Below are 117,572 nucleotides of genomic sequence, written 5' to 3'. Positions count from 1 at the left end.
GCCTATTGCCACTTTCCCTGATGCTGTAATAGACAGTGGAAATAAAAAGGTATACATCCAAGGGCCATAAACAAGATATTTCTCATATGCCAGAAACCCTGAGAGGTGAAGCTCAGTGCTAGAGCACTTACCTAACAAGTAGGAGGCCCTGTTCAATCCCCAGCATGGAAAAAAACAAAACAAACAACATACAGAGCTAGCTGTGGTGGCACTTGCCTATAATCCCAACAATTTAGGATGCTGAAGCAGGAGGATCACAAGTTTGAGGCCAACCTCGGCAAGCTATTGAGGCCCTATGCAGCTTTGCAAGACCCTGTCTCAAGATATAAAGAGGGCTGGGGATGTGTATCAGTGTTAAAGCACCTCTGCATTTAATCCCCAGTACCAAAAATATATAGATATAGGTATAAATATAGATATCTTCCAGTGTAGGCTTTATTGAGAGGACAGTTTGACTACCATCTTCCTCTTCTTGTCTTACTGTACAATTAGTTCTGAGCCCAGGAGGGAAAGAAGGGAGTATATTAACTAGAGGTTCTTATTTTTTTTGTTCTGGGATCCCTGTCAATAGGGCTAGCTAGTTCCTAGACATAGTAAAGGACTCCTCTGTGTCTTTCATATGCAAACTGACCAATCCAGAGCCCAAGTCCCCCAATCACCTGCTTTAAGGAACTCATACACCAAGTCAGTATTCCCTTATGCTAATCAACCCAAGGCCAGGAAACAGACAAACTCAGAAATGTCCTGGCACCTCAGAAATTATTAAAGCTAACCAGTCTTAAATCTGCCTGCCCTGGCTTTTCTCTGGGAAAGGACTTTGAGAAGGACTCATACCCGTGCTTCCTACTCCCTCTGCCTCCTGGCTAGTCCAGGTGCTTCTTTTTGAGGCTCTGCATGGTGTGGCATGCCCCTCGTCTTAAGAAATGTGAGTCACAAACCATGGTAGTCATCTTCTGATCTGTTAGCCTCACCATACTTGAATGAAAATAAATTCCACACTTTAAGACAGGAAGTTGTCATTGGTCACCTCCAATCATTTCCCCCTTCTTTCCTGAAATATTTGCTTCAAAATCAGGAATATGGAGGCTGGGGAAGTAGCTCAGTGTTAGAGTGCTTGCCCAGCATGCTGCAGGCCCTGAGTTTAGTACTCAAAGTATGTGTGTGGTGGGGGGGAAAGGGGGATGGCTCTGGATGTGGTGGTTCATACCCAAAATCCCAGCAACTCTTGAGGCTGAAGCAGGAGGATCACAAATGTGAGGCTAGCCTTGGTAACTTAATGAAACCCTCTCTAAAAGAAAAAAAAAAAAAAAGTTGAGGTAGAGTACCCTTGGTTTCAATTTCCAGTACTGGGGGGTGGGGAGTGGATATCAGGAAGATGGGAAAGAATTACCTAAATAGCTGAGCCCTGATGAGCAACAATTTGCTTTGCACAGCTTTTGCTTATTTTTGAGATTGTTTTGCAGTAGCAGCGGTTTTTGTTCTTGTTGTTGTTGTTGTTGGTAGTGGTGGTGGTGGTGGTGTACTTGGGATTGAACGCAGAGCTACACCCCCAGTCCTTTCATCTTATTTTGAGACAGGGTCTCTCTCAGTTTCCCAGCCTGGACATGAATTTGTGATCCTCTTGCCTTAGCCTCCCAAATAGCTGGGATTATAGGTGTGCACCATATCACCTGGCTAGTTTTGAGATTCTAACCACTGATTTTCCAAAGAAAAGTAACTTATCTGAAAATTTTCAGTTGATCTTTATCTTATGGAGGAAAAGATTCAAGAGAAACTCAATTCATGATGCAAGCTCCCAAGAAGCATGTGGTACACTAGGAAAGCAAAACTAGAAATTCTTACACAGTTGAGATGATGTAATGTTAAACAGTATGGCTTATGCAAAGTGTACTGGGAATTAAAGGAAGGGAAGAACAGTTTGAAAGTGCCATGAGGGCTAGATCTCAGAAAATGAATTTACCTTTGTAGAGGCAGAGGTGAAAGTACACTTTGTAAATCAGTTCTAATTGTTTGAGACAAAAGGAAAAGAATTCATGTTTTTTTTATTATCAGAAAGACCTGACATAGGTAGATCCAGAGGCTCAATTTATATCAGGCATCTGTCACTTTCTATCTCTTGAATTTACCAGTAATTTTTTTAGGGTGTGGGGTACTGCGAATTGAACCTAGGGGTGCTTTACCACTGAGTTACACCCCCAAACCTTTTACTTTTTTTTTTTTTTTTGAGACAGTATTTCACTAAATTGCTGAGGCTTTCACAAAGTTGCTCAGGATGGCAGGAATTTGCCACCCTCCTGCCTTAGCCTCCCAAATCCCCAGAATTATAGGCATGTACCACCACACTCAGCTTTTCTTTTATAAAAATTCCAACACAATTTCTGAGCTGGGTTCTGATTGGAGCAACTTAGGTCATGTGAACCAACTGCTGTAGACAGGGGTTGTGATTCTCTGATAGGCCAGTTTTGAGTCACAGGCCAACCTAGATCTTACTATGGAGTAAGCCACATCCATGCCTGAGTTTATTTGGCTCATGGCTCTGAGGGCATGGAAGTCCAATAGCATGGCACCAGCATTAAACAAAAGCCTTCGTGCTGAGCCAGAAGATAGTGGAGGGAAAATGAGTACAGACAAGGTAGAAAGGGAAGAGGACTGAATACTCCTCCTTTCATAACTAGTCCACTCCCTTAATCCATTTCTGAGGACAGAGCCCTAGTGGCCTCATCACCTCTTAAAGGTTTCATCACTTTTTTTCCCCTCATTTTGTTTTCATTTTTGTTTTGAGACAGAGTCCCACTATGTTGTCCAGGTTGGCCTTGATCTCATAATCCTACTGCCTCAGCCTTAAAGTCCTACATCTTAACACCACCTTCATGTTGGTGATTAAACATGAGTTTTGAAGGGTGCATTCAAACCATAGCAATTTCCCTGCTCAGGGGCCCATACCTATAATACCAGCTACTTGGGAGGCTGAAGGTCACAAGTTCAAGGCCAGCTAGGGCAATTTAGAAAGATCCTGTCTCAAAATAAAATTCTAGCAAAGGGCTGGGGAGTGCCCCTAAATTCAATCCCCAGTACTGGAAACAAACTACAGCAATTATCAAAAAGTAGAACTGATTCTAGATAGGAAAACAGACAATCTTTGGCATACTGGGGGAATAACAACATGATCAAGGTGAAAAGGAAGGCAAAGCCAGTCTGATGATAATCCATATGAAGAAATAGGAGAACACATATTTCAGTAATTCAGGTGGTATAATAATATTAGGAACTTTAAAATTCAGACAGAAGAATATAAATGAGGGACTGGGGCTACAGCTTAATGGTAGAGTGCTTGCCTAGCATGTTTGAGGCCCTGGTTTGATCCTCAGCACCACATACAAGTGAATAAATAGAATAAAGGTATTGGGGAATTTTTTTTTAAAGAATATAGATGAGTCATTAAGCAATGGAGATTCACTTTAGACTCTGAAACATTACACTGCTTTGATGAACAGAGTATTATAAAACAATAAGATAAAAGCCAGTGGATACAGTGTTGTTCAGAAGCCCAAATGAGAAGATAGTTTGAATAATCCCCAAATGGCAGGATGGATGTTAATGCTAGATGGTAATAATAAAGGGAAAGATTGAGGTTGGAATCCAGATAATATTTTGAAAGGAAAGATATAGTTAAATATAAGAGATGAATAAAGGAAAGAATCAAAAGGAATGCCAAATGTTGTAGCTAGAATTACAAAATTAATATCATGAAATTCATGAAGACAGCAGTTTCTCCTCCCAATCTCCCCCGCCCCCCAAGTTTGCCCTCTTATCCTGTTTGACTTCTATTATACCCTAACACACTGGATGAAGACTCCAGGGATTTTAAATACTGAAAGCTATGGTATCCTACCTAGACCACTATATATGATTCCAGAGGAAATTATTAAATGCTCAAATATGCATGAGGAAGTCCAACAGTCATGATTTGTGACTTGATACTTTTGAACAATTGATATATGGTGTTTTACAATTTTTTCCAATTAATAATTTACTTGCTGATACTTTAATTCATGCTTAATCTATGTAATCCAGCACAATTTGGCAATAATATTGTTTTCCACTCATAGGTTGGAAACAGGTATTTTAAGATTGCTCAAATACTGTTTTTACTTAAAGCAGCTTTTAAAATGGTGCTCAGGCACAGATGAATTTTTTAAAATTTTAACTTCCAGCCATTAAAAAATAAAAGTACAACTATCTAATCTTAGTAATTAGAACTATTTGATAGGGATGCCAGTTCTATACAAGCAGAAGAGAGAAAAAGACAAGATTAAAAAGAACATAAGTGAAGATATAGGCATAGGACTGACACCAGCCCTCAGGCAAAGAGGTTCATCTTTTCTTTCCAGCTTCTCTTCTCTGCATACTAGATCAGAATGAATTCTTTTTCATTTTAAGAAAGTGGAAAGATTGAATGCTTTGATTGATAGACTAGAGTGTGAGAATGAGGAAAGAAGTAAAGTCTACAATGGAAAAAGAAAGCTGAGTATCAGCTCACAATTTCAAAACTGCTGAGTACTGGATGAATGGAACATGCAATTAGAGCAACTGCTAAGCCAACAGTTGTCCTTGAACATCTTATCACTGACTTTCCAATGCTACAGACTTTAAACTTTTTAATCATAGCTTTAAATAATACTACTAGCATTGGTCCCCTATGAATCCTATGCCAGATTACCATGCTAATTGCAAAGTATTTGCATGAGTTAAAAATTTAATCTCCACAGCAATTTTGTAAGTTAAGTTTTTCGTTATTTCTGTTTTGCAGTGACTCAGCCTCAAGACAGGTAATAAGCCTTAGATCACTCAGCTGGATTTGATTCTGCTCTGTATGATGGACACCAAAGCTCAGGCTTCTACTATTACATTATAGTCTTTTTTCTCCTAATAAATAACCACTGAAATTTCTTTTAACAGGGTAATAATGTTCCAATTTGAAATCAGGGTTTTTATTGCTAAAGAAGAAGGGGAAGACGGAAACTGGGAGCTTTCTCTGTCACATCAATAAGTCTGCACAATTTTTTCTCTAGTATTGAAATAGATCAGTTTCCTAATTGAGTACCAGATAAAAGTAACTGGTTTTCATTTAGGCACTACATTTTCAAAAGAGTCAAACATCATTTAGCACCAGGGGATGCTCATAGGGTATGTGTATCAGGAAGCTGATGGGAGGTCTTGTAAATTCACACTTTACCCCATGATCTCTGGCAAGCACAATTCTTTTCTCTCTTTTCTTGCTTTCTTCCCTCTCTTTCCACTAAGTTGATTAGAATTTGATGCAAAGGAACACACTTTTATTTTTCCTTTTTCCAGCCACCTTTTGAAATAATTTCAGACTTCAGGAGAGTTGCAAGAGTAGCACACAGAGTTTTCTAGTACTCTTTACCTAGCATCCTTTAATGCCACCATCTTGCATAATTCTAGTGCAATGAATGAAACTACAAAACTGATACAAACTGATAGCATAGGCTAAACTACAGACTTTGTGACATTTCACCATTTTTTTCCACTAATGACTTTCTGCTGCTTTGGAATCCAACCCAGGATCTAAAATTGCATTTAGCTGTCATGTCTCTTTAGTCATCTCAAGTCTGGGACAATTTCCCAGTCTGAATTTATTTTTTTTCTTTGGCAACCTTAACACGTTGGAAGAGTACTGACTATGTTTAATAGAATGTCCATTAATTTGGGTTTATTTGATGTTTTCTCATGGTGAAATCAACAGTGTACATTTTCAGCCACGCTACAGAAATGGCATGGCTTTCCCAATGTGTAGATGAGAAGGTACAGGATGGCAATGGTGTGCTCTTGATCAGGGGAGTGGTGTGAGGTGCTTTACAGTTGGTAAAGATAACTCTGGCAGCTCTGTGCAAACTGAATGGGAGAGAGGAAGATCATCATTGAAGTCACATGGTAAGAAGAGGCTGTCATAGATGACTAGGTGGGGAATGAACAGGGATAGTCTGAACAAAGGCTGCAAGGACAGAGATGAAAGCCTGAATATGAGATTTATCAGTTAAAATAAATGGGATTGTGAAAAGAGAGGAAATGAAGATAATTAAAGGCATTAGATGAAAGGAAAGTGACCACACCTCCAGCAACCAAGAGATCTTTATTGAGGCAGTGTCTGATTGACAGGTAAGGAAGAGAAAAAGAGAAAGAGAAAGCAAGAGACCAAGGAAAGAGAGAAGGGGGGGAGGGGGCGGGGACCTCGGCAGGAGGGAGTTTTTATAGCCAAAATCTAATGGGGTCTCTGGGTCTGCAAGCTGCCTTGTTGGTGCACAGTGATTGGATCATACAGTAGTTGCTAAGGGTATCATCTTCTGCCTTCAGGCAGACTGGGCAGGGGTCGGATGTGGGTTTCCATTGCACTAGATGAGTGGGGATGGAGTGTTCAGCCTTGAGTAGGGTTGAGTGTTCAGACTTGAGGCAAACAAGTGTAAGGAACCAGACTGGTGAGGGTCGAGTGTTCAGCCCACCCTGCAGCTAATATTTGTTCAGCTTTCTCCACAACTAACATTAGGTAGATGTTTGACTCCATTATTGATTAGTAGTCAAGGTCTTTGTAATTTGGATTCCCTAATAAGATTCAAAAATAATATTCTGGTGTATGGTTGCTATAAGGAATTGGCTACATGTTGTGAAAAAGATAAAAGAAGAGGGTGAAAAAGATGCTTAACCAATCATACATTTTTTTTTTTTTTGGTACTGATGATTGAACCCAGGGATACTACCACTAAGCTATACCCAAGTCCTTTTTATTTTGAGGTGGGGTATCTCTAAGTTGCCCAGGCTGAACTCAAATAGCCTCCTGCCTCAGCCTTCCAAGTTGCTGGATTATAAACATGCATCACCATGCCCAGCTCTTTCTTTTCTATTTCCTTTTTGTGGGGCTGGGGATTGAACGTAGGGCCTTGCACATGCTAGGCAAGTGCTCTAACACTGAACTACATCCTCAACTTCATTCATTTGCTCTTGTTACCAACTTTCAGCTTTGGAAATTTAGCATCTTTGAACAACCTATTAGTGAGGACTAGACAGAAGTACCAGCATCTCATCATTGCCCTTGATTTCTCTGAGTAAAAGAGAACTTTCATATACACTTGGAAAAAAATATTTGTTGAAGAGTGCATGAAAGAAAATATGTCTGAGTTGGAGTGGGGGTGGTTTGGATACAGACTGTGATGCGAGCAGTTGTAAATTGTTTCTTGGCCAAGGAGTTTTTCATGTAAGTCATCTCCCATCTTAACCCAGAACGGTGAAACTGAGATGGAACTCCAAGAGCACAAGTAGTGAAAATTAATCTTTCTTGCTTTTTTCCTCTTGAGATAAGAGAGAGAGAGAAAAAAAAAACCCTTCAATTTCCTCAATTGTTGGAGAAAACTACTTGAGCTCTCATTGTCCCCCAAAGCTGGTCTTAACTGTCCTCATGAGTCCTTAAAGGAAAGGACATTTAACTGATTTGATGTCAATATAGTATAATTATATGGTAAATTACATTCCAAAATTGCTGCGCCCCTCCCCTGACTCAGGCAAAGGCAAGGCCCTACTGAGGTGGATGGCGCAAGGCGTCCATCCTCTGGAGGAATGCAGTATGTTTCTGAGAATGGGCTGGTTTGTTTTTGTATTCCTTTAATAAGTATAGTTGCGACTTCTCATATGACCATCAAGTATGAAGAAAAAACATGACTTTCCCAATTAATACAACTTCTAAAGAATAAATCTGTTTGCTCTAAAGGCAATGATTCAGCTGTGGAACGTAAATTGTTAACGTTTAATGAGAAACCCCCTGTAGGAAAAAGAGTCAAGGAAGTTTTTGAGAAATTAAATTAAAATCTAGAGAAGAAAAATTAATATTAAGACGAAAGGTTAGTGCTTAGTACTGGGCAACTTGTTCTTATTCTTGTGCACAATGGTTTGGTGCTCTTACTCTTATTTGATTAAAATTAGTAGCCTCTCTTTTTAAGTTAACCACTTGCCATAACCACAGCGCCGGTTCTAATCAGGGAGTCAAGAAAGAATAGTCAAGGTATAGGCCAATAGTCTGGGACATTTCTAACTATTATTAAAAGCTAACTAAGCAGAAACAGCTCAAAGCAAAACGCCAACCGAACTGAAAGTAAATATGCTTGCTTATGCATAAGCCAAGATACATTCTTCTTATCTAATTGTAGCTACATAATATTTTGTTTCTTTGAATAATGATTCCTGATTTGTAACCACAAAATACTGTGAGCCTGCCAAAATGAAAAGTATATATGATTAACTTCACAAGTAAAGATTGGGATTCAGCACCTTCACTTTTGTGTCTGTGTTGTTTCTGCACCACCTTTTGCTGACTCCTCACAGTGTCTCCTGAGACCCCCTACTGGAGCTGGACTCCAACACAAAATAAAACAGGTTTTTAAGTGGGGCTGTAGATCAGAATCATCTGTAGAGCTTTTAAACAATACAGATGGTCAGGACCCATCTGACGTGAATCTGATAAAGTAGATGTGTTATTTGGAATTTCTATGGGAGTGGTAGAGAAGCAACAATTTGGAGTCGTTTATGTATTGGTTATCCATTGTTGTATAACAAATTACCCAAAGCTTAGCAATTAAAACAGTCATCTTACTGAGCATGGTGGTGTATACCTAAATCTCAACAACTGTGGGGGTTGAGGGAGGAGTGTTGCACATTTAAGTTCAGCCTCAGAAACTTAGCAAGACTCTGTCTCAAAAATAATATAAAATAAGGGAGGGGGATATGATTCAGTGTAGAGTGGTCCAATCTGCAGTTCAAAAAAGCAAGCAAAAAAAAAAAAAAATCCCCACGGTCATCTTGCAGTTTCTTGGGATTAGGATTTGGGGAGTGGCTAAACTGATGATCCTGCCTCAAAGTTTCTCATGAAGGTAAAACCAAGGGAAATCAAGTGTCACCTGTGCTGCAGTCATCTAGAAGCCTTCACTGGGACCTCCAAGATGATTCAGTCTCCTGGCTGGCAAGCTGGCGCTGGTTCCTGACAGGTGGCCTACTATTTTGCCATATGGCTTTTTGCACAAGACAGCTTGAGTGTTCTCAGGATAGTTTGGATGATTTTCTCTACAGTGAACAGTCCACTAGAACAAAGCAAGAGCTTCTTGATACAATTTTATAGCTGGGATTAAGGTGTCCTTGAGGATGGTATTCACAGGTTGGATGATCTACTGTTGCAACGGCTGAGGATTCCCTTTTATAGTGTTTTAGGTTGAAGAGAAAATATACTGTTTACCACATCCACTCATTTTTTTATAAGGTAAAAAATAATTAAAATGAGTATCCAGGGAAGCTTTGAAGGGAAAAATAATAATTAAAAAAAAAAACCTAAGGGTTATAGGTGACTCACCTCTTGCCACAGTGACAGGCTTAGATCTGTCTAATAACCTTTCAGCGTCTTTAATATTTGCAGAGCCCTTTAGAGTTCTTCAGATGATTTCATAACATGTTATTTGATCTTAAGAACAGTTTTAGGTTTGTAGGATGGAGTCAAGATGGTTGGGATTGAAAAATGGAGCTAATAATAGTGAACACCTACCAGGTGCCAAGCATTTGACTGGATTCTGTATAATAACTCTTTTAATCAAATGCCTTAAGGTAGAAATGAATAATTCCAATTTTGTGAGAAGCTTACCTTCTTTGGGCGTGGGGAGATTAAATGACATACACGTGGTCAAGCACGGGGTGGAATGAGAACTTGGGTTTTCTCACAGTACCATGCACTTCCCTGCTTGTCTGCTTCACTTTTTGGCATGGCCAACCATTGCTGCTACTGCTTCTGCACCTTCACATGCTCCATGCTTGACTAATGATGGTTTTTGTTTTTGGTACTGGGGATTGAACCCAGGAGGTGCTTTACCAGCCATTTTTATATTTTGAGACAGGGTCTTGCTAAGTTGCCCAGGCTGGCCTCAAAATTGTGATCCTCCTGCCTCAGCCTCTTGAGTTGCTGGAATTATAGGAGCGTACCACCATATCTGTTGATTTTCTCTTTTAACAACATGGGACTCCCCAAAAGACAGAGGACACTTTAAGTTCAGGTCTAGATTTGTTATGGCCTAAGAATATATATTTTTTCCTTTTACTTATTTATGTTGGTGCTTCATTGCAAGTCTATTGGAAAGGAGAAAAGAAAACAGAAGAAAGCATATTGTATTGAGGGATCATGTTCACAATTTATTTAGTTTTTAATTTTGTCTACATGACAGTAGAATCCATTCTGATACAATTATATAGGCATGGAATATATCTTTTTCTAATTCATACCCCATTACCTCTCCTTCCTCTTCCCTATCCTCACTCCCTATTCCCTCCCTTTGAATGATCTTTCTGCTATTTACCCATTGTTATTGTTGTTTTTTAAAAATTAGTTTCATATATGTACATAGGAAAGTTATGTCAGATCATTCCACTGTCTTTCCTTCTCCAATCCACCTCCCTTCCTTTCATTCTCCTTCTTTCACAGTTTATACTGATATAAATCAAACGAGTCTGGCTCTAACTCTGACTAGTGGCCTTATATAGCATCTTGCTGCCTCACTTTCCTTTGTTGTCAAGTGAAGTCATAGTTTAGGTTGACCTAATTTTCAGGGATGTGGCAGGAAAAGTGGCATGAAAGATGCAGAGCACTTTGTGTGTGTGTGTGTGTGTGTGTGTGTGTGTGAGAGAGAGAGAGAGAGAGAGAGAGAGAGAGAGAGAGAGAGATGATTTTCAGGTAGTATACATCATCGCTATTACTAATACCTCCAGTTTTCTAATCACTTTATATAACTTAGACAATTATGCCTGAATTGAGATGGAGTCTAGATTTCTAACTGCAAGATACAAACATTACTTCTATATACTGTTTGTGATTTACTAAGAGTAATGATATGCTGGACCTTATCCAATACAGATGTCAGTTTCTCCACCCCAGATAGCACCTGTGATATTAGAATAAACTGAGCATAGAAAATTCCAAAGTTTGAAGACTTCTATGATTGGTTTTAGTTTTGAACTATAAGGTCCTTCATAGTATACAAACTGTGTCACAGAATTTGGGATTAGTCTCATAATACTGTATAGCATTATACAGTGACTACTATTTGAACCTTGAAAACTTGGGTTCCAAACCTGCTCTAATATAAGCCAACAATATGACTCTGGGCACTTAACCACTCAGTCTCATAATTATATGATTGTTATAAAGATTCAATAGAGTAATGTAGAGTATTGTCAAAATTACTTTACAAAAAGTTAAAAATACAACTCAGCTGGGTGCAGTGGCACATACACGCCAGTAATCCCAGTGGCTCAGGAGGCTGAGACAGGAGGATCTTGAGTTGAAAACCAGCCTCAGCAAAAGGGAGGCACTAACAACTCAATGAGAGCCTGTCTCTAAATAAAATATAAATAGAACTGGGGATGTGGCTCAGTGCTTGAGTGCCCCTGAGTTCAATGCCCAGTACCAAACAACAACAAAAAAAACCCCCAACTCATACAAATATAAAGTAAGCATGTGTCAGAGATTCATTTGACATTTCATGAGGGAACTGGCAACATGAATAGGCTGTTTTGGAGACAACTGAAGACAGTAAAGTATTTGTGGTGGGAAAAAGTATAAGGAAAAAAGTTCTTGAATAAGATTAATTTGATATAAAACTGGTTAATATATAGATAGAGGAATAAAATTAGCTTTTAATGTTATTCTTTTTTTTTTACTGTTGTTAATGTATTAGTGTTATTACATGTTACAATAAAAAATATATACCATTATTCTGTTTAGGTCAAGGAAGAATAGAGAATTAAAAATAATTTGGGGCCAAAATGATAATCAGATTATCACCAATTCTCTAACCAAAAAACCCCAAAGTAACTGCTAAGGTTAACAAACGTACACTAATTCTCTTCACATGTCTTTGTACTGTTTTGTGAAATGCACTATTAAAATTCCTGAGCTTACAAAAATTTTTAAAAGTCAACTCATCAAAACAGGCATTTGGCCAATAAAAATTTAATTTCATACCAATAAGCCTTTTAGATTCTAAGTTTATTTAAGGCTGTGTTTGCACATGTTTGTAGAATATTTTCTCTAAAAGATGACAAAACAATTCCCCCTCAGTGAGACCCTGGCCTAAATGTATTCACTTTCCTTATATAGTGAGAGGATAACATTGAATATGGAAGCTTTCAATTTGTGCCACTGAATGATCATCTACACAGGGCATCCTTCAAAAGCTACAGGATCCACCTAGTTTTTTAGCAATACAAGCCCAATTGAGGTCTTCTGGCCCATTTGCTTGACATTCATGTTTTATGCCGTGAAATTTCTTTTTGATTGCATCCTTGAGCTCGCATAGATCATTTTACTTTTCAGAAGCGCTAATTCTGGTGCCCTCTCCCCCCCCCCCAAAAAAAAACCCAAACCAAAAAACATCAATTCTTCTTTTCTGGATTCCTTGGTTTTTCAAAGCTTGCATCATACAAAACATAACGACAATCTTTTTCAGGAAGCATTCCCATAAAATGCTTGAAAGGATCGGTTATGGTAACACCATCATCTCCAACCAAGATCTCTTTGCCTTCTTCAACAATGATGCACTTTTTTGTCTGCAGAAACAAAAAAAAAATGACAGCCTTCTTTCTTTTCCTGATTTCTTCTGTGGTGAAGCACTTCCAAACTTTCATGTCATGAAAAATGAGACATACTTCATCAGCCACTTGCACACCTGAGGCCATTTTTACCTGGCAGCTGTTGGCTGTTGGAGGGATGGGGAGAGGGGAGAAGCCTAAAGGCACGAGTCTCACCTTTAATGTTAACTAATGTTATCATTTTTTTTTTAATAGAAAAATCATTTGCATCTCTAAAGAGTAAATTCAATTAGCATCACTATCAGCAGTTGTCATCAAGTGAGAGTAATTTTATTCTCAAGGGACATTTGGCAATGTTTGAAGACATTTTTAGTTGTCACAACTGGAGGGGGTACCCAGTGGCATCTATTTATTAGAGAACAGGGATGGTACTAATTATTCTTGAATGTACAGGACAGCCACCCACAAAAGAGTCATCTAGCCCCAAATGTCAGTAGTGCTGAGATTGAGACACCCTAGCTATCAGTTTCCAGAAGTTAACATCTAGCCTTATACGATTTAAAATATTCTAATCAAGAGAAAAATACAGAGTCAAACAAAGGTACAGACTCCTAGAGCACTGGATAACACTCTGGTGAGTGGGCTGAAGTGTGTTCATATAACCCCCAACAGGACATGGAGAAGTCCCTTTTGTCTATTTCCAAGTTTTAGAAAAACTTCTTGGCAGCTTTAGATGTAGTCCCTATCACAGGGTAGGTGTTTAATAAAAGCTGGTTATTATTGTAAACTTGCAGGCCCCTAGGTGGAAGTCCACATTCTCACAAAATCAGCCTACCACTGGACTCTGAGACTTTAAAGAACATTACAGCAGCAGCATTGTTGGAAATTATATTCCTGTTGTCTTGTGGTCACTTTGAGGTTTTAAAAGTTCTTCTGTATAACCTTCAGACTAATAGATGGTAGATCAGGTTTAAAAAGACATATCATGTTTAAGAATTAATCTGAAGTGCTGGATTCAAAAAGTCAACCTTCTTTGGCTGAAAGACAGTTCTGTGAAATTGAATCCCAAGATGTCCTTAGAAAACCCACAGAAAGTCTGATGTACAAAACGGTTTGGTAAGCTGAAATTACTGGACTGCATCCTTGTTACTTTGTGCAGTGCTGGGGATGGAACCCAGGGCTTTGCGTAGGGAAGTGCTCTGTCTCCAATTCTTTCTGTGGTATTTTTGATTGGCCAAAATGTTTTTATTCTATAGGTAAATGGCATATTCATGGTATTGCAGCAATAAAAAATGGCAAAGCTTAGAAAAACAGAAAGAAAGAAAAAGCAGCCATATAGTTGCCCGGATTCATCTTTGTATTAATTAAGTCTAATCAGAAGAGAGAAGCCACCTAATGATGTGAACAGGAAAAGTCAATATGAAGAGTTATTATTGTTGTTATTTTTGTGTGATACTGGGGATTTTACCCAGGGCTACTCTACTACTGACCTACATCCCCAGCCCTTTTTTGATTTTTATTTTGAAACATGGTCTTGCTAAGTATTCCAGGCTGGTCTTGAACTTGTGATCATCCTGCTTCAGTCTCCCAAGGTGCTGGGATTAACATGTGTGCACCACTGAACCTGGCTAGAATTATATGAATTCTTTATATAAATTTTACAAATTTATACAATTTTACAAATCCAATAAGTTATTGTATTTATATAAATTCAGTAATAAACAGATAATAAAATACATAACTATATAAAATATTTCCAATATATTTATGTAAGTATATGTATAATGTATAAAATATAAAAAATATAAAACATAAACACACATAAGTGATTTAATAAATATAATTATATATTTGTTACATAAATAAAAATATAAACAAAGCCTTGGCTAGTAAGAAGTAAAGAAAACTCTATAGAAGGCAAAAAAGAAACTGCCTCACCCTCCAAGGATGAGAAGAGTGATCACCCAAGAGCCTTCCCCTTTGCCTGACTTGCCCTCAATAAAGAAAACCAGGCCTTGTTGGAGATGGCACTGCCATGGATCACTGAATGGTAGGTAAGTAGCTCTGGTAAAATCCTCTGGTAAAATTCCATTCTCTGGAATATGGGGAAAATCTACCCTCTTAGGGTACCATGGAAAAGTGCTCAGGTATCTCTCAGGAGGCACTCCACTACAGCTGCTGGCCCTGAGGGTCTGTGGCCTACATCCTTGGAGTTAAAACCTGAAGAAGTTATGCTTGCTACAGGCGACAAGCAAGAAAACACTAAGGAATCAAAAAGTAAGACCTTTTCCTCCTTTTTTCCCAGCGCCCTCTACTGACAAAACTTAACATCATACCACTTTGCAAAGGAAAAATATTTACAGGCCCCAGCTACATTTTCATAGGTTAGGCAAAAAGGGGAGTATTTGGAACTAAAAGTTAATACTGAATCAATAAGAAGCATAAGAGGTGATTCTGCATTAAGTTAGGGGCTAAGACAAATAATTTCTAGCTTTTAGTGTCCACATAACACTAGTGTGATCTCTTCTAGATCTACAAGATGCTATTTGTCTATTGGAGAGCCGGAATTCTCAAAGGTGGTGGCTGAGCATCAATATCAACCATCACCTATAACTGTGTTAGAAATGCCAATTCTAACACCTTACCCCAAACCTGCAGAATCAGAAATTCTGGGATTGGGAATTGGATCAGCAAAGTATGTTTTTTTTTTTTTTTTTGGTGGGGGGCGAGAGTGAGGGGTACTATGGATTGAACCCAGGGGTGCTTAACCACTGAGTCACATCCCCAACCCTTTTTATTTTTGAGACAGGATTTCATGAAAGTGCTGAGGGCCTCCATAATTGCCAAGGCTGGCCCCAAATTTGTGATCATCCTGTCTCAGCCTCTGGAGTTGCTGGATTATAGGCATGTGCCACCATATCCTGTGTAATCTATTTTTTAACAAGACTTCTAAGTGATTCTGATACACACAAAGGTTTGGGAACCACTGTTATAAGCATGAAATTCCAGGGATTTGCTTGTACAAACATGGAGAAGAGTCAACAAGGAGTTATTTTTCATAAATTTTTTGTGTCTATTTTTAATCGTTTTTTTTTTTTTTTCTCTTTTTGGTACTGGGGATTGAACCCAGGGGTTCTTAACTAGAGATATATTCCCAGCCCCTTTAAAAAATATTTTCTTTTTGTTTTGAGACAGGGTTCTGCTTAGTTGCTTAGAGGCTCATTAAGTTGCTGAGGCTGATTTTGAACTTGCCATCCTCCTATCTCAGCCTCTCAAGTTGCTGGGATTACGGGTGTGCATCACTGTGCCTGGAAACTATTTTTAATCCTAAAGAAGATAACTGTTTTCTCTAGCATCTGGAAATGCAGCATATTTTGTCTATACTCCTGCACCAATGACATGCTTTTTGACTCACAGGCATGAACACATCCTATATGTTTACTTTGGTAAGACTTTTGGGGGTGGTACTGGACTGAACCCCAGGGGCACTTTGCCACTGAGCCATATCCTCAGCTCTTTTTATTTTTTGAGACAGTTGCTTAGAACCTCATTAGGGTGCCAAGGCTGGCCTAGAACTTGTGATCCTTCTGCCTCAGCCTCCCGAGTCACTGGGATATAGGTGTGCACCATTGTGACTGGCCTTGCTATCTTTTCTTACAAAAGTTTATTCTTACAACAGACTCCAACAAAACACTTCATTCTAGCTCTAGGCAGCAAAAGATGTTATATATAGCTGGGATCCTAGTGTTCTAAAACGGAATGGAATCAATGTTCTCCATCTCAGGCATCAGGAATAGCTTGTTTTTTTGCCAAATTTTTAAAATTCTACCTGTGGTCAAAGGGTTCTTCCCTGTGCCCTTTGCTTTTAGTTCATTCTGCTCCTCTGTTTCTGCTTGGAAGCTTTATCTTCCTCATGCATCTCCTTGGCCTATTTCTTGGGCTGTTTCAGGGGCTTCTTGAAACTGCTGCGACCAGATGTGGTGCCTGTGGCCCCTACCCCAGACCTTGCTCTTAAGTCAAAGATATTCTGTTTTTGATGTTCTTAGGTCATACTACCCTGGTCAGTGCCCCAAATCTGCTATTGCAATTCTCCTTTATTTGTGTGTGAACACAGAACTGGAAGAGTAATGCCAATGCACCACTGATGGAGCGTTGAGAGAACAGTTACAGCCACAAATCTAAGATCTGCACAAGCAGTGTACCCTGGAGTTCCAGCAGCTCACCACTGCTCCTTCCTCACAGTAACCTCATGAGTTGGCTTGCTTCCGACTAAGCTCCAAAAAGCCAGAATAGAAAGCTTCATTTTTCCCTGATACAGCTCTTGCCTTTTCAGGCTCCTTCATTTGCTCTCTTAAAAAGAGAAGTAATAGGAGATGATGCATCTTAGCAGGCTATTTTTCTGCTGTTATTTGCTCTAAAATAAAAAATGTACGCCCATGCCTGTGTGGTGCTGGGATTGTGGCCCGGCCCTGGGCCCACCCTAGCTAGCTGCCTGGTGTTGGACAGGTTAGGCACTCTGGTTTCAATTTCCATACTGAGAAACAGCACTGGAGCAGCTGATACTGCTCCAGTATTTTATATTTCTATGTAATATCACAAGCTTATCCTTAAATGGCAAACTGGAGGGCTTGAATCTCATCCATTAGCATGACCGAGCAGGCACCTGAATCTCAACTTTAATTACAATAGTCTGTGTGTCTTTTAATTGCTCCCTGTGTTTAATACTAAGCACAATAAACCCCCATAGCAAATCCATCCTAAAAGGACTGAAGTTATTTATGAATAGATAGGGAAGACTTGGCAGATTTGCTCCTTGTCAAATTTTGGATATATATATATATATTTTAGTTTCAATGTCATCATTAACTTCTTTGATGGAGAGTAGCTATATGTGAAACAGTGAATACAGAAATGAAGCACTGGAATTCTATTTCAAATTTCTGATTTATTTCTCACTAACAACAGAAAGATTATCTTATGTCTTTCCAAAGTGCTTCTGTTTACAATGCCTGTTGTTATCCTTCCCTGCAAGATAGACCTTCTCTGGCCTATTATTTTCACAAGTTCAAACAGGGAGAAAAGTCAAATGTAATGATTCTCCATCAGCAGGTCCATGTCTCTGTAGGGTACAGGGGGAGAAGTCATTTCAGAAATTCTTAGAAATGAAGTTGGAATAATCATATATATGCTTTTATCCAAAAAACAACAACAAAAACTATTATATTAATAATAGAAATCACAATAACTCAAGTTTGACAAATTCATGCACAAAAAAAGTTGTAGTATACACTTTTGGTAGCTATTTCTTCTTTTCTCACTAAAAAACCCTTGATTTTGTCTTGTGACAACTTTCCAAGGCAATGAATGCACCATGCCTGGTCTGAAGATGTCCTGACATCTTCTTCAGTCTCCTGTGCAGTGACTGGTGATGATATTCCCAGTTTTGGGAAATAAGGGTAGAGAGGTGCTCAATAGCTAGATCAGAGAAAGCCTTGATGTCATATTAAGGATATCAAACTTAATCCTTAGCTTACCTTACAACCATACAAAATATTGCTGATATTCCCATCTTAAAAGAGAAAACCAAGATTGAATAGCTTGACAAAAGGTATATAGCTACTAAGTGGATAAACTGTAACTTGAGCCCAAATTTTGTTTTGTAGTTTTTGTAGCATGCAGGAAATTCAAAAAAGCCCCCCTATCTTCAGGAGTGCAACCTAATTTGAAATAATTGAGAGCTGATCAAATGAGTCAACGTAATTATATATTTTATAAAGATTGATACAGTGATGGCAATGTGGTTATTATTGGTAAACAAAAGATTGATCAGTACACAATTTAAATTCCAGCACTGAAAGAGGCATCAAGACATCATACAATTCTCATTTCTCGCCTGTGCTTTTTAAATAAAGGCCCTTGAATTGCATACAATTGAAATAATGGCTGACTTTTGTGATTTTAGACCAATGGTCCTACAAAGGAAATTTCCTTTATTTGAATCAAGGTTGAATACACTATATTAATACCTTGTGTCTAATGTTATTTGTATTAAAGTTTCACACATGGTAGAGACTCACATAATGGCATTGGACTCAAGAGAGAAAAAAAAACCCTCATCACAACAAATCATAAAAACTCCAGTACTATAGTAAATCACTGATGTAGTCAATTTGACTGCTACTCCTAGTAAAGCTATTTTCTGAAGATGGTGAGTGTTGCTATGGGATGGTAGAAAGCAGCATTTTACAAACTATAGGTTAAAATCAATATTAACAAAAATTAAAAATAGAAGAAAATCACAGTACATAATATGTAAGGTCCATATCTTAAAGTACCTGATATGTGTGTGAGTGTGCACACACACACATATATATACACACAATTACACACATACATAATGCACACATATGATGGATTAAATATATATCGAACTGTGGTGTAATCCTTATTTTTATTCTAGGTTATGGTCAAAAAAGTTTGACAATCGTTGTCACAGAGAGCCTGACTTACTGTTTGTGAGCTGTGCTCTATCTGTGCCCTTTCTGCAGTGACAGCAAGTCATCAAGGTAGATTTCAGTCCACTGGATGTTTGCTGTTCTCCATGTTTAGAAAATTAAACACACACACACACACACACACACACACACACACACACACAAATAGCTGTCAGTGTACCACAGTTGATACTGAATCTTGGTTATGGTTGTTAAAATGTATTTTTTTTGTTTCCAAATCACTCAGTAATGATTCATGCATTCCATCTTCATGCTGTAACTTGCAAACCTTGAGAATAAGTAGAAAAATAAATTAATGGATAATTCAAATTCTCATTTTCCTAAATCGTCATACTAACAATAGTAAATCCAAGATGTTTGTAAAAATTAACAATAGTAAATCCAAGTGCAGAAAGATTCTGGAGCCCAAAATGGTTCTCCCTAAAGAACTATATTGAGTCAAAGTCCCATTGTTTTAATCCTTGCATTAAATTTTAAGAATATCTATAAAAATCAGACACCGTGTATTATTTATAGTAGGTATGAATAATACTTGACTTCAGGGAAGGAAACAATTTGAGGACTAGAAGACTATCATGAAGGATATGTGGCTGCTGTGTAATTCCTGTAATTCCTTGATGTACACAAGGAGTGATCATTACCTTCCGAATAAAGGAAGACTATCTTAATACTTGAATTTGCTTAGAAATTTAATGACAAACCTACTGTACTCTTACTACTGAGTTTATGTTGTAGAACACATTTTTAGTGTCATGATTCACCTTTAAAATATGTAAAATACAAAAATGATTATACCCTTTGACCAAACAAGTGCCAGTTCTGAGAATTTACCTCAGGGATATCATTCAAAAAGAAGAAAACCTTGCCGGGAGTGGTGGTACATGCCTGTAATCCCAGCAACTTGGGAGGCTAAAGTAGGAGGATAACAAGTTCAAAGCCAGTCTCAAGAAACCTAATGAGGCCCTAGGTAACTCAGTGAGACTCTTGTCTCAAAATAAAACATAAAAAGGGGTGGGGATGTGGCTCAGTGGTTAAGCAAGCACCCTGGATTCAATCCCCAGTACCAAAAAAATACCCAACAAAAACCTAATAATACATACAGATATTTTTATAGCAAGTTACTTATCACTGTGAAACACTTGCAACAACATTAAATATCCAACAATTGGGAGATGGTTAAATAATCTGTGTGAATTTGGGCTATTATGCTGGATAATTATACTATTATTTGATAAATATAAATTATAATTTAAATTTAATTAGAAAATGCCAATAGAAAAACACAAATACTTGAAAATCAAATTTTAATTTTATAATTTCTTATTCCTTGATTTGGTACTAGACATGTGACATTTTTCTTCTACAGTAAAATGTCAATGTCAAGTTTTAGATTACACTTCAAGTACAGAACTCAACCTTGAATTTTCAATTGGAACTGACACTTAGTTTCATTATATAATAAACTAAAGCTACCTACATATTAAACACTAACTTAAATGCAGAAATAAGTATGGGTGATTAGCCATTGTCCTCACAAAATTTTATAAAACAGAGACTAATGGGAAGAGCCAAAATGCTGGATTAGACTGTTAACACAGATGATTTGTGGGAACACAGGTTATTTTTTCCTCCCTTTTGCTCTTATATTAAAATTTTTATTGTATAATTTTATGAGATGAAATGAATGTTTTTAAAGGGAACTTGAATGTTCCTGGTGACTAGGCTTCTTTGCTATATAGGTAATGATTAAATTTTGCTTCTAACTTTAATACTGTATCAAATGTGTAACTTCAGAGTTTTACTCTCCTGTGCTATTTACTATTTCACTAATAATTAAATTCAGTCCTTTTTCTCTTTCACATTATTACTTTATCACCATTATGATTTTATATACTCAGAATGAAAAATTAGCTGAACAGGTTTATGAGACATTATGAGAGAAAACCTGAAGAGTCATCACTTAAGACATTGGAAAGGCCACCCTGCTAGCTGAGTCTCTGAGTCAGGATTAAACCAGGGTATGTGCTGAGGATGCCTTCTGGCCAGCTCTACCAGAAGACTGTGACTAGAAGAGCTAGGAAAGGTAATGGGTAACTATAAATAACAGAGTAACTTATTTATGCAACAGAAAAACTGCCATAAATCTTGGAGACAGGAAAAATTGATCTGCTTCCAACTGTATATCTCTTGTAGTGTTTCTTTCTTTCTTTTTTGTTTTTTTTTTTTAAACCTTTATCCACTATCTGGAACATAAACTAGATAGTCACAAGGGGCATAGATGAATATTTCTTTCCTACTTACAAAGAAAGAGGCAGGGGGTTGCACACATGGAAATGCACTTTCTTTGGACCTGTAGCACCTGTCAGAACATGCCAGCATCTCTTGGCAAAAGGCAGGATATGGAATGGAACAGGACGAAATACTCTGAGCTACATGATCAGGGCTCCTTTCATCTTGACCCATATATAGACTTTAAGGCCAAACTCCAGCGTATTACTTAATCACTGAAGGAAGTGGGCCTGAACTCTGCCCACTGCTGAGAAGAGAAAGGAACAGGTGTCCAGCACCTCAAGTGTCCCTGGAAGCCTCACTTTGGGGCCAGGAAGGGAGCTAACAGTTCTCACACAAGGGGGTCCAGCTCTGGTGCCATCATTTGTGAGGGCTGGACCCTCACTTCATCACCACTCTATACATCCATTCATGTCTGCACCATGACCTCCATTTTGGGAGGCCTCCCTTTTATCAGAGTAACTCAAGGCAGGGGTGAGCAGGCATTATCTGGCAAGATTATTAATTCTACTTACAAGAAGAAATTCTAAAATGGCCCTAAAATTTATTCAAAGGGGTTCCTGCCTACAGGAAGGGCTAATATTGAAATGAGGAGTGTTTAGAACCAATGGGCTGCCCAGCTGGGCTCGGTCCCCTGGTCGGAAAGAAATTTACTAGAGACATCAGAAATCTAATTCTTACTGTGAGATTACAACAACTAAAGCAGCTGCTTCTCTCCAAAAAATCCAACTAATATTCTTCTCTGCTGGACTGAGTCATACAGTCTTTTCTGGGTCAGCTGATGACTGCATTTTTGCCTATTAGCCACAGAAATCCTTTAAATACATGTAGTTCAAATACAACAGAAGCTTTACCTAGAGTTTTGTCCTCTTGGGCATGTTTTAAAAATCTGTTTTCTACTTTCTTCCCTGCTTTCCTTTGGGGAATTTTTAAAAATAGGAGGTCTTAGGTTGTGTCTTCAGTTACAAGCTAGGTATGTGATCTAATCATGGCCAGAGGATACCCTCTCCCTGGTCACAGTGACTAGTTTAGCAAGTCACGTGAGCCAAGCAGGACCAATCAAAATCTTTCCTGGGCTTTTCCAGCTAAGCCAAAAATGAAAAACTGCTTTAAAAAAATACTGTTTAAGAATTGGGGGCTGGGGATGTGGCTCAACCGGTAGCGCGCTTGCCTGGCATGCGTGCGGCCGGGGTTCGATCCCCAGCACCACATACAAACAAAGATGTTGTGTCCGCCGAAAACTAAAAAAAAAATAAATATTAAAATTCTTTCTCTCCTCTCTCTCTAAAAAAAAAAAAAAAGAACTGGAATGCAGTTCAGTGGTGGAGCTGGTGCTTAACTTGTGGGCCCTGGATTTGATCCTAGCACAAGAACCACCACCCAAAAATGGATAAAAATAAGGAAATACACACACACACACACACACACACACACGCACACACACACGTAGTAAGAATAAGACATGAACCTTTCTGAACTCAATCCACAGCACCAAAATTTATCCACTCACAGGCAATCTTGAAAAAAAAAGATAAGGTATGTTTCCACACTGGGCTTTTGGACCTGGGAGATGGACACTGAGAATAGAACATGTATCTGATGGTGGAGAAAGCCTAACTTCAAAATAAACTCACACAGAACTGTAGCAGAGCCCTGAGGACACTATTTGAGCTCCTTAATCCAGATGAGCCTGAAGTCAGTGCTGTCTCTACTTTTTTACTTAAGCCAGATTTAGGTAGATTTCCATGTCTTGCAGCAAAAAGAGCTAATATGAAAACCATCAAGAACATACTTCATAATTTTTAAAAATCTAGTGTTTATTTATAGGCATTTGTAAAACAGAAATTTTAAAGAAAACATTTAAGGGAATAAATAAAAAGGGAAGCTCTAGATATATTAAAATAATTTTCATTTTAATTGCACTTTGCCCAAAAAAATAATTTCAGTCCCATTGGGACAGTGGTTTACTACAATTTTAAAGTAAGTAACAAAAATATGCTAAAAGATGTAACAAAGGGGCAAATATTTTAACCCCTAAAAAAAAAATAACCTAACATACAAAGTAATCAAATCTCCAGACTCGAATTGGATTTCTGATTCCCAGTTATCCTCAAAGGAAAGAATGAATGAATACAATCACTCCTCATTAGCATTTTTATATGCCATTCTTGAGTATGTAATGAACTATTTTTCTGGCTGTCCCTCCTCTACCATCCACTTTGATAGGACTGTACTTACACTTCTGTTTTGCAAGTTGTTGTATTACATCTTCATATACTTGTGCAAAGAGATCCTCTTCTGGTTTTGTTCCATCTAAGTAAACTGAGAAGGGGAAGAGAGGGCAGTTTTAAATGGTAACAGGTTTATTAATGGATGAGTCCCTTTGTTCTGAAAAGTCTAAGTCAGTTCTGATTTCCCTGCCTTATCCAATACAATAGCCTTATGCCATTTCTTCCACCCTAGCTCTATTTGTTTTGTGAAACAACACCTGATAGTTCCTGAAAGGAGTCTATATTGTGAGAAGCTTGTTAGCCTCCAAGGCATGTAGATCTGTCAGAGCTGTACAGAAAGAAGAGTCCATCTCCAGAGCCATTGCTGAGGTTCTGGCTATAGCATTTCCAGTTTGGGCCACTGGGCAGTGATGTCCTCTTACTGCCTTTCTTTCCCTTTAAAATCTTTTTATTTTTTCCATTTTTACTGGGGAATGAGCTACATCCCAGACCTTTTTATTTATTTATTTTTTTGAGACAAGTTCTTGCTAAGTTGTTTAGGGCTTTGCAAAGTTGCTGAGATTGGCTGCTTCAGCTTCCCAAGTTACTGGGATTGCAGGTGTGCACCACAACACCCAGCTTTTCATCTCAAGTCTTTGATACCTCAATTCCTGTATGCTCTATGTTCCCCAGATCTATTTAGTGTCTGTGTCCTATATTGTACCCTCTAAGTCCATCCTCCACACAGCTGAAGGGTTTTACTCAAAAGAATTTGTATCTATCATGGCCTGGATACAAAGCTCTGTAGAGAGCACCCCACTTCTCATAGGAAAATGACCCAAATCCTTAACTGGTTTATTGACTGACCCAGCCCAATACACCAGCATCAACTCTCCCCCTTGGTTTTCTCTGACACAAACACACCAGCTCTTTTTCAGGCAGTCATTATTTCCTGATCCCTGGCCTTTTCATGTACCCTACCCACTGTCAGGGATGATCATCCATCCTAACCTTTCATCCAGTTAAACTCATGAGTTTGTTTTGAATGTGGCATGAAGCACTCTTCCCTGAGTGCTGGGACTTGGATGGTCACCTGGAGTTTGGTATTGCAGCACTTACCCTGGGGAAAGAGCATGCTTGTGCAGCTTGCTAAAGCCTTTAATGCTGCTCCCTGAAAGAAGGTCTGCTGCCTGAGAGCAGGGACCAGGTCTGCCTTATTCACCCTGCTATCTCCAGGCCAGTGCCGAGCACATGCAAGGCATTCAGTCACTGATGGCCATCTAGAAATGGACCAGCTTTTGAAAAGAGGCACAAAGAGAGAAATAAACCAGCAGAACCAGTGTGGAAGAGGGGAACCCAGAGGGTTCAAGTGTCCCTTCATGATCTTCTACATGAGAAAAACTTTTCTCAGATCTCAGTCCTTTCTTTCCTACACTTTTTTATTTTGTTTTGTTTTGTTTTTTTGGTATTGGGGATTGAACCCAGGGGTTCTTAAACATTGAGCAGCATCCCTAGCCTTTTAAAATTTATTTTGAGATAGGGTTTCACTAAGTTTCTTAGGGCTTCACTAAGTAGCTGAGGCTGTTCTCAAACTTGTGATCCTCCTGCTTCAGCTTTTTGAGTCGCTGGAATTACAGGAATGTGCCACCATGACCAACTTCATTCTTACACTTTGAGGCAAATGACACCTAAAAAGTCTTAAATGGAAGGAGAAAAGGCACTTACCAATCTCCCGTGTGATATCCTCCATTTCTCGTCTGTGCTTTAGGTACATGGGCCACACATGGCCATCAAAGTACCCTGGAGGGTCTGGAGGCTTGTAGATTCTTGTACTATCAAAACACGCAGGAAACTTTATGTTGATAGAAACATAATTGATAAAGTAAAATAGCAATGGTAAGGATAATGGGAAAATTGCTCACAGATTAAGTCTAACAGGATTTTTAAATTCAATGGCACTTGGGAAAGATACAGTAGATTTAGTTCTCCAGTACAAACACTAACTTTGTAATTCATTGATGATCATTCAAAATTATGTCTTTTCCCCTCAAGTGCTTTACAAAAGAATTTAGACAAGTATCAGTGTAAATAATGATAGAGATACTGACACATTGGATTAAGCTCTAAACTAACTGGTGCTTTTTATAGCTGTTGTAGAATACAGGCCCACTAACCCAAAATCATAATCAACATGGATTGCTTCATTCGGAGATTTAGGAGAAATGAGCCAGAGAGATTGACATAAGACCCTTTTCTTACAGAAGTACTGCACACTATTCCACATAGATGGCCACTTATGTTGTAAGAGTTAAGACCTCCTTTGTTTGAATAATGAACATTGCTCAATAATTTTGTTTTCCTCACTTCCCCAAAATCTTGTCTTTAGCATACCTCCTTCTCCTCTTGCATTCTTCATAGGGAATGGTCAGGAAGTAGCTTCTATTCCATACAGTGTCAAGGGGCCTTAAGATAACAGCATAATTAATTAGTTCAGTCTTTTTCACCATTCACTCAGAGTCAGTACTAGAGTAGAAATGCTACTTACCTATAATTAAATAGAAGGAAACCTTCAATGATTAAAATGGGAATTTCCTCAGCACTTGTGCCATCTGTTGATTCCACAGAATGTCCAGGACTTTCCATCCAGCAGGAAATGGCTGACATCATCTCTTCCATGTTAAGTGCTTCAAGCACTTCAGACAGACAAAAATGTGAAATCAATGAAAAAAAAATTTTTGTTATATGGCATTTTGTGATGAGCATTATTTATCTTTCAAGACACCTACAAATACTTCAGATAACCAATTGAAACTCTAATAATATTGATAAACTGGTGTCTGAAACACTATTGCTGTGGAAAATCCCAAACATATAAAGGTAGAAAGTAATTCAGTGAATTCCATGTCTCTGCTTCCAGCTCTGACTATTATAAACTCATAGCTAACTTTGCTTTATTGCTTTTATTTATTTATTTTTTACCTCAGGAATTGAACCTGGGGTGCTTAACCACTGAGCCACATTCCCAGCCCTTCTTGTTTTTTATTTTGAGACAGGGCCTCCACTAAGTTGTTTAGGATCTCCTAAGTTGCTGTGGCTGGCTGATCTTCCTGCCTCTACCTCCTGAGCTGTTTTGATTATAGCTTTGTGCCACAGCACTGGGCTTTACTCTCTTTTGACTATACAAAAATTAAAAATTTTTGGAAGACAAGTACAAAAGAGAAATGACAGTGGAAAATATCTGTAATGTATTTGGCACACTGTATTTGGTGAAGAGCTAATAATTTTTTTAATTAAACAAAGAGCTCTTAAATTACAATGGACATGAACACACTATTTTAAACTCTAAAATGTGCATACTTTTTGAACTTGTAATTATGATTTTAGAAAAGTAGCCTGTAACATTTGTCAAATTGTGGTTACAAAGACCAGCCCTGAAGACTTATCAGAAATACAAATTCTCAGTCTTAGAACTGAATGAATTAAACTGTCTGGTCTGGGCTCAGAGGGTTTTTTTTTTTTTTTTTTTTTTTTTTGTGTGTGTGTGTAAAGTTTTAAAAGTATGGATTAATTTAGTTAATAGATATAGGACTACAGAGATTTTTCTGAAATGTTACTTTTAGTAAATGATACTTCTCTATAAAAATTGTCAGCTCCATCAAAGTTTTTCAATTTATTTCATAAGGGTGTTCTTTTTTTAAATTTTGTTTTAGTTGTAAATGAACATACAGTATCTTAATTTATTTTAATGTGGTGCCAAGGATTGAACCCAGTGCCTCACAAATGTGAGGCAGGCAGGCACTTTACCACTGAGCTACAGCCCCAGCCCCATAAGGGTGTTCTCATCACTTTAATATCTGCAGGACTGTAGTCATAATATCATTATTACTTTTGGTATTTTAGTTTGTGCCTTCTTTATGCTATTCTTTTTCTTTCTTTCTTTTTTCTTTTTTTGGTACTGGGGATTAAACCCAAGGGTGCTTAACCACTGAACCACATTCCCAGCCCTTTTTAATATTTTATTTAGAGACAGGGTCTTGCTGAGTTACTTAGGGCCTTGCTAAATTGCTGAGGCTGGCTTTGAATTTGTGATTTTCCTGTCTCAGCATCCTGAGCTGCTGAGATTACAGGCTTGTGCCACTGCACCCAGACTTCATTTTTTTTTTTTTTTATATGAGTCTTGTTTAACCTGTTTGGAGACTGCTCATATTCTTCAATCTGTAGATTTGTCTCATATTTAATTTGAGAAGTTTTCTTCTATTCCTTCTTTGAATTCTTTCTTTTTCTTGTACCAGGGATGGAACCCGGAGTGCTTAACCACTAAGCCACATCCCCAGCCTGGTTTTTACTTTGAGACAGGGCCTCACTAAGTTGCTGAGGCTGCCTTTGAACTTGCAATCCTCCTGCCTCAGCCTCCCGAGCTGCTGAGATTGAATTCTTAGTATCACACACTCTTTCTCTATTCTGCCTCAAACTCCAATGATATAAATATTAGATCTTCTGTTATTGTTCCACATTTCTGTTTTTTTTTTCATTTTATTTCCTTTTGTTCACTGTAATTTCTATCCCTTTGTCTTTTAAGTTCATTGATTCTTTCCTTTGCATTACTGATTCTGCTGTTGAGATCATCCAGTGAGTTTTAAAATTTTGGTCATTATTATTTTTCAGTTCCAAAGCTTCTTTTTTTTACACCTTCTATTTTTTTTTTAAAGAGAGAGTGAGAGAGAGAGAGAGAATTTTTTTTTTGTTTTTGTTTTTTTGTTTTAATTTTTTATTTTTTTTATTGGTTGTTCACAACATTACAAAGCTCTTGACATATCATATTTCATACATTAGATTGAAGTGGGTTATGAACTCCCAATTTTACCCCAAATGCAGATTGCAGAATCACGTCGGTTACACATCCACAATTTTACATGATGCCCAATTAGTAATTGTTGTATTCTGCTACCTTTCCTATCCCCTACTATCCCCCCTCCCCTCCCCTCCCATCTTCTCTCTCTACCCCATCTACTGTAATTCATTACGAGAGAGAGAATTTTTAATATTTATTTTTTTTTAGTTCTCGGCGGACACAACATCTTTGTTGGTATGTGGTGCTGAGGATCGAACCCGGGGCCGCACGAATGGCAGGCGAGCGCGCTACCGCTTGAGCCACATCCCCAGCCCAACCTTCTATTTTTTTACTCAAATTTTCTAATTTTTCACTTGCTCTGAGCAAGTGCAATTGTTTGTTGAGACCTATTTATAATATTGCTTTTAAGCCCTCATCACATAATTTTGACACTGTCTTATCATGCCAGATGTTTATTGACTGTTTCCTTACTCAAGTTGAGATTTTCTTGGTTCTTGACATGACAGTGATTCTCAGTTGTGTCTTGAAAGTTTTAGGTGTTGAGTTGGGAGACTGTGGATCCTACTCAATCTTCTTTTATTTTGCCAGCAGTTTCCCCACTGAAAGGTTTGTGCAGGGGCCAATGGGGATGGATGCTCAGCCTGCTGCTGGGCCCTGCTGATATGTGGGAAGGGAAGAGCAGAGCACTGGTTCAACTCCATGGCTGCCAGGTAAGGATAGAAGCTCTGCTTTCCACTAGGTCCTGATGACAACGGCTGAGCTACCTAGGTGAGGAAGGCGGAGTGTCAACCCACACCCCAACATTCTGCCTGGCCTCTGCTATCAGGTTTCCTAGGTGGCTCTTCTGACCCCACCTCTGTGGTGATGTGGGGGCCAACTCACACCATCTTGCTGGTGCTGGGCGGGCCTAGAAGTTTACCTCTTACTTGGTGCTGCTGACACTCTGAGGGAAGCATGTTTTTGTTTGGGTGGAGCAGGGTGGAGATTATCAAGATTTTCTACTCTGCTAGGCCACACTTTTCTGGTCCTGTGATTATATAGTACAGGTTTCTTGGAGCTTTTCTGCCTGTACCTACTGATGGCTCCATGTTGCACAACTCCCCAGTATCTCATCCTGGGAATGTGAGAGGCAGAGACCCCACGGAACTCATAGCCATATCATTCCTTAGGTCCTGAGTCCTTAGCCAGTTCATAGTCTTCTTTTCACCTTTCAGTCTCCCTTTGCTTGTTGGTTGTATGATATCTGGGGTTTTCTGGGGACAAGTGCATGGAGTACTGCATACATGGCATACACTAATTGTGGCAAACCGCTTACCCTGTAGGCACAACCCTGGGAGTGAGGCCGCATGTTGCAGTCCCTGCGCCTGCTCCACAGCTCACTCCTTGATTGGTAGCTGCAAGGACAGTTGGCCAGAAATTGCATTGGTGGCTGCCTGTAATCTGCTTAGCTACTGCCTGAGTATATATAGATAGTAACTGTGCGATAAAATCAGACTTGCTTCCTGCTTGGTCTCTGGAGGTCTTGATTAGCGACTCCACAGCCACATTCTCCTCTACCCTGTTCTGTGGACCTCCTCGCTGGATGAGAGAGAGCCCACGCAGGGTTTCTGGCTGTAGGAGGGAGGACCAATGAAAAATGGGGCTAATTTTGATATAGTCAGTCACAGGGACAATGTGGCTAGACAATGTGGTTAGAACCAGAAGTCATTTGAGTTTTGATATATTTTTGTTATTAGTTAAAATATTTTTAGTTACACTGTGATTTACCTTTTTTGTAAAAAAATTTTTTTAGTTGTAGATGGACATAAATATTTTTATTTTATTTATTTATTTTTATGTAATGCTGAGGATAGTACCCAGTGCCTCAAATGTGCTAGGCAAGTGCTCTACCACTGAGCTACAACCCCAGCTCCACTGTGATTTACCTTTTGATCCATGGGACACGTAAGTGTACCGCTTCAGATAAAACATGAGGCTGTTTGGGATTTGTTTTAAAAGGAGAAAGTGGGTGGGTGTAGATGAAATATAACTGGCCAAATAGTCATCATTTTTAAAGTTGGACAGTGAACCCATGAGAGTTCATTATACTTTTCTGCCCACTTCTGTATGTTTAAAATTTTCCACAAGAAAATGTTTTAAAAATTAAAAACAATACTACTTAATTTTCAAGAAATCAGAATGTTCACCTTTGCCTTTTATTATTGATTAATCACTGTAATTAGAGTACCTCTGTATCCCTTCAATCCACTGAACTTGATTAGGATTTGCTCCATGCTCTTGCATACAGTCTGTTAGGGCTAATGTCCCATGTGCTCTTGCACAAACCCTGTGTTCTATTGATGTTGGGTGCATGCTCTATATAGGTCAATTTGGTCAAGTTTGTTAACTGCTCTGTTAAGTTCTGTTATCGCACTAGCAATTTTTGTCTGCTAATTCCATTAGATCCTAAGTGTTATGGTTAAACACTGTGCCCCATATTTGTATGTTGATGTCCTAGCCTCCAGCACTTGGAATGTGATCCTATTTGAAAACACTTCTCTGCAGATATTAATTAGATAAGATGAGGGTGCACCGAAACAATGCCAGGCCCCTATTCTAATAAGACTGATGTCTTTAGAGAAGGGGGAATTTTGACATAGTCACAGGGACAATGTCCTATGAAGATGAAGGAAGAGAGAGTGTGATGCAAAGAGGCTGGGGAATGCTAAGCACTCAATAGGAAGCCAGGAGAGAAGTGTGATGAGCTTTTCGCCACAACCCTCAGAGGGCCCCAGTCCTGCCTACTCTTCCCGTCTTTGGAGCCATGGGACAATACCTATTTGTTTTGGCCATCCAGTCTATGGTACCTGTTAATGCTATCAAACATGATTGAAGTTGTGCTAAAATCTCCCACCATAATCATGGATTTGTCTATATTCCTCTTAGTTCTGTCAGTTTTTACTTTGTATGTTTTGATGTCATATTATTAGGTACATTGAAATTTGACGTTGTTTTATCTTCCTGTTGAATGGACACATTTATCCTCTGTTTCCCTAGTAACACTCTGCCTTAAAGCTTACTTTGTCTGCTCTGAGTATAGTTTGTACAGTTATGCCAGTTTTCTTTCAATAGACTTCATCTTTTCCTATCATTTTACTGTCTACTTTTCTGTGTTCTCAAATTTAAGTCTCTCTCTTTTAAGGAGGTTATAGTTGGCTTTAAAAAAATTCAAGCTGGGCACAGTGGTGTGTACCTATAATCCCAGCAACCTGGAAGGCTGAGTTAGGAGGATCAAGCCAGCCTCAGCAATTTAGTGAGGCCCTTGGTAAGTTAACAAGACCCTGTCTCAAAATAAAAAATGAAAAGGGCTGGGAATGTGGCTCAGTGGTTAAGCATTATTGGTTTCAATCCCTAGTACCACCCCTCCTCTCAAAAAAAAAAAATACAGTCTGACATCTTGGAGTATTTTAATTTGTTTAACCTAATGTAGCTACTGATACTTTGGGGATGAAATCTATCACCTTATTGTTATTTTCTATTTGTTTTTCATTCTTTGATTTTTTTATTCCTGCTTTTGATTTATCAACTATATTGCAAAAATTGTTTCCTCTATAATTTAATAGTTATACACTTTTTTAAAATTGTAGATGGACACAATATCTTTATTTATTTTTATGTGGTGCTAAAGATTGAACCCAGTGCCTCACACATGCAAGGCAGGCGCTCTGCCATTAAGCTACAGCCTCAGACTCAATAGTTATATACTTTTAAACTAATTTTTTTAATGCTTATAAAAGTGTCAGCATCACCTTGACTTAGCTTATATTTGCACATTACCTGAAAAGTTCAAGTTTTTCTTTACGATAGACTCCTGGATGGGGGATACTTGAGCTCATGGTATTTTAAGGTATTTGAGACTCATGCTCAATATTTTTTTCCAGAAAGCTTGTATCAATTTATACTTCAGTCTAAAGTACATGTGTACATTTTTGACTTATGGAGCCCATGCAATCACTGCTTTAAAGATCTTTGTTTACTTGGTAAGTGTTAGATCTTTAGGCCAAAGTAACTCCATTTCGAAAATCAGCATCCACCATCCTAAGAAGCCTGCTCCAAAGAGTCCCTAACTACCAAAACCACAAAAAAGATGCCAAGTAAGAATCATAGGACCAGATGGATTATTTTTTAACCACTTCATTGTACGTGACTATAAAGTTAAGATTTTTTTTTCAGCAGGCTGCTGTGCCTTGCAGAAGGACAGCCTGGCAGATAGTCTCTGCTTCACTCTGTCTCTCTTGTGGATATTTGCACCAGCCACCCTAACAGTAAGTAGGAATAAAGGTGACTTGCAATTCTCTGACAAGTTTGGAGGTTGAACATTCACTATACATTTACTAATCAAATGGCCTACTGCTTCTGTGAACAACTTATTCAAATACACACCATTTTTCTACTGGGATATTAGTTTTTTCTTATCAGTTTGCAAAAACTCACTAAAATGGAAGAACGGTGATTCTTTTTTTTTTTCCTTATTAATACAGTATTTATTTGTCTTCCCTCTGTCAAACCCTGAGCCAACCACTTTCCCCAGATTGCCTGAGGAAGTATAGGAAAAGGGACATACAAGGCAGACAAGACATGGGAGAAAGAATTTGAGGCGGAGACTGCTCCTTCACATGGCGAAGAGGATGAGAAAGGCCACCATCAAGCAAAAGAGCCCCATGGCCTCTGAGAGGGCAAAGCCCAAAATAGCGTAGGAGAAGAGCTGTTGCTTCAGAGCTGTTCCTGGCATAACCAATGATAAGGCTTCCAAATACAGTCCCAATCCCAGCCCCAGAGCCAGCCACCCCAACTGTGGCAGGCCCAGCCCCAGTGAACTTGGCTGCTGTGTCAATGTCCCTTGAAATGGTGCTGGTTTGGAAGCGGCGGTGAGGGATAAGTGAGGTCAGGGGACATGGGACTGCCAAGCTGCTGAAGCTCTCATATGTCAGTCAGTGTCTCTGATCGGTTCAGAACCACTGCAGACAGTGGTCAGCTCAGCAGATGAGAGGTGCTCCTGACCAAGGAGTGGGTGGAGAGGAACCTGGAGCAGGCATACATTTTCAGGGGGTGAGGGGCCGTGGCAAGAAAGCTGCTCCCAGTGCAGAGAAGACAGAGAGAACGGTGATTCTTTGTCAAACTGTGAAACCAGTTTTTCATGGTTTCACTCTTGCTTTGTAAAAATCTTTCTCAGTAAGCTTTGTATGAGAGAAGAAAACAATATCCTGGTTGCAACTTGACACAAGAACAGAGAGTGGGTCAAGGATTGTTTTTCTTAAAACTATCATGTGTCTATAAGAACTCTTACATAACACTTTCCCTCCAAGGTTATCAAAGTTAAAAATAATGTACTTTATGACCCTTTAAGATAGCTCATTCTTTGCCAGTGTGCATAAGTACTCAATGTTCATTCTGTTAATTATAAAGGTTATTAAGAACATTAAATATAATACAGTCTATTATTATGATATTCTCTACAGGAAGATAAATATTTTCTGATGGATTTCGATACTTTGGTTACAAAACAGTGTTAGCTGTGGGTAAGGGAAATGAGGTGAATGCTTCTGAAAGATATTCCCATGCCTTCCTGAATAGTGAAAAGAAAGAAAACAAGCTGCCTGGTATTCAGGCCACCAGGAAGAAAAGTTAGAAGAGGAAAACTTAGGGTTCGCTCCAGGAGAGATAGTCTGGTGGGGTGAGGTTGGGGATTTTAGTATAGTAGTTTTTTATACCCAGGGCAGGGTTAAGTAGAAAGATGTTGAACCTAATCTTAGCTTCAGAAGGAAAATCTCAATGTTTTAAATTTTAAATATAAATCTGGGGAAAAGATCTATTTAAATAGTTAAACATAAACCAGAAACCTACAAATGTAGGTTCACAGTACAACAATATATTTAAACATGTTTTAAGGTTTGAAAAAGAAAATGAACATAAGTGCATGTTTTACAAGCTAATCTACTTACCATCATACTGCAAAAATCCATTTTTATCTGTCTCTACCTCAGACTCTGGCTGGAAAAATAATAAAGTACCCATCAAAACAGTATTCAGGGAAGAAATGATGCAATTACACAATATAAAGAGACAGCCTTTAATAAATGCTTTGGAGGATGATAAGCGCAAAGACCAGCACTAAAAGTTGGTGCCCTCTAGTGGATATGATGCACTACTGCGTTGAGTTAGCTCTACAAAGGCACATTGCTCAGCAGGTTTGGGGGATGTAATTCAAATAACTTTGTCATTAAACATTTTTGTGCTAAAAATTTTTATCAGTTTTTCAGATACCTTAAAGAAGTCATCCTGACATATTATGCTGCAGTTTGGGAGGTGTTTCTGTAAGTTCTTAGCCAGTGTTGTCTTCCCACCATTTGTCACACTGAACCGAATGAAAAAAAGAAAACATCCAGAAAGAATGCATTATGAACATGAACATTTTAAAATGAACTTTTTAGAAAAATATTTACTGATCCAAAAATGACTTCTCTCATAGGTACTGCTTTTTCTATTGGCAAAATCAAGGGCACTAATAGATATGCTACACTAAATAGTAAGAAATAAGCTGGGAAGGATGGAGGAGAAAGGCAACTACTTATCAGGTAAGTGAGTTAGGTACTATGATCGGAAAATCATGTTGTGTTGGAAGCAAAATAAATTTTTGCTTATGGCAAAATTCATGGGGTTCATATGCGACACAGAAAAAAATGGGTGACACATTTTAGTGCAAGTATATAACGGGGAGGTCCACAGTCATTTATCATATCAGGTCAGTTATTTGTCCTTCTGGCTGGATTGTGACATCAAGGAGAACTGACACCTGATTTTTCTGTGTCTTGTTTCCCTGCATGGTACAGGGGAGGAACTGCTCTATTCAGTCACCTTTTCAGAGGGTTTTAATCTGGGACTCATGCAACTCCAAAGGATCTGTGAGAGAATTCAGGTTTTTGTGAACTTAAATGGGAAAGAAATTAATCCTTTATTTTCACTAAATTTTAACAGAAAGTTAGCATTTCCCATAATTATAAGTTAATAAACCAGAGTAGTATTTACAATACCCAAGACTTTGTCACCAATAGAAATTGCACAGATTTTCATCCTGTACTACAGCGGGGATGGATATTATCAATCAGCATTGATGCTCATTATTATTTCTAAATTTATTGCAGTTTTAAAACCTACCAATGTATATTATATTGTTATTAATTATGTTAACAAAGAAGTGTATACTTCACATGGTACAAATTTATTTAAAAATATTTTATAACTATATTTTAATGTAACTGATTTCCTTTGTATTCTTGATTTTATTTTGTGCATTTAAAATCACTGCTCTAAAAAGAGGTCAAGATATTGTATCCCATGTGATTCAAATGTATGATAAGTCAAGGTCATTGTACTGTCAATGTGTAACTAATTAAAACAAATATAAAAAGAGGTCAAGATTTTACAATGCTACCAAATGTCCACAGCACAAAACCCCCAATTGTACCTCTATTTGAAAGAATCTGTGCTTAATCTCAGATGAGGTCATTATTGCAATGTTGATAATCTTTAGAATAGTGAAACTGAACTGAATAATTCATCAAAATTATTTGTTGTATATAATCACCTAATTACCTTTTATGTACGAAGAAGAAATGAAGTCATAAGATTTTTCATTTAACCTTTTTTTTTTAAGAGTGAGAGGAGAGAGAGAGAGAGAGAGAATTTTTAATATTTATTTTTTAGTTTTCGGCGGACACAACATCTTTGTTGGTATGTGGTGCTGAGGATCGAACCCGGGCCGCACGCATGCCAGGCGAGTGCGCTACCGCATGAGCCACATCCCCAGCCCTCATTTAACCTTTACAATGCATAGTTGGGTAGAATATTTGAAAATAAGGAAAAGTATGTATGTGTGGGTATTATGTCTTGAGAGAATACTGTTATGACCTTTTTCCTTTTAAACAAAGTATCTGTAAAACATACTAAAAGTCCATGTTTTATATAATAAATATTGGTTTAAAATAGGAATATACATGGGTGCCTTTATTAGGGCTAAGCAATCTGGTTAGAAAATGTGTCACTTTCTAGACTTTTATACCTTTGGTTAAATCATGCAGTTGAACCATAGTAATTAGATCCCTTCTCAATGACTTAGTTGGAGCCAGTGAGAAATAATCACCATTTTTTTTTTTTTTAAAGAGAGAGTGAGAGAGGGGAGAGAGAGAGAGAGAGAGAGAAATTTTTAATATTTTATTTTTTTAGTTCTCGGCGGACACAACATCTTTGTTGGTATGTGGTGCTGGGGATCGAACCCGGGCCGCACGCATGCCAGACGAGCGCGCTACCGCCTGAGCCACATCCCCAGCCCCCAATAATCACCATTTTTGTGCAAGGTTTGGATTAGTTAGGAGATGCAGGTCACAGAGAGGATAGGGGAAAAAAGGTATAAAAAGTCTAAGCCGAGGAGCTGAGGTGTAGCTCGGTGGTAGAGCACTTGCCTAGCATGCACAAGGCCCTGGGTTCAATTCCCAGCTTAAGTCTGAGCCTAGGATTTGTATGTGGAATGTGGCCATCCTGGTCAGGTGACAACTTAGGACTCAGTACTTTCTCCTTCAGCAGACTCACAACCTCTCTCACATGCTCATGCCATCCATCCTGGGGGTGAAGAGCCCCCAGAACATGTTCTACCCTAGGATTAGAGGACAGAAAATGGGTGACTATTTGGTGACATTCACTTCTTTGTTTACGATATCCAAATAAATGTCCAATTCCCGGCTTACTTGTTTTTTACATGCCAGGTAACAAGAGGGCTCAATGCAGTTGGAACATGACAGTGGCTAGGGAGAAGTTAAAAAGGGAGTCTAGAATCACTCAAACAACTAAAGAATTCATTATGCATCAGGTAGATATGAATGTTCCCATATTCCAGTTTCTGAAACCAAAGATTGAAAAGTTGTATATTAAGAAAACCTGCCCAAGGTAACAACTAGTCAGTAGTGGAGAGGAGACACAAAATCTACACCTGGATCTTGGTGGAACTCTGAGAATCTGATGAAGGTTATAAGCCCCTTTCCCAGGGGCTGGGAATGCAGCTCAGTGGTAGAGGGCATGCTTACTGTGCTTAAAGCCTAGGGATCAATCCCCTACACCAAAATACATATATCCATACATAAAATAAACCCTTTTACCCCAAAATGAATATCTCCACATATGCATTACATTTTCAGGAGGTTCATGGATGCCCCTAGATTTTAGCACTTCTACAAGTTCTTACAGTCTTAACAGAATAATGACCTCATAGGGCAGGAAGTGGTTAGATACCCAGGGAAGCTACAATGCAGTGGGTTTGGAGAAGGATGGAAGGCAGGGACAGAAGTCCCAGTGCTGAGTCTCACATAGGCTTCCCACAAGTAGCAGCACTAAATGAAGTCGTGGTGCTTGTTACAGAGGAAACAATGGGAAGGAAGCTTTCCTTAGGAGTAAGGGAAAGTAACTAGCATACGTGACACACAGGTATGAAGCACATTTGTGGACAGAGGACATCATACTGGAACATGGAGAAGAAGGAAATCTTACACACACGGAGAAGGAAAATCAGCGTGGATCCTCTAGGGGACGGTGCATTTGCTTCCCCAGGATCCATGCCATTTTTTTGAGGTCTGGTTTGGCAGCAATGAACTCCACGCTCAACTCCAGAACAGGGCCTACTTAACCAACCAATGTTGTCCCATCAGTTTTACCCCAGGGACTGAGGGTATGTGAACCAAGTTGGTCCCTAGTGGTAGGCCAAAAAGAAACATGTAAGTCACAAGAAGCTACTTGTAGTAGCAAAATCCAAAAAGAGGAGCAACTGTAGGATGAATCTAGATGAAGGCAGAACCACAGTAGTGTCTAATCCAGCTTTGCCTCTGGTGATAGCTCCAGAAGGTAAACTGTCAACTGTGTAAAACGCCGCTGACTGACCCTTCTCTTTCTGTCTATGGGAAACACTCCCATCTGCTGGTACTGATGTAGCAGCACTCTACAGCAGCCTGCTCTTCTCTAGGACTCCGGATTTCCCACTGCTTCTCCTTCCATCATCACAACCACATGAAAACTTCATTAGGTCAGCTGGGTATCGTGACTAGCTGTTTGCAGCAAAGTTACTCACCCACCAATTCCAATGACAAATGTTTTCATAATTAGTTTTGAAAATCACGTCTTCCTAATATTTCCTAAAATTAAAAAAAATTGAATATCATTTTGTTGTCTAGAGAGGTAAGAGAGTCATGAATTAGCACCAACTGAGAGGGGAGGATGGCCGTGATGGTTTGTTACTCCAGCTTCACATTACCCACAAGCTGTGACAAAGCTTTCCTGCTGGTAAGTCACTGCCAAGTGCTAACATCTGGTGCTTGCTCAGGGTCTGTGAACTAGTGTCTAGTGAGCTGAGAGGGTCCCCCCACCACAGCCATGCACACATCTGTTAGTCTCTCTGTTTTCAAGATCATAGAAGTGTTGCCAGATCATAGAGAAGTCTGCAGACTTTCAGCTTCTCCTCAGCCAGGTCACCTTTCACCTGCAGATTCAGTTACCTGGGTGACTCAAGCATTGCTCTTCGGCTAGACTCTCTTGTGAAAAAGGAAGAAAGTCACTAATGGCCAGAGGCAATCACGAGTTAATGTGTTTTACTGGCATTATTTCTTCATCCAAAAGCCTAAATCCAGGGCGTGGCTAGGCAAATTCTTTTGAAAAGGGCCAGATAAATATTTGAGGCTATGCAGGCCAAGAGACCAAATCTGGGTTATTACCTAGGGGACTTACATCACAAGAGGAAAAAACAAACAAACACAAACCAAAAAACAAATCTTCACAAACTTTTTAATGACATTCAATATATAATCATAATTACATACATTTTGTGTATGTGGGGGCAATTCAAGTGTGCTACCGAGAAGAATGGCAATCCCTTTCTATTGGGATAATTCGTCCCTTAACTGGATTTCAATGCCTACGTTCTCTACTGTGAAACCGCCAACATTCAGGCAGAGGGCCAGGCTATCTTATTGACCCCTGGTCTAGGGCATTTCATCTACCATCCCCTAAAATTCACCAAAGGAATCCTTGCATATTACATCATTTTCATCTCTAAGTGAAAAGGAGAAGTATGGCTGGAGAGACCCTTAGAATTGTGGTTCCTGGAGGTCATTCCTGATTGAGGCTGCTCTTCCTGTCTGCTCTTGTAGGATGGTCAGGGACCTAAGCTGTGCAGCCAGGCATGAGTGGCTGCTGAGATGAAGGCTTCCAGCAGCCCTGACCCCTCTTTTTCCTGACCTGTGTCTATACTCCTCTGGGGTGTGGGGTGTGAAGAAGAACCTGGTGGGGAGAGAACCGTGGTTCCTTGGCTTCTTCAGTTTATCCAGAATATTTGAAATGGGTGTAATTGCTTAAGGTTAGGTTCCACTTTCACTACAGCCTATGGGAGAGAAGAATTTGAGTTTCATCTGGAGTCCCACTGTTGAATATGTACCTCAATCCAAATTGTCAACGTGAGTCAAGAGAAAATCATAACAATGTTATTGTAAAATAAATTTTTATGTTATAATGTTCCTGTTTTGAATTTCATTTTATCCTATTTTTTCCCCTCAGTATTAGGGATCCAACCAAAGGGTGCTCTACAACTGAGGTACACCCCCAGCCCTTTTTAATTTTTAGAGGTTGGGTCTTACTAAGTTGCCCAGTTTGACCTGGAACTTGAAAGCCTATTTATCAGCCTCCTGAATTGCTGGGACTGTAGGCATGCACCCTGTGCCCAGCCTACCCTATTCTTACTTTTGATATGTCAGTGGAAAGTTGTGAATTACTCTTTTTTGGGGGGAAGGGAGAAGTTGCCCTTCATTTTGAGATGGTTTCTGGTCCCCCCCGGGGCCCCCCCCCCCCCCCCCCCCCGTACTGGGTGTTGAACCTGATGTACTTAATCACTGAGCGACATCCCCAAACCCTTCTTATTTATTTTGAAACAGGGTCTTGCTAAGTTGCTTAGGGTTTTGCTAAATTGCTGAGGCTGGCCTTGAACTTGCAATCCTCCTTTCTTAGCTTTCTGAGTATCTGGTATTACAGATGTATACCACTTGTGTCTGGCTGAGATGGGTTTCTTTATTACCTTTTTTTGGTGGTAAAATACCCTTTATCTTATGATGTCAGTACAGGGTGGTAGACTGATATCCTTACTTGGTTAAAAAAAAGAAAAGTCACAACATTTTTTCTTTCCTTGTCTCCACCTTATTTTTGGATAGTCTGCCAGAGCACAAATTCTCAAGCTTGAGGTATAGTCTTAGAGATCACTTAGCCTTCATTTCTCAGAAGCAGAAGCTGGCCTAAACTGGAATGACATGCCTGAGGTCTTTCAGCTAATAAGTGAAAAAGTCAGCAATGAAACTAAATCAATTGAGTTAACGTCTTTCCATCACCTCCAGCTGCTACAAAGCACTTTATTAACAAGAGCATGAAAAGGATGTTGCTTGTGTGCTAGTTTGTCAGGCTCTGATATATATAATTGATGGAGCATACATTTGCTGTGCACACTGAATGGAAAGGACTTCTGATCCCCCATAATAATTGCCACATCTGTGCACACACATGAAGAAACTGCCTTAATTACCTAGCATGTGAATAACAAGCAAGTGTGGTTTATGGCACTGGAAATACGCTTGAGGGGGTTATGTGTATGGAAACTATCAATTCAGAAGGCAGGGAAGTCAAGAATCTACTTATAAAATACCTCTCAGGCAGGAACAGAAGCGGACTCCTTCAGTCAAATGCTAGTTTTTATCAAAACTGGGATTTCCAGCTCTACCTTAGTTAGCAATCCAGGTCTGTTCAAGATAGTGTTTGCTTAAAATGTCAAGTGTACCCCATTAGCAATGAGCAGATGACAATGTGGGAAAGATGGGAAACTCGACATGCAGAAATAAGGTAGGTGGCTGGGCTGAGTAACAAGGGTATAGTGCAGAAATCTATGATGCCATCTATTTCAATAACAGGGTTGGATGTACAAGGCAACTTCAGTTGAACTCCAAGTTTAGGAAGGGCATTGTCTGCCTCCATATCACAATCTGTTTATTTCACCATCTGTTGCTCTTTTTAAAAACTATTTAAAAATCAAATTTAAAAAGTTTGCAATGAAGAGCTACCAGGCTACAAATATATGCATCAGGAGATTTCAAAGAACCAAACATATGTTTGATCAACTATGAACTGCATATCTTTTGGAGAAATCTTTTGAACTTTCCAGTTTCATCAATTCAGGGAACACTACCTCTAGGAATACCTACCATCTCCAATCTTAGAGAATATTTATGTAGTTCATTTCCCCAATGTGTGCAAAGCTTTCTTCAACAGCAGAGAACATTTGCATGAGAACAAACTAAAGTGGCAAGAGCAATATCCAAATGAACAATTTTTTAATACTTTTTTCACCCCAAGTTAAATGTTGTTGAGTCATTTTTTTTCAAAATTAGCATGTGTTTGTGTTTAATCCATTTCACTACTAACTATGGTGAATTTTATTTTTTGGACTGGGATTGAAACTGGGGTGCTGTACTATTGAACTACATCCCCACTTTTTATCCTGTGACAGGGACTCACCAAATTGCTGAAGCTAGCCTGAGAATTGCGATTCTCCTGTCTCAGTCTCCTGAGTTGCTGAGATTACAGGTGTGAACCACTGCATTTTGGATTCTAAACTATGGAAAGGTTCCACTGGGAATGTGATCAATCAACATACTATAAGAGAGTTAATTCCCTAACACAAAAATGGCCTAAGATGACAACTGCAAACAAAAAGATGTTTTTCAAATGCATCTAAATATTGATATTTAAACCAGAGTGAAATGTTTGATATTTAAACCAGAGTGAAATGTTTTTAGAACTTCTTATTCCTTTATTTTGGCTATTCTTCCATGAAGTAGGGCAGTCTTTTCCTACTTGTTTGAACTTTGCTCCCTGAAACAGAGAACACTTCCAAGGTTGTTCTGAAAATGTAAACCACGCCCCTTCCCGGTTGGAATCACTGTTTTAGACATTTTTTAACCAACCCCTATTAGGAATTTTGAAGCTTCATTTTATGTAGGTTTTTAGCTAAACAGTATTTTCTTCTCAATTTTTCTTTTTCTAAATATACAATAGATTTACAATACTGACTATACTATTTCAAATTTATGCACTTTGCCTTTCTTGCATGCTCCAGTCCTAGTTGCCAAAGAGACTCAATCAATCTGCTAGGTCAGATTTACTTTCTCTTGTAAAGTGCCAGGAAGTACTGTTTTTGGCCTTGCGAGGCAGCTGGTCAATCCTGTGTTTGTAATGACAAAGGGCCTCAGCCTGCAAATGAGCGTGATGGACATGTTCTACTAAAACTTTATGAACACTGAAATCTGAATTTCGTATAATTTTCACGTGCCACAAAATTTTATTATTCTTTCTACTTCCCACAGCTATTTAAAAAAAAAAAATCCTAGTCGCACAAAAACAGGCGGCAGACGAGCTGTAGTTTGTCAACTCAAATGGCACTGGAAGGACTGGTCCTATAGGGGTTAAGACCTAATCCTGTTCCTGGGTGATTTCTCCATACAAATGTGAGGTCCCCAGGAGGCAGCACTCTCATTTTCAGGGTTCTCAGGGGGCATGAAGGCCTTACAGCATTGTAAATACGTGTCCTGTCCGGTTCAGGGGGAAGAGGCTCAACAGGACTTTGAAGACGCTGCAAGGTTCTGGGCTGCAGCACAGGAACACTCTAGAAACACTTCTGGCCCCAGCGAGTCAGCGCCGGGCGGCGCGGCAGGGGCAATAACGTACTCACCTGGGGTCAGTTCGGGTCCTCCCAGGCAAGCGGCAGCGAGATGGCCAAGCGCGCGCCTGTCACCAACCCACGGATTCGTGCCGCTAGCTAACCGAGAGGCCTACAGACACTTTCCCCAAGCGAGTCAAGGTGCGGACCGCCACTGGGAAGCTCCTTTCCCGTCCGGTCGGGACGCAGAGCCCGGCTCCAGCCTCCTTTGGGGCGGGGCTTTGGCGAGCTCGGCCTCGCGCGCGTGCCCCTGCACGGCTCCGGCTCTTTCCCGCCGGGGGCGCGCAGCCAGGCCAACCCTGGCGCGTGCTTGCGGCGCCTTCGCACGGCTCCGGGTGGTTCCGCCGCCGTGCGCGTTACCCGCGTCCCCGCCACGGTGAAGCTGCCAGCCCAAGAGCCAATTAGCGCTCAGGGAGGCGGCGGCCACTTCCTCGTCGGCTCGGCGCGCGCTCGGGACAGCTTCGGCGGCCGCGGGGCGGGGCGAGCACTCTGCCGAGCTGCTCTGCCTGCGTCCGCTCTTCGCGTAGCAAAGGGTGGGCGCAGGTCCTCGGAGGCGCAGGACTGCACGTCAGACAGAAAGAAACTTTGGGGCGCCTTGGAGTGCCGGCTGACCGGGCGATCGGTTGGCTCTTCGTGCGCGGTCTTTAGGTTTAGCCGCTCAAAGAAGCGAGATGTCGAAGCCGCCTCCCAAACCAGTCAAACCAGGTAAGAGAGGCGCTCGCCGGTGCCTGGCTGCCTCGGTGCCCGGCGCTCCCTCTGCCACTTGGCAGGGCTGACCACGCACCTACCCGGCCCCAGCCTCGCTTTCGAGATCGGACCCACCAGGAGGGAAGCTCCTAGCTTTGTTGCGTTCACTACAGGGGAGGAGTCACTTGAAAGCAAGAAGATTTCGAGGATTTAAAAATTTGTATATATTTTAAAGGAGTTGCCCTCGGTTTTGCAACCTTATTTATCATTCGCTCCAACTTCCCAGAGTGTGTGATGGCAACATCCCATTGAAGCTTTCCGCGGCAAGACTGAGCCATCGATATGTCTGAAAAATAAGTATGTCTTGAAATGGTCTTTAGCCACTTCCTCTTTTTCAGTGTGTGTCACTGTCAAGTTAGAGTTCTTGACCGGCCTGAGCGAACGGGAAGTGTGCTGTTTGCAGGGTGGGGTTGGGTGAGCGAGCCTCCTCCGTGACTTTTCAGAGGAGCAGTATTTGAAATTGACCTCGGGATCTTGGGAAGAGCTTTTACAAAAAATCTGTACTCGTGCTTTGGAAAGGAAGAACCTAGGCTGCTACAAGAGTAATTGGGCTGTTACTTTTCCGAAGTGTCACTGTACCGTGCAATGCTTGTCCTTTGCCTCTGCTCCCCCAGTGATTTTGGCGTGCTAAACTGTAGACCGGTGAGAGCGCGAAGTTCCTCAAAGAAGTTTTCTTGGCTGATAGTCCTTGTTCATTTTTTTTTTTTAAACTCTGCCCTTCGAATATTTTCTGTGATACGGAGAAACAAGCGCATTTAAAGGGACCCGTGCATTTCAGTTCATTACGGTAATAGGCATTCATTCACTCTGATGAATTCTCAGGTTTTTTCCCCCACTTGTAATCTTGTGTAACTTCGGTATTCGAAAGGCTGAAATTAACCGATTTATATCAAATTTGAAAGTGTCTTTCGTTGCAAGTGATAGAGTTTCAGCGACTAATTTTTTTCTCCATTTTTCTGAACTTTAGTCAAGCACTGCAACTTTAATAATTTTCCAGTTTTCTTTCTTTATGTTCGTACAGTGGCAGGATCAAGTCCCAGTATTTGAAAATAAGCACATCCTCACGTATTTAAATTGTCTTTCACTGAGGACTTGGATTTTGTCCTGTTACTTGTGGAGAAGTTGCTGAGATTGGCTTTGCCCTGAGCAAAGATGAGGTGTGGCTAGAGTTGGGCTTTGCAGCTGTATTGATATGGAATCTGATGCGAAATTTGCATCTTAAGTGCCTAAGTATGAGGAGGCAGCTTTCTAAACTCAGATGTAAATTAGGACCTCAAGTATCCAACAAAGCAGAGTTGTTTTTTGATAGCTGAATAAAGTACTTTATTTTAAAGAATGTCCTAAGGACCAATTCTTGGAGGATTTTCATCCCTTCCTACATATTGGAGTCTGTGCTGCATCTAGAGGGCCTTAGATTGAAATATGCTTGTGTTGTGTGAATGCATACTTGTGTACTGATGTATACCTGGGTGTGGTTTAGTGTGCTACCCATTGGGGATGCACTCCAGAAACAATTTTTGTTGTTGTTGTTGTTATCTGACATCATTATTTTCTTCTTTTCCTCAACAAATTAGAAGGTACATGGTCAACATGACTTGTGTAGGGAGTACTTTGACTCTGCACTAATTTATAAATGAGATCCAAACATAAATAAAGTTAACATTGAAATTGGCTTGTTGGTTTAGTAGCTTTGGGGGGAGGTACTGGGGACTGAACTCAGAGGTACTTTATCCTGGGTCCTTTTTAGTTATTTTTATTTTGAGACAGGGTCTCCATAAGTTGTTGAGGCTGTCCTTAAACTTGTGATTCTCCTCCCTCAGCCTCTTGAGTATTTGGACTACAGGTGTAATAGTGCACCAATCATGAACAGTCATGTGCATTTTGGAGGTGGTGGGCAGAAAGTAGGAGAGGAAGAGGTTTCTAGTCTTCATTCAGACTCCGTTGTCATAGTGCACATAATAGTCACACCTTGGTTGGTAGTGCAAGAAGAATGGTGCTGCACTTTACTTTCTTGTCTTTGTAGGCAAGGTACATGGGTCAGAGTGTTCAAAGTAAGTGTGGAATTGGTGAGGGTATGTTTAATTTTTTGTTTTTTGTTTTTTTTTTATACCCTGCCTCATCCCAGAAGGACTTCTAAAAACATACTGTATCTGAGAAATGAAAAAAAAAAAAGATAAAGGTTATGTAGAGGGAGGAAAGAATAATAAGAAGAAATGCAAAGTTAGCTTAAAGACAAGTGCATCCTAAGGACCTTTCAAATTTATGGAAGGAGGGCTATAGATTTGGTTCTCTGCTTCAAGCAGAGAGATAAAAGACCAATTACAAGATCCCTAGTGCTCATAAAATTAAAATGTGTTACCTCCTCTGAGAAATAGTTATTTTAATGGCACCAAGATCTGAAACAAAATTTCCCCATGGGTTCTCTTAAAGTGTTGGAGTTGACAGGACATTTTAATGAGAAATACAAGAGGGACGATCATAGTGATATTTCTTAAGGTTCTTTTAGAGCTAGATCCTGACAAAATAACATGGCTCAACCCAATAGACAATACTGAAAGAGGAGCTAGAGGAGGGGACAAGGAACTTATTGGAAGATTTGAATAGCAAGGTACATTAAGCTATAATGTGGGTTAGCGCATCTTTCAGGGTATCAGCATGTGCCCAGCAAGGGACTATTCACAGAAGGAGGCTTCCCAGGTGAGTCCTAAGTAGATGTGGATGGAAGATGCAACTTATGCTATATCCTGAGGATATATAAAGGTCAGCTTGTTTGCATTTTTGGCTAGATCCAGAATTTTTTGGCTAAATGTTTTTTTAGTAAATGTAGCTTATATTTTAGGCTCTGTATTGGACATTGGGGTTCCAAGGAACAATAAGGTAAGGTCTCATCCGTGAGGGTCCTGAGTCAATTGAGGGTTGGACAACCCCCAGGCAGGTTGTTCTGTAAAGGTAAAATTTCTAAGCTGATTCTAAGCTGCAAAAGCCTGAGTTAAAGTGTAAAAGACTGGGCATTGTAAATTCTCTAAATTGCAAGGCCCGGGCTAAAGAGTAAAAGACCAGGTATTGTTAAAATTCCTCTGCTACCCCCGGAACCTGTAATCCCTGTAGCTGTTAGGACAATACCTGAACTGCCCAGTAAATATTTCTCCTGGTTCCCTGGTTGTTTAATAGCTAAGGGCTCCAAGTAGCTCGGCACATAGGCATCCAGGTCCCAAAACCAATCAGTTTCAATGTGTACCCCGCTTAGGAGTGACCAATCACCCCTGCCCAGACTGTTCCCCCCAATGAATGTACTAATCATGTCTCAGAGTTGTTGTTCAATTTCCCCGCGCCTCATAATGATTTGTTCTGATGTATGCAAAGCCCCCTGCCCTCTCCAAAAGGTGTACTTAAGCTCTGCTTGACTTCTGCTCTGGGCTGCTCTATCTTCCTGAGTGAGCCTGGAACCTCAGCATGCTGAATTAATAAATCCCCTTTTGCCAATTGCATGGAGCCAGTCTCTTGTGTGGTCTCTCTCTCCGACGCTCCGCCGGACCCTTACAGGTCAATCAATTTTATTAACATATGCAGTTGTATTATTGGTAGTTGCTTGGTATGATTGTTCTTTTATCTGATCAGTATTAGTCTGTGCACTTTGTATATCTATCTATATATATTATGCTAGATCACCCCATATTTATGATTGGATGACTGATCTCACCCATTTTGTTAAAAAATCTTGTAATTAGAAATAAAATAACGTATTTTCTATTATAGAAAATATGGCAAGTAAGGTATATGTAAACAATAAGTAAACTTAATTAAAATTAAAAAATCATCCCTACATCTAGTGATAATCATTATTTATATTGCTTGAATAGTCTCTTAAGTTTTCTTTTCTTCTTCAAATCCATTTCATTCAAAAAAGAAAATGAAAACAGTTATCTTCAGAATGGTGTTTTAGCTTCAGTTTTAAATGTCTTGCTATAGTTGTTGTGTTTCCCGAGGAATCTGTTCAATATGTATTGCCTATATTCTGCTCTAAATAGCAGTTCTTTCACAGCTTGATGGTTGGTGCCTTGCTTACTCTTATTTTTCTGTAGGATCACTTTTGTTTATTCCAGGTTTGTCATTGAAACTCTCCCCTCTAATTTAGATGTGCTACTATGTAAATCTGCCTGCTGAGATGGGTCACAGTGCCATGGTATTCAGCTCATTCTTTACGGAACCCTTCTTCCAAATCAGTGCAACCACTTACTTTTACACACAAAGCATTTATGATGTTTTCAGCCACTCTCAGGACCCTTGAACTTCAGTTGGGGTGAACCTATCTGGCTGTCAGAGTGGAGAAGACAAGACCTTTGTTCCTATGAAGAACATATTAAAGACTTAATTCTGGGGCTTGATATAGAGATAGACAAAGGATATTGAACGGCAGTTGGACTTTCAAATCATCTTATTCTAGGTGGGTTTTGTAACAATCCATTGTAGTTGGAAACCTGATGTCTAATCATGGCCATTTCTTTCAAATGGCTTATTGATTTTGTTTGTGAAAGTAAAGCAACATAAATATTTCATGTGTCTTGTGGAAATAAGTTCATGGAACTTAGAAGAAATAAATGTCAATATCCTGGGCTTTTCCATTGGAAAAACATCAAAGATAGTACAATATGTTACTTAAATAGCAGTTTTGAGAGAAGAAGGTCATCATCTAAAATAATCTGAATTTCTTGTAGTGTCCTTCCCCCAAATGAATAAATTAATAAAAGGGGAGAGAATAGGGTTGACTTTGAAATATACACATGAATTATTCTTTTGTAAATGCCATGCTCCATTTATACCTGATGTCAGAATAAATTCTAAGAAGAGCATCTAGAAAATTCCAGGATGATTATGACAAAGATAATAATAGTTGTCATTTACATGGTCCTGTTCCAGGCACTGCACCAAGCACTTAATAGTCTGTCTTCCTTAGTTATGCTGACTTTCCTCTGAAATGAGTCCTAATCTCCCAGTTTTATGAATAAAGCAATACTTAGTAAGGTTAAGTAAACCACTTACAGTCTTAAAGCTACTGTGATTAGTGTTACCTAGGAATAGAACATAAACTTTACTTGAGTCTATGCATTTTAGGTAGAATCACCTGTGGGTTGGACCCACTCATATTGGACAACCAATTTTATTAACATATGCAGTTGTATTATTGATAGTTGCTTTGTATGACTGTTCTTTTATCTGATCAGTATTAGTCTGTGCACTTTGTAAGACTAGACCAATCTTGCATTTCCTTATAACTGCACAGCCACTAAACGTTTATGAATAACAGATACATAAAAATGTTTTGATACACAATAAAAAGTCTGTTTGAAGCAGGGGAGAGACTGTTTTGGCTGGGCTCTTGTAGCCTTACTACAAAGTAGCAAAGACCTGAGGCTGTGTTGCTCTGCTCTGCACTCTTTTTTTCTGGAAATGGTGGTCGTTCCATTTCTCTTGTGGGCTTGACTATTGTGTGATCAGTGTGGTGAAATTTAGCAATATTCCTCTTATACCTGATGCTGAATAAGTTGCCCTCACTCAATTAATACACAGGGGAAGATGTCCAAAAAAAAAAAAAAGATGAGACACAACTTTTAGTAGGCTAAAGTTAAGTGAACTATTAAGTTAAGATATTCTATCAAACAAATTAAAAGAGTTTGTAAAGAAATTTCGTACCAATAGGGCTTTCTGGTTCTGCGTGGTATCCCATTGTTTTTTTTTTTTTTTTATCTGAAAGGAAAAAGAAGGTTTATTGCTTTGGTAGCAAAAGAGAAACATAGGGATTACTTTCCCAAAGGCTGTGATTCTGTTCATTAGCAGGAACAGGGGGCTTTTATAGAGGTAATTCAAATGTTATATTCCGTGTGTTGGAGTTGCAATTCACTTGTTAATTTGGGAGATAGTCATTTCTAAGATCATCTGGGACTATCCCCAAAGTCTGGATGACTTCATTCTTATGATGAGTGACCATTGTACTCCTTTAACCAGACCACTATTAATGTACGTTTAGATTGTTTCCAATCTTTTGTTACTACAGTATTGCAAAACAAAGCTGTTTGCAAAATAAGGCTATTGTAACTCTAATAACAAAAAATAAATAAAGCCCGTGCAGGGGGATTTGTTGGGTCAGAGAGTATGTGCACTAGCATTTTCATAGACATTTCTAAATTGTTCATATCAGTTTACCTTCCTTACAAAAACGAGCATGCTTTCAGCAGAAAAATCTTAACACATTTGATTGGAAGTATGAATTATCCAAGTGTGAATCAGAGGACTGGGACGCATAGGGCAGGGAGCTTGGGGAGGATGAGAAGGTATCACAGAAGAAGGGTCATTGAAGCAGGTCTTGAATGCTGAGTAAGTTTGCTGGGCAGCAAAGGGGGAAGAGTCATTTGACTGAAGTAGAAATGAAATAAATATATTCTCTTATCCACATTTGACTGCAAAAGTGCTGAGCTTCTCTCTGAGAAGCCATGAAAACTCAGTGCACACACAGAACTGCCAACTGGAGAATTTATTTTTCTGAAATAAAGAGAAAGCCATTTATCTAATGTAACAGTTTGTGGGTCATAATCTTGCTCTGCACAGAAAGCAATAATTTAAATGTATACCTGCCAGTCTTTTTTGCAGATGCATCTGCTTATCTGTTTGTCAATGGTAATAGCTGTGGGTTAGTTTGCAGCCCCTGGTTAAGGAGAGTTAGCAGCTTCAAATCACTAAACAAATTACTGGTGCATCTGCTGCCACCACCTTTTTGTTCTTGCTAGTCATGTCCCACTTTATGTTTGAACATCTATAGGACTTTTTGAAAATTATAAGGCAAATCTTTCATCTTACTCTTGGGGCAGGAGTTGAGGAAGAATATTTGTGTAGTTCAGTTGGCATGGGATTTTAAAACTTTAGCATCCCTTAGAATTTGAAAAGCGACTTTGGTTGTATAGTCTTGGGAGCTAAGAATGCACTTACCATGGATCTTTTTCTTCCTCATGCTTCTGATTTCTCAGGAGCTGGTGGGCAATTCAGATTCAGAATAAAGAACACTCTGCAACCAATACCATCCGTGTTCATGCTGGAGGGATTAGCTCAGGCCCTTTACAAGAGCTGAAGGCCCCATAAAAAAGGTCTTTCTGACAACCGGATATACTAGGGATTTTGCCTGCTCCTGGAAAACTCATGGATTCCATTTCAGGATTCCCTTCTCCCCATGCAGGACTTAAATCAACTTACTCCTATAAGACAAGAAATCTCTTCAACCTGGAGGTATTTTGGAGTGGCTGTGTGTCTCCTGGAATTCTCCTGACTAAAGCCATCATTGGAGGAAAATCCTTCCAAGTCCCAGCTTTCTGAGTGTGAAGTGAGGTGGTTGGTTGAGAGAAGCCCCTTCTGTCTTTTAGCACAGTTGACAGGTATCTCTGACTCCATATTTGGACGATTCCAGAGTCTCAACTTTCTTTGCTTGAAAACCAGACTCTTGTGACTGTCTTTGACATGTTACTGGCTGAGGTTACAGGATCTCTGGATTAGCATGTGCTGTTTGTTTTTTGGGGGCCTGTTGATGAGTCAGTATAGCTTTGGGAGGACATGAATAGAAGGTGTTCTCATATTTTTCAGGCAAGAATACTGGCTGTGAAACATTGCAACAGAAATCCAAAGTTAGTACACTGAATTGTGTGTGCCAACCTTAAAATTGTTCAGCCTTATTTTTCTGCTGGAGAATAAATCCTGTTCTACTCCTCTGCATTTTGGTTCTAAATCTACATCACCCAAGGCAGCACTCACTGGAACCTGGACCTACTTTAAGCTGGAATGTGAAGTAGGAGATGCTGTTTATGGTGACATCTCACTTCCCCTTTCTGGGAACCTTCCATTTGATAGGGCTTCTGGTTCTTGCCTAATGTCCTCTGACTCTTGTGGACCAATTGTGTGCTTAAATATTGCAACTCTAGGGTTCCTTTGGGGACCTTTAGGGTCCCTAGGACTTGCTACTGGCTTCTTAGAAGCTCTGTTTTTCACAACTGGCTTTTCCCTATTTTCTGATTCGTGTTTGGAATGAGGTCTCTGATGTTTTGTTTTGTTTTTTTGGCACTAGAGATTGAACTCACGAGTGCTTTACCACTGAGCCACACATGCAGTCCTTTTGGTTTTTATTTTAAGGAAGGGTCTTGCTAAGTTGCTGAAGGTCTAGCTTTGAATTTGCGATCTTCCTGTCTTGGCTTCCCAGGTTGCTGGGATTACAGGCATGCACCACCGTGCTCGACATCTCTGATGCTTTGACACCTGTTCTGGCACTCCTTCTTGACTAGCATGTGGACACCTGCCTTTAATTTCATCTGCCTTTAATTCTTACCATTTGTCTCTATTTTATTTTTAGACACAAGTCAAGATTGTTTGGGCCTTTGGCTAACAATACCGGTGCCTTTCTGAAGTGTTGTCGTCTTGTGGTTGCTCTGAGTCTCTGTCTACTCTTGAATAGTCTGTGTAAGGGCTGGCTTCTCTCTTTAGGTCAATATTTGGCAGACTTCAGTTGCATGCCCATTGGCTATTTGAGTTTTGATGATGGCACCCCAGGATACTAGGGCCACGTGCCCAGGGAGTTGCTTGCCCAGGATGGTCCCAATGTTCTCACATCAACTGAAACTAGGTTTCTTCTCTCCTAAACTCTATAGGCTCTGAAAACAAATTTACTGTTTCTTATCTGATGACCAAATTCACCTTCAGTCTTAAACTAATCATTGATTTATTGTAGCTCCCTTCCCCTAATATATTAAATATAAGATAAGCTATGAACAAGATTCTGAAAAGGAATTCCCTGTTTAACTGAATGACTCTAAGGATAGGACTTTGGGCATAAAAACTATCTAATAAGGTGGATAGTATAGTCTCCAGCCATGCACTGGAACAGGAGAAGGCTGATTATAGTAATGGAAAATAAGCATTAGCTTTGGGATGAAGTTCTGATTACACAGTTTCAAATGACCTTGGTAGGTGACCTTGATAATATCACTAGGCTACTTGGGCCTCACTTTCTTCATTTTATTCTGAATCTGAATGAAGTCTACTTCAAACAATTTCTCACATTCCTAAATAATTTCAACTTGCACTTCTTCTTATAGATATCTGGGGGCATTTTTAATTTTTCTTAGTTACTGCCTGTGTTTCATATCAGGTAATACAAACATGAAGAAATAAAACTCTCCAAGAGCTTTCCATCAGTCCAGATTTCTATGACAAGAAAACCGAGAGGAGAGGAGGGACGAGGGTTGGAGTGGGGGCATAATGTATTAATAATTAAGCCTGATCCAATTTCATTTATGCTCTGACTGCATAAGGCAGTGTTTTTTATTTTTATAGCTGACTAGGAAAAGAGAACCTTGAAGCGGCCTTGCAGGAATATGTTGGGTACTATATGCACAGATTCCAATGAGAGGATTGCAAACTGTGGTCATTTGTGAATGACCATTGAGTCAGTGGGGACTTTTATGTTTGGAAAGTATAAAGCTGATACTCAGTAACATTAACTCTGTCGACCTGCAATCTAGGAATATGTTATCTACTAGTTTTTAGAAATTAATTCTTTATGCAAATTATCATTCAGAATCTTGCTTTCTTAAGAGCTGCATCTTGTATTTTTTTCCTGTTTATTTTGGAAGTGACAGTTTCGGTCATGGATTCAAGGCCAGATCCTGTTTTTAGGAAATTCTCACATTTGATTCTAGGGAGGAGTGTTTTAGTACTTCTTTCTACAGGAGGAATGACAGGTCTTCCCTTAACAGAATAATTCTCTTTCCACTTATTGCTGTGCCATTTATGTTGGTCCACACAAGAAACCAAAAACCTCTTTTACCCTCCAGCAAAACAACATTTACATGTTTCTAGGGATTATGATATAATGGCAATTTTGAGAACATAGAATTATACTAATGGGAATACATTTTATTGTTGTGGCTTAGAATTCAAATAAAATAATCTATTTGTAGTTAAAAATTATTGTAATGATCCTGAGTGTTAATTTTCCATTATCTTTAAAACCAGAGATAAAGAACTGCAGTTTGTTAGGACAGATGACCAGAAGGTAGTTTACTTCTGTATGTGGACAGTGAGTTTAGAAGGAGAGCAAATTCCTATGCTTATTCTGAAAAGCTACAATTTAGATGACCACTGCATATTGATGGCAAGCCACTGCTCCAGAGAATGCTGACATTTCCCTCTTCTGTCTGGTGGATAGAGAGGTTATTTTCACTGTCACCCCATCCATGTCTTACACAGCAAATAGTACTGCAGAATCTGGGACTTGGGTGGGGACCGAGGCATTCCTAGAAATTTAAGGCCAAATTCCATTGTCTCCATTCACTGTTTCTTCCTACCCACATCCCCATGTTCCTAAAAAAACAAAATGAGCTTCTGAGCATCCATCAGTGAAAAAGAGTGTTTAAAAAAAAAAAAAAAACAGTCTGTGAGCAAAGTGCACCGTGGAGGATGGAGGTGGCCTTCGGCTTTGGAGTGGCTGAGAGGTAAGGCACTGAGGGTAGGTTTATGACTCTCAGGGTTGCTGCAACCCTTTACCCCAGGCCTTGAGAAAAAGGGGATTCTTACCTTAATGCTCCTGGAATTTACCCTGTTTTAATCACAATCCCACAAAACCAAGCTTTTCATTTGTCCTGCCTGGTCACGCTCTGGGAAATTTCTAAAAGACTCCATTTTTTGGGACACTTCTTTTTTTTCCCCCCAAATCTGACCTGGTTTGGGAAAATACCTTGATATTTTGGATTAAGATTTTACCCTGGTCTTTTGGGAAGTCACTTAGATTCTCTGGGTCTTTCCAGAAGCTCCTGAGTTCTGACTAGCCCCTCCTAGCCATAAATAATCTTGACTCTCAGATAAGCCAGCCCAGAGCAGGAACTCACCACCTGGGGCTTTTGCTGCTTGGCTGCTGAGCTGAGCCTGCAGTCAGGTCTGGCCCTGGGATGGAGGCTCCATAACCTACAAGTCCCAGGCCCCCAGGCAAGCCTCACCACTGTTAGGACAGGAAAGTGGCTGTTAGGAATGTGATGTAAACCTCCCAGGTCGTGCTGCTGTGATTTGAGAGGGCAGAGGATTAGGGAAACAGTTTTCAGGGTAAAGGCTGTGATGTCAGTGAGAGAGGATGGTGTTGAGAGAAAGGAACACTTGGTAGTTTCTTAGAGAGGGCCCTGTCTTTGTATTCAGTTTCCTCTTTTTGGTTTTGTTGTCTTTTGAGATAGGGACTTTTGTAGTATTTTGACTGTGCTGCATAAAAACATTTGAATCCTTTTGTTTTCTGAACAGAGAGAAGTTCATTTCTCAAGGTATTATTGACTCTTTGCTCTTTTTCCTCTTGTGATTTTTACTATTTTGCACACATCCAGATGCTTGTATTAACTAGCAGCTACAGATTTGGCCTTTTGTGTCTATGGGGGCAGTTTTGAACATCTAGCTTCAGCTGAGTCCTGTCTCTAGTGATTCTTTTTCCTTTTTCTTACAGACTCTGTGTTTTCTTTTGTATATCAGGTTTGAAAGGGGTTCTGCTGTGAATAGTGAGCACATTTTTAACATCCTAGTGTCTTATTAGAATGTATCTTTATAGAGGGCTAAGACTAAGGTCATTTAAAATATATTTTGAGGACATTTCATTATTGCTAACAGTACCAGAAATGTATCTCTGAGAATTTTTTATTTAGTTTACAAACACTGGTTATACACATTTATGTAGTAAATGTTCTGGCCTAGTGTATTTTCAAATGGTGAATGGTGACCCAGTTGTAGAGCATTTAGTCAATCTAATTAATTAGTCATCACTAGCATCCAGTAAGAAAAAAGGGGGATGGGGTAGAGAGGTGACAAAGGAGGAGGGGAGCAAAAATATCAGAATGAATCACTCAAAGTAAGGGTAAATATTTTTTTGTAAAACTTTTTAAAATTTTATGAGAGAGAGAGAGAGACTCTGTGTGTGTGTGTGTGTGTTTTTGTGTGTGTGTGTGTGTGTGTGTGTGTGTGTGTGTGTGTGTGTGGTGTATTTCCTGGGTCCTGATGTGAACTAATATTTCTTGTGGGTCTCAAACAAGTTTGAGAAAGTAGACATATAGGTTTAGCATGCAGTCTTTTTAGTTACTGTTCTTCTAAGAAAGAAAAAATGATTATATGTTCATCTCTAATTATGTGCTATACTCAGAATTGATATGCTGTATTCATCCAGTGGAAGTAATATTGAAAAAGAGCTAAAAGATAAAGTTCAAGTTGAAAAAAAAAAAAAAAGGTTTGAGGCATATGCTCACGCCTCCAGCCTAATCACCATTTTCAATCACAGGCTTCAGGCAAGTTCGTCTACTAGCTGTTCTTGGACTTCCTGACTTCCACCCGCTCTGTGACTTCCGTATTATCATTGTGGGGCAGCTCTATCCTGCCTCTTTTTGCATGGGTACCTACTGTTCTCTTTCCAAAATTTAGACAGGTGTCAACTGCTGTCATAGCTTATAGTAGCCATAATTCACTAGGGAGTTGTATGCATTCTCAGGTTTGTGCTTGTTCTTTGCATTGAAGTTGCTTATCTTGTTACCATTTTTTATTTTTCATGGCAAAGTAGAGAAAAGGAGAACAAAAGAGGCCTTATATTAATATATAATACTCTGCTGATAAATAAAATACAGATAATTTCTGAGTTGTCCTTTACTAGGACAATAATAGAAACACATTTTCTTTGTTGTGCATGGAATTCCTATTCATTGTAGACAATTTAGAAATAAAAAAAAAAAAAGAAATGTGACTTATAGTTCTACCACCCGGAGATAACTGTTAATATTTTGTTGTTTTCTTGCAGTTTTTCTAATATGCATATTTTAGTTCTGTGTGGCTGATTTTATACATATTACAACCAGATTTTTTTACAGAGTTGCAAAACATCAGAATATTCCCCAAAAGCTATTTTTTAAAGAATGTGATAAACCTTTTAAAAAAATTTTTACCAAGACAACATGTATTCCAGCATATGTATACATTTATACATTCATACATTTCTGGGTTTTTTTCGGTGAATAATTTTGTATTCATGATCATAGATTAAAAATAACCAATTTAAACTCCTATTTCAACCTTTAATAGCCATTAAAAGATAGAATGTTGAAACTGTGCTCTGTTTGCTTAATAAAACATTAAGATATCTCTGTCAGGGGCTGGAGTCATCTAAGGCACTCGGTTTGATTCTCAGCACCACATATAAATAAATAATGGTCCATCAACAACTAAAAAAAATATATTAAAAAAAGATATTATAAGTGATAAGTTCCTTAATATACAGGACTAGAGTTACAATAATAGTGTTTGCCAGTGAGGATGAAGACACAAGAAGTAAGCCCCAAATAATAAAAAATGCGTAGTAATGATGTACGTGGTAGCACGTGTCTGTAATCCCAGTAACTCAGGAGGCTGAGGCAGGAGGATGTAAGTTTGAGGGCAGCCCTGGTAACTTAAGGAGACCCTGTCTAAAAATAAAAAATAAAAAAGGGCTAGGATGTAGCTGAGTGGTAAAATACCCCTGAGTTCCAATCACCAAAGGAAAAATAGGCATAGTAATTAACAATGGCTAACATTGTTAATTAAACATCCCAAACTGCACCTGATATTTTACATATAGTAATGTGTTTAATCTAGCATGAAAACCTCAGCTTTCTGGATGTTCAGAGTGTTCAGATCGCAGGGTCTAGAGCCAGGAGCCATGTCCCGAGTGGGTTCACTTCAAGTCTCCTGAGCCTGTCACCTCAGGTTCAGCCTCTTCACTGCCACTTCCTGGTCGTGTGGACCTGGACTAATGACCTCTCACTCTCTCTAGCCTCAGTTTCCTCAGCTGTAAAATAGGGCTCATAAAGGATCTCCATCAAAGGATTGGTTTTGAGGAGTAAATATATTGCTGCAAGTTAATGCTTTGCCTGGTGTCTTGGCACATAGAGTTGTTCTCCCATTCACTCAGTTCCCGTGAGAGGAGTCCAAGGCCCAGCTGGTCTCTGGGGTCAGCAGGAGGCACACTTGGTGCTAAGGTTCCCCCATGTTGTGCAGTAATGCTCCCTTTGTCTGACTTGTAACTTACAGGAAAGCGGGACCATCGGATAGGGTTTCACAATTTTTCTTTCTTTTTTTTTTTTTTTTTGTAAGAGGGCAGATAGTAAATATTTTAGGCTTTTTGGACCACACAAAGTCTCTGTTGCAACTATGACTCTGCCATTGTATAATGTGGAACAGCCGCAGACAATATCCAAATGAACTGCTGTGCTCCAAACTTTATTTCATGGACTCTGGAGTTTGAATTTGAATTTTTAAAAATATTATTTTTTACCTTCCCCTGTACTATTTAAAAATGTAAAACTCTTCTTCTCATGGGTCACACAAAACCAGGTATTATTGTTATGGGTCAGCCCTCGTACTTATTTTGCTTTTTGTAGAAGATGGGATGACCAATGTAGACTTCTTCTTACTATTATTACTTAATTTCCAGGACTGTAATTGTGTTCTCCTATTTTCCATGAGGTCTCCTTAAACTGTCTTGGAAGCCCTTCATCCTGGGATAAATAGTCTTTAGTGGCTGTAATGTTTAGTCAGTCAAAACACGATTGACAAAGAGTTTGTCATTTGGAATTTTGAACCCTGCTCTTTTGGGACTTGTATTTCATATGGAAGAGAAGAAATAAAAATAACCAGCAGGTATGGTCTCTCAAGATGTAAAAACAACCAAGTTTGCTGAAAGGCACTAAAAAAGCATAAGCAAATGAAAAAAAAAATGGATTAGAAAGGCTCACTGTTAATAAACAGAACCCTCTTGTCAGAAAACACACTGGCTACTGTTTTTAAGGAGTCTGTCATTCCTGCAGCTGAAATCAAGACACGTTTTAAATTCTTTAGTCCCCCCCACCCCTTTTCCTTTTTGGATTGGATAGGGAGGTAGCAAAGAAGAGTAGTGCTAGAATAAGGAGGGATAATAATGTCATGTTCATTGTCTTTTCTATTAGATATGCAAGTATAATGAATGAAGCTAATTTATCCAAGAATATGAATATGTGGGAAGAAACTTATTCATTACATCTGCAACTTTTGGACATTACTGTGCTCCAAATCACATTGTGATTTTCTTTCCAAGGATTATAGTCTCTCTTTTTATTTTCAAGAGCAGTGGGCTTTTGTGGAATGACACACAGAAATCTGAGCCAAGAAGCCTGTTCTGAGCTAACCACCTCATTTACTGGCATTGGAATCCACAAAGCCCAGGGGAGGTCTATGTTGGTCCAACAGAGCACAGCTGTTTCCTTTCACCCTAGGAATCTAAAGGACGGCCTTGACTCTTGGATACCATCACATGAACTCCTTCTGTTTTGTTTTTGAGCAGAAAACATCCTGTTTCATCATGCATGTTTAATAGAATAAATATGCTCAGTGGAAATCATATTAATACTTTCACTTACTCTGACAACATTCTAAGGTGTTGACACTTTTTGGGTAATACCATAGGGTATAAATAAAGAGTAATACATCCTTCATTCTCTTAGACAAATGTGAGAAAAATATACGTATATAGTCCATTCACTTTTTTTAAATGATTCTCCTTTGATCAAATAATTCTCTTCCTTTTCTTCTTTCTTGAGAGCTCTAAGCTTGTTTGTACCCAGCTGCTTTGGGGGAAGATGGAAGAATATTGGCTTTTATATATATATTGACGTTGATCTCTAGTAAGGTAATATATTTTACTTAAAAACCTCATATATAAATGTACACACATGTATAAGTTCATCTTAGCCTCACATTTCTTTTAGAATTTGTTGTTGAGCTTTGGCTGGTTGTCCAAAGGGGGTATTGTCTACTTCAGACAAGATTGGGTGTGTTCAGAGTAGTATGGCCACAAACAGGATTCTCTACTTCAGTGTCATGCTTGACACATTAAGATTTCTGCTCAAGCAGGGATTGTAGATTACAGAGCGAACACTCATGCCTGATCACAGTTGTACCACCAGTAATGCAAACAAGGCAGGGCATTTTGATTTATTGTTATCTTTATATTAATTTGGAAAAACATGTAAATATTCTAAATGTAACTTATCCAAAGGTGGACTTTATATATTCTGATTTGATATTTTGTGCTTTATTTATTGAAATCCTTTTAGTCAATTGAAAGCATAAATGTATATATAGTATTGGAAGAATACCCATTGTATGGATGATAATTTTAAGGCTGCAGTTTTGTGTGTGTGTGTGATGCTGGGGATTAGAACCCAGGACCTTGTGCATGCAAGGCAAGCACTCTACCAAATAAGCTATATCCCCAGCCCAAGGCTGTCAATTTTAAGCCCCAAATCATTAAAGAGTAAAAATTGTAGGTATAGACTGAGATTTAATGTTGAGATAGCGTGATTGCTAGTAATCTTTGGGAAACCATGGAATTCTTCATGGGATGCTTCATGGGATTGTCTTCCTTGAAGTGGCATCACCAGGAGAGGAGCAGGAGGTACTCAGTGCATTTCTGTAACAGGGAAAGGAAGGTTTACTAACTTGCGGCAGAGTGGTTGCAGAGATGTCCTGCTTTTCCACCTCTTTATTTAGATAGAGCATGTGCTACTTTTGCAAAAGTCCCATGGGGCTGCCTTTGATAGTGCCGCGGAATTTTGATACTTGCACTTTTATATTAAACTTTCAAAGTGGGTCTATAGGAATTTCTTCCTTTCTTTCTTTCTTTTCTTCTTCTTTTTTTTTTTTTTGTCTCTTTTGTGGTGCTGAACAGAACCCAAGACCTCATTATTTTTAGGCCAGTGTTCTACCACTAAGCTATATTCTCAGCCTGGAATTTCTAGTAAGATTATAATCATCGTTAAATCTTTAGATAAGAGTTTCAGATTTATTCTTGTATTGAGTAGTTTATTCTGTGAAGACAACATTTAGTTTTTCTAAATATTAATTGTTAATATTTGCCCATTTTATAGCATGCCAACATAATTTTGGATGAATATTTCTAAAATAAATATCTATTTTGTCCATTTCCAACATTTCAAATAATCATAATTATTTCTACTAAGTATACTAGGCTCTGCTCCTATTTAATTTTTTTTAAAGCCACTAAATTAGTTTCATAGTCTATGGATAGTGGGTCATTATCTGCATTTTTTAAATGTTGAGACTCGCTGTGAGAAAAGTTGAGACTCGCTGTGAGAAAAGTGAGACAGTGGGGAGGGGTTATTATTTTTTTAAAATGTTTATTTTTTAGTTTTAGGTGGACACAATATCTTTATTTTATTTTTATGTGGTGCTGAGGATCGAACCCAGTGCCTCACGCATGCCAGGCCAGCGCACTACTACTTGAGCCACATCCGAGCCCCCACGAGGGGTTATTTTTGTATGCAGTATTTTAGTCCTGCAACAGATGCTGGGGAGGGTTTTCTAGTTATGTTCTTTTCCCCAAAATGCAACTTAAATTTCAAAGATATGTTAAGATTTGTGAAAAATAGCCAGTCATATGCCAGCCACAGTACCCTAGTGAGGCCCTAAGGAACTTAGTGAGACCCTGTCTCAAAAAAAAAAAAGAAAAAAAAAAACAGAAAGTGCTGGGGATGTGGCTCAGTGGTTAAGTGCCCCTGGGTTCAATCCCTGGTACTAAAATAAAAGGAAAAAAAAAACCCATGAATTAACATCATTGCTAAAAAATTTTCTGTAGGGGCTGTGCTAGTTTGTACTCCCACTAAAAGTCTGAGAATTCTAGTTTTTCTCATCTTTATTAACATTATATATATATATATATATATATATATATATATATATATATATTTATGGATATGTATATACAGTGTGTGCATATGTGTGTGTGTGTGTATATATATATATATAGATATATATAGAGAGAGATATATATAGATATATATATATATATAAAATAAACAGTCAACAGATTGAGTATTACTTAGCCAAAATGCTTGGGACCAGAAGTGTTTCAGATTTCAGAGCTTTTTAGATTTTGAAATATTACTATGGACTCTCTGGTTGAATATCCCTAATCTGAAAGTTCAAAATCCTAGATGCTTCCAAATCCAAACTTTTAAATTTAGACTTTATTTTTTAGGGCAGTTTTAAGTTCACAGAAAAATCGAGTGGAAGTCATAGAGATTTTCCATATATCTTGCTGCCCTACACATGCATAGTCTCCCTAGTAATCAATTTCCCCCACTAGAGTGGTACATTGGTTACAATCAATAGACCTACCTTGACAGATCATTATTACCCTATTGTCTCCCTGATAATCAATTTCCCCCACTAGAGTGGTACATTGATTACAATCAATAGATCTACATTGACAGATCATTATTACCCTAAGTTTATAGTTCACCTTAGGATTCACTTAGGACCTTCTGTGGGGTTTAGATGAATACATGACATGTATCCACCACTGTAGTGTCATACAGAGTAGCTTCACTGCTCTAAAATCCTCTGTGCCTCACTTGTTCAAACTTTTCTCCCCACTTATCCCTGGCAACCACTGATCTTTTTACTGTCTCCAGAGTTTTGCCTTTCCAAGATGTACATAGTTGGAATTATACAGTGGGCTTTACAGATTGATTTCTTTCACTTAGTAATTTTGTATGGAAGTCTGCGCCATCTGTCATAGCTACTCAACTCATTTAGTTTTAGTGCTAATAATATTCTGGCATCTGCCCAGTTTATTTTTCCCATTGTCCAGTGTCTTTCATTTTAGTCACACAGTAGGTCCATAATGGTTATCATCACTAATTTAAATGAAGCCTCTCTAAAAGGTCCCATGCTTCCTGGCATTCTTAAAGATCCGAGAAATCATCAGTCTGATACAGGTAACTACACTGTGACATTTCAAATGGTCATTCCTCTTGCTCTCTATCAAATGCCAGTCTCTGCCTGGGAGCAGTCCCTTTTTAACATTGCCCTGGTGTCTCTCTCTCAAAGCTTTTTCTCTACTCCTTCATCAACAGAGAATAAAATAAATTAGAAATTTTGTGTTCAAATTTATGAGCCCCAAGTCATCTGAGCATTGTTCCAGGGCCTCTAGGTACTCTCATACATTACCTCAAAGCAGAAGTTTCTCTTACTCTTTGCCTATAAAAGACCCCCCCTCCCCCCCCCCACCCTCCACTTTCTCCCTTCTTCTATTCCCTTGAACATGAATTCATTTATTTGAGTTGGAAGCCAACGTTGCTCCAGAGGAAAAATGTAGCATTTGGCTGATGACCAGTGGATTCGCCCCTTCTCTATAGGGGCTGGGTGGGGTTGCAGAGAAAAGGGAAGGGCGAGGCTGGCAAAAAGTGGAGCCAGCAGATGCCTGCCTGCTCCTGCTGCTGCTGCTGCTGCTGCTGTTGCTGCTGCTGCTGCTGCTGACGTGGGAATTTGCTTATCTTGTTTATGTCCTTCTGGAGACCAGCCTTGCTCAACTCCTTCATACTGTTCTATTCCCTGTGCTGCTGGTTCATGCAGGACTCTCCCAAAGCATCAGACAAAAGGGTGGGCCTCTTCAGTCAGGTGATTTTCAGGTCATTCCCAGTCTTCTCAGCTCCACTTTCTTCCAGCCTTGTGTGAGAAAACAACGAAGCTGAGAGTCACAGGAAGGCATCTAATATAGCCTATTTGCTTATATAAGAACACAACTATTTTACGTTTGTGAATCTGCCTTCTGTAAAAAAAATTGGAATTCATCAGTGCCTACTCTTTATGATCTGTTATGATGGGTACTGTTATTTATACACACACACACACACACATTATTTTTTCTGGTACCAGAGATTGAACCCAGGGGCACTTAACTACTGAGCCATATCCCCATCCCTTTTTATTTTATTTTGAGACAGGGTCATGCTAAGTTGCCTGTGGCCTTGCTGTTTCTGGGGTTCTCTTTGAACTTGTGATCCCCCTGCCTGAACCTCCCAAGCCACTGGGATTATAGGCATACTGTCATATTTTGTCTACAAGGAAGGTAAAATACAAACAGAGCACCCTGATTTCTTTCCCTCAACACTCTCTGTGAACCTGCAAACCTGGAGAATGTTGCTCAAAGTTTAATCAAATTCGATAAAAATGGTTAGTTAAAGTATTAAACTGATTAATTATTAACTAATCATATTAAGTATTATTAATTATTGTTCTCATGAGAGAACCTCTAGCTGTGGTAAGCTGTAAGTATGGAAATCATCTGTTTTTCTTTTTTTATGTATATCTTTCATATCCTGCAGCTCTTTCTATTGCATTCTTCCATTTCTAGTAGACTCAATTTTGAGAATGGAATAGATTAAGGAACTTTTATAATATATGGATTAAAAGGGATCTATAAGAGTCTAATGTTACACAAATAGAATGTTCCTTTATAGAATAGCCCAACAAATTAATTTATATTTAGTATGAAGCAAAGTTTAAATTAATCTCCTACTTCATTCAGTGTGAACAATTTAAGTAAGATTATCACAAGATGTACAATTATAAAAATCAGTAGCTTATTCACATATCATGTATTTATTTTCAGGTTCCTTAATTTTTATTGAATTTTATCTAAAGCCCATTAGTTTGACCTTGGGTCTTTTTTTTTAAACCAAAATCAGTACCCACTTCTCATTGCTGTCCACCCCAAGGAAAAAGAACATCCTAGCACTATTGATTTTGGTCACTAGTGGACTACTTCCTGTGTGACTTCTCCGTGGAAAGTTTGAAGTAATCCAGATAACTATTCTCTCCTCTCAGACAATCAAGTCAGCAGAAAGCATTTCTCCTGGCAGCTTCCCCTTCCGGGTGATGTTTCCTTTCTCTAAAAAGGGTGTGGGTGTGGGGAGAAACAAAACAAAACAGACTTCACACAGAAAAAAAGTTCAGTTTTGATTTTGCCTATGAAGAATAGGAGAGATACAGCACTAGAATTCAGATCACAGAAAGTATTTTCTGGTAGATACTCCAAATTACAGGGGATAGGAGATGCTCTTCTATATGAAGATGTTTAGAGGAAAGAGAATGGTGTTTCTGCCTTCCCCAAATGAAAGTATTGTTACTTTTTTCATGGATTAAAAGTCACACACATACCGTGCAATGAGTGTAAATAATAATATACAGAGGGATGTGATGGCCCCAAAAATGATGCTGTCATTCAAGATTTGTGTGTGGTTAACATAAACAGGATAGTACTGGGCATGCTGCTCTCCCTAACCTATCTTTCACTGAATAGTTTGTAGACTCTTCTATGTTGATATCTGTGCTCTGTCTGTAGCATTCTTTTCTTTTTTTTTTTTTGATAAGTAAAAATTGTATATATTTATGGTGTACAACATGATGCTTTGATACATGTTTACTTTGTGGTCTGGCTAACTCAAGCTAATTAACAGATGCATTACCTCACATACTTTTCATGTATTTGTGATGAGAACACTGAAAATCTATTCTTAGCAGTTTTCTTTTTAATCTTAATTTGTTTTTTATTGGTGCATTATAATTATGCATTATAGGGGGATTCCTTATGCTGTATTCATGCATGTACTTAACGTAAATTGCTCAATCTCCTTTCCCAGTTCCTTTCTTTTTTCTTTGTCCTCCCTCCCCCTGATCCATTTGCTCTACTCTGCTAATCTCCCTTCTATTATTATTATTATTTCAACTAGAGCATTATTATTATATAATGAAGGGGATTCATTGTGGTATGTTTGAACATGAACATAGCATAAGACAAATGTCTATAATGAGAACTTTTCTTCTTTCTCTCCTTATTAAGAGAGAGTGTATGACAATAGCCACCAAAGAATTTTAATTTTCTTTTTTTTTGGCCTGGTTTAATTCCTTCACAGAAGAAAATTCTTCTTTAGAGTTGAGTATGCATCATTCATTCATTCATTCATTCAGCAAACATTTATTGAGCACCTCTTAGATTACAGATCATGAAGAAATACAGACACAGCTTTGCTAGCTCAGAACTAGGTTCCCTTTCACAAACACAGCAGGTTCTTCATTGTTTTCCACAATTAGACCGGATCTGTCTTTACTTTCCTTTTAGTAATTTTCAAGTGTATAGTCTGCAGTTAATTGCAGTCACTATGATGTACAGTAGATCTCTTGGCTTATTCTTCCTGTCTAACTGAAGTTTTGTGTCCTTTGACCATCTCCCAATTTCCCTCAACCCCCCACCTCTGCTAACTACCATTTTACTTTCTGTTTCTGTAAATTCAATTTTTTTTGGATTCCACATATGCTACAGTTTGGTTCTGGTATGTTCCACAAAGGCCTGTGTGTTAAAGGCTTAGTCCCCAGGGTGGTGCTGTTGGGAGATGGTGGAACCTCTGGAGGTAGGGCATTGTGTGAGGTCCTTAGGTCATTGGGGCATGCCCTGAAGGGGATTGTGGGACCTGGTTCCCTCCTTCCTCTTTTGATTCTTGGCCATAGGTGAGCAGGATCTCCTTCTTTATGAAGGCTGGATAGCATTCTATTGTGCATATATACCATAGTTTCTTTATCCATTCAGCCATTGATAGACACTTAAGTTGATGCCATGTCTTGGCTTTTATGAATAATGTGCAGCATTCTTTTTTAGTGACTTTATTGTATGGATGAACCACAGTTGATTTACATAGTTCCCTCTTTTTTAAAAAATATGTTTTGGTTGTTGGTGGAGCTTTTTTATTTTATTTTATTTTATTTATTTGTTTATACTTGGTGCTGGAACCCAGTGCCTCACATGTGCTAGGCAAGTACTCTACACTGAGCTACAACCCCAGCTCATAGTTCCTTCTTAATAGACATTTAAGTCATGTTCTAAACCTGCATTCTTTCATACACTAGCCACTAGCCATGTGTGGCAATTTAACTTAATTAAAATTAAATAATAGTAAACATCAGTTCCTTGATCACATGGACCACATAACATGTGCTCTGTATGGGTAACTCACAAAGATGTTGAACTTTTCTGTCATTATATTAAGTTATACTGGACAGTGTTGTTCTAAACTACTGTTTTTCAGACTTTTGTGAGTGCATATTTCCATTTGTTTTATTATTCATCTATTCTTCATTTATTTAGCAAATAATTACTAAATCCCTCCTATGCTCTAGACTCTGTGCTAGGTACTTGCATATCTCACTCATAAAGTGACATCAATTCCTGGCTTCATAATGATTAAATTCTTTTTTTTTTTTTTTTTGTACTGGGAATTGAACCCAGGATTACTTAACCACTGAACCACATCCCCACTCCTTTTTATTATTTTTATTTTTTGTTTTGAGACAGAGTCTGGCTTTGTTGCTTAAGGCTTCACTTAGTTGTTGAGCCTGGCCTTGAACTTGCAGTCCTCCTACCTCTGCCTCTCAATGCTTTGGGATTATAGGTGCCCATCATTACGCCTGGCCATAATACTTAAATCCTATTAAACTAAAGTTTCTTGAATACTTACTCTTAGTAAATGTGCATGTATTTATAAGTTGTATATCCATTATATTATGCTTCTATATTATAAAGTATGTTCAAGTAGGAAAAAGAGTTAGATAAAAATGTGAATAATTTGTGAAGTAGGCTTCCTGAATCCTACCTCAGAGTCCACTGTTCTGAATGATGTCCTGTTTTAGATATCATCTTTAAAGGGTCTTCCAGCCAGTGCTCCAAGTGAATAGATTTCTATTTCTATATATTTTCTAAATCTACTTATTTCATGACCCCCCCCCCACTCCCGTTTTATTGTCTGTAGATCCTATGCTGTTTGAGTTTGTACTCGTGTATTCATCTAGCAAATTTGTTTATACTGTGTGCCTGGTAGATGCTATGAAATTGAATGCTTTTTTTTTTTTTTTAAAAAAAAGGGTTAAAAAGGTTAAAAAGTCTTTAAAAAATATATATATGTTTAATTGTCAATGGATTTTTATTTTATTTATTTATATGTGGTGCTGAGAATCGAACCCAGTGCTACACATATGCGAGGCAAGTGCTCTACCATTGAGCCACAACCCCAGCCTTTGAAGGATGTCTTAGTTGAACTTTGTATTAATGTGACCAAAGTACTCAACAAGAATAACTTAAAGAAGGAAAAATTTTATTTGGAGCACACGGTTTTAGAAGTCTCCATCTATAGACATCTGACTCCATTACTCTGGGCCATAAGTGAGACAGAACATCATGCGGAAGGGCTCAGTGGAGGAAAACTGCTCACATGGTGATGCAGAGAGCAGAGAGAGAAAGAGAGGGAAGGAGCCATAGGAAAGATCTACATTTCCAGGGCACACTCTCAGAGACCCATCTCCAGGCATAACCCACCTGCCTACAGTTAACACCCAGTTAGTCCACTTAAACCAGGATGGGCTGATTAGGTTACAGCTCTCACAATGCAATCATTTCATCTCTGAATATTCCTGCATTAACAGGAGCTTTTGGGTGACACCTCGTATTCAAACTTTAACAAATGATTTGGGGTTCTTGTCTTCAGATGAAGTGGACTAGCAAATAAAGGCTTTGGATACAGAGTATTATGGAAATGTTGCAGATGGACATTTAAAGAGGCATTGTTTGGCAGGATGGAGGACAACACTCAAGTAGTCCTCTTTGCTTGGTTATTGTACTTTCTCTGTTTGGGGACTTGATGCAATTACAGGTTTCTTCAACAAGTTCTTTTGTTTTCTCCATGGTCTTGTCTTTTCTTTTGAAAAATATAAAATTTTAACTGGCTGATTTAAGAATATTGAGCCAGATATTGTGTACTAGCAGATAAATGAAAAGTTGTGCTGCAGTTGTGCTGCAATTGTGTATAATGAATCAAAATGCATTCTGCTGTCATATATACCTAATTAAAATAAAAAAAAATATTGAGCCAGTGTAGATGTTCCCACTAAATTTTTTTTATATTAAGATGTTCTCTCACTTTTCTTTCTAAACTTAGATCTTAGGGTTGGGAGGACTGACTCTGTAGAGGCCAGAAACTAAGCACCAGCAATCATGTAGCTCCAGCTGGTAGGAAGAAGCAAAGCCATCCCCCAGAGGTGGGCGTTTATTCTTGTATTCATTTAACAAATATTTTAAAAATCCTTTCTATGTGGAAAAGCTACTTAATTAGAAATAACTCTCCTCTCATTTACTTTTTTCTTTTTTAAAAATTTGTTTTAATTAGTTATATGTGACAGTAGAATGCACTAATATACTTTGATGTATCATACATAGATGGGATATAATTTCTCATTTTTCTGAATATACATGTTATAGAATCACATTGGTCATACAGTCACATACGTACATAAAGTAATAATGTCTGTTTCATTCTACTGTCTTTCTTATCCCCACATCCCCTGCCTTCCCCTCCTTTCACTTCCCTCTCTCTGATCTAAGGTAACATTATTTATTTACTTATTTATTTTGCGTTACAGTTCTTAATACACATAAATACCATGCTTTTTTGTATTTCTGTTTGTATATAAAGTATGTCGACATCCAGTTCAAGTCTTCATATATGTACTTTGTATAATAATGACCATCACATTTCACCATCCTTGTTACTCCCCTACCCGCTTCCTTTCCCTCCCACCCCTCTACCCTATCTTGAATTCATCTATTCCTCCCATGCTCTTCTTCCCTACCCCACTATGAGTCAACCTCCCTATCAGAGAAAACATTTGGTATTTGTTTTTTGGGGGATTGCCTGACTTCACTTAGCATTATCTTCTCCAAAGCTATCCATTTACCTGCAAATACCATGGTTTTCTTCTTTTTTAATGCTGAGTAAAATTCCATTGTGTATATATGCCACATTTTTTTTTTTTATCCATTCATCCACTGAAGGACATCTAGGTTGGCTCCACAGTTTAGCTATTGTGAATTGTGCTGCTATAACATTGATGTAGCTGTGTCCCTGTAGTATGCTGTTTTTTTTTTTTTTTTGAGAGAGAGAGAATTTTAGTATTTATTTTTTAGTTTTCGGCAGACACAACATCTTTGTTTGTATGTGGTGCTGAGTATCGAACCCAGGCCGCATGCATGCCAAGCGAGCACACTACTGCTTGAGCCACATCCCCAGCCCATAGTATGCTGTTTTTAAGTCCTTTGGGTATAGTCCGAGAAGAGGAGTAGCTGGGTCAAATGGTGGTTCCATACCCAGTTTTCCAAGCAATCTCCATACTGCTTTCCAAATTGGCTGCACCAGTTTGCAGTCCCACCAGCAATGTATGAGTGTACCTTTTTCCCCACATCCTCTCCAACACTTATTGTTGTTGTCTTCATAATAGCTGCCATTCTGACTGGAGTGGGATGATATCTTAGAGTGGTTTTGATTTGCATTTCTCTGATTGCTAGAGATGATGAGCATTTTTTCATATACTTATTGATTGATTGTATATCCTCTTCTGAGAAGTATCTGTTCAGGTCCTTAGCCCATTTGTTGATTGGGTTATTTGTTTTTTTAGTGTTTAGCTTTTTCAGTTCTTTATATACCCTACAGATTAGTTTCTGAAGAACATAACAGATTCTGCTACTTATAGAAAATTTAGAAATGAAAGAACTGATCACATGTTATCTTTTCTTTTCTTTTAGGGCAAGTTAAAGTCTTCAGAGCTCTGTATACATTTGAACCCAGAACTGTAAGTATTCAGTTTCTAACCTTAAAGTTGATATAAAAACCTAAGTTGAAATCTTAGAGTACTTTTGATTTGCACTTCTCTATGCTAGTGATGATGAAATTTTGTTCATTTATTTGTTGATTGATTGTATGTCATCTTCTGAGAAGGACTTAAAAACAGCATACTACAGGGACACAACCACATCAATGTTTATAGCAGCATAATTCACAATAGCTGAACTTTGAAGCCAACCTAGATGCCCTTCAATAGATGAATGGATAAAAATAATGTGGCATATATACACAATGGAATATTACTCAGCAATAAGAGAGAATAAAATCATGGCATTTGCAGGTAAATGGACGGAATTGGAGAAGATAATGCTAAGTGAAGTTAGCCAATCCCAAAAAACCAAGTGCCGAATGTTTTCTCTGATATAAGGAGGCTGATTCATAGTGCGGAAGGGAGGGGGAGCATGGGAAGAATAGATGAACTCTAGATAGCGCAGAGGGGTGGGAGGGGAAGGGAGAGAGCATGAGATTAGAAATGATGGTGGAATGTGATGGACATTTTCCAAACTACATGAATGAAGGCATGAATTGGTGTGAATATACTTTGTATACAACCAGAGATATGAAAAAATTTTGCTCTACATGTGTAATATTAATTATAATGCATTCTGCTGTCATATATAAATAAAAAATTAATTAAAAAACCCAAGGTGAGCACACTAATACCATTATAAGTAGTTATGGCTATTTCAGAATAAAATAAAAACATTTTCTTTTAAAAACAAAAGAATCCTAGGGTACCAACTATTGATGAGTTCTATTGAAGGTAGATCAGTCTGGATTTGATTTTACAAAGCAATCTGCTTGGTCAAGAGTCTCCTGGCATAGATAGTAAAGTCAAACTAAAGAACATGATGGAATAATAAAGCCATGTTCTTGTCGGTGGTAATCTGAATGGGGGTTATGTAGTTGAGTTCTCAGGGTCCAGCTATGCTGGAGCATGTGTTCTCTAGGTCTCTTAAAAGAGCTCTATGGAAATTTGTGTTTTGACTTGCAAGTAGTATGCTTGCCACACAATTTAACTTTCTTAGGTGGAAACTTTAATATGAGTTTAAACACGATTTAGGTTATAACCCACTCAGGATAATTTGGAAATGAATCAGAGTATTTTATAAATAATTTAACTTGCTAATAATTAACTCTTTGTAGCTATTTCTTATTATGAATACCTACATATTAAGGGTATGAAACCTTGTTGAACTGAATTAAACTAATTTAAATGAATTTAATGAGTTTAAATTTAAATTAAATGAAGCTTCAGTATTCTTTAGCCTTAAATGCAAACCTTAAAAAAATAAAATAAAATAAAAAAATAATAAAAAAAAAATGCAAACCTTACAGTTTTGTCCAGGAGATGTTAAGAATAGGCTATTTTTATTTGTGTATTTTCTCATCCATGCATTTAAAACTGACACTTTCTCTTTAAAATATTTTGTTGTTTTATCTTTTGTCATTGTTGTTTTAATACATTATGAAACAATTACCAAGAGAAACTTTGAAAAGAGAAATGTGCTATCTCTTAACAGATAATCAAGCTACATGGAAAGGATAATGTAATGAAATTAACATTTTTTTATTCAGTATATGTTAAGTGACAAAAAATACTTAAAGTGATTTCATTTAGGCATTTCCTCTGGTCCATCTGGTCTGCCTTTTTTTTTTTTTTTTTTTTTTTTGATAGACATAAGTGACTCATAGGAATGGATGAATGGTCACTTCCTATTGCTGTTCCACAGTGTGCAAGCTAAAGTCCCTGGGTTGATTTGCAGGTCCTCCAAGTCTGAACTCCTGTGCTCCCAGAGCAGTTTTTACTCTGCTGGATATATTTTCCATTGTTGGAGTTTCTGTTATCCATTCCTAAGTTCACACATACATGGTTCAGTGAGCCCCTGCAATGTACCAGACACTGATCCAGGCCTTGAGGATAGTGTGATCACAACAGAAAGGACTCAAAACAACTTGCATCCTGGTGGGAGAGTCAGGCAATAGGCCCACAAATGAATGTGATTGTCAGGGCTCTGTGTCATGGAGAAAGGAGGGAAGGGGCAGAGAAGTGAAAAGGGATGGTCATCCAGGGATGACCATTTTATAAAGGTGACCTGTGAACAGAGACCTGAAGGAATGGAGGGAGCGGACAGAACAGCAAGTTCCAGTAGCATCTTTGATGGATTCTAGAACAGCAGAGAAGACAGTGTGGCCTGGAAAATCATGCCTATGAGAGAGGGAAGTAGGTATGTGTGCAGGGGGACAAGATGAGGACTAGGGTAGAGGGCCTTGTAGGTCTCAGTTGGACTTTGCTGTGGGTGAGATGGGAAGCAGTTGAAAGGGTCTGAGTCTGGGAGTGGTGAGATAGTGAAGATTTCGAAGAATCCCTCTAGCAGAGGAGTGGAAAGACATCTAGGAGGTTGGAAGCTTCTGATACAGCAGTGATTAATAGTGAAGCAGGGGGTTCAGATAGTTAGGAGGCAAAGGAGAAAGAAACCAAGAAAGGAAACCTGCTCTTGATGATTCTTCTTTCTTACATGCTGTTGACTTCCCTCTGTGTGCAAGCCAGCTTGCTGCCATCTTCATCTGGGTTTGTCCTAGACCTGGCTCTCCCTGGAACCAGGCTCCTCAGAAAGTTGCACAGAATAAGTGGCTCTGGGCACTGATTCACTGCTATAGATCTAGAGCCTGCCTGCAAATCCAAAATCTCTTGTTTACTCACTGTGTGAATTGGCTTAACCTCTCTGCCATCATTTCCTCATTTGAAAATGGGAATTCTACTTGCCATTCTGCAGTGGACTGCTCTTGGGATCATGGTATGAGGTAATATTCAAAGCCCAGCACCTGGTGGGCACCAGTGAGTCATACAGTCAGTGTGGCTGATATGGGGTGCATGCATATTCAAAAGACTTCCTAAACAAAATGTTTCTGAAATAAGGAAGGGTGGGTGGGCGTTTTATTCTCACCAAGGGGTTTCCGTGTTGGTGAGGGAGGGAACAGGGAGTGTTTTAGTTTGCTAAGCCTGCCATCACAGAGCATCTCGACTGAATAGCTTAAACAACAGAAATTTATTTTCTCAGAATTCCAAGAGCAAGTCCAGAAATCTAAAATCAAGGTAACAGCTTGGTTGATTTCTTCTGAGGCCTGTCTCGCTGGCTTGTAGACGGCCATTTTCTCCTTCTGTCTTCACATGATCCCTTCCCTGTGTGTGTCGGTGTCCCTGTCTCCTCTTTTTATAAGAACTCCAGTCATATTGGACGGGGACTGACCCTAAAGACTACCTGTTAACTTAATTATCTCTTTAACGACCTTATCTCTGAATATAATCATATCTGAGATAGTAGGGGATAGGATTTCAGCATAAGAGTTTTTTGGGTGGGGACACAAAAAGCCATAACAGGTATGGAAGTACGAGGCCCAGAAGGTGGCTATCTTTAACCCCTGCTCACAGGCTGACATTCTGTGCCTCTGACTGTCCTTATCAGTTGGTTCCCAGGTTGCATGTGCCCAGAGGAGGATAAGCATGGGGAAGGGTGGGTGGCCATCAGCTACCTTCCTGGATCCCACCATGAGTGAACCATCCTCTGCAGTGGCCCTTGGATCTGGAGTAGGATGTGTTCTCTTTCCTGTGTCCTTAGTTGACATCATCTTTGTCTGTCTCCCTGACCTCTCCTCCCTCTTTGGTTCTTCTTGACCTGGTGCGTGGACTCACTTTTATCACATGGACTCCGGTTTCTCCATTCCAGCTTCATTCTCGCCGGATTGATGTTCCTAAAATGTAGTTTTGATCCCACCACTGGCTTTACATCTTTATTTGACTAAAGATATGGTCTTCTGTAGTCCAGCCCCTTTCCAGCCCTACTGGGCTCTGTTCCTTCCTCTAGGGGACCATACAGGCAGGATTTGACTCACAGTAGAACCCATGTCTGGCCAAACAAATGTGGTGGCACATGCCTGTAATCTCAGTGGCTCCTAAGACTAAACCAGGAGGATCAGCAATTTAGCAAGGTCCTAAGCAACTCAGAGAGACCCTGTCTTTTTAAATAAAATATGAAAAAGGGCTGGGGATGTGGCTCAGTGTTAAGTGCCCCTGTATTCAATGCCCAGTACCAAAAAAAGAAAAAAGAAAGAATCTGAGTCTTGACCCTTTCTGGACCCATGGTCTTGCCTCTTTTAAGCTCATGTGAGCTACTTCCTCTTCCATAACTCTTCTTTGACAGCTGCAGCTAGCAGTGGGATGTCTCTTCTACCTCTGAACTCTGTCTATACTTTCAGTCCTACTTGCTGCCACAATGTTCATGGAACCCAAGGCTTTAGGATTTGCTCTGCCTACTTAGCAGCTGTGTGAGCTTAGCAAATTACCTAACCTCTCTATCCCTATACTAACACCTATAAAGTGAGAATAATAATAATAATCACTTAGGGTTCAGTAAGAATTAAGAGAGATTACATATGATGCTGCTGTTACTAGTTAAGGAGTAATTGGTACTATTTAAAGGAGTAGTAGTGGTTATATTAACAGATATTTAACAAATATTTTTGATTCAGTGATACATTGAATAATTTACCTACAATTCTGCCCCAGAATGGAGTTTCTCCTGTGCTTACAAAACAAAACAAAACAAAAAAACTCCAAAACAGTTATTTTTGAATGCACAGAAGAAAATACATACTAATGCATTTAGGTTGTTTTTTTTTTTAATTCTATATTTAAGGTGTTGCTTTAAATATAAAATTTTAATTATGTCTGGTCCTGAGGACCTAGGCTGTGGTCACTAATGACCACTCAAGCCCTGTTGCCCTCACAATCCTCTCCTCTTTCCCTCCCCTCCCCTCCATTCATATATTGAAGGGGTCACATCTGGTGGAATAGGCAGCCCCTGGCTCCCACAGACCTTCCTGACTGGTTAAGCATTCATGCTGTGCCTGTTGTTAAGTTTTGAATTTAATCTGAGAACTGGGTTTATTTGCATTTGTTCCTGAATGAGAATTTCTCTTGGTTTTTATGTCCCGTGTAGCAGGTATCTTTTCTACAGGGACAGATATACCATGGCACATCCTAAATCGACCTGGCCTCTTTAAAGACATTGTGACCACACAACTAAAGAGCTGATCTAGATACCTAGGGATGTCTGTCAACATATGCAATATGCTGGGGAGGCCTGGGTCCTGTTTTTATTGACTGTTCCACCCTCAGGAGATAGTGACAGCAATGCCCAAGGAACAGGTAGAACCTGAGGCCACTGTGGCTCCTGGTTTTTGCTGCCAGCCCATTTCTCATGTATCTTGCATAAAGGCGGAGTAGTCCTGGAGTCACCTAGCCCCATTTGGTTCTTCTCTCTAAGCGCCTGGTCCAGTAAAGTGTCACACAGAGAACTGCCGGGACTGGATAGACCAGTATGAAGATTGAGGCAGAACAGCATTGTGTGCTGGAGGAGCATTGATTTCTGAAGGGGAGCCGAAATCTTGCTCTGTAGTAAAGGTTTGCTGAACAGGTTTATAGCTCATCTGCCTCCAAAGCAGCTCTAGAATCCAACTCTAAACTTAAGATAGAGCCTGCCATGCTCCTCATTCTTATTTGCAGCAAATTCTTTTAACTTCTCTGGGACTGGTTGTGAAATAAAGATTATACCCTTGACCCAGCCATGCCTGGGGTTGTTTTGAGGAGCAAATGAGGTCAAGTATGCTTTGCAAGTAAAAGGTGCTACTGTTGGTTTTGTTGCACTACATTATCAGGGGGTGGGAAGTGAGTAATGACAGTTTATATTCCAAGGCCACCAGTTTTAACCTGGTCATGACACCATAATGTCCAGTAATGGCTGCATGATGCTTCTGTCTGAGAAATAGCATGGATTGTAAAGAACTGGGACCCCACACAGCCTGATGCAGTAGCTCAAGGTCAGGGTTTCCCATGTACCTGCTTTATGCCCGTGGGAAAGCTTCTCATCTATAACAACAAGAAAAGCAACACTTTATAGTCTATTTAATACATTATATTATTGTATTATTGATAAAAATTAAATTAGTTAATAATTGTTAATAATTAGTAAATATAACTGCCCAGACCTGTGCCTGGTGCATAATAAATGCTACAATATATTAAATAAAATCATTTATAAAAAACTTGTTTTTTTCTTTTTATTAATTTTGGAGGCTTTGGGTTGTCAGACCTGAACCATTTCAAAAGTATCTCACAAGTCTTCTAAACTTTCCATACAGCATATATTTGCATAAACTAACAAAATTAATGCTTTGGGAATCACATGTTTCTAAGAATACATAGAACAGGAATGTGAATACATTACCCACTTTGTCCAGCAGCTGCCTTGCTCTGATACCTTGTGGTTTTTCAAGGAGAGAGGAAAGAGGAATGTGGTTAAAAACCAAAGAACATGCTGGAAATAGAGATGCCCTTACTTCATTGTGTCACTCTTTTCCCATTGCTGTTCCATGAATACGTAGCCAGGAATTTAATAGTAGGTCCTCATCGAACAGTTTACATCAGTTGTTCTGCTCATAGTTTCTTAATGGAAAATGTAAAGATTGCAGGTAAAATCTGCTTTTTAAAATCGCAAAATTACTTTGTTGTGTCTACTGCCCCCAACAGACTGAAGACTTTGGTAGACCACCTCCTTAGCCGCTTTAGGAAAAAACCACCCCTAGTTTCTTTGTAAGAAGATATTTTGCAGGCACTGATATTGAGTTTGGAGCTATTGATTAAAAGAAAATACACTGTTCATTGTCATTTCTCAGAATGAAAAAAATAGCTAGACCTTTTTCTCCCTGACAGAAATCGACCGCCTGTTGTTGCCTCAGTTGAAAAACCATTCTGACCTAATGGGTGGCTTGTGGCAGACGCCACTATTGAACAGCAGCCACTAATTTAAAAACTGAATCAGCACTGAGAAGTATCGAAATGACTGGACTTAGCAGAATTTTCCAAATGATGCACTTTACCAAACCATGAAGGACAAGAATTACTTAAGATGACACACAAAGTCTGAATCAAGTTTTTTACTTTATTTTTTTTAAATTGAGTTAAAATTCATGTAACATAAAATCAACCACTTTAAATGAACAATTTAAATTTAGTCACAATGTTCTTCAACCACCGCCTTGTCTAGTTTCTAGTACATTTTAATCACCCAAAATAAAACCCTGTCCACACGAGGTAATTACTTCCTATTCTCCCTGTGTATTTTATAGAAAGACTAATTATAGGGATTTTGTATGTACATGTGTTATGCACATATGTGTAATGTCTTTTTGTTTCAAGGTTGAATGATCACATTAAAAATGGAAATTTAGCCAGGTGCCATGGCACATACGTATAATCCTAGTGGCTTGTAAGGCTGAGGCAGGAGGATTGCAAGTTCAAAGCCAGTCTCAGCAACTTAGCAAGACCCTGTCCCAAAAGAAAAAAATAAAATAAAATCGGCTGGGGATGTGGTTCAGTGGTTAAGTGCTCCTGGGTTCAAACCCTGGTTCCAAAAATAAAATAAAATTGGAAGTTTAGGTAGGCTTGACCTTTTCAGTAAAAAAAAAAAAAAAAAAAGGCTACAATGGTCGGGAAAGATAACTCCAATTTTCTCTGAAAGCATTAAAGAGGAAGATTCATTGTAAGTCATTAGTGGGCAGGTACAGAATGAGAATGACCCCAAACAGTTGTAAGATGGGCAAAATCTCTTCAAGGTATTGAACTCTTATAGAACCTCAAGGAGTGCTGAATGACCCTAGAAAAAAGCTACGGTTCATGTTAATCCTAGTTTTTCTTATGCCATTCTACTTTTTTCATTCTTCCATCCGATTACTTAGTGCCTTGCAAAGGAGAGATAGTCAAGTCATGTTAAAATTGTCAGTGTGGGGCCAGCCTTACTGTTCTGGGGTGGCCACTGCACCCCGCTGGAGTGCTGTGGCATGAGCATGTTCTCCTTCTGGCCTCTTGAGAGTGAGCCAGCTTGCAGCAAATCATTAAATTACTTTAGGCATAGATTAGAGAAAATCTTAAAGGTCTTTAATCTCTTCTCTCCTAAGCATTTATTTCAAATAAAAATACATCTTGATGTGGTGAGGTGGCCAGCACCTTGACAGGGTGATTCTTCCTCAGGAAGGGATGAGACACCTGAGGAAAAGTGGGAAGTAATGAGTGAAGAAATAAGGGGCAAAGTCAGAATTAGTTTTTAAAGCAGAGTGCATGGTACATTCTTCCAGTCCTAGTAGGAGCTGGAACAGAACAGTTAAAAAATGGCTCCTATTCTTTATTTAAGGGAGAGCATCAAAGGCAGGGATAAGGTTTCAGTGGATGGAGTCTTGCTTCATGGTGTCTTGTTGTCAACATGTTGATTGGCATCTTGGGAAGCCACACCCATTTCCTGGAGGCTTTGTGGCTATGTGGCTGCAGCAGGTCACCCCATTTCTGGTGGTGTGTGGGAGCTTTTGGCAGAACTGAATAGGAACTCACAAGTATCTGGGCAGTCTCAACTAGAAGGATTGCCTCTGGAAGTCCCAGATACCAGGTTTTCCTATTCACTGGCTGTGATGTGGGTTTGGTCCAAACACAGTTCACAAATGGCTCTCAACATTGTAGGTTTAGCTAATTTTGCATAGCTTATACTACATGTAAGTCTAGTCTCTGTGAATCAAAGTGTCGATATTGCAAATGAATTAGAAAGTTACCTTTTAAAAGAATCTGGCCATTTTGGGAGGGTATCACTAATCATCCTTTACTTTTTATAATTGAATGCAGCTTGCATCTATATAGTCATGTATTGTGGTTGGTTAAAGCATGATGTGATTGATATAGCCTTCATTTATATTCAGGGACAAATAGTTACAATAATAATAATATGGATCAGCTTTTAAATGAAACAAATTATGAATGCAGAATCATATGTACTTGTCCCAGTCTGGTACTGAGAGGAGGTAAACAAATGGAAAAATGAATGGATGGAATAATTTGTTTCACTGTTATAGTATTTATTTGCATGGAATCCTAACTATAATCAGAAATAATAAAGTCTTTTTTTAAAGATGTTTTCCACATCAATATTATCAAAGTAATACATGCCCATGATAGGGAATATGGAAATTTTTCTATGTGTATTTCATGTGTAATTGTGGTCTTATCCTTTGTGAAATGTTGTGCCCTACATTTTTCACTCAGCCTGACAATGTAAACATCTCCCAATATCTGAAATTCACTCTCAGTAGACATTGTCCTATTTACTCAGAAAGTCATGATGTTATCTATGATGGGAAAAAGATGTTTAATTAAAGTGCTAGCTCTATTCAGAGAGATTGTAGGATGTTTCACTGGTACAGGCCAGAGCACTTATGGACTCTGTAATTAGGTAACCCTTAAAAGCTGCTTATGCCTCTAGACTCTCTAACTGCTTCTTAACTTTTGGCTCTTTAGCCTTATTGATGGTAAGTTATGTATTAAATATTCTCACACATAGAAAGTTCATTCTGTCTGAACCTGATAGTTAGGATGATGATTTTTCTCAAAATACACAAATAGTAGATGTTGGTACTTTTCATGGTGTTAATTCTAGTCATTCAACCTTTTAAGAAAAATATATATCACCTTTTGGGATTCTATAAGAAAGACATTTTGTTAATATTCCATTTTGATGTGTCGTGGAAAAATGTAAGCTCTGTGTGTGTGTGTGAAGAATGCCTGTTTATTAGATATATAAAATCCTTGAAATTTATCAGGAAAAATTCAGCTTTTTATTCATGTGTTAGTTTATCTATAAATTTATGTAATATGGTTTCTGTATTGATTTAAGTATTAAAAAAACCCACAGTGTGTATTAGGATACTTTAGAAATCAGGATGATTAAATAAATCATTATATCCTAATTTATAATAAAACATATGGAATCAAACTTTTTGTTTTTCTTTTAGCCAGATGAATTGTACTTTGAGGAAGGCGACATTATCTACATCACTGACATGGTAAGCCCAGCTAACATTTTATAATTCTATTTGTGTACTAAAGATATAAAACATAACACTGTTGCCATAACATTGTAAATTATTTAATTGTATAGTAAGCAAAATATGTATGCATAAGTCTGTTGATTTGGGCACAATTTATAGAAGAATAAGATTGAAAGTAGCCCTTTTGTTCATCATTAGGACAATAGTTGAATAGACTTTGGTATATCCACAAATGGAATATTATGCAGCCATATGAAGGAATGAAAAATATCTGTATCTGCTCTTATGGAGTAAGTGAAGTGAAAAACAAAAGTGTAATAAAATGCATATGGTATGCCCTCATTTATCTTAGAGAATATATATATATACCTCTGTTTTTCTCAGTTTAAAATAAAAAGTGAAAAGTTGAGTCATAAAATTTAAAAATTAGTTTTGTCTATATGGAGGAAAGCAAATAGGGTAGAAGGAACATAGAAAAGAGACTTTAAGAAAACTGTACTTTGTTTTGAAGGTTTGATTTTGGAATTGTGTAAGTTCTTATAGAGTTATAAAATCAAGCAGTAAAAAGCAATTCCTAAAAACTAAAAACAGAGTGAATCCAATGATCTTAATTATACCCTAGTAATTGCCATAACCGCACAGAGAGGATGTATTCCAAGCAACTTTAACAGTTTGACTGAACATTCCTGGTAGAAAGGACCGAAAGAACTGAGAAAGGGAAGCTAAAAAAGTAAACTCTAGATTTGTAGAAGGCAAATCACTTACATTGTATGGTTTTTATTTGGGATCCCAAATTATGGTGCAATTGGGATATTTTATATACTAAGGAACTATTTTTGAAAACAGTTTTAAGCTGTGATAATGGTATTTGTCTTTCAAACAAATCCTTATTGACTTGAAATATTGAAATATTATAAATATTGAAATATTTACATATTAAATAATTTGATGCCTGGAAATTATTTCAAAATGACCCCAGAGAGGAGATTGGGGATGTGGGGCATATATGAAGCAGTTGGGAAATGGTTTATTATATTGTTCTTTATACTTTTGCATTGGTTTGCATCTTTTCTGTATGTATTTCAGTAGTAGTGCCCTTGCCTAGAACATAGGAGGTTTTGAGTTTAATTTCCAGCACTGCCAACACACATTTACTCCAAAAATGAAAGTAAAATAAAGAGATCTTTAAAAAAATATAAGTATCTCAAAGATAAGACAAATTAAAATTGGACAAAAATATACTGTAGCTAGTTTAATAAAATTTCCCCCTTGTCTTTCATATTATCTCTGATTTGCTTGATTTTTGACGCTCTATGTTGAGGTGTAATTGAGGTTACAGGTGGATGCTGTGTACTTGTAATATAGTGATAAGGGAAATGGAATCCCATAGCTAGGGTGTGAGGAAGCTTGATTAGTGTGGTCAGGGCTGATGTACATTTCATAGTACAGGTGCACCCTGTGTACCAAATGGGTTTAAAAATGACTAAATGCAGCCAGGCACAGTGGCACATGCTTATAATCCCAGCTGAAGAAGGGAGAATCCCAAGTGCAAAGCCAGACTCAGCAACTTAATGAGAACCTGTCTCAAAATAAAAAAGGGCTGGGGATGTGGCTCAATGGTTAAGTGCCCCTGGGTTTAAACCTTGGAACCCTGTTCCCTCCCCCCAAAAAAGTGACTAAATGCAGACTGGATTTGGTGCCACTTAATTTAATTCTTCTTTCACCAGAGTGATACCAACTGGTGGAAAGGAACCTGCAAAGGCAGGACTGGGCTAATTCCAAGCAACTATGGTAAGTGTTGCCCAAGTGGCTTTACTTTAGCTACACTATATTTCTTCTTAATTATCTGGTTCTAGGGAACTTTGGGCTTGCAGAATTCAGAGAAGTGGCTGAGAATTCAGAGAAGATCAAGTGTGTTCGGGGTGGTATGGTCAATAGACTATGGCTGAGAATTCAGTGGAGTTGTTTGCTAGAGTAGGACAATTTCCACTCTATAAGCCTCCTATTAGTAAAGTGGCCATGAACACCAGATGTACCTTGGCTTAAGAGAACATATTTTATCATTCTTGAAAAAAACAACAACAAGGTTTCCAAGGAAACTCTTATGGTTTTATTTTATTCAGCTCTTAATGCAATTCTTTTCATGCTCTTAAATTAAATCTCACAGATTGTTTCTTGGACTAGCTCTTTTGTTTGTTATGAAGAACACCCTGTTTGGGGCAGCGATGTTCATTCATTAAATGCTCATCATGGCAGTTTGGGGAACCCAAGCACTGGGTGTAGCTCCTGTCATGAAGCTGCCTCTAGTTGGAAGAAGGACAAAACAGACAAAAACACTTCAGTGGAAATCAGCAAAGTCAAAAGAGCACAGGATTGAAAATGAGGATCCTGGGTTTTAATCCTTTGTCTTCCACTTCTCAATAACAGGGTGCTTTATTTAGTTCAGACATCTAATTGCTACCTTTGGGATTAAGTTTCTGTATCTATATGATGAAAGGGTTGGATTCAGATCATTTCTGAGATCCCTTTGGACTGTAGCATGATGTGAATCCTTAGAGCTGGCTGGCATTGGGCACCAGATCCAAACGCTGGAGAATGACTTAGAAAATGTCCAGGGAGGTCCTTCAAAACTCTGAGGCCATGGGGATGAAGGCTAAGGCTTGTGGTCCTGCATAGGGGCCCTGTATGCCCTGGTCTAAGGGTGGTACTCTTCTTTGTCCTTAAAAAAAAAAAAAAAACACTTCAGGGCTGGGGATATAGCTCAGTTGGTAGAATGCTTGTCTTACATGCACAAAGCCCTGGGTTCAATCCCCAGCACCACCAAAAAAAAAAAAGAAACCCCACAAAAAAACACTTCAAATGTTTCTTTTCCTCGAAGCCTTTGAAATACCAGATGTACCTTTCCTGTATACTCCATTTCCAGCCTTGATCATAGACACTGAGAGTAGAAAATGTCCTTCTGCCATTTGGGTTCCCCATAGCCAAAGCAGTGTCCTGCTACAGTCCCATGGCAGGAGGAGCGGTCCTAAAGTTGCCCTTAAGTCATAAGCTTCTTGTAGGCATTGCAGCTCATTCTAGGACCCAGTGAACACACCTTCCTAGAGGCAGGTAGGTCTGTTGATTATGAAATATTTCCCCCACCCCCTCCTACTTGCACACACAGGGAATTAGAATTGCTTTCAGGTATCTTCAAAGTAGGGTATTTTACAGAAAGAAAAAAGTGAACATCAGACGCTTTCTTTTGCATTTTTGTGACTAAGTTTATGAAATACTTGAGTATACTGGTATTTGAGTCAGGAATCTGTTTGGTTTTAATTTACATTTCCAGTTAATTGCTGTGTTATTGCCTTATTGCTTGGCTTGGTTTTATTTAACACATAATTCAGCTTTTTTTTTTAAAGCAGGCACTATCAATTTTGATATTTATTTTTTTTTTAATCCACATAAAAGTAAGGGAAGCTGTATTGTCTGAGGCTCTGTCATTCATAAAGCTGGGGGACTGTGGGACATAAGCAGCTTCAGCAAATCACTTGGGCACTCTCAACATTGGGCTTGCACTTTTTATTTTCAATCTAGTGGCTGAGCAGGCAGAGTCCATTGACAATCCACTGCATGAAGCTGCAAAAAGAGGTAGGTGTGATTGTTTTTGATTGAGGGGTGCAGTATAGTAAAATACATGGATTTTAATTACACAGATTGATGAGTTTTTCCAAATACATCTGTGGAACCCACACCCAGATGAAAATCTAGAACATTTCTACCGTTACAGAGTATTCTCTCACACACCTTTCCAGTTCAGTCCTTTCCAGACTCCCTCAGAGGCTGGCTTTTATCACCCTAGAAGGGTAAGTATGAGTATAATTAAAATATGTCAGCCAACAAGCAAATTTTTACCAAAAGCACATCAGATAGAGCACGAATCTCTAGGATATATAAAGAACTCAAAAGTCTTAATACCAAAAAAACAAATAACCCTATCAATAAATGGGCCAAGGGACTGAACAGACACTTCTTGGAAGATGATATACAGTCAGTCAACAAATATATGAAAAAATGTTCAACATCTCTAGCAATTAGAGAAATGCAAATCAAAACTACTCTATGATATCATCTTACTCCAGTCAGAGTGGCAGCTATCAAGAATACAAACAACAATGAGTGTTGGTGAGGATGTGGGGGAAAAGGCACACTCACACATTGCTGGTGGAACTGCAAATTGGTGCAGCCAATATGGAAAGCATATTGAGAATCCTTGGAAAACTGGTAATGGAACCACCATTTGACCCAGCTATCCCACTCCTCAGTCTATACCCAAAGGACTTAAAAACAGCATACTACAGAGACACACCCACATCAGTGTTGATAGCAGCACAATAGCTAAACTGTGGAACCAACCTAGATGCCCTTCAGTAAATGAATGGTTAAATAAAATATGGTATATATATATATATACACACACACACACAAGGAATATTACTCAGCAATAAAAGAGAATAAAATCATGGCATTTTCAGGTAAATTGATGGAGTTGGAGAATATCATGCCAAGTGAAGTTAGCCAATCCTAAAAACCCAAATGCCGAATGTTTTCTCTGATTTAAGGATGCTGATTCATAATGGGGTTGGAGGGGGGCATGGAAGGATTAGACAAACTCTAGATAGGGCAAAAGGGAGGTAAGGGTTGGGAGCGGAGTGTGGGGGTAGGAAAGACAATGGAATGAGATGGACATCATTACCCTAAGTACAAGTATGAAGACACAAATGGTGTGACTCAGAGTACAACCAGAGGTATGAAAAATTGTGCTCTATATGTGTAACATGAATTGTAATACATTCTGCTGTCATATGTAATAAATTAAGATAAAAAAGTGTCAGCCAACAAACACTGTTGAGTGTTTTACCTTCCTGTGCTCTGGGTGGTAATAGGCATATGGAATGATAGGTCTATGGCCTGTAAGGCTCAGAGTCAAGCAGAGGAGAGAGATGTATGGCTGCTTGTTAAAATACAGTGTGATAAGTACAGCAATTGAAATGTGTTTAAACACAATGTAGTGGCCAGAGTGCACACGTGGAGGGCAGGCATGTGGAGGTGTTCTGGGGGAGAATATTGATGTAAAAAGGTTTGGAAAGGAAGGAAGTGAGCCACAGGGATTAGTCTGGGGAAGAGCCATGGCCAAACAGTGATGAGCCTTGTCTTGGGCTTTCTCCTATCAGTGATTCTTAGCTCGCATAGTTCTTCCCTGCAAACCCTGGGAACATTTGGCAATATATGGAGACATTGTACTGTCATGACTGGAGGGATGCTACTGGCTTTTTTTTTTTTTTTTTTTTTTTTTTTTTTTTTTTTTTTAGCATAGAGGTTGAGAAAGTTGCTAAATCAAAGGCATTACAAAGAATTCTCCAGTCCCAAATGGCAATAGCACTGATGTTGAAAAACCCTTCTGTAAATCATAGGGTATTTTGGTAAAGCCTCAGTAAGCTCTATTTTGTTTTGTTTTATATCTTTTTGAAATATGAATGTGCAAAAGGAAATTATTAGTTTAGAATTACTAAACTGACATTTTAAAAAATCTTGGTAAATTAGATACTTAGGGCATTAGCCTGAAGATTTTAAATTAATAGTTATACTTTAGCAAATAAGAGCAGTGTCTTTGAGTAGGTTATTTAGTGTTTCTTCTCAAGTAAGAACTAAGATGTATTTTTTGTTGTTTTGGGGGGAGGGAGGGTTCCAGGGGATTGAACCCAGGGGTGCTTAACCACTGAGTCACATCCCCATTCCTTTTTATTTTTTATTTTGAGACAGGGTGCTTGCTAAGTTGTTTAGGGCCTTGCTCAATTGCTCAGGCTGGCTTTGAACTTGAGGTCCTCCTGTCTCAGCTTTCAGAGCAGTAGGTATTATAGGCATATGCCACAATGCCTGTCCTGAAATGCATTTTTAATGTGAATATGAATAGTTTTTGTTTGTATTGAGGTTTAACTTTTTTCTTTCAAGTTCCAGAATTTTGCAAAGGAAAGAAACACACACACACACACACACACACACACACACACACACACACACACACACGATTTTTTTAAGAGTAGAAATACCTAAGTAGAGCTATTTAGGCAACTCTTTCCATCAACCTACCGTTAAAAATTGATGATAATGCTTTCCATTAACAAACTGGAAGTCCAAGTGTGCCATACTAAATGTATTAGTGGATAGGTCTTAATTGGAGACTTGCTGATTAGCCCTTTTCTTGTGTTTTTATAAATGTAAAATTCTTTTCAGGCAACTTGAGCTGGTTGAGAGAGTGTTTGGACAACCGAGTGGGTGTTAATGGCTTAGACAAGGCTGGAAGCACCGCCTTATACTGGGCTTGTCATGGTGGCCATAAAGGTAATATGTTTTGTTTGCTATTAAAAATGAATCTCTGTGATGCTAAAATGTGTTTCACCTAATGGAGTCAGATTCACAAAAATGGAAAAAAAAAAAAAACCAAAACCCCAAAACAGCATTGGCTATCTTTTACAAATCCTTTAGAACATCAGTCAAAAGCCTTGTTCCTGGAAGCCCTGTGGAACAGTGGGTGGAACGTGGCCAGTCAGCCCACTTCACAGACCTCTCACTTGAAAAATCGGAAACTTCTTTTTCCTCTCAAAGAAAACTAACCAGAAAACAACAGTAGTATAAAAATAAACCCACTTTCTAATCTTACAGAAGAAAAGGGCAGAACTGTCTCCTCTAGCTTTTTGCATTTTAAGTTTAATGCACAATTGTAGATTGAGAAGGGAGACAGCGTTGCTTAAGTGTGTGATTCAGTGGCTACTTGGTTACAATCAGTGATTATGACGAGAGTTCTAGATGATGATGGAGTCTAGATGTATTTCATCCTAGCCAAAAAAATCTACCATTTTATACCTCTCTCTATAATGCACAAAAAAATAAACCCCACTATGGGAAATAAAGAGCCTGACAAATTAAAGAGCATAACCAAAGGAAAATCTGTGACTCTCTCTCTTATTTTAGCTAATAGGCACGTTAGTTATATGAATGCTAAGTATCATGGCAAGTGTGAAACTATTCCTATTAATAGCTTTCAAATGAAAATACTAAAGCCAAACCTGTTTGAAAAAAAATATTTTTCTTAAAATATTTCTATTTCTTTAGATTATTATGTTTTTCTTTACAGAAATTTTGAGAAGTTTATAATAAGAATGTTATTGAAGATTCTGCTAAAGAATACTCTCTTTAAACATTATTATGCTTAGTTTTATCAAACTTTTACTTTTCATTCTTAAGAAATATCTCTTCTATTTGAATTTCAGATATAGTGGAAGTGCTATTTACTCAGCCAAATATTGAACTGAACCAACAGGTGAGACTATTCAGTATGAGGAAATCGTTTAACACACCTGCCTTGTTCTCTTTGGCACAGTACAGCTTATGGGCACATAAAGTATTTTACTCAAAATACTATAAGCACATAGATTCTTGCTTTCCTTTTTCATTTAATGGTGCTGGGATTTGAAGCCAGGGCCTTGAGCATGCTGGGCAAGCCCTTTACCACTGAACCACACCCCTGGTCCTTAGTACACAGTTTTTAAACACTATTATTACTGTATTAAAATTTAAATTGAACAGAGCCCAAAGTACCTATCCCTCATCTCCTTGTGTATCACTTTCAGCTGTTAGCTCTTTCTTCCTGTATGTACCTTTGTGTTACTGAGGAATAGGCTGGTGGAGCCGTCTGGTCATGTATCATCTTTATGTGTATATTTGCTTCCTATTTGATCAATGAAGGTTGTCAGCTCCCCAGTTCCCATCTCCCAGTATCTCAGCATCCAACCTTTCCTTCTTTGTATAATGTTTACATTATTGTCACTAAGTAATGTTCACTGCTTGTATAACTTTTTGTTTCTCTTTAGTTATTGACTTTTATTTAGCTTGTTCTTTCTGTCACTAGGACTGCTGCGCTGTTTTATACTCCCTTGATAGACTGTCTGTATAAGATAATCCATGAACTTTTTTTTCTTTCCCCGTCTTGGTCTCACCCTTCTTGTAGCAATTCATCTTCATGTTCCAACCTGAGCAATTTCATCTCTGCTACTCTTTGCCATCTTTCTTAGAGTCACGTTCTCCTTTCTGCTGTGTTGTCACTTTTCTGGACCTGTGTCTTCCTTTGTTGGAGATCATTTCTTCAAGTAGATTCCTGAGAAAGAGGAGCTTGGGATTGATTATTAAAAACTGATCACAATTCTAGGTTGCAAATAATTTTGAAGATGTAGCTCCATGGTATTCTTGTTCCCAGGGTGGCTTTTGAGAAGCCTGATACCATTTTGATTCCTATATTAGTGAATTTTCTATTATTATAATGAAATATCCAAGGCAGGCTACTTTATAAAGAATTGAGGTTTATGGGGCTAACCGTTCTGGAGGTTTAAGGGCATGGTGCTGGCATCAGCATGGCTCTGTTGAAGATCTTCAGGAGGATGGCATCAAAGTGGTGGGAATGTATGTGATAGGAAGAGATCATATTTCTAGACGGGAAGGCAGAGAGAGACTGTGGTTCCCATAGTCCCTTTGGAATTCAGTGTCCCCAGATGACCTAAGTACCTTGTACTAGTCAGCTTTTTGACACTTTAACAGGTATCTGCAATAATCAACTTATAGAAAGAAAAGGTACATATTGGCTGTCAGTTTTGGAAGTTCTAGTCTATGATTGGTAGGACCCATTTCTGGCTGGCAGGGGGCTTCTTTGTGGGGTGAAGTGGTGAGGTCCTGGCTGTTTTGCTGCTGAGCAACCCCTAGATGCTACTATAAATGCACTCCTCCCTTTTCTTCATGTGGGGTTGTACTGCTTCACCAGAGGAGTATCCTACAGCCTCCTGCCTGGGTGTGTTCCCTTAACTGCACACACTGGGGCGGTAGGACAGGTAAAAGTAGCTGAGAGAGGCATCTTACTGTTTAGTTTGTAAATTTGTCACCCAACCCTTAGCTTTTGGTTTCTGGTCTTCTTGCTACCTATGTCCATAAGCTTGGAAGTTATCTGGTTAATTTCTCAATGAAGTTATTCCACCATCTTTACTTGGTCTGGCAACAGGGGGGTCTTTGGGTTCTGGTTACTTCTTATTCTTTCAACTAGAACCTGTTTTTACCCCATGCCTCATTCTTACCACAGTGTCTCCAGGAATCCCTAATTCCAAATTCTTGCCAGGTTTCTATGAGGGTCAATTCCTTGCTCCCTTCTATGTCCCCCTCTGTGGGCATCTGAGTTTCAGCTTGTACTCTGCCACATCACTTCTACTCCTCCATCCCATTCCCACTCCCTAAAATGACTCATCGCTCATGGCTGGAGTCTCCTTTCTTCCTCCACTCTTCCCTTTGGAATTTTGTAGTTTCTATAATTTGTTCTCATTTTAGGTTTAATTAGAGAAACTTGATGTTTGCATTCAGTACACCTTCTCATTTTAAAATGCTGCTTTCCCTTTCTGTCATCATAGAACAAGTTGGGAGACACGGCTTTGCACGCTGCTGCCTGGAAGGGTTATGCAGACATTGTCCAGCTGCTTCTGGCAAAAGGTAATGTTCGTGATGAATATATCTGGTCTTTGCTTACCCAAAAAAATAGGTTACTTAAAATTATACTATTTGAAATAGTAGAAAGAATAATAATCTTCTAAACTGTAATTTTAACCCCTCTTCTGTGTATACCACAGAGCTGGTATGATGAGATGAAATTATTGGGGTTATTTATGTTGCTTTAATTCTAAATTGAAACCTTTACTTATAAATTAAAAGCTTTAAAATTATGGATATTATCTTTGGGAAGAACTTACTGTGCATATCTGAAGGATTATAGGGCCTTAGAAGAAAGAGGTGTGTTCACATATATATGGGGGAGATCTTGTCTGAGAAATCTGCACGGGCAAACTTGCTGATCTCATAGGAAAGTCTTGATAGATAAGAAAGAATGTTGGGACTGCTTTACCTTGCTTTGAGCTGAGCAGTTGTTAGATGTACAAGAATGAGAGATGCCTTGTTTTTATACAGTCTATGTGCTTATAGTATATATAGCTGGCCCTGGACATGGCTACTAATGCTGCCTGTGCACCTCTCCTGAAAAAGGAGCAGGGAACAGGTATTTGTTTTAAATCCTTCTTTCTCCTCCGGTGCCTCCATGACTATCAGAGGAAACATGTAAATTATGGGCTGATCATCCGTTCATCCATTTGTCCCGTACATTATTAATGAACCCTTATAGAGGGCCAGACATAATACCCCATAACACAACTTGATTCAGAGGCTATAATGTAGACAAGGGGCCAGGCCATAAGTGACATGTAATCATCATTGGGGATCCTTGGCAATGTTGTAAAATATATAGGAGGAAATGCTTTTGATTTTAAGTATGTTGATGATATAAGTTCTAGGTCTAAAAGGGCAGAGTGTGAGTCAGTTTTTGATGCTGTTACCAAAATACCTGACAAGAACGACTTAGAAAAGGAAAATTTATTTTGGCTCATAGTTTCAGAGGTTTAGTTTATGGTGGGCCAACTTCATTCCTTTGGGTCCAAGGAGAGGAAGAACATCAAGATAGAAGGGTCTGGTGGAAGAATGCTGCTCTATTCATGGTGACCAGGAGACAGAGGTGGGGGGAAGGGACTGCAGAGAAGGTGAACCTTTCCATGGCACCCCCCCAGGGACCCATCTCCTCTAGTCATGCTACACCTGCCTACAGTTACCTACCCAGCCTATTCAAACTAGATGGACTGATTAGGTTACAGCTCTCACATTCTAATCATTTCGGCTCTGAATATCCCTGCATCAACACAGGAGCTTTTGAGGAGCTCATATCCAAACCATGATAGTCAAACAGCATTAGGTCCACTATTGTGCTCCTCTGAAGGTTGTGCCAAGAGCAGCCACTAGCCTGTGTGCACCTGAGCCCTTGAAAAGAAGCTGCCTGAATTGAGTTGTACTATAAATATAAAATGCACACCCCATTTTTTTTTAGGATTTAGTGAAAAAAGTACAATACCACAATAATTTTTATATTGGATTACATGTTGCAATGATCTTTTAGATATTTAGTAGGTTAAGTAAAACATTATTAAAAGTAATTTCACTTTTTGCAAATGTGTTTACTATAAAATTTAAAATTAACTGTGTGGATCACCTTGTATTTATATTAGTGCTGCTCCAAGGGAACTCAGGAAATAAATGTGTTTCTTCTCTAGCATCCTTGTTTCTGAATATTTCCTGTCCTGATAAACATGAGTATGAGTTCTATAATATAATTTAATTTATTTGTCATAGAACTGTTAGCCCTCAGGAATTTTGACTTGACAGAATGAGAATTTCCGTATAACCTGAGGGATAGATGCAGATCTGGTCAATAGAATGAGATTTTTGCAAATTGGTGAAAATACTGTGGCAGAAAGGGTGAATTGAGAGAACCTTCTTGGAAGGTCACCTGGCAGTAGCTAACAGAATTAAAAATGTGCCTATCTTTATATTTCAGCACCCCATCTAGGAAACTGTCCTTTAAGTATTTGTGGGAACAAATGTGTTGCTTAAGGATGTTCATTGTAGTATCTGTGATAATCAGAGTTAGGAACAGCTTAGGTACCTATCATTAAAGCAAAGATTAAATAAATTTTGGACCATCTATAAAATAGAATGTTTATAAATACTTAAATATATTTCAGTTATATGCACGCTGCCAGAAAAGAGCACCATTTGTATATTGTTTAAAGTATGACATTGGAAACCAACATATGTAGTATGATTTTGTATACATGTTCACATATGTCTGTGGATGCATGGATACACATAAGGGAAACAAGAACTCAGGCTCACTTGTAGGAATGGTTACCTCTGGAGAGGGTAAAAGACTGGACAGAATCCAGGAATACAATGCAAATGTATTCATGGATTCTGATGTAATTTTTAGCACAAAGTCAAAGTGGATAGAAAAGGGCTTACTGTAACAGTGAATTGGGGAACAATGAGTTGCCGCTGGGTTTTTTTTTTGTGTGTGTGTGTGTGTTTGTGTGTGTGTTGCCATTCTGCTAATTTACATGAGCATGTATGTACAGATATGAAAATATTAATCCCTTCAAGATTAACCCAGAGGTATTTTTTAAAAGACCTTCTTGAGCAGAACAAGAGGGAAGGGGTGTGTTGAATTTAAACTCCCCAGACTCCTGCGGAGGCACACATAACCACTGGGGTTTGGTGGTGATTTGGGATTTACTGAGGGGAAGGTAAACTCACAGAAAGGTCCATGAGTACTCCCATAGAGACTGGAAGGGAAAGACTGTGTTTCAATGGAGCATAGGCACCACAGGTGTAGCAGCTGGTCCCTGGTTAAAGATGCCACACACACTACTTTAAGGAGTTTAATTTGGTCCAGTACTGTTCTCTAGTTAGTTTTGCCATATGTGGTTAGCCTTGGTGGAAAGAGGATTGACTACTACTGTATAGTCTTTAAAGACACCTAACTTCCTTTTCTTGTTTTGGGAAGGTGCTAGAACAGACTTACGAAACAATGAGAAGAAGCTGGCCTTGGACATGGCTACTAATGCTGCCTGTGCATCTCTCCTGAAAAAGAAGCAGGGAACAGGTATTTGTTTTAAATCCTTCTTTCTCCTCTGGTGCCTCCATGACCAGCTGACGAATGGGAAAAGATTTTTTTCTTGATAAACTTTTTTTTTTTTTTTTTAAGAGAGAGAGAGAACTTTTTAATATTTATTTATTTCAGTTTTCGGTGGACATAACATCTTTATTTTATTGTATGTGGTGCTGAGGATCGAACCCAGCACCCCGCACATGCCAGGCTAGTGCACTATCGCTTGAGCCACATCCCCAGCCCTTGATAAACTCTTTAGATAGTCCTGAAGTTTGAATATATATATCTCCTTGCTCTAAATCAGAACCTCCAAAATAGAATACCTTCCAGGAAACAAATTTGAAGAAAGATACAGATCTTTCACTATTGTATATGTTTATATGTTGTGTTTTTTTGTTTTGTTTTGTTTTGTTTGCGTGTGTGTTTATTTATTCCTTACAATCAATTTCTCATCACCTTGCTTTCCACAGTCCTTTCCAGAGAACCGTGCTCTGAATTCCCTCACTTCATATATGTACTCATGAGTGGTTATGGCTAAATATTATTCAAATTAAGTATTCAATAGCTCACTGATTATATTTTGTTTAGGAGGAAGAATAAATTTGAAAAAAAATAAAAAAAATAAAGGAAAGCATGTGTGGTTGTTTTGAAAGAAAGGTGTTAAGACACACTTGAGTCATTCGTGGTCACTGTTCAGATCAGCTGCTTATTTGACCTCTCAGTATGTAGTCTAATGAACGTGGCCCCCTGGATTTGTTCTTGTGCATCCTGGGAGGATGTGCCTTGACCTGACCTCCTGTCCACCTCCTTTTATGCCCCTCCAGTGTGTCATTAGCCACCTGGCTCATGCAAGCCAAGAGAGGAAAAAGAGAAGAATACAGAGAACATTAAACCCCTTTCTTCTTACATCTCAAGCTTTACTCTGTTGTCTGATGTTTGACACTTTCATACCATTAAAGTATAAACGAACAGTTGACACTTTTTTCACCATTTTATAAAACGAAACTAGTATGATAGAAGACTCACTTTTTGCAAGTCTTTTGCATTGCTGCTCATTATTTCAGACCTTTTTGGTATTACTTTAGAGCCCAAGTTTAACTAATCTGTGTTGGTATAGAGAGTCAGCAAAAAGACTTTTGAGAAAAGAAATTTCCACTATAAAAGCAAAGGACATTTGTCTCCCTGTAGCTGGATGACATTATTGCTTCTATAGTTCTTGACCTGTGCAGTGGAATATTTGTCAATTTTCTGTTTTTATTAGTGTAATAAAATTCCCATTATTTTTTGAACTCTGGGAAAACTTTTTTCTCCCTCGGGTATCCCTCCTTGTCCTCCATTAATTGAGCTCCAACAATGTGCCTGTATTTGTATTCCATTTTGTTCCCTCCAAAATGATAGGGTAATCTACTGCTACAAGGATTTGAGTAGATGGTTGAATAGGTGACAATTACAAATCAGTTGTCTTTCTTCTAAGTCCTGCTTAAGTTGACATAACATTTGGTGGGGTCCAGCTCTTTTTATTTTAAAATGTTCTTGTTTCATTTCCATCTTTTGTTTCTGAGTATACTTTATTTTCAGTATTTTCTAAAATGAATCTGAAGCTTCCCTGTTTTTGTTCTCTTTCCTTCCTCTCGTGAGTTATCTTTCTACCCAGTGACCTTGCCTTCGGGTAAAGGCAAGGATTGTGACGTGCCTGAAGCCACATGTGCACTTGTCACTGGGAGAGAGGAGGTTGGGAGCACTGCTGTCAGAGTGGAGTGGCTGTTGGTGTGTTCCAAGTTGGTCACCGTGCATGTAGCTTTGTTAGAAACAGACCACTCAGTGCTGTGTACTTTACTCTGCACATCTAAGGAACATGTGGACCACTGTATTTGTGTGCTTCTGTAATAGCAGATACTTAATAGATTAAACAGTAGGAAAAAAATCCCATGAAACTTATAAACCTAGGGTCATAGGGAAGAGTACAGTTTGTTGAGCTGATAGAAGCTTTGACAGGTAAAAAGAAAATCTGAGCAATTAGTAATTTGTTTTGCTTTTCCTGTCCATTTCTTTTAGATGCACTTCGAACATTAAGCAACGCTGAGGACTATCTTGATGATGAAGACTCAGATTAATTCTCTTCGGGAGCTTTGAGACCTAAAACTTTTTTTTCCTTTTGCCATTCCAAAACCTTATTGTTGCCAGAAGAGTATTGGTAACTGTAAGAAAAAAGAAAAAAAAAAGTATATATGAACGTTGCGGTGTTGCACTGTGATTGAGTAGAACGTGGAAATGAATAGTTTTCACCTTCATTTGCCAATAAGTAACCAGATACTTTGCTGTATAAAATACATTTATGTTCACCAGTGTAGAACAAGAAGAGATTATTTCTATTTATCAAGCTAAAAGAATTTAAGGATTTTTTTTTAAATTGGGATATTTTGGGGGAGGGCTGGGGGTTCTTTACCTCAAGGATTGAGATATTTTGAATAGATTTTTTTTCAAGGGGGGGATGCTTATTATAATAATATACCAAAATACTTAATAGGAAATTGTCAGCTATTCTGACAAAAATAAACATTTTAAGTTACTTTATTCCTTTTGTCTGTTTTTTTCATGCTATTACCATTGCTGATAAATAAAGATTTTTATATTCAGTTAAGAAGAGGTTAAATTTATGTTTGTATTTATAAACACAAGAGTCTCATGATTGTCACATTTTTATTTAGCTTTCTGTATTTGCTATGATCAAAGAAAATTATCATTAAGAAGATGCATACTTAATAACATAATTCTAATAATTATGAGATGTTCAGTTTTATAGCCAAAATTATAATGAAAGCAAAGAAACCTAGTAACTCATTACGGTTGGCTCAAGGTTTGAAAGTTAAAAAATATTGATTTCCTCATAAATGATGCGATAGTGTTTTCAGATGGAGTAGACAGGAGCCATGACATTTTTTTGCACGCATTCTCTTTGGTAACATTGTTTCCTCCTGGTGTGGGTCTAGCTCATAATGGTTCAGATTCTTTTGCTGAATCTTCCCTTTACATTGCAGAGAGCAACTGCATCTGAGGACCTGATTTTGTATCACTGCAGGGATGATGTTAAAAATGACCTGGCCACTAGAATTTGCCTATTCCTGGCCCTCTACCCAGAAGTATATTTGCAAGATGACTTCAATGCTAATTTGAAAAAAAGTAAAACAGTTTAGTGAAGAGAAGGAAATGTTTGAAGAAGGAAGTGGGTAGCTCAGGAAGTGAGCAGCTACGTCCGCAGGCTTTTCTTCTGTCTGTGACTGGCTTTTCTCTCTGTGGGTTCCTTGAGAGAGGATACCCGGAAAAACTGGTTCAAGGTCTTTCAAATACCCTGACTGAATTAAAAAAAAAAAAAAATATATATATATATATATATATGTATATATATATATATATATATATATATATATTAGTTGTAGTTAGACACAATATATTTATTTTATTTATTTATTTTTATGTGGTGCTGAGGATTGAACCCAGGGCCTTGCATGTGCTAGGCAAGTGCTCTACCCCTGAGCCACAATCCTGACCCACCTGATTGAATTTTAGTAGAAAGGAATCTGTACAAGTAGTGATAGCAAAGGATGAACACAAACTCTGAACTAATGAAAGAGGACATTTTATTCTCAAAACAAATACATTCCTATATTTGATTTAATCATTTGGATTTCTTCATAAACAAACTGGAAGATACAAAAATCCTTGAAGTTATATCTTTCCCATAGAACATGTAAGGATTTTTCTTTAAAATGAGGCTTATCCCTTAATTAGAAGCTTTTTGAGAGCCTTGTAATTTTTTTTGCTCTTCTATATTTTGAGACTGAGGATGGAAACCAACTGAACACTTAATTTTTTAATGGGCAGAGACGGTAAAGTTGTGTGTCTATAGAAAAATTTTAAGAAAATACTCTATGCTTGATATCATTGCTTTTAACATAATTGAACCTTTGAGAATTCCTGAAGATTGGCCAATGATAGCTTTTTGAGGGTTAGGGGGAAGAGTTAGGTATATGCAGGATTTTTTGTGAAACAAGATAGCTTATTTAATTGCAGTCAAAACTCTATGGGAAATTTATTTTTGCTTCTTGTTTGTTCAATCTGACCGATCTGAGCTTTTTCAGAGAACATTTAATGCTGAACTCAGCAACAAAAAATCAGTTCTAGGAACTTGCCACTGCTCTGACTGCACAGAAGATAGCTTTGGTTATAGTCTTTGGTTATAGTATAGGCGTTGGAGGTTTTGCTGTAACCTGAACTTTCTGACCATCACTGTGGCCTGAACTCCTTCCCAGCCACTGCATCCTTTGAGTGGAAAGTAACTTTTGGCCTCTCAGGCAGCAAGACAATGGTCCAGCTGCAGGTCCAGAAGCTTCAGGCAAAGGACAGTTTCTGTCAGGATTCTCATTTTAGTTTCTTTTCTGGGGAAGGTCTGTTGCACACATTTTGTTGTTGGACTCCCGTGTGTTAATGTTCAGCTTCTGTATATCTTCAGTGAGTCCCAGTGAGCTTCCTTTTTTTCAGTAGATTAGCCATGTTAACATAACCCAAAAGGAAATGTTAAGCAAAGCAAGTGACCCAACTTTTTAATCTTAAAAATCAACTTGAAAATAATCCTGAAAATGAAATTTTATATAATTTAAAAATTATATAGGAGAACATGTAGTTTTTTCATATAAGATTTCTTTTATCAATGTTCTTTATTATGTAGAACTTATGGTTTCTTTCTTATTGGGAGCACTCTGTTTCTCATCTTTAAATGATGATTAACTTTCTGTTGGGCCATAGAACATAGCATTTACCTCTGATCATCTATATTTCCCTGTTGACTTTGATTTTGTTATTCCTCCTGATTTTTATATTGTAAATATATACATAGCAGTAATATATAGAGTAGGAATAAATTATACAGACATACTTTGAAGTATCTGATAATGAAAAGGTGAGGTTTTAGTGGTGGAAGTAACATAAAAGATTGTGTGATCCCTGTTTTAACTGCAAATACAGCTTGGGTGAACGGTTTTCTTAAGGGAAGGAAAAATTGCCAACCACAAATTTATGGTTCCGTCTCCTTATTGCTTAATAACATGGCTTTACATCTACCCCTCCCTTAAAATGATATAAAATTAAATAAAACTATCACTTATTAAATGCCTACTCTGCCAGTTTCTGTGCAAGGCACTTTCACAGACATGATGTCATTTGATCTTTACAGCCACCCAGGTGATGAACATGAGTGCCCTGTCTTTCGCTTAGGGAAGCTGAAGTTTGAAGAAGTTAAGGAGCTGGCTCAGGGTTCCTCTGCATGAAGTCACAGGCAGGTCTGTGGACACTGAGCACAGGCTGCTCACTGCAGCCGTCAGAGGTTTTGTCATTCACATTCTGCCAGAATATATGCAGACACAGGGCAGCTACTTTTCCAGCTCAAGTCCTGATATAGGCATTTGATAAATTTAGCCCATTGTGCTGCTAATCAGTTAATTGTGCTATTTAAACCAAACCTAGCAGTTTTTAAAAAACATCTATGTGGAGTTTTTTGGTTTTCCCAGAAAAATTACAGCAAAACTTTTTGGCTCCCTGTAATCCTAGAGAAATATGATCTAATAAAGCAGATTTTACCATTAAGTTTCCAGAATTTCCTATTCTTTGCTTCTGTGTTAAAGCAGGAAAGCTTAGAATGACAGCTGTTTACCTTCTTGGAGTTCACGTGGCTCAGTTCAACAGTTCTCTCTGACAGTCTGAGAGCTCCTTGTGTATTTCTATGTAGACATGAAAATAAATGCATCCCTGAGAAGGGTCAGAGAATGTTGTCTTACTCAAATATGGTTGCTGGTTGTGGACAACACAAGAAACCTCACATTTTACGGGCAGTTCTGCTGTTGTCCTTTACCACTGGACACTTGCTTGGGTTTCCCAGGAGGCTCAGCCTCCTGCCTAAGCTTGCACTGTCTGTAGACTGGGAGATGGAATGAGGCCTTTTTCCTGGCAGTGGCTGGACAAGAAAACTGGGCCAATCTAAAGGAATGCGTTAGGCTGAGAGGAAGCAGGAAGGAAAGTGGAAGAGATGGGAGGAAAGTGACCTATAAGCAAAAGAAAGGTGGTTATCTTTGGTAAATATTCTTACTTCTGATAGAAAGCATTAGAATGTTTCAGGAGGTGGTTAAGAATATGGGCTGTGAGTTGGGCACAGTGGTGTATGCCTATAATTCCAGCAGCTTGGAGGAGGCTGAGAGAGGAGGATCGTGAGTTCAAAGCCAGCCACAGCAACTTAGTGAGGTCCTTACTAAGCAACTTAGCAAGACCCGATTTCTAATAAAATATTAAAAAAAGGGTTGGGGATGTGGCTCAGTTATTAAGTGTTCCTAGGTTCAATCCCCAGTATAAAAACAACAATAAAACATGGGCTTTGGGGTCAAACTCTGGATTCAAGTCTGGCTCTGCTGCTGATTGCTGAGCAACCTTGGACACTCAGATTCCTTAACTGAGAATGAGGAAGCAGCAGCACCTACTACCTAGAGTTTTAAAGATTAAATAAGAATACACATGTAAATGATCTTGAATAGTGCCTGGAAGAGTAATTATTTAATTGTCCTAATCATGAACCTGAATAAGGAAGTTTTCATTAAAAACAAATAATTTTGTTTGTGTATAAATTATGTTTGTGTAAAATTATGTCAGTGAAGATTTTTCAAAGGCACTACCATTATTGTGAAGAGCAGAGTTTCTTAAATATTCTTTTAAATGAGTAGAAGAAAATGATATTTCCTTCCAATCATCCAGGTGTGTTTGCGTACAATAGAGGTATTTAATGTAAATTTCCTTTTGCCAGTTACAGGAAAGAGTTACATAATTAGAAAAGACCTGGTTATTATGTTATTAAAATAATTCAAAGGCAAAAGTGAGAGGAATGTCTCTGTCTCTGTTTCAAGTTTTCTATTGTCACTCTGAAGGGGTCTTCAGTGATCATGGGTCCGGTATTTGGCACATGCTGATTTCAAAAGGGAATTGGGTATTATCATCTTGCTCCTACATTATCTCAAAATTAAAACAATCCAATTACTCAAAGAGATAAGCATTGCAACTTCATGTTTTCCTATAAGCTCTAAGAATTTAGTCTCATGGTATCAGTGGGGTAAAGACAGGGACTATCAGAAATTAAGTAAATACAATTCTCACTAATTTTGAGCAAGAAATAAAAGAACATAAACTAAATTGAGTACCTCATTCCCCATTGCAGGACTCCTGAAGCCCCAAGAAAACGCCTTCTTATATCAGGAGTGAGCCTGAGATGTAGAAGTGAGGCCTCCTGGGATGCAGGTTGACTTGAAGAATCAGCCAAATGTAGTCATTAATGGAAACTAGAAATAGCTTCAGAGAAATCAATAGTCCTCCCAGGCTATCAGGTAGAGAGGACGTGTCACTGTGACACCAGGTTGTAAAGAAAGCCTGGCCTGCAGCCATCACCTGTCATTTCTGAGCCACTTTCTTTTCTTGATACGCCTGGATGAGGATCAGGTAGTGGCTCCTCCTCTGTGAAGGCAAGGTGTCACTGTGTTCCCGTTTTAGAGGATCACCATCAGAGACCTGCTTTTTATGATCCTCAGATTACAGCATAACCCATTTTGCTATGTGGTACACCTTGGGCATCATGTGCAGGGCACATGACAAATCCCTGTGCTTAACGTTGGAACAAGGGTTCAGACATTGGGTTTTGTTAGGTAGTGGTTAGTAAGGAGCACTGAAATGTGAACCAATAATGGCAGGACCACGGGGTTTCTTTGAGTTGCTGCAGAACTTGCAGAACAACAACAGGTATACTAACTGAAAATAAACAGGTAGAAACAAAGGGAGCCAATTAAGAAACACGTCATGAAAGAAAGATGAATGGGGCTAACTCCTGGCAGGGTCTGCTAAGGTCGTGGTGAAGTTAGGATTTATGGCCATGGGTTTCTCAGTGTGTATCAGAAGGGAAGTTTCACTAATAGTGCCTGGTCATCAACCCCTGCACCCACATTAACATGGAATTGACTTGTAGAGGAAGCCCCCCTGAACAAGATGGCCAGCATGACAGTTCCAGAGAGGACCATTTGGGGTCAGAAATTCCCTGCCCCCATGTGAAGGAGGAGATAAACATCTGATTGGGGAAGACTGTGGAAAGTAGAGCCCAGTTCTCCTGGCAAACATCCAACAAACAGCAATCCATTTGGAAGCAACATTGTTTCCTTTGTTGTTTTCTGCTAGGAGATGACCCACTCTGGGATGAAGTGTGCTTTTTGCTTGAGCCTCACTTTCACTGATAATAAAAGTTCTCTTGATTGACTTTTGGTGTCTGACTTTAAATTTTCTTCTCATTGGGATAAGAACCAAGGTTTGGAGCTTCAGGTTCCCACTCTTTGGAGACAGTCTTAGGTTGAAAGGGACTTGGGAATCTTCTAGTTACAACCCAGCTGAGTCTTGAGTGTGGTCTGGTATAGTCAGGTTTCAGTTGGAGGGTTTTGCTGGCTGGATCTGTGATCTGCTATTGGTGGCGCTGGAAGTATCCCTCTTCTATGAGTCATGTTCTTTCCACGTATGGTTTATGTTTTGGCCACCACTTACAGAGACTGTGTTGTTTATGAATACCTTTCTTCTCTCTTTTAAAATCAAAAAGTGTTCCTTGTGATCTCTCCCTCCATTTTCCATTATTAGTTAGCAACAGGGTTGTTTTCCTCATAATATTGTCTGAATTCATTTATCACTGTTACGACGACTACTTCCTCTGACTATTAAGCATATATTTAGGAAATTTCAGCAAGAAAACACCACCTGCTAATACGAGAATTATTCTTAAAGTTTATCCTTGAACAGTGCTCAGATGGTCAGTCCTGTGTCTTACCCCCTTTCCTCTTTATAATTGCTGGATCCTGAGGCCCCGAAGTGACTTGCTAAAAGGAGCATAACTGAGTGACAGTTGAGCCCTAGTGTGGAATCAGATGAAGGTATTTGAGATAGTTGCTGTGGGAGCTCCTTTCTAGATCCTGTTGCTGTTGGAGAGATCATTTTCCCACTGTGGGCATTTTTTCCTTTAGTGGATTTTCCAGGTACTTTATATTCCGCTGGTTTCTCTCTCCCTCCTCCCTTTTCTTTTTCTTCAACTGTCTTTTAGCCATATAGGGGAATGAGAAGGGCCTGATCAAATCGACTACCTTTCAAAAACACTTTATATACCTCCTGATAAATGTTAACATGCCTAACATGGGGAGAAATTGAAATGTTAACCAAAATGGAATTTGAGACGATAGAGTTTATATTCATGTTTTGTGGCTGTTCTTTATTACCTACTCCTAGATAAGCAGGAGTTGAATGTCTTGTGTCCTAATTTTCATTGTGTCACAGTTACTACAATAAGATCACTCAATTCCATGGAGTATGTTCAACCACAGAATAGCCATCGTCATTTGCTTTCTTTTTATCTATCTGCAAATAGATATTTAAAGTGCTTCCCTTTTTAAATAAGAAGATACATGTAAATGATCTTGAATAGTGCCTGGAAAAGTAATTATTTAATAACTGTCCTAATCATGAACCTGAATGAGGAAGTTTTCATTAAAAACAAATAATTGTGTTTGTTTATAAATTGTGTTTGTGTATAATTGTGTCAGTGAAGTTGAGGAATAAGAATTAAACATAGCAAACGATTTTATTTAGTACTTCTGTAGCAACATTGACTCTTAGACCATTCTTAAGACTTTAAGAATGAAACCACGATGAAAAGCTGTTTTTCAATAAAAACTTGGGACTGCTATATTTTCTGTGACAACAAGAGCCCAGTAAACTTTGTAATGACTTCAAATAAATAAGATTAAAAGGCCAGCTTCATTTCCCCAGTCTTTATTGATGTACCTTGCTTATTTTAATGGTTTTTGAGTATTTTTATCATAATGTTAATAATGGTTTCACAGGAATTCATACCAATATGCATAAAATCTCATTGTGTTCAAATTAGTTTGTGGGTCTTTTCTGTTTCATACGATCATAGTTTCATACCAAATTGCAACTAGATACATCTTGTACTATCTCATTTTCCTTTTTACCACAAGCTGTATAATAAACTTTATTTTCCAGATAAGTAATTTTCCCTTCTCTTCTAACATAGTTTCTTTATAATGAGAAAAGTTAATAGCTCATATCTTAAGAGTTTCTTCAATCATATATTTTCTTTCACTCTATTTTATAAAATCCATGGGAATTCTTTTTTCATTTCTATACTAATAAGGAGTTGTTTGTTGTAATTTGAGGCATTGTTCATTATTTAATCTTTTTAAAAATTATATTACAACATGTTTTTGCTTAGGTGCTTTCAAGTTTTTTTATATTTTATTTTTATCTTTTGGTACTGGGACTGAACCCAGGGGTGCTTGGCCACTGACCCACATTCCCACACCTTTTTATTTTATTTTTTAAGTTGTGAAACAGGATCTCATTAAGTTACTTAGAACTTCTTGCCTCAGCTTCTGGAGTTATTGGGATTACAGGTATGCACCAACACCACCCAGCTTTATTTTACTTTTTAAGCAGCTTAAAGAAATCTAAATTTATTTACCATACCATTGGCCCAAGTAAGGTATACAATTCAGTGTTTTTAATATATTCAGAGTTGTGTAGCCATCACCACCAAGTATTTTCTTTTTAATTTAATTTTCATTTTTTAATTCAGGAATTAATCACATAACATAAAATTTACCATAGTAAACATTTTGCAGAATACAGTTCAGTAGTGTTTACTATGTTCACATTGTTGTGCAATGATCTCTACAACTTAAAATACTATTAAGATTGAATAAAATTCAAATGTCTTCCATAGACCAAAAGGCCCAGTGTAACCCTATGCTGTTCTTCCCCTTGGGTAAACATCTTGCTTTTCTCTTCACCGAGAAAATTAAAGAGATCAGAGGAGAATACCTCCAATTCCCATCTCCTCATCTCCCCTCTGCCCAGATTCTATAGGTATGTTCTCTTCATTCCCAATTCTTACCATGGAGGTAAGTCCTTAATTACCCACATGTGCATAAGATATCATTTTCTCACATCTATTCAAGGATATCAATTTAGCCACTGCTCTGCGTCTTTCCTCTATTACCGGTTATTTTCTCTGTACTGACTCATTTCCATGTTAACTTATGAATACATTAGTTTTCCCATCTTAAGAAAATGAACCATATCTATTGACCTCATTTCCTTCACAATCTATTTTTATACTTTTTGCAAGAGTTTCTATACTGTCTGCATTTCCTTTCTTCACATTCTCCCTTAAAGCCACTCCAGTGATGACCCCCCCCCCCCGCCCGCCACTGCTGCAGCCAGCGTTTTGCTAAACCCAATGATCCATTGCCAGTTCTCATCTTCCTTGCCCCGCCAGCAACATTTGATACAGTCTGTGGCTCCTATCCTCGTCTACTGTCTCTGCTTGCCTACAGCTCACCTTGTAATCTTGATTTGTCTCCTTCCTCAGGGACTGCTCCACTATACTGTCATACGACACTCCTCTTCTCCCAGACCTCTTACTTTTGGGGTTCTGATTGTATCCTATCTCATGGCTTTAAAATATTATTTCTATTCCAGTAATTCCCATCTCCAGTCCCCACTCCCAAATAAACTCCACAAGGGTGGAGATGTTTGTCTCTTCCATTAATTGATTACACTAAGCCCCTCGATATTATCTGGCACATAATAGTTCTCAATAAATATTTTTGAATGGATGGATCAGTGAATCAATGTCCTTGTGGTACTTATGGTATAACTTTTAAAGTTCTACCTAGATTTACTAGATTTATTTGCTAATTTTATGTAAAATGTAAATCTGATTTTATAATTTGGTTAATATTGAATTTCTGAGATAATTGGATATAGGAAAACTAGTTCACAGAAAAAAAACTGTTCTGTTTTTATGTTTATGTCTTCCTTATTTTTTTGTTCTAATTAGTTACACATGGCAGTAGAATGCATTTTGACACATCATACATAAATGGAGTATAATTTCTCATTCTTTTGATTGTACATGATGTAGAATCTTACTGGTCATATAGTCATATAGGCACATAGGGTAATAATGCTTGATTCATTCTACTAACCTTCCTCCCCCAATACCCCATCCCTTTTTTCTCTTCCCTCTGCCAGATTCAAAGTACTTCTATTCTTCCCTAGCCCCCACCCCTCTTATGGTGAATTAGCATTCAAATATCAGAGAAAACATTTGACCTTTTTTTTTTTTTTTTTTTTTTTTTTGCAGGGGATTGGCTTATTTTGCTTAGCATGATATTCTTCACTTCCATCCATGTACCAGAAAATGCCATAATTTTCATTCTTATTTAAGTCTGAGTAATATTCCACTGTGTAAATATACCACATTTTCTTTATCCATTTATCCTTTGAAGGGCATCTAGGTTGGTTCCATAGTTTAGCTATGGTGAATTGAGCTGCTATACACATTAATGTGGCTGTGTCCCTGTAGTATGCTGATTTTAAGGCCTTTGGGTATAAACTGAGGAGTGGGATAGCTGGGTCAAATGGTGGTTCCATTCCCAGTTTTCTGAGGAATCTCCATATTGCTTTCCAAAGTGGTTGCACCAATTTGTAGTCCCACCAGCAATGTATGAATGTACCCTTTTCCCCGTGCCCTTGCCAACATTTTTTGTTGTGCCGCAGTCTGGCTGGGCACAAATCACCGAGCTGCCATAAAAGCACTTGTATGTTCAAACAGGAAACTTTATTGCCCGAACTCCACCAACACTCCACGCACACTCCCCGGGAACTCCCCAGCTCTCCACCGGGCTCTGCACCTACCCTCTCGGATCCCCTGAGAACTCAACGGGCACTCCAAAGTAGCGGGCGCCCAGGCAGCAAGAGCCCTCTATTGCTGGACAGTAAAGATCTATATACAATTGAATACACAGCTTAACATAACCATCATCATCTCAATGGCTCGATAGCTTCACCTCTCAACCACTCCCTTCTGGCAAAATGCCATGCGTCATCCCGACTCAGCTGTGGCCCTCAACATTGTTGCTTATATTTTTGATAATTGCCATTCTGACTAGAGTGAGATGAAATCTTAAAGTAGTTTTTTTTTTTTAATAGAGAGGGGGGCGGAGAGGGAGAGAGAGAATTTTATTAATATTTATTTTTTAGTTCTCGGCAGACACAACATCCTTGTTGGTATGTGGTGCTGAGGATAGAACCCAGGCCGCACAAACTGGTAGGCGAGCGCGCTACCAGTTAAGCCACATCCCCAGCCCCTTAAAGTAGTTTTGATTTGCATTTTTTCTAATTGGTAGTGATGTTGAACATCTTTTCATATATTTTTGACTATTTGTATTTCTTCTTCTGTGAATTGTCTGTTCAGTTCCTTAGCCCATTTATTGATTGGGTTATTTGTTTTTTTGGTGCTAAGTTTTTGAGTTCTTTATATATCCTGGAGATTAGTGCTATATTTGAGATGCATGTGATAAAGATTTTCTCCCATTCTGTAAGCTCTCTCTTCACATATTGATTGTTTCCTTTGCTGAGAAGAAGCTTTTTAGTTTGAATCCATCCCATTTATTGATTCGTATTTCTACTTTTTGTGCTTTAGGAGTCTTGTTAAGGAAGTCAGATCCTAAGCCAACATGGTAAAGATTGGGGCCTAATTTCTCTTCTATTAGGCACAAGAACAGAGACTCTGTGCCTAAGTCCTTGATCCACTTTGAGTTTTGTATATGGTGAGAGATAGGAGTTTAGTTTCATTTTGCTACATATGGATTTCCAGTTTTCCCAGCGCCATTTGTTGATGAGGCTACCTTTTCTCCAGTGAATGTTTTTGGTGCCTTTTTCTATTATGAGATAACTATTTGTATATGGGTTTGTCTCTGTGTCTTCTATTCTGTACCATTGGTGTACATGTCTGTTTTGTTACTATGGCTCTCTAATATATTTTAAGGTCTGGTATTGTGATGCCTTCTCCTTCACTTTTCTTGTTAAGTATTGCTTTGGCTATTCTAGGTCTCTTATTTTTCCAAATGAATTTCATAATTGCTTTTTCTAGTTCTTTGAAGAATGTCATTATGATTCTAATAGGAATTGCATTAACTCTGTATAACGCTTTTGGTGGTGTGGCCATTTTGACAATATTATATCTATCTATCCAAGAACATTGAGCTCATTCATTAAAAGAATAGAAAGTCAATGAATCATTTATTAGCTCATTAGCTAAAAGCACTAGAAAAAGAACAATCAACACCAAAAGCAGAAGACAGAAATAAATGAAATCGAAACAAAAGAAACAATTTAAAAAATTGACAAGATGAAAAGTTGGTTCTTGCAATAAATAAACTTGATAAACCCTTAGCCATGCTAATGAAAAAGAGAGGAAACTCAAGTTACCAAAACTGATGAAAAAGGAAATATTACAACAGACACTGCAGAAATACAGAAGATAATTAGGAACTATTTTTAAAACTTATACTCTAACAAAGTAGAAAATCTTGAAGATATCAACAGATTTCTAGAGACATATGACCTACCCAAACTGGATCAGGAGTGCCGCAGTCTGGCTGGGCACAAATCATGAGCCACTCAAGCAGGAACAAACTTTATTTCCAAACTCACACAAAAGCCACCCTCTCGGCCCTTCCTTGGAACACCACCCCAACTGGAACTCCCTCCACCAGAACTTCACCAATGAACTTGAACTCCCCAGGAAATCCCCGGGAGAACTCCAAAGTAGCGGGTGCCCAGGCGGACAGCAGGGTTCTATATACAATTGAATCAATCCAGCATCATCTTAATGGCTCGACTCTCAACCATTACTTCTAGCAAAATGCCAGGGGCCATTCTGACTCAGCTGTGGCTCTCAACATAGGAGGACATGGAAAATTTAAATGTATCAAGGGCAAACAATGAAATTCAAAGACACCATCCAAAGTCTACAAACTAAGAAAAGCCCAGGACCAGATGGATTCTCAGCTGAGTTCTACAAGACCTTCAAAGAAGAATTAATACCAATACTCCTCAAATTATTCCATGAAGTAGAAAAGGAAAGAACCCTTCCAAATTCATTCAATGGGACCAATATCACCCTGGTTCCAAAACCAGACAAAGACACATTAAGGAAAGAAAACTTCAGACCAATATCCCTGATGAACATAGATGCAAAAATTCTCAATAAAATTCTTGAAAATTGCATACAAAAATTTATTAAAAAGATAGTGCACCATCATCAAGTGGAATTCATTCTAAGGATGCAAGTTTATTTCAACATACAAAAAATTTTTTTTAAATTTTTTTTTTGAGAGAGACAGAGAGAGAATTTTAATATTTATTTTTTAGTTTTCAGCGGACACAATATCTTTGTTTGTATGTGGTGCTGAGGATCGAACCCGGGCCACACGCATGCCAGGCGAGTACGCTACCGCTTGAGCCACATCCCCAGCCCAACAACATACAAAAATTAACAAATGTAATTCATCACATCAATAGACTTAAAGACAAGAATCATATAATCATCTCAATAGATGCAGAAAAAGCATTTGACAGAGTACAGGAACACTTCATGTTCAAAACACTAGAAAAACTAGGGGTAGTAGGAACATACTTCAACATTGTAAAGCTATATATACTAAACCAAAGGCCAACATAACTCTAAATGAGAAAAATTGGAAGCATTTCCTCTAAAAAACTGGAACAAGACAGGGATGCCCTCTTTTACGTCTATTCAGCATAGTCATGGAAACTTTAGACAGAGCAATTAGATGAAAGAAATTAAAGGGATAGGAATAGGAAATGAACTCAAACTACCACTGTTTGCCAGCAACATGATTTTATATTTAGAAGATCAAAAAAATTCCACCAGAAAATTTCTAGAACTAGTAAATGAATTCAGCAAAGTAGTTGGATATAAAATCAACACCCATAAATTAAACAAGATCCTATACATCAGTGATGACTCCACTGAAAGAGAAATAGGAAAACTACCCCATTCACAATAGCCTAAAAATAGAAAAACAAAAACAAATACACTTGGGAATCAATCTAACAAAAGAGGTGAAAGACCTCTACAATGAAAACTACAGAATACTAAAGAAAGAAATTAAAAAGCTGTTCTTATGAACTTTGTATTAATGATTTTATGATTTAAATTCCTCTTTGTATAGCTTATACTTGTTGTGTTGGTATCCTGATGCTTTGGAGGAATGACTGCATAGGTTGGGAATATATCCCAGTGATACAGCACTTGCTTAACATGTAATAGACCCTAGCATCAATCCCCAGCAAAGAAAAAAAAAAAAGAAAAATGAAATAAAACCCCACAATCCAATAAATCCAATATAGTAAATAAAAAAAAGAACTTGAGTCTTCTTTTAAAGACATAAATAATGTGAAGTAGAGTGTTTTCCTATTCATTTACTTTTACTCAAGTCTAAAGATATTTTCTGTAACCACATCATGACAGAAAAGGTGATACTTAAGTTTTTGATACACTTAATTCTTACTAATTTCTATTTAGTTTTATGCATTTCAAACTCTATTATTAATTGTGATTTGCTGCATTTTAATATTTATGTAATGTAAATATTTTACTATGTTGAGTATATTCATTTATTCCTTCAATAAATAATGAATACTTTCCCCTTCAATTTTTAAAATAATATTTTATTCATATTCAATGTATGACTCTTTGGTCAAAACAAAACAAAACTCCTTGTTTTAGTCAGTTTTTCACTGCTGACCACAACAACTCTAAGGAGGAAAAGTTTATTTATTTATTTTTAAATCTAGCAGTTCTTTCTTTTTGAGAGAGAATTTTTAATATTTATTTTCTAGTTATTGGTGGACACAACATCTTTGTCTGTATGTGGTGCTGAGGATCGAACCCGGGCCACAGGCATGCCATGCAAGTGCGCTACCGCTTGAGCCACATCCCCAGCCCCAAGGAAAAGTTTATTTGAGGGCTCTGGTTTCCGAGGTCTTAGGTGAGGTTGAACATCATGGCAGGAAAGGATGGCAGAGGAGAGCAGTTCATATCACAGTGATCAGAAAGCAGAGAAAAAAAAGAGAGTCCACTCTCCAGATACAAAATAAAAAAACCCATAGGCATGCCCCTAGTTAACCACTTCCTCCAGCTACACCCCACCTGCCTCCAGTTAACACTCAGTGAATCCCAACAGGGATTGATCCATTGATTAGGTTAAGACTCTCAAAACCCAATCATTTCTCCTCTGAACCTTCTTGCATTGTCTCACACGTGAGGTTTTGGTGGACATCTCACATCCAAACCATAACATCCTGAACCTCTTTGAGCCTCTGTTCCTTATCTCTGAACTTGAGGGTACTATTGGCTACAGTCAGGACAATCGTGAATTCAGATCATAAATGTAACATATTTATTTAATCAGTTCTAAGTTCTTTCCTTCTTTCCTCTCTGAATTTCAATTTCTTTATCTTCAAAATGTAGGAGTAAACTGAAATGATTTTCAAGCTTCCCTGGCTCTAGATGGTATGTGTGTTCGGGGGTGATGATGTTTGAGACTGGATGAATTGAGAACAGATGTATCTTCCAGGTATATTGGTTTCCAGACTGGCAAGTAAAATATTATATCCTTTATCTTCTTTTGACTCATGATAGATCACTGAAGATTAATTTTTAATTTCTCTTTATAATTTGGAGGGGGAATGGAGGAGGTTAGGCTCAGTGATTCAGTCTTCCAAATTAAGGAATATACTTGATGATAATAAAGGAAAGATGAACTAAAATGTCCAACCTTGAACTTAAAGATTCTCAACTGCTCTATGGATTTTTTCTTTTTCTTTTTTTTTTTTTTTTTTGAGTCTTGAGTTCACCCTTAAAGAGAATTTTTATGTATATTCCTAAAACACAGAAAAAAATGGGAAAGCCATCAACCAATTCACCAGATGGTTAGAAGAAAATTTAGAACTCAGAGTTGAGCAACCAATATTGCTGGGAATCAGTTGCAATTATCAATTATCTCTCTGAAAAGCCCAAATTTGATGGTAGAAAGCATGCTTATTTTAAGAGAAGGAAGTATTTGGTTGAATTTCAGAAACTATAGATCAATAAGATTTATAGTATTCATACCCAAATTGTAAATTGAATGATAAAGCAAATAGTGAGTTTCTAGAAAAGAAGGACATTCTTCTACATGATTACAACATAATCAAGACACTTGGGGCATCTTATATCATTATAATATTAGTTCCCCAGCTGTCCTAATGTCCTTTAAAATAGTTTTCTTCTTTAATCCAAAATTTCTTTATTTTGTTTTTACACAAACTACCATATTCAAAGTTTGCTTTGCTTTTATTGTTTATTTTTTGTTGTTATTTAGAACTTCATCTTGTCAGTAGGTTTTTCTTTTTGAATTACGATCCCTGTTTTATTTGCAGTAATGGGGTTTGAACCCAGGGCCTCTCATGTTAGAAAAGTACATTGCCACTGACCCACATCACCAGTCCTCTCCTCACTTAAAAAAGATAGTATCACATTTTACAACTTTTTTGAAGGAAAGGTTTTTTGTTGTTATTATGTAGAAATTTACATTGACAGTTATTCTTTATCACTACCTGAGAGCTTTATCACTTATTTTTTATTGTCAAATGGTATTCCAGCATATGATTGCTGGAATACCATAATTGATCTATATTATATATGTACCAATAGATATTTAGGTTATTTCCAATCTTTTATTATTACAAACATCGTAATGATAAACACACCATATGTATTACATTTAATACATGAGCATGCCTATTTCTAGAATGAATTTTCCTAGAAGAATTGCTGAGTATGTACATATATTTCCATAATTACTATAAATTACCCCAACAGGGTAATTGCCCCGTATCAGCAATGCATAAGAATGCATGTTTACCCAAAACCTCACCAACACAGGATGAATCACACATTTTGTGGTTGTGGGACATTACTGATATGTCCTCTCTCTCCCGAAGAATCTTCTCTAAAGCTCTTGGAAATACCTAAAATCCTCTATGTAGTCTTATAACCCTTAAATCAATTCTTTGTCAAGTTGCCCATAATTGTATTATCACTTTGCTTAAAATCTAGTAAATGCTTCCTTATAGGATGGTTAGGATATCAACGTGATTTAGTCTGTTTTTTGTTTATATCTTAACCTCATCTGTCACTACCCCTGATGTGCACTCTTCCCTCCCCTACTCTTCTCTAATCTTGCTGAACCACAAACAGCTCCTCCTCAGCCTTTCTGGTTTCTCGGGGATTATTTTGACTTTTGTGTTTTTTTGGTTTCATTTCCTCACTCAGCCTGGTCTCTTTTAGGTACTTCTTTTGTGTGCTGCCTAGATTGTCAATTTCTTGAGCTCAGGGACCTTATCTTTTTTTTTTTTTTTTAATGTTTTCATTAGTACATGATAGTTAAGCATTATAGTGGGGTTTATTTTGACATGATCATACATTCATGGAATATAGTTTGCTCTATTTTGTCTTAATGTTTGTTGACAAGAGCAACTGCGCAAAGTCTGGATCATAGAAAGTACTTAAGAAAATGTTAGTTAAATCTCACCATTATGTATGTCTACAATAAATTAACTTTACAAAAAAAATTGTAACTAAATAGGAAGATCAGTAGAGTATAGGAAGGAAAATAGAGGGAGGCAGGAGAAAATTTAGAACTCAGAGGGGAAAGGGAAGGGTAAGAATCAGGAACTTAATTGGAGCAAATTATAGTCCATACCTTTATAAGCATGTTAAAATTAATCCTAATGTTATGTGTAACTATTATGAGTCAATAAAAATAAATATGAACTAGAAAGAACAAATAAAAATTTTTGAAAAATATGAGAAAAAGAAATGTTACTTAAATAAATATAGTCCCCATTAAAAGGCAAATGTTTTGGGGCTGGGGCTGTAGCTCAGTGGTAGAGCGTGAGCCTTGTACATGTGAGGCACTGGGTCGATCCTCAGCACCACATAAAAATAAGTAAAGGTATTGTGTCCACCTGCAACTAAAAAAATTTTTTTAAAGGCAAATATTTCTAAGATATATACTTCTCACATTCTTTTCTTAGTGTATTTCTTTAATTATCATAAAATACCTTTAACATTTTAAAATGGCATTAATTACATTGATACTGTTGTGCAGCCATAACACCATCTGTTTCAAAACTTTTTTTATAACTCCCAGAAACTCTGAATCCATTAAGTAATAATGTCCCATTTCCCTCTACCTCCAGTTGCTATTAACCTTTAATTTGCTTTCTGTCTCTATGTTTTTGCCTATTCTAGTTATTTCACCTAAATGAAATTATAAATATTTTTCCTCTTTTGTCTGGCCTATTTCACTTAGCACAATATTTTCAAGGTTTATCCATGTTGTAGCGTGTATTAGAACTTCATGCTTTTTCATGGATGAATAAGATGCATGAATAATAGAATGCATTTAGTTTTCCATCAATGTGTTTTGGATACTTGCTAATGGCTATTGTGAATAGTTCTTCTTTTTTCTTTTCTTTTTTTGTTCTCTGAGGTTTTCTGTGTTTAATTACTTACTTGCTAATAGGAAGCTCTAAGGCACATTTAAAAATGAGCAAGACATACAAATAGTTCTTTAATAAATATTGCCATATGAGTATCTATGTGAGTTCCTGTTTTAAATTCCTTTGGGTGTCTATCTAGGATCAGAATTGCTGGATCATATGGTAATTCTATGTTTAGCTTTTTAAAGGAAACACAAAACTGTTCTCCACTGTCAGGGCACCATTCTGTATTCCCACTGGCCACGTAGGAGAGCAGCAATTTCTCCACAGCCTTGTCAACACTTGTTATTTTCCATTTTTAAATTATAGACATTCTGGTAGATGTGAAGTGATATTGTGATTTTGATTTGCATTTTCCTAATGACTAAGGATATTTAAAATCTTTTCATATATTTCTTGGTAATTTCTATACATCTTGGGAAAATATCCATTCAAGGGCTTTCCTCATTTTAAAATTGGGTGATTAGTCTTTTAGTTATTGAATTTTAGAAGGCATTTATATATTCTGGATATTAAATCTTTACCAGATAAATGACTTGCAAATATTTTATCCCATTCTGTGGGTTGTCTTTTCACTTATTTGATAATGCCCTTTGAACCACAAGAGTTTTAATATTGATTTAATTTAAATATTGTAATTTTGTTGATCACGCTTTTGGTGTTCTAACTAGGACCCCGTTACTAAATCCAGTCATAAAGTTGCAGTGCTATGTTTTGTTGTAAGAGTTTATGGCTTTAACTCTTATATTTAGGTGGTTGATCCCTTGAATTTTTTTTATATTATGTTGTGATACAGGGATACAACTCCATGACTTGTGGAAGTCCAGGTGTCTCAGCACTCTTTGTTGAAAATCCTGTTCTGCTTTGGGTTGTGTAGTCATGGCTTCCCATTTCTTTAAGTCTTTCTTCCTTTTTTTTTTTTCCACAGTTTTATCTGACTTTGGTATCAGGAAAGTACTGACTTTATAGAATGATTTTTTTATTTTTAAGAGTGTGGAGGATCTGTATTATTTCTTCCTAAATGTCTGGTGAACCATTCATTTTTGGTAGACAGCTCCACTGGTGCCATTCATTCTGGGAACTGTCTTTGTTGGAAGGTTTTTCAATTATTGATTCAAACTCTCTTGTTCCCGGTCTATTCAGATTTTCTACTTTGTATTGAGTTGGTTTAGCTAACTTGTGGATAACTTGTTTATTTCTTTGAGTTATCCAGTTAGTTGGCATCTAATCATTCATAGTATTCTCTTCTAATCTGTTTTATGTTTGCAAAGATGGTGGGAATATCCCCTTCATTTCCGATTTTAATTATTTTTATCTTCTCTCTCTTTTTCTTTTTCAGATATCAGTAAAATTTTGTTAATTTTGTTGATCTTTTAAAATAAGCAACTTTTGATTCTGTTGATTCTATATTGTCATTTTAGTGTCTATTTGTCTCTCTTCTCTTTATTGTTTCCTTATTTCTGGTAATTTTGGGTTTAGTTTTTTTCTTGTGTTTCTACTTTGTAAATGTATAAATTTAAAATATTGGTTTCAGTTATTTCCTTTTTACATATTTATTATTGGTGCATTATATTTTTACATAATGGTGGGATTCGTTGTTACATATTTGTATGTGCAAACAATATAACAATAGAATTTGACCAGTATCATTCCCTAGTATTTCCTCTTTCCTTCCTATTGTCCCTCCCAATTGTCCTTTTCCTCTAATGATCTCCCTTCAATTTTCATGACATTCCACAACTTTACTTTACTTTTTTCCTTGCTGGCTTCCACATATTAGAGAGAACATACAACCTTTGATTTTCTGAGTTTGGCTTATTTTGCTTAAAATAATATTCTTAAGTTCCATCCATTTTCTGCAAATGACATAATTTCATTCTTCTTTGTGGCTGAATAAAACTCTATTGTGCACATATATCACATTTTATTTATACATTCATTCATTCATGGGCACTAAGGCTGATTCCATAATTAGGCCATTGTGAATTGTGCTGTTATAAACAGAGGAATGCATGTTTTGTTATAGTATGCTGACTTTAATTCTTTATGGTAAGTACTGAGGAGTGGTATAGCTGGGTCATATGGTGGTTTCATTCCTAATCTTTTGCGGAAACTATATACTGATTTCTATGGAAAGTGGCCAGCACCTTGATAAGGGGAACCTCTTCTTGCCCAGGAGGGTATAAGTCAACTGGGAAAAATTAAAGTCTAGAATAATCAGTGAGGAATAAAGACAAAGAGTCAGAAAGAATAGTTTTAAAGGAAGCTTGAAGCGCCAGAGAGATCCAGTCCACATACAATTTTGTTCAGCTGGAGCTGAATAACTGGAACATGGCTTCTGTGGTTTATCTAAGGGGGCACAACAAAGTCAGCGATAAGGTTTTAGGGTGGAGTCTTGATTCCTGATGTCTTGCAGTCAACAGGTTGATTGGCATCTTGGCAGGTTACACTCAACTCAGAGAGGTTGTGTGGCTGGGTGGTTGTAGCAGTTCACCCCATCTCCAGTGCTGTGTGAGAGCAGGCAGAGTGGAATACAAATTCACATGTATTTGGGCAATCTCACCCTGTAGAACTGCTATGGGAAGTTCCCAAACACCAGATGTTTCCATTCACTATACTGCCATGCTGATGTAGTTCACACACAACCCATGGATGGCTCTCAACAGATCATCCATAGTGATTGTACTAATTTACAATCTCACAAAGAGTGTAAAAATGTTCCTTTTTCCCCACATCCTTTGCAGCATTTATTATTGCTTGTATTCTTAGTGGCTATCATTCTAATCGGAGTGAGATCAAATTATGTTGAACATTTTTTCATATATTTATTGGCCATTTGTATTTCTTCTTTTGATAATCGTCTGTTTAATTCATTTGCCCATTTATTACCTGGGTTAATTTGATTTTTTTTGGCATAAAATTTTTTGAGTTCCTTATATATGCTAGTTATGAATCCTCTGTCAGAAAAGTAGCTAGCAAAGATGTTCTCCCATTCTGTAGGTTGTCTCCTCAGATTCTTAATTGTTTCCTTTGCTATGCAGAAGATTTTTAATTTGATGCCATTCCACTTATTAACTTTTAGAATTGTTTCCTGAGCTTTAAGGGTCCTATTGAGAAAGTTGTTTCCTGTGCTTGTATGTTGAAATGTTGACTAATGTGATTCTAGGAATTGCATCATTTCTGGTCTGATTTCTAGATCTTGGATATATTTTAGTTGATTTTTGTGTGGGGTGAGAGATAAGGGTCTAGTCTCATCTTTCTACATATGAATAGCCAGTTTTCCCAGAACCATTTATTAAAAAAGGCTGTCTTTTCTCCAATGTATGTTTCTGTCACCTTTGTCAAGGATCAGATGACTGAAAATGTGTGGATCTTTTTTGTCTTCATTATCATTGGTCTATATGACTTTTTTAGCTAGTACCATGCAGTTTTTGTTACATAGCACTATAGTATAACTTGAAGTCAGGTATTGTGATGCCTCCAGCATTGGTTTTTTGGCTTAGAACTATTTTAATTATTTGGGGTCTTTATTCTTCCAGATGAACTTTTGGATTATTTTTTTCCCCTAGTTCTGTAAAAAATGTCAATGATATTTCCATGGAGATCATATTGAACCTGTATATTGCTTTTGGTAATATGGCCATTTTAACAATATTAATTCTGCCTGTCCATGAACATGGAAGGTCTTTCTATCTTCTGGGGTCTTCTTCAATTTCTTTCTTCACTGTTCTATTGTTTTCATTGTAGAGGTCTTT

General features: G+C 38.2%; 2 protein-coding genes and 2 pseudogenes across 6 annotated transcripts; 1 reads left to right on the top strand and 3 right to left on the bottom strand.

Moving 5' to 3' along the window:
- Positions 1-10,210: 10,210 nt before the first annotated feature.
- Positions 10,211-17,417, bottom strand: LOC144377254 (destrin pseudogene; annotated as a pseudogene).
- Nmrk1 (nicotinamide riboside kinase 1) lies at positions 10,211-43,474 on the bottom strand. Of its 5 annotated transcripts, none has more exons than XR_013438064.1 (10): positions 43,336-43,474; positions 38,647-38,710; positions 34,800-34,890; positions 34,478-34,526; positions 26,190-26,337; positions 26,036-26,107; positions 25,370-25,476; positions 23,673-23,756; positions 19,141-19,413; positions 10,211-12,648 (listed from the first exon to the last, which is right to left on the bottom strand). XR_013438064.1 is itself a non-coding variant. In XM_078047481.1 (9 exons), exons 2-9 carry the CDS (start codon positions 38,673-38,675, stop codon positions 12,626-12,628), a joined length of 603 nt encoding a protein of 200 aa, XP_077903607.1. In that variant the 5' UTR covers positions 38,676-38,710; positions 43,336-43,474; the 3' UTR covers positions 10,211-12,625. The 5 variants fall into 5 exon arrangements, 3 of the variants coding, with proteins under 3 accessions (XP_077903607.1, XP_077903608.1, XP_077903609.1); XR_013438063.1 differs by lacking the exon at positions 10,211-12,648 and adding an exon at positions 17,556-17,749; XM_078047481.1 differs by lacking the exon at positions 19,141-19,413.
- Positions 26,315-34,373, bottom strand: LOC144377253 (ATP synthase F(0) complex subunit C2, mitochondrial pseudogene; annotated as a pseudogene).
- Positions 43,475-43,800: 326 nt separating the features above from the next.
- On the top strand, positions 43,801-95,832 carry Ostf1 (osteoclast stimulating factor 1). The gene is made up of 10 exons (XM_078047480.1): positions 43,801-44,028; positions 70,616-70,662; positions 80,607-80,657; positions 82,370-82,433; positions 84,219-84,272; positions 86,916-87,023; positions 87,953-88,002; positions 90,128-90,206; positions 93,154-93,252; positions 95,314-95,832. Exons 1-10 carry the CDS (start codon positions 43,995-43,997, stop codon positions 95,370-95,372), a joined length of 645 nt encoding a protein of 214 aa, XP_077903606.1. The 5' UTR covers positions 43,801-43,994; the 3' UTR covers positions 95,373-95,832.
- The last annotated feature ends 21,740 nt before the right edge of the window (positions 95,833-117,572 follow it).

The sequence above is a fragment of the Ictidomys tridecemlineatus genome, chromosome 4 (genome assembly GCF_052094955.1).
Source record: "Ictidomys tridecemlineatus isolate mIctTri1 chromosome 4, mIctTri1.hap1, whole genome shotgun sequence".
NCBI lineage: Eukaryota > Metazoa > Chordata > Mammalia > Rodentia > Sciuridae > Ictidomys > Ictidomys tridecemlineatus.
This window is presented reverse-complemented; position numbering and strand designations above follow the sequence as displayed.

Excerpts from the sequence above, each read along its gene's own strand:
- Nmrk1 (XM_078047481.1), bottom strand. The coding sequence starts at position 38,675 with ATGAAAACATTTGTCATTGGAATTGGTGG. Across the intron at positions 34,891-38,646 it reads TTTGTCATTGGAATTGGTGG|TGTGACAAATGGTGGGAAGA; the intron begins GTGAGTAACTTT and ends CATTCGGTTCAG. Across the intron at positions 12,649-23,672 it reads ACAACTTGCAAAACAGAAGT|ACAAAAAAGTGCATCATTGT; the intron begins GTAAGTACAGTC and ends TTGTTTCTGCAG.
- Ostf1 (XM_078047480.1), top strand. The coding sequence starts at position 43,995 with ATGTCGAAGCCGCCTCCCAAACCAGTCAAACCAG. Across the intron at positions 44,029-70,615 it reads TCCCAAACCAGTCAAACCAG|GGCAAGTTAAAGTCTTCAGA; the intron begins GTAAGAGAGGCG and ends CTTTTCTTTTAG. Across the intron at positions 88,003-90,127 it reads ATATTGAACTGAACCAACAG|AACAAGTTGGGAGACACGGC; the intron begins GTGAGACTATTC and ends CTGTCATCATAG.